At 43.1% G+C, this 144,179-nt stretch overlaps 3 protein-coding genes and 1 pseudogene across 6 annotated transcripts in view; 3 read left to right on the top strand and 1 right to left on the bottom strand.

Moving 5' to 3' along the window:
- Nucleotides 1–49,602, top strand: part of LOC120055920 (nuclear receptor coactivator 2-like) — a 56,478-nt gene extending 6,876 nt beyond the window's left edge. The window contains exons 1-21 of one of the 4 annotated variants that reach the window (XM_039003967.1): nt 7,860–8,097; nt 25,680–25,790; nt 27,959–28,131; nt 30,387–30,490; nt 33,879–34,056; nt 34,400–34,597; nt 35,427–35,528; nt 35,789–35,929; nt 36,089–36,236; nt 37,176–38,481; nt 40,062–40,278; nt 40,596–40,799; nt 40,982–41,164; nt 41,327–41,441; nt 43,711–43,879; nt 44,965–45,234; nt 45,816–45,893; nt 46,373–46,874; nt 47,706–47,889; nt 48,253–48,460; nt 49,351–49,602. In XM_039003967.1, coding sequence (XP_038859895.1) covers nt 25,699–25,790; nt 27,959–28,131; nt 30,387–30,490; nt 33,879–34,056; nt 34,400–34,597; nt 35,427–35,528; nt 35,789–35,929; nt 36,089–36,236; nt 37,176–38,481; nt 40,062–40,278; nt 40,596–40,799; nt 40,982–41,164; nt 41,327–41,441; nt 43,711–43,879; nt 44,965–45,234; nt 45,816–45,893; nt 46,373–46,874; nt 47,706–47,889; nt 48,253–48,460; nt 49,351–49,362 — 4,584 coding nt within the window. In that variant the 5' untranslated portion in view covers nt 7,860–8,097; nt 25,680–25,698 and the 3' untranslated portion in view covers nt 49,363–49,602. Of the gene's footprint in view, nt 1–7,859; nt 8,098–25,679; nt 25,791–27,958; nt 28,132–30,386; nt 30,491–33,878; nt 34,057–34,399; nt 34,598–35,426; nt 35,529–35,788; nt 35,930–36,088; nt 36,237–37,175; nt 38,482–40,061; nt 40,279–40,595; nt 40,800–40,981; nt 41,165–41,326; nt 41,442–43,710; nt 43,880–44,964; nt 45,235–45,815; nt 45,894–46,372; nt 46,875–47,705; nt 47,890–48,252; nt 48,461–49,350 lie in introns of those variants that run through there. The other 3 variants (XM_039003969.1, XM_039003968.1, XM_039003966.1) reach the window with 3 other exon arrangements.
- Nucleotides 49,603–54,212: 4,610 nt separating this feature from the next.
- On the top strand, nt 54,213–85,807 carry LOC120055919 (solute carrier organic anion transporter family member 5A1-like). The gene is made up of 10 exons (XM_039003965.1): nt 54,213–54,350; nt 54,776–56,188; nt 66,535–66,667; nt 71,089–71,309; nt 72,783–72,947; nt 76,035–76,233; nt 80,245–80,404; nt 80,804–81,045; nt 81,273–81,337; nt 81,945–85,807. Exons 2-10 carry the CDS (start codon nt 55,198–55,200, stop codon nt 82,415–82,417), a joined length of 2,649 nt encoding a protein of 882 aa, XP_038859893.1. The 5' UTR covers nt 54,213–54,350; nt 54,776–55,197; the 3' UTR covers nt 82,418–85,807.
- On the top strand, nt 83,181–115,973 carry LOC120055296 (annotated as a pseudogene).
- A 1,385-nt stretch (nt 115,974–117,358) lies between these two features.
- On the bottom strand, nt 117,359–135,730 carry LOC120055918 (centrosome and spindle pole-associated protein 1-like). Its single transcript, XM_039003964.1, has 24 exons — nt 135,631–135,730; nt 132,727–133,091; nt 132,395–132,553; nt 131,799–131,890; nt 131,605–131,701; nt 130,966–131,304; nt 130,661–130,779; nt 130,250–130,385; nt 129,509–129,623; nt 128,465–128,612; nt 128,164–128,298; nt 127,818–127,924; nt 127,449–127,598; nt 127,106–127,249; nt 126,820–126,936; nt 126,626–126,692; nt 126,408–126,534; nt 126,154–126,314; nt 125,715–125,855; nt 122,906–122,949; nt 122,732–122,792; nt 118,938–119,041; nt 118,483–118,633; nt 117,359–118,301 (listed from the first exon to the last, which is right to left on the bottom strand). The coding sequence occupies exons 1-24, from the start codon at nt 135,637–135,639 to the stop codon at nt 118,087–118,089; spliced, it is 3,303 nt and encodes a 1,100-aa protein (XP_038859892.1). The 5' UTR covers nt 135,640–135,730; the 3' UTR covers nt 117,359–118,086.
- Nucleotides 135,731–144,179: the final 8,449 nt, after the last annotated feature.

Here is a 144,179-nt window from a genome sequence, read left to right as displayed (position 1 = left end):
ACATTAGCCCCACTCTCCCCTTTGCACTCACTGCAAATTACGGAGTGGTTTAAGAGGTTTTAAGCACTAGCCTAGTACGAACATCCTGATCTCGCAAGCTTGCATTCTGTTTCTCTACATGGATATCCGTATTGCGAAACAGAATGTAAACTCGCGAGATCAGGATGTTTTGTATGAGACTAGTGCATAAAACCTCTTAAGGTTCCACCCGTTTTTTAATTTTTCGCCTAAAATGACATACCCAAATCTAACTCCCTGTAGATCAGGCCCTGAAGCAAGGATATGCATTTTCTTGGTACCATTTGAAAGGAAACACTTTGAAGTTTGTGAAAATGTTAAAGGAATGTAGGAGAATATAACACAATAGATCTGGTAAAAGATAATACAAAGAAAAATTCAACCGTTCTTCTGTTCAAAATTTTGTATCAAGACTGCCTAAATGGGCCTAATTTGTTTATTAATAACTTCATGTTCAAAATAGTGCACTCTCCTCAAACAATAGCATGGTATTCTTTCACTGTAATAGCTACTGTAAATTGGACAGTGCAGTAAATTTTACAAGAATTTAAAGCTTTCTGACTATCAAATATGTCTATGTTCTTGTTACTTAGTCTCATGCTAATCCCATTAGCCTACGTTAGCTCAACCGTCCCGTGAACGGGACACCGATCCTGAAGATTAACCATATGGCTGCTAAAAACTCAGGTTTTAAAATGGTGCGATTTGTGCATATTTAGGAGTTGAGAAACAAATAAAGTAGGAATGGAAAGCTGGGATCCCCCTCTTTTAATTATTATTATTTTAACAAAGGCCATTAACTGCTGTCTTAACCGCGATTGCAAGAATTGTTGTGCATTGACTGCTTGTCAGAATGCATGTTTCCCTCACTATGGCACTCGTAACTTGAATGCACCTCGAGAGGAATGTTTCTCACGTAGAACATACATCAAGCCGACTAGGTAGGTAACTATTCTACTATGGGGTTATCAGTGTTTTCTATTCATTACACGTTTTGTTTGCAAAGGAAAAGTAAACGTGGACTGTTATAGCATCTTCATAGTGTGCCTCTGCAGACATTTTTTTTGGGGGGGTGGAAATTTTGCCGTGGGTACAGCACCACATAAATGATTGCGACGGAAACACTAGAGTGTGTGCATTAAGTGCCGCCGTCGCCACACACTGAGTCTGTCACCTGGATGTCACACTGCAGTGACGGGTGTCTCAGTGACTGTTCTGATTCCCCCCCTGTATTAACTGCTTTGGCCGCAGACTTACTAACACTACCAGTGTTAACCCAACCGTCCAGGCAGTCACCACCTCAAACACCTCAACGATAGTTAATGGATGGACTGCCAGTGCCACCTTACAGTATGATCTGGTTGCATCACTGCCTGGTATGACAACTGCTCGGCCTCCGACCGCAAGGCACTACAGGGTAGTGCGAACAGCCCAGTACATCACTGGGGCCAACCTTCCTGCCATCCAGAACCTCTATACCAGGCGCTGTCAGTGGAAGGCCCTAAAAATTGTCAGACTCCAGCTACCCTAGTTATAGACTGTTCTCTCTGCTACCGCACGGCAAGCGGTACCGGGTCACCAAGTCTATGTCCAAAAGGCTTCTTCAGCTTCTACCCCCAAGCCATAAGACTCCTGAACATCTAGTCAAACAGCCCAGACTATTTGCATTGCCTCCCCCACCTCCCCCTCTACATCACTGCTACTCTCTGTTGTCATCTATGCATAGTCACTTTAATAACTCTACCTACATGTACATACTACCTCAACTGACCGTGCCCCCGCACATTGAATCTGTATCGGTACCCCCCTGTATATAGTCTCGCTATTGTTATTTTACTGCTGCTCTTTAATTACTTGTTACTTTTATCTCTTATTCTTATCCATATTTTTTGGAAACTGCATTGTTGGTTAGGGGCTCGTAAGTATTAACATTTGATTTAAGGGGTCCATTCCTTTCTAGCATTCAACAATGCTCTGAAAGAGCAATTAATGTCTTGAAATGGTGGTTGTAACATACTACACTGGGGAGGAGACTGGTTCAAATAGGGAATCTGTGGTGTTTGCACAGTCCACACACACACCACGCACAATTTGAATAAGTGTACTTGGTGTACTCACAGACAGTCTCAACCCACCATTGTAAACTGTTTGTAGGCCACACAGCAAACGATAGTGAATCAGAATGCAGTGTAATGAACCAGTGGCCTGGGAGCCAAGTCCAGGGTTGCATAACAAGTGCTAATTTAGTTTGAGCTGTGGCCATAATTCTGCAGCTCTGTGACGGGTCCTGGTGATAAAGTCGCCACTGTGCTACACTCTGTGTGAAGGCGCTGTAGACTAACAGCCAGGCAGGCTTGGAACCAACCTCCTGTTTGTTTGGCTTGCTTGTAGGATTGTTTAGTTTTTATTTTATTTTTAGGAATTGCTGTGAAAAGGGTTCAGCAGTAGATGCTTTTTAACCTTGTAACTGCAGCACCAGTTGTTAGACGCAGTGTTCAGTTTGCCTGCTTGTTGCGCAATCTGGCAGGGTTTCCATGGTTTAGTCTGGATATATTGTAGAATTTACTGTTCTGGATGTGAAAAGCCTCCCAATGAACTCTCAAGTCTGTCATGTTTTGAAAATACATTGGTGGTTATGGTGATTTTGAGTAATATCATCATTACAATGTGATCATGATACCATATTGACATCGAAGCGGCAACACCATAATAACAATAGCCTACTAAGATGCTTTCTTTCCGGTATAATTCTGAAATAAAAGCCTTTTTACTCAAACCAGCACATATTTCAGCTGTCTCGTACAGTTCCTAGTACCTCAAGTTCAATCTGTTACCATCTGGTTGCTTAGTAACACCAATTAATCATAGCCTGGAAGTAGGTCTTGCTGTGTGTGTGTGTAAAATGATTTAATGAACAATTCCACAAACTATGTTTTGCTGTTTATTTCAGAAGTCAAATGTTGATACAGTCCCAAAATGTTTTGCATGTCAGTAATCAACTTTCAAAATACAGAAGGTGTCACACTTGGCTAGGTGAACCGAACGAGTGTGCTTGCATACTCCCTTAAAAGACCTTCTGATTTGGAAAAACAAGAAAAAAGCGTCAATAGTACTGTTTGTACTAGCCAGAATTAATCTAAGTTGACTCAATAAATGTCATTCATTTTGATGTTTTTGGCGAGGACATCTTAGTCACCCGATTTTAAAAAATATATATATATTTTTTTATATACACTGCTCAAAAAAATAAAGGGAACACTTAAACAACACAATGTAACTCCAAGTCAATCACACTTCTGTGAAATCAAACTGTCCACTTAGGAAGCAACACTGATTGACAGTAAATTTCACATGCTGTTGTGCAAATGGAATAGACAAAAGGTGGAAATTATAGGCAATTAGCAAGACACCCCCAATAAAGGAGTGATTCTGCAGGTGGTGACCACAGACCACTTCTCTGTTCCTATGCTTCCTGGCTGATGTTTTGGTCACTTTTGAATGCTGGCGGTGCTCTCACTCTAGTGGTAGCATGAGACGGAGTCTACAACCCACACAAGTGGCTCAGGTAGTGCAGCTCATCCAGGATGGCACATCAATGCGAGCTGTGGCAAGAAGGTTTGCTGTGTCTGTCAGCGTAGTGTCCAGAGCATGGAGGCGCTACCAGGAGACATGCCAGTACATCAGGAGACGTGGAGGAGGCCGTAGGAGGGCAACAACCCAGCAGCAGGACCGCTACCTCCGCCTTTGTGCAAGGAGGAGCACTGCCAGAGCCCTGCAAAATGACCTCCAGCAGGCCACAAATGTGCATGTGTCTGCTCAAATGGTCAGAAACAGACTCCATGAGGGTGGTATGAGGGCCCGACGTCCACAGGTGGGGGTTGTGCTTACAGCCCAACACCGTGCACAACGTTTGGCATTTGCCAGAGAACACCAAGATTGGCAAATTCGCCACTGGCGCCCTGTGCTCTTCACAGATGAAAGCAGGTTCACACTGAGCACATGAGCACATGTGACAGACGTGACAGAGTCTGGAGACGACGTGGAGAACGTTCTGCTGCCTGCAACATCCTCCAGCATGACCGGTTTGGCGGTGGGTCAGTCATGGTGTGGGGTGGCATTTCTTTGTGGGGCCGCACAGCCCTCCGTGGGCTCGCCAGAGGTAGCCTGACTGCCATTAGGTACCGAGATGAGATCCTCAGACCCCTTGTGAGACCATATGCTGACACATGCACATTTGTGGCCTGCTGGAGGTCATTTTGCAGGGCTCTGGCAGTGCTCCTCCTTGCACAAAGGCGGAGGTAACGGTCCTGCTGCTGGGTTGTTGCCCTCCTACGGCCTCCTCCACGTCTCCTGATGTACTGGCATGTCTCCTGGTAGCGCCTCCATGCTCTGGACACTACGCTGACAGACACTGCAAACCTTCTTGCCACAGCTCGCATTGATGTGCCATCCTGGATGAGCTGCACTACCTGAGCCACTTGTGTGGGTTGTAGACTCCGTCTCATGCTACCACTAGAGTGAGAGCACCGCCAGCATTCAAAAGTGACCAAAACATCAGCCAGGAAGCATAGGAACTGAGAAGTGGTCTGTGGTCACCACCTGCAGAATCACTCCTTTATTGGGGGTGTCTTGCTAATTGCCTATAATTTCCACCTTTTTTCTATTCCATTTGCACAACAACATGTGAAATTTACTGTCAATCAGTGTTGCTTCCTAAGTGGACAGTTTGATTTCACAGAAGTGTGATTGACTTGGAGTTACATTGTGTTGTTTAAGTGTTCCCTTTATTTTTTTGAGCAGTGTATATATATATATTTTTAACCTAATTTAAGATGTCTAGTGCAGTATTTCTCTAGTGAAGAAAAATGAGAATGAAAACGATTTTGTCTCTGGTTGAATGACCAACAAACACTTAAACAATCTCTACTGTTGACCAATCACTGACGAAGGGGGCTACCCAACTTCGGCTTGCCTCGAGGAAAAATGTTGTGTGCCTGTACAGCTGAAAATAAACAGTGCCAAAGACCAAAACGAACAAAAATGGCGTCATAATATATGCACGAACTGTTTCAGATGGGAAGCATGCGGACACTTTAAGGCTTGAATTGATAGAGAAAAATCTTATCTGATGTTAGATCTGCGCAGGCAGGAGGCAAAGTCTACCATGAGCTAGTTGGACAAATGAAAACGACAACAAATAGCATTACCTGTTGATTCAGTAATGACGTGTAAGCACTCGGCCAAAGGTCACAGTGTGCTGCTCAGGCGACTAGGCCCATAGTTTCAAGCCTTCAACCAGGAGAGAAATTCCATCGGAGTGAGGTGCTGTTTCATCCTTGTGTGTGTTCAGATCACATTACTGGACCTAATCAATTGAGCTGGTTGAGCCAACATTACTCTTTGAGCTGCCCTGTCATTGGCGCATTCCAGGGGGAATGAATGGTGAACTCCTGACCTCCGATCAGCTGCGAGGAACTTAAACACAGATGCTCTGACATGGTAATGACCAGACACACTGATTTAGGCCACATTACATTTTGTCACACTGACGATGGTCTAGCAACTAAAACAACATTTATTTTTGCTCTTGTTGCCTCTAATTTAATAACATGGCATAATATAACTTTACAAATATATTTTAAGTGCGGACCTTCTAAAAATGTATCAACTTTTATATACCATCCTAAGCATAGCTCACTGTTCTTTTCTGAATTCTTCCTTTCAATTGATTTGACTATCAACAGAAAGCTGATGTTCTCCGGCCACGCTCCCCCACCCATCCCCTCTCTCCAGTGCCCTGTTGTTGGTGGAGATCATGTTACAGGAGGAGGAAAGCACTGTTGCTCTCAACACACAGCATCACATGATTGTCCTGACTGACTGGGGGATTTGACTAGTCCCTGTTTAGAGCTGAAGTGTGTGTGTCGCTGCTTTATGTGCGCACCTCAGGACCTGTTCTCATTTGGAAAGATTTGACTTGTTTTTGTCCTGCATAGTTTTTGAAATTCACTTAAAAAGAAGCTGTGATGGATGTAGGGCATACTAGATTAATGTGCAATGAAAGAAGCAACCTTGAAACGACCGGCCTCCATTGGTGAGAGGCAGTGAGTTTTTTTGTGGGGTGGTTTGCTATGTAACCATCCTATGATTTGGCATGATGAAATACATGTGAAAGGGTTAGATTATTTATCTCGACGCACCCTATTGAAGCAGAAGCATTTCATCCATTAACATGTCAAAACCCACCCACCTCATGGGTTCAAGTCTTTCTTTCTGCCAACACGTTTCATTTTCTATTCACTCCCAAAGTGGAAAAGCAGAAGTTGAAAAGGTCACAGCACCTGCTTGTAACCTCCCTGTATCATCAGAGACTTGAGTCTCTTCTGATGAGTGACGGTTGACTGATGATGAGTCAGACTTAGTGCTTTAGTCATAGGGCTGAGTCTTACCGGCACGCCCTATAGCCCCGAGCCCTATAGCCCCCAGCCCTATGGCCCCCAGCCCTCCCATCTTCCCTATGCCCTTCTGCTGTAAAGTGTGAGTGATGTTGTGTGTGCTAGGCTCTGCTCCTCCCTCTGAGTGGTGTGGTGGGGCGGCAGAGAGTGGCTGGGCCTGGTGGAAATCACTTTTAGTCAGCTTTCGTCCCCACGCTTCCGTTTGGTCTCTCTGGGAGCAGGTGCATCTTCAAGTGCTCTGTGGTTTCATACAGTACAAATCAGACAAACCTCTCTTCTACACACACACACACACACACACACACACACACACACACACACACACACACACACGGCGAGAAAGCTCTAGCTTTCTAGTTGGCTGGTCCCCAAGAAATTTGCTTCCTCTTTTTACTCATTCTCTTATTGCAGTGCTTTCTGACTTGTTGGACTCAATTTCATGTTATGGTCCTCACACGTTCAAGTGGTATATACTGCTCCTCGCGTGTCTACAGAGAACTTGGCTGATTGCATTAAACTAACTATAGCTCTCTCTTGAGCCAATTGAATGTACAGTAGCTGTCTTAGGTTTGGATCAAACTGTAGTATGCCTCTTCTTGGTCAGGCTTTCATAGAGAGGAGTGGATGATGTCTGAAGGAAACCTGCAGCAGAAGTTCATTAAGAACAATGTGTCTCATAAAGCCACGGTGAGTCAGCTGAATCAACCGTTCTCATTCCTTCCCTGATATTGTGCCTTTTCTGCTTTGGAACAGACCTGTGTTTACTATAAGAAAAGTAAGCCTTGTCCGAGCCAGAAAGGGCCCATGGTGCAGGAGGATGTCTCCTGTTACAGTAGCGTGAGGGTGATTGATTGTACAAGTACACCCCCTGGTGAGGACACTGGTCAACGGGGTTTACTATAGTGTGTACTATATTTGTATCTAACAACAATTACTCAACTGGCACATACACAACTGTATGATAACAACAAGCCCTTTGTTGTTTCTATAAATCAGCTGTTCCCCAAATGTTGATGTTATAAAATAATGTTCTGCAAAGTGAAAGTAAAGGGGGAGAGACCTCTGCAGGTTGACAGGGCTAGTGAAACGAAAGCCAGCTGCCTGCTGTGTCAAACGCACACTGCCTCCACCTCTTTTGCCAGTCCATTATTGCTTCTGCTTTGTGTCATGTGACAAGAGTAGGCCATTATCTTGGTGAAAAAGGAAACCACTTTTCGGGCCGGGCGTCAGAAGCTATTGGAATTTTCGAGCGCTGTACTCTGGCTGTGCTGTATTTTCAGGGGGGGGGCGGGTAGGGGGCGGGGCTAGGAAGGAGTGGGGGGAGGGGATTGGAGCTCATCGGCCGGGCAGTCCAAGGAGGATTTGTGCTGTAGTTTGTCAGCTGTCATTAGGAGCAGATGACACAGGAGGGTAATCTGCTTTTTGCGCACGTCCTTGCTCCAGCATGTTCCTCTGTCTACATCGCTGTGTAGTTTCTACAGTGCGGTGACTGCCTGCCTGCCTGGACTCAACGTTACTAGGCTATCTAACTGAGAGGGCTGCTCCTGTTTTTGCTGTGAAACTGAAACTACAGTAGCCATGGGTCAGACACTGTGGATTTACGGACCCACCTTTGGTCAAAGCGGTAAGTAATGGAATAAATAGGCCTAGCTATTGTTTCATGGAAGTGGACAAATATTTTGTTTGTTGGTACATTTGGTGCAGTTTGTTTTTAGGCAAGTGTTTGTGTGGGCTTTTATCTACACAACAAACTTCCAACCTTATTCTGAGAGGTATTTAGATGTCCACAGAACATTCCATTAGCTCTTTGTCGTGTGTTGTCAGCAGTCCTACATGATGTCACCTGAGATGAACAGGACAAGCCTCTTGTAAACTACCCACAAGTCTGATCAGGGGGCTGTTATACTGAATTAACTGTTTGTATAGAGTTGGTTCTGGGAATAATGTGTGGCGCGTTATTAAGTGTGTACAGTTGATCAACAGTAGGACATTCCTCTCTCCATAGGGAATGGGATTTGAGATGCAGACAGTCGTACAGTAGGCCACCGGTCATGGAGCATCTCTTCAGTACAGGGCTGAGGAAGGTGAACATGGCTCTTTAACACAACACCCTGCCTGCTCCTTGCTTGGCCTGGTGTAGCATAGGGGATAAAGAGGTGCCACTGACAGTCAACAAAGCTTCCATGCGACTCTGGTTTAGTTGTTTTTGTTTTCTGAGCCTAGATCGCGTAGCCCGAGTGCCAGTCTGTTTGTGCTATCATGCCAACTCCCTGTCACTCATTTGGCTTGACAAGGACAGTAATTTAGTAGGCAAGCGCACAAACGGATCTCGGACCAGGCTATAGAATGTGATGCAGCTTCAGCCATTGTTGCTGTGTTTTCACATGTATGCGATAAAGCCAGCGAGTTCAATGTTTTGGAATGCAGCTGCAAGGCAGCGCCATTTTTTTGGGACCTAATGTCCACTGTGCCATTACTATATATGATTCCTGTCTGTGTTAGGAAATTAGTTAGCCACAGGGTAAGTGTGTTCAATGGTATTGATCCGGTTCCATGATCAATGCATTCTGACATTGCTTGCGTCGTAAATGGCACCCTATTCCCTATGTTGTGCAGTACATAAGGCCAGAGCCCCATGGACCTTTAGTGAGTAGGGTGGCATTTGGTGTCACAGACATTGTCAAGCCCACATAGGCGGTAATGAGTTCAGCCTGTTATTTCCATGTTGCCTTCCATCGGCCCATTGAGCGTAATCTAAATAATGTTTCTAAACTAATGTGTGCTCAGTCAGTGTACAGAAATCTATCTTAGAGGATAATTTGGACTCATTCTAAGTAAATTACAGTGATTGACTGGTCGCTTTATGCAAATAGCAATTTGGGCTGTATTTGCATTGAGGGAGACAAACTGGACAGAAGTGGGTCATTGACGATGAGCACACTTGGTCTACACTCCACTTCGCAGCCTGCACACACACAGTGAGGCAGTCGTTTGCTGCACATTCCAGCACAGAAGTGTCACAAGTCATAAGAAAATTAGGAAAACAATCAAAGACGGTGTTAGAAATGCCTATCCTGATTTACTGTGGTAGCAGCCTGAGCTGAGCCGATAACATCTGGTTGGTCCTATGCTGTGTGTCAGTATGATGAGTGACGCATTTTCTTCTAGATACATCCAGTCTTCTGGATATTCTATGATATCACCGTTAATTGAGCTAGGTGGGCGTGAGTCATCATAGGTTGTGTCCCAAATGACACCATATTTCCTGTAAAGTTCCCTATACACTGAGTCTACAAAACATTAGGAACAGCTTCCTAATATTGGCACCCTATTACGCTATATTGGCACCCTATTACCCTATACAATGCATTCGGAAAGTATTCAGACCCTTTGACTTTTTCCACAATTTGTTACGTTACAGCCTTATTCAAAAACGGATTGAAAGTTTCCCCCCCTCTATCTACACACAATATCCCATAATGACAAAGCAAAAAGTTTTTTTTTTAATACATTTTTACTAATGAAATCTGAAATATTACATTAAATAAGTATTCAGACCCTTTACTCAGTACTTTGTTAACACTTTTGGAAGTGATTACAGCCTTGAGTCTTCTTTGGTATGACGCTACAAGCTTGGCACCCCTGTATTTGGGGAGTTTCCCATTCTTCTCTGCAGATCCTATCAAGCTCTGTCAGGTTGGATGGGGAGCGTCGCTGCACAGCTATTTGTAGGGGTCTCCAGATATATTAGATCAGGCTCTGGCTTGGCCACTCAAGGACATTCAGAGACTTGTCCCGAAGCCACTCCTGGATTGTCTTGGCTGTGTGCTTAGGGTTGTTGTCCTGTTGGAAGGTGAACCTTCGCCCCAGTCTGAGGTCCTGAGCGCTCTGGAGCAGGTTGTTCATCTTTATCTTGACTAGTCTCCCAGTCCCTGCTGCTGAATAACATCCTCCCAGCATGATGCTGCTGCCACCACCATGCTTCACCATAGGGATGGTGCCAGGTTTCCTCCAGATGTCATTAGGTGCCTTTTGGCAAACTCCAAGAGGGCTGTCATGTGCCTTTTACTGAGGAGTTGCTTCTGTCTGGCCACTCTACCATAAAGGCCTGATTGGTGGAGTGCTGCAGAGATGGTTGTGGTTTTGGAAGGTTCTGCTATCTCCACAGAGGAACTGTTAGTGGTCATCGGGTTCTTGGTCACCTCACTGACCAAGGCCCTTCTCCCCCAATTGCTCAGTTTGGCCGGGCGGCCAGCTCTAGGAAGAGTTTTGGCGGTTCGAAAAATTCTTCCATTTTAAAATGGAGGTCGCTGTGTTCTTGGGGACCTTCAATGCTGCAGATCTTTTTTGGTACCCGTCCCCAGATCTGTGCCTCGACACAATCCTGTCTCAGAGCTCTATGGACAATTCCTTCAACCTCATGGCTTGATTTTTATTCTGACATGCACGGTCAACTGCGGGACCTTATAGACAGGTGTGTGTCTTTCCAAATCATGTCCAATCAATTGAAATTAACCCAGGTGGACTACAATCAAGTTGCAGAAACATCTCAAGGATGATCAATCGAAGCAGGATGCACCTGAGCTCAATTTCGAGTCTCAAAGCAAAGGGTCTGAATAGTTATGTTAAGGTATTTGTTTTTTATTGTTAATACATTTGCAAAAATGTCTAAAAACCACATTGTGTATAGATTGAGGAAAATGTTTTATTAAATCCATTTTAGAATAAGGCTGTAATGTAACAAAATGTGAAAAGTCAAGGGGTCTGAATACTTTCCGAATTCACTTTGATCAGGGCCCGTAGAGCTCTGGTCAAAAGTAGTGCACCATATGTCCTACTACACTGGCTCTGACGTTCGTCGGATGTGGCAGGGCTTGCGAACTATTACGGACTACAAAGGGAAACCCAGCCGCGAGCTCCCCAGTGACGCGAGCCTACCAGACGAGCTAAATACAAGCAACACTGAAGCATGCATGAGAGCACCAGCTGTTCCGGACGACTGTGTGATCACACTCTCCGTAGCCGATGTGAGCAAGACCTTTAAACAGGTCAACATTCACAAGCCTGTGGGACCAGACAGACTACCAGGACATGTACTTAGCGTATGCGCGGACCAACTGTCTTCAACCTCTCCCTGACTGAGTCTGTAATACTTACATGTTTCAAGCAGACCACCATAGTCCCTGTGCCCAAGAATGTGAAGGTAACATGCCTAAATGACTACCGCCCCGTAGCACTCATGTTGGTAGCCATGAAGTGCTTTGAAAGGCTGGTCATGGCTCACATCAACACCATCATCCCGGAAACCCTAGAGCCACTCTCATTCGCATACTGCACCAACATATCCACAGATGATGCAAGCTCAATCGCACTCCATACCACCTGGACAAAAGGAACACCTATGTGAGAGTGCTGTTCATTGACTACAGCTCAGCATTCAACACCATAGCGCCCACAAAGCTCATCAGTAAGCTAAGGACCCTGGGACTAACCACCTCCCTCTGCAACTGGATCCTGGACTTCCTAACAGGCCGCCCCCAGGTGGTAAGGGTAGGCAACTCATCTGCCACGCTGATCCTCAACACCGGTTTCCCTCAGGGGTGCGTGCTTAGTCCCCTCCTGTACTCCCTGTTCACACATGACTGCGTGGCCAAGCATGACTCCAACACGATCATTAAGTTTGCTGATGACAACAGTGGTAGGCCTGATCACCGACAACGATGAGACAGCCTATAGTGAGGAAGTCAGAGACCTGGCAATGTGGTGCCAGGCCAATAACCTCTCTCTTAATGTGAGCAAGATAAAGGAGATGATTGTGGACTACAGGGAAAGGATAGCAGATCAGGCCCCCATTTACATCAGCAGGGTTGTAGTGGAGCGGGTCGAGAGTGGTCCAAACACACCAAGACAGTTGTGAAGAGGGCACGACAACAACTTTCCCCCTCAGGAGACTGAAACTATTTGGAATGGATGGGTCCCCAGACCCTCAAAGTTCTAAAGCACCATCGAGAGCATCTTGACCGGTTGCATCACTGCCTGGTTTGACAACTGATCGGTATCTGACCGTAAGGCGTTAGAGGGTATTGTGTACGGCCCAAAACATCACTGAGGCCAAGCTTCCTGCCATCCAGAACCTACATACCAGGCGGTGTCGGAGGAAGGCCCAAAACATTGTCAGACTCCAGTCACCCAAGTCATAGACTGTTTTCTCTGCTACCGCATGGCAAGCGGTACCGGAGCACCAAGTCTAGGTCCAAAAGGCTCCTTAACAGCTTCTACCCCCAAGCTATGAGACTGCTGAACAATTAATTAAATGGCTAACCAGACTATTTACATTTACCCCCCCCACTTTTTTTTTTTTTTTACACTGCTGCTGCTGTTTATTGTCCGTGCATAGTCACTTTACCCCTAACTACATGCACAAATTACCTCGACTATCCTGTACCCCTGAACATTTACTCGGTACCAGTGCCCCCTCTATATAGCGTTGTTATTGTTATGTCATTTTACTGTTTTTATTTAGTAAATATTTTCTTAGCTCTGTTTCTTGAACTGAACTGTTGGTTAAGGGCTTGTAAGTAAGCGTTTCACAGTAAGGTCTACTACACCGGTTGTATTTAGCGCATGTGACATAACATTTAGATTTGATTTGACCTAGGAAGTCTGAGTGGGCCAGGGAATGTCGGCAGGACGGAGCCCTGATTCAATTTGACCTGTGGGATCAGCCTGATAATGGCTGGCTCCAGCTCTCATTCATCGTCTCTTGGAATTGATTATTCTGCAAACAGAGATTGTACACCAGCATGCGTAGCTATAGGGCTGCTACAGGAAAACTAGGGCTCCTAATCCACACTAAAGAAGATTTAATACCCAGTGTATGTGTCTGATGGGAGGGCTTGAGCCCTGTTACCATGGCTTTTCTATAGGCTAAGAGATCTGTCTGTACAGGCTTAGACATCCTCAAAGTCTGACTCACTGACTGATACATCTCATTGAGTATGAGGGTCCATGAAGTCATGGCAGTCTCTGCTTTCATGGTGTTTCAACATCCTCAGTAAGGGTATTCTAAACTCCGTTACTTAGGGCTGATTCCTTTCCTATGTGATGAGAAATGTTTTAATTTATATTCCTGTATTTGGTTGTGCTGGCCAGCCTTAATACTCTTGTCAAAGAACTTGACACTCCAGGGAGAAGGATGATGAAGAAAAGAGCAGTCACGTCTGATGATGATGATTATGACATCATGGTGTTGATCCCATAGATATCCTATTAAATTAGTATTCTAATTCCTAATTCTATGGTTGATCCAATCGTAATGACCTCACAGATCATAGAAAGCATACTGGGACAGATTGTTCCATCACCGTCCGCGGCAGGCTCTCTGAATTAACAGTAATGTAGCATACCACAAAATGCTTACACCCCAGCATCTTCTCCTTCCAATACTAATGAAATTAGAGAAACCAAGTGCCTCACAAAGTAAACCCATTTAAAACATTTTCTGCAACGAGTAGAAGACAGTTCAGAGGTCAACTGAGGCATTACAGAATTAACCGTTGGATTGATCACCGCTTCCTAACAGGATTATCTTCCTGATCAAAAGACTAGCCTCTTTGCTGCCTTTGGGAGACCACTGGTCATGTAGTGTGTTATTTTCAACTAATAAAACAATGAACATTTAAAGTGTGTTGTGGACCTTTGCAGGCCGTGCAGCATCCTGAAAATAATACTATTTTTGAATTCAGATTATTTTTGCCCTTAGGAGGAGTGTTATGTTATGGACCTGTGGAAATTGGAAGACTTATCCTAAAGATCCTAGAGTGCATTTCAATGAGTAAAAAGGTGTCACTAAACTAACAAAAATAGGTCCTGGTTTTCTCAGCAAGTATAAAGGTGCAAAAGTGAAGGAATCTTCTCTGGCTTGTCCAAAAGGAAAGCTTCTACTGTGTCATATCAGCTCCTATTACAATGACAACCAGTCCTGGGTGATGAGGAACTTAAATACTGAATGGAGGATTAAGCGCACTGGACAGCCGACAATGCGTTTTTAAAGGTATATTCCAATTGAGCCGACATACAGCGTTTACTATGAATGCAATCTCTGCGAAATGCGGGAACATTGCCTTTTAAAAGCTGCGTTGTCTTCAACCCGCAATCGAATTTGAAATGTGCCTGAGGTTACTCCTCTGTTATTATCATCATGACAGACCATTTTTAAAGGGCTTTTGCCATTTTTGAATGTGAAAAAGTATTCGAAATTGGAAGACCTTGCTCCAAATCACCATAGTCAAAGCCTGGTATTCATAGCTGATTAGCTGGCTTTTGATTAAGTATGACTGGAATGTTATATTTTTTTACAATCTCTTATAAAATGGGTTAAAGTTATGTATAGTAACCCTATGTGTAAAATAGTAAATAATGGCTACTTCTCAGAAAGTACTAAACTGCCAAGAGGAGCAAAACAATGTTGTCCACTATTGGGAATATCTTATTATGGCCATCGAAATGTTAGCTATTAATGTCGGATCCAAGAATATTGTCAAGGGGTTGGAAAAACAAAGGTATCATTGTACGCTGATTCATGTTTTCTTTTAAATCCACAATTTAGATCCCTCCACAGCCTCATTGAGGATCTTTACTAACATTTCCAGATTACAACCAAATTATGATGAGTACTATATTACGTATTACGTACATACTCAATATTCATGTCCTGAAATAAATGACTGCACTACAATACATTTTAATAGAAAGTTAGTAAAAATAGATAAGATCTTGCTACCATGGAAAGGAAAATGCCTGTGTATTTGTGGAAAAATCACCCTGATTAACTTTTTAGTAATATCTGAGATTAGCTATTGGCTTATGGCCTTGGCTACACCTAGCGACCGCTTAAAAAAATATATATATAATTTATTTGTATTATATGAGCAAAAAATATTCAATTTTATTTGGAATGGCAAGCCAGACGAAATTAAACTGGCCCATTTTATATAATCAATATGAATTCGGAGGAAAGAAATGATTAAATATTAACACATTAAACCTCTCACTAAAAGAGTCAGTCATACAAAAGTTATACTTAAATCCGAACTGGTCCTCTAACAGATTAGTAAGAATGTCTCACCCCATGTTCAAGAATGGCCTTTTTCCCTTTATTCAGATTACAACCTCTCTCAGTTATTTGAAAATGATCTCCAAAATATTGCTATTTTTAAAACAAGCCATAGAAAGTTCGTTCAAATTTGGAAAAAATGTTAAGGTATCTTTGTAAATTATATCATTAATAGGACTGGTGGAGTTGTCACACATGCAGCTAACAAAACAATACGGAAATGTCTGCTCTATCAAAATTACAACCAACTAATTGCATTACCTCAAGTGGAAGGGGGGAAAAAAGTAAAACTTGTTTGTCAGCCCTGCATTAAAGACCAAAGTATACCAGTTTCATTTTAAGGAAGAAAAAATTGATAGCTGTGCCATATAGATAGCAGAGATTTTCAATGTACCAATTCCATGGAACATGGTTCATGAACTGATACGCAAAACATCCCTGGTTTCAAAATGTTTGATTTTCAGTTTAAATTATTATACATTCTTGCAAAATAGAATGGAGGGGGGAAAAAAGACTTGCAAAACCCAAGTCTCAACATCAACAGTGAAGAGGCGACTCCGGGATGCTGGCATTCTAGGGATAGCACTGCTAGGTGATTTGAAAAAACCTAGTCAATCGATCAATAATATAAAAAATGTTGCTATAAATATAATTCTTTAATTACAATCTGTAGAAACTGTGAGAATAAAGGTTCAGAACTTTTGTGAAACATCACAGCACAGTTGTAAAATATATAGCACATTTTTAGGTATATAGTATTTATAAGCTGGATGTAGAAGCCTAAGTATTGTCCATTACTTTACTCCAATTAGGGGAGGGGTGGTAGGGTTAGGAGAAAATATGTTTACAAACAAATATATGGGGGATTGGAAAAGATGCAGACAATTACATTGATAGAAGCTACACTCTATCTGCAGTATTAAAGGTGATCTACCCCCTAAATAAAAGCCAATGGTGGTCCTCAACTTTAGTCGACGATGGAAATGGCTGAATGGTCCGTATTTCGACATAATTAATAATGCTAATAATTGACTGCATTTATGTAGTGCCTTTCCAGATGCTCAGAGTGCTGTATGGGGGGTGGAATCACAATGTGTAGCACTAATGTGGGACATGATTTATATCTTCTGACTGTATAGAGCTGCCACCTTATAATGGAATGAGGATGTAGGCTAGGCTCTGTCCATGCATTTATTCCAAGCAGCCAGACAAACAGTTGTGTTTTCTCTTGAAACATGTCGCCCCACATCACGGGGTCATGGTGACCCTCCAATGCAGGCTGTTTGCAATGGGCTGCGTCCCAAATGACACTCTATTCCCTATGTAGTGCCATAGGGCTCTCTGTCAAAGTACTGCTTTCACATAGGATATAGTGTTTTGCCAGATTTTTTAAGATTTTTTTTTTTAAATTTCTTTTAACCACATTCTCATTAAACAGACACGACACACCTACCTCGATCAGTCAACACACATATATATATATATATATATATATATATAATATATATATATATAATTTGTAGTAAGAATAAAATATATTTTTCCCACACAACTTGTCACGGGAATGTGTGGAACTGCTGTCATGTAAAAAAAAAAAAGGGTTATTTTGAAACGGAGCCAAAGCCCATGCTTTTTTGCTCCACATCTCTTTCCTACCCTCACGCCACTTTAAGGTGCAGGAGTAGGGTCTTACATTGAGTATCCTCATCATGAAAATAATAGCAATCCTATTTTCTAAAGCATGTGAGTCTTGTGTTCATATTTCACAACCTCTGTGGGCTTTTGGAGTTGCCTATACGCGATCCAGCAAAATAATAGGCCTACACTTGATTTGGGCTACATTATTGCATCCAAAATGTTTCTGATCAGTGATCGACGAGCATACGAATTGATGAGCTATAACACCTCCACTTATTGGCCCAGCCAGAAACCAATGAACCAAATAGCCTATACAGATGGAGATTCAGTTTAAATCACATTGATTGAGACACGTCCGTGAAGTCACAGGCTTTTGGTAGGGAGTAGGTCTAGGCTACTAAGCGACTGCGAGTGAAGAGCAAAATAATTCACTTGTTAACCTGATAGCCTAACATGCTGACAAAATGTGACCAACCGTCTCGATTCGGTTTTATGTAGCAAAATTTGAAGTTGTGTTTTTTTACATTTGATAAAAGTAGAGACTCGGAGCTAGAAAATTGTATATCATACACTACAGTTGAGGAACAATGGGAAAGTAATTCTGCTTTGAAAGTTGATGAACTTGTAACCTCACTTTTGAGAAAATGGCCTTTGAATGTTTTGGTACCTACTGGTGAGCTCTTTGTCTACACCGATTCAGCATCGTTCACACCCTTTTTAAGCTTTAGCCCCACCCATCTCTAAGGATTCACATGTGAGGCTATGTACTAAACAACCAAAGATTAAGACTAAAGGCTGGTTTATACTACGGGTGTGTTCGTAAATGTAATCTGGAGTGCCAGTGGGCTTGCAGTCTCAGAGTGTTGTCGGGTTTGTCCATTTGTAAATTCGCTCTCGGAGCGTTCAGAGCGCACACTGGAGGGTTGATCAGAGTGTTCTGTCCTAACAACAGCACCCAAGATAACATTGGCTATCTTGCTAGCTACGTCCAGACACAAATTAGACAACAGCTCACTCTGACTATTCTACTCGTCCTAGCAGAGCTGGTTGGGCAGTTTTTTGTTATCCAGTCTTGGTGACTGCAACTGTGCTGCTGACAACAATTTAATTATGTTTTTTTGCCAACTTGTTTAGTCTTTTGTTAAGACATGTAGCTAGCTAAACAATTGAACCATAATCCCAACTCATGACGTTACTACCCTGCATGAATCTGCAGGTACCTAACCAACCAGTTTCAATGTTAGCTAGCTTACATTAAGCTATAACTAGCAAAGCAAATGTCTGAAAATGTTTTTAATCAAGACGAGTCCCCACGCTTGTCTCAAAGGAGTGCGATGGCACTGTCCCAATCAAAACGGGGCTGAAATGATCGTCTAGTTGACCACAAGCGGGTAGACTATTGCTTAAAATGTATTACAATGATTTGATGACTTTGGTAGTTTCATTAACCTCTCTGGGATATGTGGGACGCTAGCAGTGAGAATGCAGAGCGCCAAATTCAAATAAATTACTATAAAAATTTAACTTTCATGAAATCACACATTCAATATACCAAATTAAAGCTACACTTGTTGTGAATCCAGCCAACGTGTCAGATTTCAAAAATGCTCTACGGCGAAAGCAAACAATGCTATTATCTGAGGATAGCAAACAATCACAAACCATCATATTTCAACCCTCCCGGCTCGACACAAAACCCAGAAATAAAGATATAATTCATGCCTTATCTTTGACGAGCTTTTTCTGTTGGCACTCCAATATGTCCCATAAACATCACAAATGGTCCTTTTTGTTCGATTAATTCCGTCGATTATATATCCAAAATGTCCATTTATTTGGCGCGTTTGATCCAGAAAAACACCGGTTCCAACTTGCACAACGTGACTACAAAATATCTCAAAAGTTACCTGTAAGCTATGTCCAAACATTTCAAACTACTTTTGTAATACACCTTTAGGTATTTTTTTACGTAAATAATCGATAAAATTGAAGACGGGATGATCTGTGTTCAATACCGGAGGAAAACAATGTGTAGAATGCTTTCTGGTCACGCGCCTCTAACAAACAGTACACTTCACTCGACCCTCGTTCTGAACAGGGCTACTTCTTAATTTCTCAAAGGAAAAACCTCAACCAATTTCTAAAGACTGTTGACATCCAGTGGAAGCGATAGGAACTGCAGGAAGGTCCCTTAGAAATCTGGATTCCCAATGAAAACTAATTGAAAAGAGTGACCTCAAAAAAAAAATTCTGAATGGTTTGTCCTTGGGGTTTTACCTTCCAAATAAGTTCTGTTATAGTCACAGACATGATTCAAACAGTTTTTTAGAAACTTCAGAGTTTTCTATCCAATACTAATTGAAAATGCTGCCCCCTATCCATAAGTTAAGCAACAATTTGATACATGCCTTCAGTTGCATTAGCCTACTTTATTCCAATATTTTCATCATTCACTGATATTTATTCCTACATTAATTATGTATGGATCCATCCAGTTGTGGGTAAGAAAACAGTGCCTGCTTAATGGTGGGCTATGTGAAGAGATGGGAGAAATGACATGCCTCGCAAAGTTTAGAACTGGCAGGAGGATGGTTAACTGGCACTGCCTAGCAACCATCGAGTGTTTTTAAGAGCGTAGTGCGTGCCAGTGCCGCCTCCAGCATTACGGCTACGTTTCATACTAAGCCTTATGCAGAACTTTACCGAAATGATTACTAGGTCGTTAGGCGTAAATACCAGTTTTGACTTGATACTGGCAATACCTTTCAGATATAAGGACAAGGTGTAACAAAAAAAATTATGGCCGAATTATGGTAAAGTTGGCGGAAAAGCGACTTTAGTATAAAAAATGTACGAGTCAAGTTTGACCATGCCTCTGTGGTATTGTATTACCACTACCTTCAGTCTCGTCTGTTGTCTCTTCATCAGGATTAGTTCATTTTACTGAAATCCCAAATGCATTGCCAGTCAGTCCACTCACTATATTATTTTAGGACAGCTCAACTACGGTGGCTGAAGAGGAACACGCAACAATTATTGGAACACAGAACAATTAATGACAGGGGCTGTATCCCAAATGGCACGGCTATATTACGTTGTCCCAAACACCTGCTCTGACTGAACTCCGTGTCATGCTACTTGTGGAATTGTCTGTATTGTATGCTTGAACTGGATGTACTAGTGCCCATCAATGAGTTTAAAACTCGGGCGCACAACTTTTTTCAGGAGAATTGTGTTGTGCTAATTGTATGCTTACATTTCTTGGCCAGGTCTTCCTTGCAAAAGAGACTGCCTCAATTGGCTTTTCCTGGTTTAAAAAATGAATAAAAATAAACATTGTTGGAAAGTGGTACAGACATCTCTATGGGTTGTGGCAAAGGTCTTCAATGTTCTCTAATGCATACAGTACAGCTTTTAGGTATGTACATACACAATCAGTTGAAGCTTTACAGTGAAAATGCCTTGTCATTACCCATGAAGGGGAGCAAGTAAATATGTTTCCCTACATGCATGGTTTAACATGGACATTAATTGACATAATCACAACTAGGGCTGTTGCGGTGACCATATTACCGCCACACCAGTAGTCATGACCGCAGTAAAATTCCATGTGAATCGTTGTCACTGTAATCTCCTTTTTATGCACTCTGGACATGCTTCGGTAGTACCCAACTTGCTAATAACCATCTGTTCCTAATGGTTGGTACTCAGGGCTGTATTGTCCCTCTAACCACTCTGACATAAATGCAATTGAAAATCGCATCAAACACTTATCAAAACACTAAGCCTATCGTACTTTTAAAACTCACCGTACTCTGATCACTTGAAGAAGCAGGTTGAAACAGTGTGAAACATGGTTGTGGTGGATGTTGTTTTTAAAGCCTAACACAATGAAATGGACAGCGCTTTCTATGGTGATGATTCATTCAAAACACTCATGTATATTAGAGCATAGGCTTATGAATGAAAATGATTGTGCCATTATACAATACATAGCCTACTGCATATTACGCATGGCAGAAAAACATGAAACCAAACTGATTTAAGATGTCTTTGGTACTTTTATTGGTCTGGCCTTTGAGTGTGGACTGTATTATTATGCATACTGAATGGACTGGTTACATTATGCTACGCTTCAACATTTCTATCCATGAGTCTGGGAGAGAACGTGTAGCCCTAGGCGATGCTGTTGGTTCATTGATTGTGCAGGGCGGCTTACAGTTCCACTACAATTAGTGAATTTGATTTGAATAGCGTAGTAAGAGTGAATTTTTTAAAATGTTTCTATAATTAATTGGGTGACAGTACCTTTTTTTTGCTATACAGAATATCTCACCACCATGCGTTTCCATCTTCTCTCTCTCTCCGTTATCCCTTTCTCGAGCACGCAGATGGACTGTTAACATTTTAGTGAAATATGCTCTGTTGCGAAAACATGTTACTATCGACGTTCCTGACCAGATATCACTTGGTTTTCCAAATTAAGCACCGTGTAGCTGCAGGAACAAGGTTGGAGAGCCCATGGCATACAGAGTTTGGGCGGAATATCACCTGCATCGCTGTCAAACCGAAGTAGACAACAAAACAGACAAGCTGGAAAGTGCACCGCCTCCATTCGCTTTTCGTGTGCATACAGTCTTTTTCCCCCCCTGCCCGTGTTCCTACCCATTTGATAATGGACCATTTCAAAATCGAAACTTGTTTTTCATATTAGTAAAGACCAGATTATTCTCAGTTTAGTCTGATTGGTGAAAGTATGGTTACTTGATGAGAGAATAGCGTGTGCAGCCCGAGGCAAGGAACAGAGCACAAGCTTTGTTTTTTGTTTGTTGTTACTTTCTCAAATCATCAATATCCTATAGTCGCATCATGCAGCCCATTTATATGTTTTGTTTTATAAGACATTCAAATGTTTATCATTCACAACTAAAGTTGCCAAATAACTCTAAATCTAGCATATAGGACCTGTTTTCAAATGATCACCTTTACCTCATCATAGCCACTTCATATAGGTACTCACTCATAACAGCAAAAATATATTTTCTGTATTATTCAGTTAAGTTCTGTTCTGACAATAACTGGCTGACAAAATTTCATGACCGCCACAGCTCTAATCACAGCGTCTCAAGATGCTTATATGATCCGTTTCATTTCTTGAGAGCTTTGATACCACCCCCTCTAATTTAACTGAGCAAGTAAGAAGCCCTAACAATTAATTCCTGTATAAATTTGGTAAGCATGCATAAATGAGAGAAGTAGACTGAGACATCTCCTCTTCCTCCCTGCTGCTGCCGATTCATCCCCTCCCCCCCCCCTGTCCTCCTCCTCCTGATCTAATAGTGCCAGTGTAGTCTCCAGCAGGGATCTATGGGCTGATTATTCATTTAGATGAGCAGGGAGATTTGCCCCATCTGGTGCTCTATCTGCTCAGTGGCAGGTCCAGGCTGTGTGTTATGTAATGGTCAGGTGATGTGATGGCCTGCCTGGGTTCTTAGTACACTAGTCTGCTATTCCACCAGCAACTCAGATCAGCTCAACGCTAGGCTAGCTGACACGCCCTAGAGATGCGCTAGGCTAACTGGCCAGGCTGGCTGTATATGTAATGAGACCTTGACTAATACTACGGTTTATTTTGGATGTGTATTCATTCATTTTTTTATTGCATTGTTTTTTTTTAGGATATACGGGAATTAGATGCAGATCACTGTAGATGTGTATTTTCATGAGTCACGATGAAACAGTTCTATACATCTCTATAAGGAAATTGTGTTAGTCAGAGATCTGTAATTCTTATTGCTTACCGCAGTCATTCGGGGAAAAGTGGTGTGATTTTTGAATGAGGCCAGCAGTCTGTCCATGCAGGTCAGTTGTGATCATCCTCTCTGTGTTTGAGTTCACAGCCCCTTGTTGTTGACAGATCTCTTACTATTGAAGCATCAGTCAATGCAGGACCTGAATGTCAGCCTAGTATCAGTCCGCGCAAACTGGGCAGGGTAAGGAAGTAGCTCTGTTTAGACTACAAAGGGGCTATGTCCCAAATGGAACCCTATTCGCTTTATGATGTACTACTTTGGCCATAACCAGTCCTATGGGCACTGGTCAAAAGCAGTGCACTATGAAGGGAATAGGGTGCCATTTCCAGTGTCGTTCGGTCTGGCCTGTGTATACACCCTTTAAGAGGCGCTGTTACTTCTGTAATTGACAAACCAATAGCATTGACTGGTGAAGAGTCTTGGACAGACTAGTGGGGGGGCTACTCTCGCCAATAACTGCAAACAGAGCAGAAACACAAGGCAGCCATACACTCTCGGTCTTCCTCCCTCAGCCTGGATTTGATGGGAGACAGAAGCCCATGCAGTTACACAGCCATACAAATTGCCTTATGAGGTAAACATTTTGACACCTTTTACAGTTAGGCTTCCCACACAACGTGTCTGACTGGGAGGACATGTACTAGATACAGTGTCTTGCAAAAGTTGGTGTTTTTTTTCCTATTTTGTAACATTACAACCTGTAATTTTAATTGATTTGTATTTGGATTTCATGTAATGGACATACACAAAATGGTGAAGTGAAATATATATATATTTTTTACTTGTTTCTAAAAAATAAAAAACGTAAAAGTGGTACTTGCATATGTATTCACCACCTTTGCTATGAAGCCCCTAAATAAGATCTGGTGCAACCAATTACCTTCACATAATTAGTTAGATTGCACACAGGTGGACTTAAATAAAGTGTCACATGATCTCAGTGTGTGTGTATATATATATATATATATATATATATATATATATATATATATATATATATATTTCTCTCTATCTTTCTGTTTTGAAAAGCCTCAGAGTCTCCAACACCATTAAGCAAGTGGCACCGCCAAGCAAGCGGCACCATGATGACCAAGGAGCTCTCCAAACAGGTCAGGGACAAAGTTGTGGAGAAGTACAGATTTGGGTTATAAAAAAATATCAGAAATTTTGAACATCCCATGGAGCACCATTAAATCCATTATAAAAAATGGAAAGAATATGGCACCACAACAAACCTGCCAAGAGAGGGCCGCCCACCAAAACTCACGGACCAGGCAAGGAGGGCATTAATCAGAGGCAACAAAGAGACCAAAGATAACACTGAAGGAGCTGCAAAGCTCCACAGCGGAGATTTGGAGTATCTGTCCATATGAGCACTTCTAAGCCGTACACTCCACAGAGCTGGGCTTTACAGAAGAGTGTCCAGAAAAAAGCCATTGCTTAAAGAAAAATTTCAGCAAACACGTTTGGTGTTCGCCAAAAGGCATGTGGGAGACTCCCCAAACATATGGAAGAAGGTACTCTGGTCAGATGAGACTAAAATGTATATTTTTGTCCATCAAGGAAAACGCTATGTCTGGTGCGAACCCAACACCTCTCATAACCCTGAGAACACCATCCCCACAGTGAAGCATGGTGGTGGCAGCATAATGCTCTGGGGATGTTTTTCATCGGCAGGGACTGGGAAACTGGTCAGAATTGAAGGATTGATGGATGGTGCTAAATACATGGAAATCCTTGAGGGAATCTTGTTTGTCTTCCAGAGATTTGAGACTGGGACAGAGGTTCACCTTCCAGCAGGACAATGACCCTAAGCATACTGCTAAAGCAACAGTCGAGTGGTTTTAAGGGGAAACATTTTAAATGTCTTGGAATGGCCTAGTCAAAGACCAGACCTCAATCCAATTGAGAATCTGTGGTATGACTTAAAGATTGCTGTACCCCAGGGAACCCATCCAACTTGAAGGAGCTGGAGCAGTTTTGCCTTGAAGAATGGGCAAAAATCCCAGTAGCTAGATGTGCCAAGCTTATAGAGACATACCCCAAAAGACTTGCAGCTGTAATTGCGGCAAAAGGTGTCTCTACAAAGTATTGACTTTGTTTTTGTTTTTTTGTCTTATTTCTTGTTTGTCAATTTTAATTCCAGGTTGTAAGGCAACAAAATAGGAAAAATACCAAGGGGGGTGAATACTTTCGTAAGCATTTACATTACATTTAAGTCATTTAGCAGACGCTCTTATCCAGAGCGACTTACAAATTGGAAAGTTCATACATATTCATCCTGGTCCCCCCGTGGGGAATGAACCCACAACCCTGGCGTTGCAAGCGCCATGCTCTACCAACTGAGCCACACGGGACCGCCACTCTAGGTGAGAGACGGTGAGTCATGATTAGCACCCATCTCAGTCTCTCTCGTTGGTAAAGACTTTCCCTACAATTTCTCATTGTCCTAAACCGCGTCTTGTTTCATACATAATGTACGACCATCCAATTACTTGCAGGTCCTAGGGTAGAAAATGTACTCCTGAAATAAAGGTAGATACCTGTACACTGTTGAATACTCCAGCGGTTTATTGTGTTTCCATCTGAAGATCTTCGTCAGCCTTGAGCTTTAATGGCGTCTTCTTTCTCTCCCTTTAGTTGGTGATATTTGCTGAAGATGAGTAGTGCGGGGGAGAACACCCCCGACCCTGCTGCCAGGGGAGAGTCCCTGAAGCGAAAAGAATGTGGCCCAGACCTCCTGGGGCCCAGGTAAGATCAGCTGTCAAATACACACAATATAAGTATGTGGCCCAAATTGCACCCTTTTCCATCTATAGGCTTTAAGGGCCCTGTTCAAAATAAAGTGCACTTTATAAGGATTGTGGTGCCATTTGCGACACTACCTTACAGTTACAGATTCTTCTCCAATATATGTGTGAACGCACGCACGCGCCTCGACACACACGCACGCGCCTCAACACACACGCACGCACCTCGACACACACGCACGCGCCTCGACACACACGCACGCGCCTCGACACACACGCACGCGCCTCGACGCACGCACACATCAACATAGTCATATTATCAACCCATGCTAGTTGTTGCATCTTTAGATCTCTACTCTTTCTACATTTCTAACTGATATTTTCATCTGTCACATGAACCCGCTGATGATGGTGTTTTCCCCACTAATTGCATTATGGAACTAACATTTGCACGTAGCCTACTACCTTGTGCACATTCCTGTGCTTATAATGTAAAGAAATAATAGTTCATCACCATTTTATGCTACACGTTCTGATCTGCCCTACTGGTTATGTGAATTTGGAATCTACAAGCTGACCAATATAATAAGTTAACTTTTCTACTATGGGGGATAGAAGATTGACATAGGCTAGTGATTTTGCTATTTGTTACTCGTCTTGTTGGCTGAGGGTAAGTAAATGTGGGCAGTTCTTCTAGCATAGGCGGCATGGTGGTTTCAAGTTTGGGGAAGATAATTTTCACCTTTATAATAAAGCATTCCATGCATCCTCACATTTGCAGACCTAATGTGATGATTAGATTGGATAGTCATAATGTAGGCTAATAATAGAACTCAATCAATGTATGCAAAAAGACTGTTTAATGCAGCGTGCAGTGGCTTAGAGTAGGCCTAGGCTATATCAGATAGCCTACATTTTCTTTGCATGAAATGTATTTATAAAATTCTACTACGCTTTATACGACTGCAGCCCAAAAATTACAGGGTAGCCTACTCTGCTGACTTTGACAAATAAGTAAAAATGACGTCTGATCCATATAATCAGCCTCCGAAAAGTGGAGACACAAATACAGTATGACGTCCATCTAACCTGGAGGAGGAAATTATTTTATAAAACGTGGCACTGGCCCAATATATAGCCGATGTTCTCCACTGGCCCAATAAGATGGTTACTTTTCACTCAATTAAGAATTTTGGTAACTAGACAGATGATTCTTTTCATTACATTAATAGCCATTTGTATCCCCACTTTTTTTTATATTGCCATATACCTTGCTGGTTCTCTCTGCTTTTCATTGAAAGTCGCAACTCAACAATCATCTATTTGGTATTTGCCTCACACTCTGCCCAAATTGCTGGCCATTCCGACTAGACTATGAGTTTTTTTTAAGAAGCTAATGATCCTCTGTGGACAAATCATGCTTTCTGGTGCAGTAACCTATTTTGCATGATTTTATTTATTAATTTATAGACTGGGGTAAGCTAATTATGCTATATCATTTTGGCAATTTTTATTCAATTTACTTTAGGGAAAGCTTAGCTTCCCCAAGCCTTATGGATGTGCCACCTATATTCTACTATCTTCAAATTGCTCATCAGAATTCTGTAAGAATGACACTCGCCTTTGCATCCGAGTTGCATGTTCAGTTAAGATGAATTATCATAAACTAAATGTGATTTCTGTCATTCTGAGAACCGTGAGTGGATGCCTTAATCAGGTTATGCAACCAATGCATATGGGTCTGGTAAATTTCTGAAATGTCCGGTTTATTAAAATGCTGCCGGTCAAATGTCCGGCGCCACATTTTCCTAAAGGAAACCGTGTTACAGATCACTCTCAGATGAACTGCTCTAGAAGGTCATTCAGCAGTCCAGTCATACGCTGGTCATATGGTCTGTTTTTCAAATAGCACCCTATTCCTTATATAGTGCACTACTTTTGACCAGAGCCTGTCCATTCATACACTGGTCAAGCAATGGCAGAATACAGTGACGTTTTTTGGGGGGTGGGCCGTCGGCTAATCTTAAGTACGTGTATTGGCTATCTATGTTGCTTGCTTAAGCTTTGATAGAAAGACGCCACATGTATTGCTGTGAAAGCGTTTTTCTTAATCCGTGTGCCCTCTGCCCTCCCTGCCTCGTCATCTTACCTGTACCTCTGTCTCCACAGCCCCAAGCGGAGCACGGAAAAGCCGAACCGGGAGCATGAAAACAAATACATTGAAGAACTGGCTGAGTTGATCTTTGCAAACATCAACGACATTGACAACTTCAATGTCAAGCCTGACAAATGTGCAATCTTGAAAGAAACTGTGAAGCAGATTCGTCAAATAAAAGAGCAGGGTAAGGTTTTATTTTCTGCTACTGAGTGACTTGCCCTTCATTGTAGGCACACACATTCCTATATGATACAATGACCTACGTTCTTCATAGCACCATCCTTTACTGTATTTTCTTTGTGTGTGTGTATTTTAGTTAGCTGAGAGATGCGTTGTGGGTTCCTGATGACTCAGTGAGATGTGTGTCTGTGCTTGGAAGGCGTCTGAGGGAGAGATGTGCTGAAAGGGCAGGATGCCTGTTTGTGTGTGTGCCTACCTACTTTTTTGTGCCTGTCTGTGTAGAAATACAGACTGCTGCCTGGAAGGGCAGACGGCAGCAGATCACACACACACACACACACACACACACACACACACACACACACAGCGGCAGTGAGTCAGTCAGATGAGATGCTCTTCATGATGAAGAAGACAAAGAAAAAGCAGGCTGTTTGTGATTCACTGACTGGATTATGTAATAATGCGCAATGTGATGCAAGACTCAAAGGGAACTGTTCTGAATTGGTGTGAGCGCCTGTGGCAGAGATAGGGCAAGAGCTCTAGGCTGCATCTCAAACTGAGCCTTATTTCCTACTTTTGACCGGAACCCTATGTATGGAATCGGGTGCCTTTTTAGGACGCACCCCCTACTGTATAATGTGAAAAAGCTTCCTACTGTTCCAGCTTTTGATAACATGTTGGTATGAGAGTTAGCTTACCGTATTATACAGTGTGTTGTCATTGTCTGCCGTTTGTGCAGCTGCAGTGCATACAGCAGCGTGCAGTGCTGTGACGATTCTCAATATTGATTGATTTGTCATTCTACATAGTAAGATATTGATTTTGAGGGTTTAAGCTAGCGCACAGCTTCCCACCATTATGTCGGTCACACAATTGCACTCAATTCTCTTAGCGGCGTTTGTACAGAATGTATTTATTTGTGGTTGAATGCAGGTTATACTTAATGGCTGTTCTACTGTAAAATATTGGCCAGTTCAGTCTCAAACAGCAGTTAAGGTCTGCGTCCCAAATGGCACCCTATTCCCTATATAGTTAACTTATTTTGACAAGAGCCGTATGGGCCCTGGTCAAAGATGGTGCACTATGTAGGGAATCAGGTGTTATTTGGGCCGAAGCAAGATCAATCCCAGGTACGGTAGCTACAGCCGTACATGTGTTGTGTACCACAGACTGGGAGCCAGTGCTCTATCTCCACTGAGTAGGTGTCTGAAAATGTGCCTTGTGTGTTTAGTGATTGAATGGAGAGTAATGTTGAGCTCTCTCTGCCCAGGCCCACTGCAAGGGGTTCTCCCTCACTCACTCCATCTTTATTACTAGATCCAACATGGATCCTAATTGTTTTTGTTAATTACAACTAAGTTGACAGCAATGTTTTGCTGTATAGGCCCAGATGAACAGAGGGTAGATGGTGTACATGATGTACACGCCCAATGGTAGTTGTTGTACTGGCTCAGTTTACAGGGACATGAATGTCAGCTATGTACCCTGATGAGGCAGACGGGACAGACAACAAACAGCTTGACTCTGTAGTGGCACCAACAAACGGAGAGAGGGGGAGAGACTCTGTAGGAGAGGATGACTGGGAGGGGCCTAGTGAGGCATTAAGACCATACCCAATCACTCATTGATGCACACTGGTATTTAAGTCAACCACTGTCAACATTATGCCCAGGTGAATCCACAGTACTATGGGAGACTTTAATGGGAAATTATGTTGCTAAATGCTAATGGTAATCAGTTGGTCCAGACAAAATCATATTAACACAACACCTGTTGTAGTCATTCTCAAGGACCCTCAGAGCACTTCAAATGATTGATGATTTGTTTATCAGATGCAACCACACACACCACCAATTGTAATTGGTCTTATTGTTTTCTTAAAGAAATTCCCCTCCCAGATGTTTTGTTTTCGACAGAATTTTGTCCATTAGATTGACACTGGTTGTGTTGTCTTTTTGTTCCTCCCATCTCAGGATTTTGTTGAGACGATGGTATGTTTAAGTAGTCAGATAAGTCATGTTTTGCAACACAACATTCCCTCTGCACTGGCTATGCTGCTGCTGATGACATGATTACATGTTAAGTTGTGAAACATGTCTAACAACCTTTCTCTCTCTCTGTCTCTCTCTCTCTGTCTCTCTCTCTCTGTCTCTCTCTCGCTGTCTCTCTCTCTCGCTGTCTCTCTCTCTCGCTGTCTCTCTCTCTCGCTGTCTCTCTCTCTCGCTGTCTCTCTCTCGCTGTCTCTCTCTGCGGGTGCAGAGAAAACAACTACTGCCAATGCAGAGGATGTACAGAAAGCAGACGTCTCGTCAACAGGCCAAAGCGTTATTGACAAAGATGCTCTTGGACCAATGATGCTCGAGGTGGGTGGGAGCAACACACTATTGACAACAATCACAAGTCACATGATTAGCAGGGCTTGTGAAATCAACACTGATTAGATTTTGAACACATTTAAAATATATAGGGGTATACAGTGCATTTGGAAAGTATTCAGAACCCTTCACTCTTTCACATTTTGTTACGTTACAGCCTTATTGAAAAATGTATTACATTAAATTGTGTTCCCTCATTAATCTAAACACACTACCCCATAATGACAAAGCAAAGTCCGGGCTCTGGCTGGGCCACTCAAGGACATTGAGACTTGTCCTGGCTGTGCTTAGGGTCGTTGTCCTGTTGGAAAGTGAACCTTTGCCCCAGTCTGAGAACCTGCTCCAGAGGGCTCAGGACTTCATCAAGGATCTCTCTGTACTTTGCTTTGTTCATCTTTCCCTCGATCCTGGCTAGTCTCCCAGTCCCTGTCACTAAAAAACATCCCCACAGCATGATGCTGACACCACCATGCCTCACCGTAGGGATGGTGCCAGGTTTCCTCCAGATGTGATGCTTGGCATTCTGGCAAAGTTTAATCTTGGTTTCATCAGACCAGATAATATTGTTTCTCATGGTCTGAGAGTCTATAGGTGCTTTTTTAGCAAACTCCAAGCTGGCTGTCATGTGCCCTTTACTGAGGTGTGGCTTCCGTCTGGCCATTCTACCATAAAGGCCTGTTTGGTGGAGTGCTGCATAGATGGTTGTCCTTCTGGAAGGTTCTCCCATCTCCACAGAGGAACTCTGGAGCTCTGCCAGAGTGACCATCGGGTTCTTGGTTACCTCTCTGACCAAGGCCCTTCTCCCCCGATTGCTCAGTTTGGCTGGGTGGCCAGCTCTATGAAGAGTCTTGGTGGCTCAAATCCTTTTCCATTTTAGAATGATGGAGGCCACTGTGTTCTTAGGTACTTTTTGCTCTGACATGCACGGTCAACTGTTGGACCTTATATAGACAGGTGTGTGCCTTTCCAAATCTTGTCCAATCAATTGAATTTACCACAGGTGGACTCCAATCAAGTTGTAGAAACATGTCAAGGATGATCAATGGAAACAGGATGCATCTGAGCTCAATTTCGAGTCTCATAGCAAAGGATCTGAATACTTATGTAAATAAGGTATTTCTGTTCTTATATACATTTGCTAAAAAATTTACTTTTCGCCTTGTCATTATGTGGTTTTCTTTGTAGATGGATGAGGAAAATGTTTTATTTAATCCATGTTAGATTAAGGCTGTAATGTAACAAAATGTTGAAAAAGTGAAGGGGTCTGAATACTTACCGAATGCACTGTATAACTCCCCCTGCGTATGGTTGTAGCCAACTACCCTGCATGTTTATTAATGCACAATAGAACAAAAAGTGAATCCGCACACTGTTATAATGCTCCCAAACTGGGGTTTCTTAAGGTCGAGTTGTTCACCAATGCACTAGCCTGGTTCTTGTTTGACGTCAGACAGAGGGGTCCCTCTATCTATGTGGTGAGAAAGTGGGCATCAGTGAGTGGCTGCCAGTGTTATTCTCCAGATCTGTGTAATCTGTCGTCGTCAGTGGGTATTTATACTCCCTCTGGTCCCTATGTCACTGCATTCGGACACAGGAGACTCTAAATATAACCACTGCGGCCGGTTGTCCGCACTGTTTGAAGTGGTGCAGGCTGGGAGCAGGGACAATTCACAGCCGGTCAGCTGGCGTGGTGGAGGAGAGTACAGTGCTGAGCCAACAGAAAGGCAATGCTTGTGTCCCAAATGGCATCTTATTCCCTTTTATAGGATATTACATTTGACCAGGGGCCGTAGGGCTCTGGTCAAAGTAGTGCACTAAATAGGGAATAGGGTGCCATTTAGGAGGATACACACTTTCACTAGCCAGGGGAGGGTTACTCATCAGTCCTGACGGTAACCAACCACGGGCCATGAAGCAAACTCAGAGAAGCCTCTTTGGAGCTGCCAAGAGAACAGGCGATTTACCCGAAATCGTAGCTTTTAACAGAGTTTCTCTGTCTATTTATGACACACAGAATATCTGCAGTAGCGCCATGGCTGAAGCAAGTTGATAGTGGAAGAGTATTCCTCTTTTTTAATCGTGTTCAGTTTCATGCATAGTTTGTTACCCTGGTTTCCACTAGTTTTCATTATAGTTTAATAGAGTAGTACAGTATACACAACCACACTAATATGACAGTGAATAGTTGCCAGGCAGGAAGGCAATATTACAGCCTTGTGTGTACAGTTTTGAGCTCGGGATGAGGTTAATGGCCTGGCTGTCTCTTGTGTAGATCCACACACTCTGGCTGGGGCTCATAACATGTCGTGATGAGACTTCCTTTTCTCCAAGCTATTTAGCTCACTGGGGATGATGAGGGAATCTGGGTATCTAGACGAAGAATTGCGAAAGGTAATTTCATGTTGCGGCGCAATGCTCTCGGTTGAGTCGGTTCACTGTGCAGTAATGCATGGTTATATTCCAACCGTCTCTTATTGCTACAGAGCACTGTCATGTTTTAATGATACGACCCAGGTTACATCCCAAATGGCACCCTATTCCATATCATGCACTACTTTTGAGCAGAGTTCTGATGGGAACGATTCTAAAGTAGTGCACTGTAAAGGGAATAGGGTTCCATTTGGAACAAAGACCCTCTTGTCACATGTTCTTAGCCAGCCCAATGTTTTCCCTCATTTTATGTACAACTATTTTCTGCTAAAGTTTAGATCTCGGAGCTCTGAAACTGACTTGGTGTGTTAGCGCGTGCTGCCATAATTGACTATAATTTTGTGTGCCACTTAACTTCTTATGCTCTTTTCTTCGTAATGGCTGTATAGTAGAAATAAGAGGTTGGTTGTTGTTGTAAATGGTTTGTTTGCTTCCATGATGGCTCACCATTTTGTCATTTTCTGTCCTCACTGTAATGACTCTGTAAGAACCTTTTGATGAATGACTCAGTAATAACACTTGACTCGCCTCTTGGCCAATTGGAACCCAGGCCCTGGATCAAGACCATGGCTGCATCCCAAATGGCACCCTATTCCCTATTTAGTGCACTACTGTCCAGGGCCTACCGGTCTCCCATAGGACTCAATAGAAGTGCACTATATAGGGAATAAAGTACCATTTGGGATAAATGGATAACAACCTTGAATATACCGACAGTCACAGATTTTTCTCCCGTCTTGTGTACTCCGTCTGAAGTTTTGGTCAGTAACTCGGTTATAACCCTCTTCCTTTACTCCCTCTCCAACCTAATGTTATGTAGGTGTGTATATTGCAGGGGTTGGGTAAAAGCAAAAAATAATAATAATTCTGTCTTGTGTGGATCAACAAAGTATTTATTTTCCTTCTAATAACCCTCTGCCTCTACTCCTGTTGTCTTCCTCGCCAGGCCCTGGACGGGTTCTTCTTTGTGGTGAACATGGAGGGGAACATTGTGTTTGTGTCCGAGAACGTGACCCAATACCTGCTGTATAACCAGGAGGAGCTGATGAACACCAGCGTCTACAGCGTCCTGCACGTAGGAGACCACGCGGAGTTCATCAAGAACCTGCTGCCCAAGTCCCTGGGTGAGTTACGCTACAGCTCCTCTATCTCTCTATCCATGTTTAATGTGCTTTCACAACCATCCACAGAGAGAGGAAGGTTGTCAATGGAAGGGAACATTGGTAGCAGTAGTTTTTAAAAAGTGTAAAAGGGATTGCTCACCCAAGTATTAAAGTTTGGGTGAATTATCCCTTTTAAGGAGATTTTCACGCGGCCGTTAATGATTTTCAGTCAGCAGTGAATGAGTCAATCTGAACTGGGCCGGACTCAACAAGGACTGGATAGAAAAGGGCTTTGAGTGACAATGGGGACAGTAAGTTGATTGTTTTGACCTTTGACCCCTTGTGTGTGCCCCCCCCCCCCCAGTGAACAGCAGGGCACCGCGGTCCAGTGAGAACCCCAACAGGAATAGCCACACATTTAACTGCCGCATGTTGGTCAACCCCCACGGGCCCGAGGAGGGGGGCGTGCAGGAGCCCAAGGACCAGGAGGTGCAGCAGAAATACGAGACCATGCAGTGTTTCGCCGTGTCCGAGCCAAAGTCCATCAAAGAGGAGGGAGAAGGTACATGAATGTTTGTTTAACCCCTGTCTTCCAATAAGAGGTTAATGCTGAACTCTTGGAATGAGGTCTTCTCTCAGTTAATTTTACAAAATCTTCCAACATGGAACATTAATGTTTGTCAGATGTTCCCTGTGCACTTCAATAGAACTTCACTCTTAACCTTACATTCCTAAAATAAAGAGTTTTTCTAATATTGGAGGTATTTCCAAAGAGCATCTGGGCTTAGGCTTGGACAGAAATCACAAACCTGGGTCACATTCATTAGTGCAAAACGTTTTGCAACCAAAAACAAGCGTTCCTTATTGGCTATTCATGTAGCCCCTTCCCTATTCGGGCTGTTTGTTTACGTTCGTTACTAGTAAATATGACCTTGTGTGGTCGGGTGTCTTCTCCTCTCCTCGGTTCATCTCCATCTCTCCAGTGTCCTGTCCTCCTTTTAAGATTCCTGTCATCCGTCAGACACATCCTCAGAGAGGACCCTGGGACGTCTAATTAGTTGCTGCCACTTTCTCCTTTCCCCCAGAGCTCCCAGGGAAATATATTTCTAATGTCTAATTTTAGTATGCTGCCACTTCCCAGATATTCAGTCACATTTTTCTCTTGACATTGAAACCACACCAGAGCTGCAAATTCAATGGAGACGCGTCACTAATGAAAACCTGTTGATGGGGACTGAGGACGGTAGCTAGGAAATTTGAGGCAGGGTGTGAACTGAACATCGACATGTTGTTTCACCCACCACCTCCAACCAAGACGAGGCCATGTCGAACTTGAGCTCCAATGTAAAGCGTTTAATATTTCGTAGTTTTTCTTTCTCCTCCTCGTCTAGATTTCCAGTCTTGTCTGATCTGTGTGGCACGAAGGGTTCCAGTCAAAGAGAGGCCCATGCTCCCGACATATGAGAGCTTTACCACCAGGCAGGATCTCCAAGGTATGGTACAGCTACAGTACAGGACTACTACAGTATTCATATGTATTACTCTCATCACCCCTGATGTGGGTTGGTTCTCAAAAAGAGCTTCATCATTCACGTTCAATGTTGTATGTTTGAAATGTACATTGCTTGCTGTTTTGGCTTTAGGCCGGGTAACTGGAAAGCACTTTGTGACAAGTGCTGATGTAAAAAGTACTTTATAAAGTTGTTTGATCGACTGAAGCTAGGCAAACTAACTGTTAGTATTGTAATCGTAGGTAAGATCACATCGCTGGACACCAGTCTGTTGAGAGCCTCCATGAAGCCAGGCTGGGAGGACCTGGTAAGGAGGTGCATCCAGAGATTCCACCTGCAGAACGACGGGGAGATGTCCTTTGCGAAAAAGCATCAGCAAGAAGGTACAATGCATAGAAATCCTAGAATATACCAGAGTATTATTTGTTTTATAAATGATATTCTGAGTTGCAATGTTTCACTGGATCTGGAGGAGTCCTCAAATTGAAAGCATGTGTCAGTAAATCTCTTTCATGTTTCATATTCTCTCTTTCTCTCTCCAGTCCTGAGACAGGGCCATGCGTTCAGCCCTCTGTATCGCTTCTCCCTCTCCGACGGTACCATTGTGTCAGCCCAGACCAAGAGCAAGCTAGTGCGCTCCCCAGCCACCAATGAACCACAGCTCTACATGTCCCTCCACATCCTCCAGAGGTACACCCCCCCCTCCCCCTCTGACCCCCTCATCTCTCTAGTTCAACCCCCATTCAGAGCCACTGTTTGGACCACAGCAGTCGTAGACATGGATCCTGGCCCGTTCTACTGACTAATTCTATAGGTGCAGCCACATCATGGAGGCTCAGTTCATCTCTTGCCATAGATAATACGATGTGCCCCACCTCTTAAACAGTCAGGGGCTGTGCCCCAAATGGCTCCCTATTCTTGTATAGGGGCTACTTTTGACGAGAGCCAAATGGAATGCACTACAAAGTAGTGCACGATAAAGGGAATAGGGTGCCATTTCGGAAGCAAACCCCAGTGTTTCACCCGTTTTAACGTGCGGCCCCTGGGGCAGAGCTCAACAAGAACGGGAAACAACAGGACTGTTGTTGAGAATGAGTGGATCAACTGCAAACGTAGCTTTTTCTTGGTGTATTCGCTAACTCATAATGTAGCTTCAGTGACGTGCACAGTGAGTCTTTTGTGTTTTTAACTGTGCCTGGAGCTGCTAAAGCTTTTTCGGTGCGTGCCGCATTAGAGCTGTTGTTTATAGACCAGACTGGTGTTTGAGTTTGCTCTGTTGAGTACACAGTGTCTCATAGGACTGAACTTTAGTCATCTCCAACATGATGTTTTATCATCAGTATCCATCATAGAAGAAGTACTGTCTGAATGGGAAAAGTTGACAACGGTTGTCATTCCATTTATGAATGTCATTTTTTTATTCTACTCTAGTTCAGCCGGAATGACGTATATCAGCTTCCTTTAGTATTATTGCGTCCCAAATGGCACCCTATTCCCTTTATAGGGCACTACTTTTGAACAGGGCTCTGGTCAAAAGTAGTGCACTATAAAGGGAATACGGTGCCATTTGAGACAGACTATATTTTTTTATGCCTTAAAGCTGTGTCTGTGTGTTTGGCCCTCTTCCAGGGAGCACACGATCTGTGGGATGAACCCGGACATGTCTGGACAGGGACAGGGGATGGGGAAGCAGCCAATGAACCACATGTCCTCGCTGACCCCTCCCAGTGTGGTTGGGCCGTCCTCTGGGCTAGGGGTCCAGGGCCAGGACACAATGGTCAGCAGCAATACCAACATGGCCGCCATGGGGGGCCTGCAGGGTGGACGTTATGGATGCCATGGGACTATGAACCGCACCCCCACTCCTCAGGGTGGCAGCAACTATGCACTCAAGATGGGGATGAACAGCCCGTCGCAGGGAAGCCCCAGTGTGACCTCTCAGGGGGGTCAGGGTGGTGGTGGTACCATGCTATCTCCACGCCACCGCCAGAGCCCCAGTGTGGCAGGTAGCCCCCGGGTTCTTCCCCCAGGACCATTCTCCCCGACGGGCAGCCTTCACTCTCCGCCAGGAGGGTGTAACAGCACAGGGGTGGGGAACAGCCACGGTGGCTACACTGGTAACAGCTCCCTCAACGCACTTCAGGCCCTCAGCGAATGCCACAGGGTTTCCCAGGCGCAGTCCTCAGGGTCACCTGACAGAAAGCCAAGCAACCTGCTGCAGATGCAGAGTCCCCCTGGTAGTGGTGGAGCCAGCAGCAGGAACAACTCCAGGCAGCTGGCCAACCGCAGCAGCACGTCTGAGAGAGAGATGGAGATGTTTGGAGTGTACGGAGAGCAGTCCCAGCCAGACGGGGAGGAGAGGGAGGACGGGGAGCAAAGGGAGTCGAAAGACGGAACCCCCAAGCCCTTTGGAGGAGGAGGGCCGGGAGGAGAGCTGACTGACGCCCAGAACAGGCTCCTCAACAGCAAGGGCCACACCAAGCTCCTGCAGCTGCTCACCAACAAGTCAGAGCACATGGAGCCCTGCTCGCCCCACGGGGGAGGGGACCCCAACTATAAGGACCCTGGGACGGGGCCGGGGGGCCACAACAACCACTCCTCCTCGCTGAAGGAGAAACACAAGATCCTCCACAGACTCCTCCAGAACAGCACGTCCCCGGTGGAGCTGGCCAAGCTGACGGCCGAGGCCACGGGGAAGGACCTGGGTCTGGACCAAGGAGGACCAGACAGCATGGCTTCCAGTGTGGCTGAGATGGCCACCAAGCAAGAGCCCATCAGCCCCAAGAAGAAGGACAACGCACTGCTGCGCTACTTGCTGGACAAAGACGACAACACCATGCAGGAGAAAGGCATCAAGATGGAGCCAGGGACAGAGATGAAGCTGGCCAATGTGAAGATGGAGAAGCATGACCCGGGATACAACATGGCAGATCAGGTCAGTACAGCAGCAATGTGTATGGTCGTGATACACTGGCTACGCCCTATTCCCTCTATTGGCCCTGGTCAAAGGTAGTGTGCTATATAGGGAAAAGGGTGCCATTTTAAGACACAACCACTGATAGTTTGTGAAGTAAGCCATACAATGCAGCCTCCTGGGGCTTGTCCTGGATTTCTTGTACTTTATTACATAGTACCTAGTGAGTGTCTAACTAGAGAATATGTTGCCCTGCCAGACATTTAATATGCTATGAGGATTTGTTTGTTGTTGAGAGATCTCTTAGCCATTGCCAAAGCCAAGTTGATCTCCTTGTGAAATCCAAGGACCAGTCCTGAGAACTAGCTGGCTAGTGAGTGAGGCACACAGGCTGGCTCGGCGTCTGTCTTGAATTGACTCTGGCAGACAGTGGGGGTTCTGAAATACAACATATTGCCAGGGGTAGAGGAGGGAGAATCCAGTAGTGTTTAGTGCTGGCTGGCTGGTTGGCACGCATTGGTGGCCTGCTCCTCTGGCTCGTCCTGGTCTAAACATCACCCGGAAGGCATAGGTAACTACAGACAACTTAGCAGCCAGTGTTTATACTGCCAGTTCTCTGTGCTTCCTGTAGGGTGTCTGTGTGTGTGAAGAGGATGATCAGGTTGTCGTCAGTGTGTTCAGGGGTTACGAGATAGATGGAGCGGGAGCTAGCAGGCACACCGTGGGAAGAGGAAGCAAGCCGTCAGGCTACACGTCTCCCCTACAGGGACTATAGACATTCAGTTCAGAGGAGAATATTGGGCATAAGACCAATCAGATTTAAGGGTCATTTTTACAAATGCAATCTGTCAACACAATAGCTTTTAGCATAGCAACAACCTGTTAGCTGGGGTCCCTATAGCAGTGTTTTCTAGCTCTGGTCCTCCAGTACCTCCAACACATTTTCATTATAGCCCTGGACAAGCACCCCTGATTCAACTTGTCAACTAAACATCAAGCCCTCAATGAGTTGAATGAGGTGTGTTTGTCCGTGGCTACAACTAAAATGTGTACTGTTTGAGGTACTGGAGGACCAGGGTTGGGAAACACTGGCCTACAGGGAGGCATCACTGTCTGTGTTAGCCAACAGCCAACTCCCTCTGCAGAGTGGAGCGGAGCGGCCTTACATCATACATGACCTCATTAGTGCAGTCTGCTATTTATATCCTCCCCTCTATTCACCGGCCTGCCTGTATGAAAGGGCCTGCGCAGGAAAGATTCCATTCCCATCTATAGGCCTCCCTCCCTTCACTGAAAAATAGAGCTCATTCTCAGTGATGCATACAGTAAGTAGGTTAGGCTAGCTATGCACAGGCTTTCTTGATTAGAAAGGGATCTGGAAAAAATGTAAACATCTTTTAATGTGGAGTGTTCAGACAGTTTTTTCCTGTTCTAGAAAATATATACCATTTATGTTCCATAATATCTATATATATTATTTATGTACATAGTGATCAGACACAGTCTCCCACATACCACTATCCTACTCTGCTACCGGAGGCTGTTCTAATGTGTACATATAACTTGTATGTCTTTGTCTGTGTGCATGGATATGCATGCAGTCTAGTGAGCTGGAAGACATATTGGATGATCTGCAGTGTAGCCAGCAGCAGCAGCTCTTCTCAGGCCAGCACCAGCAGCAGTCCAGACCCGTGTCTCTGCCCACCAACGTAGACAAGCAGTCCATTATCAACGACATCCTGCAGATGACCGAGAACAACAGCAGTCCCACGGGCACCAACACCCAGCAGAAGGCCTTTCCAGGCATGGGCCCAGGACGTGAGTTAACCACACCTCTGCTCTTATCTGTCCCAGGTTACGTCCCAAATGGCACCTTATTCCCTATGGGTCCTGGTCAAGTAGTGCACTCACTGTATAGAGAATAGGGTGCCGTTTGGGAAGTAACCCCAAAAGCCCTTAACCACAGATCTGAGATCAGCTTATCCTCCCCAAATATATCATAAAGAATGTATGACCCTGTGTCAGCGGTTAGTTAGGAGCGACTTCTACCTACTTTGTACTACGTTTGATATGGGAAAAAATGGTTTATAGTTTAGTGAGATGATTGTGTAACTTTTTCTCTCTTGTGCTCCCAGACTTCAATGGTCCCAGGATGGGCCAGCCAGGACGAGTGCCCCCTGTCCGCAGTATGTCCCTGGATCAGTCCAACATGTCTGCCAATGGTTCTCCCCGGCCCTTCCCTCTTCCCAGGAACAGCAGCCCCTACTCTGTCATGCAGCAGCAAGCCATGATGGGAAACCACGGGATGCTGCAGAGCCAGGCTAACATGGGCAACGCAGGCGAGTTGTCTTGTCTTCTATACCACTTCATGTTATTATTGGATCAGTCTCAAATGGCTCCGTCTCAAATGGCTCCCTAACCTCCTATATAGTGCACTACTTTTGATTAGTGTCCATTTACAGTGTTTAGAAGTGATCCTTGCTCAGCTTACAGTCTGTCCTCTCCTGTCTCCCTGTCCTAGGCATGCCCCGGGCTGGCATGCAGCAGGGTTGGGGTCCTCAGGGGCCAATGGGCCAGGCTCTGCAGCAGAGAATGGGGCCTGATGGTCGCATGGTGCCCAACGTCTCTGCTGGAGTCCCCATGAGGCCCAGCAACCAGCAGCCTGGACCCAGACAGATGGTCTCCATGCAGATGACGGGAAATGGTGAGTGCTGCTGCTGCCACCCCTGTTTCTCCACACACACACACCTTGCCCCCGTTTCGCCTAACACACACACACACCTTACCTCTGTATCCATCTAGAGCCCTATGAAGGCTATAATTGAACTTATTCTGAATCTTTTCAAAATGTCTGTTGAACAATCAGAGATGGAGATGGCTGGTCCTCCCTACCCAGGGCAGCAGGCACCGCCCAATCAGACTGCCCCGTGGCCTGACCGCATGATGTCTGTAGACCGTGGACTTTATGACAACCATAACAGGTAACTAGCTACACACAGTGCAGACAAGGGTTGAATAAGGGTTGAATATTATATGGGTTGGGTTGTTCTATGGGTTGTTCAACAAGGGTTGAATATTATATGTTCCATCCCGAGAATATATCACTTTTCTCTCGGCTAACCCGGTATTTCCCGCCAAAACCGGAAGTGTCATTCAAAAGCATTATGAAGCATATAAATAGGCCTATGTCTGGATTTGATCTAAAATTCAAACCCGACGCTACCTGAGCCTGATGAGCCGTACATTAAATAAACGTTTGAGCCCTACATTAAAGACATTTAATGAGCCCAAGCCCAAATGATTGTGCCATTATTCAATACATATATGATATAGACTACTGCACATTACGCACGACAGAAAAACATAACAACCCATAGACGTAGCTAGCTGTATGCTCTCTTGGGTAAATCAATGAAACTAGCCATTAGGCTAACCATTAGGCTAATCTCGTTGAGTGTGAACTGTATACTGTATAGTATTATATGGACTGGAATTACGCACATCGTTCATTCGTGATTCTGGTGCAGCACACGCGGCTTACAAAGTTACAAGTATAGGCTCGCGAATTTGATTTTAATATTGAAATATAATGGGGCCTATTTGTATAATTAATTAATTGTCTGACGCATATATACCTTTCATAATATTTCCCCAAATGTTATTAGCCTACCTATTGTTGCTTCATTCCTTCCTCGCTTTCAACAGTTACATGAAATGTTTAGTTGTCCTCGTCTTTCTCATTCTCCTGATGCAAAAGGCTTTCACTTCTCTTCACGAAGATTGAATGGTTATGGGTCTGAATAAATAACTGCTATATCCTACCGCTCACGCTTCTATCAAACTAGTTTCAAACAACAGTTCTATTGGCTGCTGTATTTAACATTCAGCAAACAAGGGCTTCCGTCCCTCTTCGAATAGTCTATTGGTAAAAATGTCCAGCAAGCTATTCTAGTCTAGCTTTTCCTGCATGGGACTCCAGCTAAGGAGCGTTATTTTAAGGAAAGAGGCCAGCAGAGCACAGATGCATCCATATTTGCGCAAGAGACGGAGAAGCTTATTATGCATAACCCATCATTCATTAGCTAAATATGAGGCTAATACTACATTGAATTCATTACCTGAAGGATATAGGCCAGAACATCCATATATAGGCCTATCGATCTTGAACAGGATGATCTATTTTGGATGCAATTCGACTGGCATTGATGGAGAGAGAGAGAGAAAGACGGTGCTCGCGCGTGCACTGATTTTAAAGCAATGCTATTTGAGTGATAGGCTGTTTTAAAACTCTGCAGCTGCAATAAAATATATATAAACTGTCTTTACAATAAAAAAAATAAGGTAACCCCGAAAGCCAGGTGGAGATGTGTATAGACGCACATTTGGTCTTTATATTACTATATCAGAGGCTATGCTGCAGCAAATGTAGGCCTACCTGTCGCAAGACAAAAAGTTACCCTGATGAGATGATAGGTCTACATGCATTGTGAACTGCGGTCCATACTGAGCTGGGCCGTCTGTCCCCGTTGACGATTCATCACGCAAGGAGAAGGCCATAGAGAAGCTAGATTTAGATATCACATATAATTTAACAGTTACATTCCATTTTACGTCATGCGGTTCATATAAATAATTTATTATAATTTACCGGTTTCTCAGTTATTTATCCTGGTAAAAGGGCGGTAAATCTCTGCAACCGGGTTCCCGCCGTTCAGTCCTAGTGCAGACCTCTTCTCTCAGTGACAGTGCAACACACCTCACACTTTTTTTTTTTTTTTACTGTCTGACACTCTTTTGAAAATTGTGCACTGTATAGGTAATAAGATGCCATTTCGGATGCAATGAACTGTCACATTCTGAACCTACTCTGGTTGTTCACTCATCAGATAATGAGAACATCCCAGACAAGTCGGAACATGTTACTGTATGCTTGTGTACTGACTGCACAGTCAGTGGCTGTTGAGTTTGAAAGTTGTATGGTATGCACATGATGGTGTCTGTCGTCTGAGAAGCAGATGATTCTCACCGCAGTGACGTCCTCTGGCCACACGGCCCTTATCTGTCTGACCTTGATCTCTAACCTCCAACCTTGTGTTGTGGCATGTCGTGTTCTTGCACTTAACACCCACACTTCGGAAAAAGGGTCTACTTGCGATAACTGTGAAATGTCCTTGTTTTTTCCTACTGAACTTAGTCTGGATCAGAGCATCTGCTGAATGAACTTAATGTAATGAAATGTGTTCCTCACAGACAGGTGTATGGTAACCCCCAGGAGGAGGCGCTGTGTCCCCCCTCGCGGCCTGGGGAGGGGCCCTTGGATGGGGACGCCCTGCTCAGCCAGCTCTACTCAGTGCTGAAAGACTTTGACGGCCTGGAGGAGATTGACCGCGCCCTGGGAATCCCCACTCTGGTCAGTCAGGTAATCTCTATTAGCCACTGTAATCTGCCCAGGCCACAAAGAGGTACTAGAGAGCTCATCTCCTATCTTTTCAATTGCCACTTCAAAATGGTGAAATCCATTATTAATGGGGCAATCTGCAGTTGCTACATACATTTTTTAAGTGAATTATATGTACCCATTGATTCTTGAATAATGTGATTTATAAATGCCTAATGAGTTTAGTTCTACTTTCATTCCTCATTAAAACCTGAAATATAAGCTTGTTTTAAACCAATGTTTGTAAAGAAGGTTAATGTAAACAAACACTGTATACCCTCAAAACATGGTTAAAACAATGATTTGATATCATGGATGGTCATTCCTTACAAGTTTTTTACAGAAACGGGCTTTTTACAGAAACGGGGGCAGTGAGATGCTTTGTTATTGTTTTAATTGCACATTTCCCCTTTAATGGCGCTGGCCCAAAGCATGTTTTAGGATGGACAAGTGTGCCCTCTATCCAACTCTATGACCCTGGCCAACAAGCCTATAGCAGGCAGGCAGCTGGGCTCAGCTACATTTTCACTTTAGAGGGCTTACTGTAGTTCAGTACTGTAATTAGGTGACTTCTGTACAGTAGTTACTAATAATAATTTGGTGGGTGCTTATATTTTTTCTATTTCACACATGCACAGGTGTGTATTAATACGCATGTGTGAATTTTAAATGTGTTTTTTGCATATCCCAACTCTCCCAGCGACACCCTCAGAGAGTGGGGTCACAGCCAGGGTCTGCCATTATCAATGGCGACTTTGGAGCAATTAGGGTTAGGTACCTTGCTCAAGGGCGCATCGACAAATAGTTATTTGTTTCCCCTAAGGTCTATAGGGAATGTGTATGTTGCTGTGGATTCCGTTGTCATTTTAGAAATGGATTGCGATATTATGCAAGTTGGTGTAAACTACAAAATCTTAAATGAATTTAGCTGGCTAGTTTTGTTAGCAAGCCATTACTTATTAACGGAAAGAAGACGAGCCAAAACAAACAACACTGACCTATTGTATCATTTACAAATGCCCTGCTATGTGACTCAATTTCTTACCTTGTTTGATCTATCTTTGTAGGGCCAGCAAGTGGAGCAGGAGCAGTATCCTAGTCAGGAGTCGCCCATGATGAAGCCACCCATGTACAGCCAGCACTACCCCCAGGCTGGCAGCATGGCACAGGGCAACTACATGGGCCATCAAGACCCTGCTTTCCACGGTATGCCCGGTCTGATGGGCCAGCGGATGGGCTACCCCATGCTGCGACTCCCTGCCCGACCAGGAGGCCCGGTGCCCGCCCAACCCAACAACCTGAGGCTGCAGCTGCAGCACCGACTACAGGCACAGCTGGTAGGGCGACACACCACCCCTGGAGCCCTCACTGTAATTTATATTGGCCCTGTTCTAATTCATGTCTTCAACTGCAAAGAAACATTTTAAAAGCTTGAAATGATGTTCTAAATAATATATACTGTGGCCCGATATACTAACTTTCCCCTTTTTCAAAATCAGACAAACCACACCTAGAGCCCTCATTGTAAATCATAGGGCATATATGAACGTCCTGATCTAAAAAGGACTATCTATAGGCTAAAGCTTGAAATAGTGTTGAGTTTGGAATAAATACGATAATTGCACAACCATGCCCCTCCCTCGTCAAAATCATAAAGGAACTTGACATTTAAGAACATTGCAAACTGAACTGGACATCTGAAAATAAGAGCTTATAGTCTCCTCTCTGAGGCAGCTACTGCCACCTGCTGGAGAGTTTGAGAAATGTATTAAACAAATCATAACGATGACTCAATGTTGTGCATTATCTTAATGTCTTTGGTCTTAATCGAGTAATGGGCCTTACAGAATGTGAAGGTCTATGTAAGGAACATAATTAAGTTGTTAAAATGTTTCAAGTCATTTTCTTATTTCCTCAGCAGAATCGTCAGCCAATGATGAATCAGATGGGCGTGTCCAACATAAACTTACCTCTCAGACCCAGTGTACCCAACCAGGTTAGTCAAATACTGTAGCAGATCATTATTGTAACACAACAGCTCCATGTGTGTGTGTGACTCAAAGCTTGCATCTCAAATGAGAGCCTATTCCCTATATAGTGTACTACTTTTGACAGTACCTTATTCCCTATATCGGGGTCGGCAACAGGCAGTTTTGGCCCTCTACGAATTCAGCTACAAATTTGTTTTAATTTAGGAAATCTGTTCCCAAGTATTCCCACGAATAAAAAAAGATGTGATCGTGTCTTTCCAAAACAATCTATTTTTGGGCTTAGTTGTAGTCAATTTACAGTGTACAAATTATTATAATTATGTTACGGCCCCCTGACCATGCGCTGTGACAAAAATCGGCCCTCTATATAGTCTACTTATTTTGACCAGGGCCCATAGTGCACTATATAGGGAAAAGGGTGCCATTTGGGACGCACCCTAAATGTCTAAAATCAAAATGTGTATTTGACTGTCTGTCCTTCCAGGGAACCCTTAATGCTCAGATGTTGGCCCAGAGACAGAGGGAGTACCTGAGTAACCACCTGCGGCAGCGCCAGCAGCACGTCCACCAGAGAGCCATGCTGATGCGGGCCCAGGGCCTCAACATCCCCCCCAATATGGCTGCAGTGGCTGGGGCAGTTGGGCCCTCGCAGTCCCCCGGCATGCCCCCCGGCTCCATGCCTGCCTCCATGGGCACCAACCCTCGGATCCCCCAGGCAAACCCCCAGCAGTTCCCCTACCCGGCCAGCTACGGTACTGGGCTCACATCCCCACCGCCCTCCACCAGCCCCTTCTCCCCGCTGTCCCCTGGTCTCCCGGGGGCTCAGCAGCTCCTCTCCCCTCTCCACTCCTCCCCGATCCCGCATGGCTCCTCCCAGATGAGTCTGGCTAATCAGCAAGGGATGATGGGAAACGTAGGCGGACAGTTTGGAGCCGCAGTGAGTCCACAAATGCAGCAGCACAGTGCCTTCCAGTTTCCCAGCTCAGGTATACTCTAATACTGCCCGGTCACCTCGCTGTGTGTACTTCTGTCTCAGACACCATGGAGCATTGTGCTACTGGCTTCCTATCACAGCTTAGGTTGTATTTTAACTGATAATCATTCTATTCATACACTGGTTTTATTTGGTGGCTGCGTGACTGTGTGGAGGTGTTTTGTTTCTCATACGTTCTCCATTTTGTCATGGTTTAGCTGAACATCAATGAAGTAGTATGCCTCATGTAATCTCCAAATTCTATCTACCTGAAGAAATCCAAGGACTCACAATCCATAGTATTAACTAATCATTCTCTTGTCATGCTAGTCAAAACAATCCATTTCATATGATACATGGATAAGAATTACGAATAGCATTATCACATTTTAGATTGCTTTGTGTTGGTGTTGTTCACATAGGCTAATGGTTGTGGCTGACCTGTAGTATTTTGACCAAGTTCCATCCCCCTCTTACCCATTCATGTGACTATTGATTTTCTGCTTGTGCAACTTTTTTGACCCAACTGCATATATTTTACTTTACTGGCTCTTCCTGTATTTCTGTTTCTTCCTACATGAACATACCTGCAGCAGGCAACTACAACACATAGCTTATCTTTAGCCTGGTCCCAGGTATGTTTGTGCTCTCTTACCAACTTCATTGCTGTCATTGTCAAGTCAAACATGGCATGACAATGAGTGACAAAGACTTGGAATGATGGCACAAACAGACTGCACCTCAAGCTATCTTGTCTTGACAATTTAAATTAGTGTATTTGGGTGTTTTCTGCTGTACTCCACCCCTCAGTATTGATAAAATATCTCCTTGTTGGTCCTGTCAGGTATCAACCAGCAGCAGCAGGACGCAGGCTTCATCGGCGGCGCCACCCCCCAGAGCCCTGTCATGTCCCCACGCATGAGCCATGCCCAGAGCCCCATGATGCAACAGCAGACCCAGGCCAACTCCACCTACCAGCCATCCTCTGAGATGAACGGCTGGCCTCAGGGCAACATGTCAGGAAACAGGTGAGACTGACTGGCAGCTCTGACTAGATTTCTGATAACTGATAAGGATCTTCGGAAAGGGTTTCCAGAAATTCTGGTTGGGGGATTCCCTGAATAAGGAGGGAATATGCAGGAAATCTGTAATTCTTCATCCAGGATTTCTGGAAAACCTGGTCATTTTGCAAACCTACTACTAACCTATGCATTTAGCGTCTATTTAGTTGTCATGGTTCTTATGATCATATACTTATGTTTTGACTTTGCATTAATGTATACTGTCTGTGGAATGTATCCAGTATGCTGTCATTATACAAATATTTTCATCAACCTGTGGTAAAATCAGTGACTGAATATGTACTTTTTTGTTTCCATGTTCCGTTACAGCATGTTCACGCAACAGTCTCAGCAGTACGTGCCCCAACAGCCTAACAGTGGAATGTACAACGGCAGCAACGCCAACCCGAACATGAGCGGTGTCCCCATGGCCTCCAACGCCAACGGCAGCATGAGCAACATGAACCAACTGTCAGCAGGCCAGATGACCATGACCTCTGTGTCTACAGAAAGCCTTTCCTCCATGGGCCCTGAGCAGGTGAGGGGAGAGAAAGGGGGTGTGTAATGACTGTGTGTGGGAGACTGTGTGTGGGACTGTGTAATGAGTGTGTGTGTATGTGGGACTGTGTAATGTGTGTGTGTGGGACTGTGGGACTGTGTAATGAGTGTGTGTGTGTGGGACTGTGTAATGAGTGTGTGTGTGTGTGTGTGTGGGACTGTGTAATGAGTGTGTGTGTGTGTGTGTGGGAGACTGTGTAATGAGTGTGTGTGGGACTGTGTAATGTGTGTGTGTGGGGCTGTGTAATGTGTGTGTCCAGTGCCAGTTCCATCTACCCCTGTGTGTACTGTAGTTTCTCTCTAGCGATTTAGAAGTACTTTAGAAAAAAGCTCTTTACCAGAGGATCTGCCCTCAGTCGCTTGCCAGCTAGTACTGGTTTGCTTGCTATGTATGCAGTGGACTCTGATGTATAGTAGTATACTGCTTTCCCAAATGGTACTATAACGTCCCACTTTTCACACTACTTTTAACCAGAGCATTATGGACCCTGGTATAAAGTAGAGCACTATTGAGGGAATAGGTTGCCGTTTGGGAGGCAGCCTTAGTGTGGTGGTGTAGTGAACATTAAACAAAAGTCTCCATGTGTTCCAACTTACACAGGTGAATGATAATGGCTTGAGACGAGGCGATAGCCTCATTCTAGAACAGTTGGGATTGACATGTGAAGCAACTCGAGCGAGTAACGTTTCATCGTATGTTGTCTGCCCAACATTAAGGATTTAAAAACGTTTACACATCAAAACAGACCGCACCGATGGGTCATCGAGGGCATACGTCCTTCAAATCCCCTGTGTCTCTTTTAGAATTTTGTCAGTCTTATTTCACTGAATTCTGCCTTTTTAAAATGATATAACCATGTTCTTTTTCAGAACTATTGCTAACCCCGGTCGATTGTGGGACAACACAGTATAAACGGCCAACACTCAATGAAAACACTGGCATCCAACCAATCAAGGAGCTCCTGCAGTTCTACCCGGGTCTTTGATTGGACAAAGACTCACCTACTGAAGAACACAACTTCCTGAACCAACCAACTGCATTCACCTTAGTGTGACTTAGGTCCTCCCCATACACACACACACACACACACACACACACACACACACACACAAAAACACACATGTAGCGAGGTCGATAAACTGAAATTATCAACACCAACCATACCGACCACTTATCGCAGGCATTTTGCTGATATCGTTCATTACGATAAGTAGCCTATACTAGAGAAATGTGAAGTATGAAATACAGTACCTGTTAAAAGTTTGGACACACCTACTCATTCCAGGGTTTTTGTTTATTTTTACTATTTTCTACATTGTAAAATAATAGTGAAGACATCAAAACTAGGCAAAGGGTGGCTACTTTGAAGAATCTCAAATAAATAAAATATTTAGATTTGTTTAACACTTTTTTTTGGTTACTACATGATTCCATATGTGTTATTTCATAGTTTTGATGTTTTCACTATTATTCTACAATGTAGAAAATAGTAAAAATAAAGAATAACCCTTGAATGAGTAGGTATGTCCAAACCTTTTGCCTGGTGCTGTAGGTTTGCTAATATGGGTTAATGTTAATGGGACAATTGTAGGCTACAACCATCAAACTAGTAGTAGTTTAAAGGATAATAAATTAACTGTGGTAAATTTATCGTTCTATTTATCATTATCGCATCGTCAGGCAATTTGTCGCAATATGGATTTTTGTCCATATCGTCCAGCTCACACTGACACTTGCATACACACAAAGAAAATGGATACAGACAAACACACGTATACATACATGCATACAACGGACCCATACTCACAGAATATAGACTCAAAACTGATCCTGTCAGCAGGCATCTGGTCAGATGAATGTATTAATTAAGGGATAGAACCCAGACTATGGCTCCCCTCAGAAAATACACTCTTTACTACTCTCTCTCCGGGTCTTTAAAAAAAATATATATTTTTTCTTTGTGCGTTTGTGCTGTATACACATGCACGGGTGTGAGACAAGTGATATATTATAAATGGCTCGAAGAGCATAAACTATACAATTGTGTTTGATTTTGAATGGTTATATTGTAAGCCTAACTAAAGTAGTCTCTTGAAAGGTTTATAAAATAAATGTTTTACAGGTATTTATAGTTTTTAAACTTTAGAAACATTATTTGTATGACACTATAATAGGGAGGAAATGGTTAAGTGACTTAACAAGTATCCCTTAAAATGTTACCTTATTGTGTCTAATTGAATTCCATATTTTAAGTCCTGTAGTTTTAGATGAAATGTTAAAGTGAATCCCCCTGCTGCGATATGTATGAAGGTGAATGTTCATAGGTTGTGTATATATTGCAGTATAAATTAATGAAATAAGATGTCTGTTTTCTCTCCAGCCTGGTGTTACAAAAAACAACCACTGAAATGTGACAGTCATATCGTTTGTGTTGATTAACTCACAAAGGACTGGGTTTTTTTCAGGGTTTCAACTCATTGCATAATGATTTTTCCTTGCACTTCACCTCAACCTCAAAATGAAAGGAATGGACAGGCCTGCCAACAGGCATAACTGAATTCTTTAGGGTGGTCTCTGACTGTTGATTGGGGGTAATGTCTATAGATCACCTGGAAGGTACAAAACAAGTTCTGCTTCAGTCATGTGTAAAATGGACAGGCAATATGTATTTTTCACGCCATATTCCTGTACTACTCCAATTTAGTTACAGTCTGTAAGCACATAGCAAATATGAGATCTCACAGAACTTATAATTTAAAAAAAGAATAATATATAATTTTGCTTTTTTTTTTTGAAGAATGAAAATTCCAAATTGTCTGCAAATGCTGAAATGAAGTTGGCCTCACATAATCAAGTGTTTGTGAAAATGTGTGGCCAGAAAATATCTATTTTGTAGGTTTGCACTGGTTATTATGATATCTCTTTGACGATGCAAAGGATATTTCTTATTTTTGTGATGGCCAATTTCTCCCAATTCATGTAACTTTTTCCTAAACCAGGCATTTTTTAAGAGTTGAGCAAATTTTGAAGTTTAGGATGCTCTGATGCAAATTAAGTCACAAAAAAAGGAAAGATTTTTTTTTGTCATAGAATGGATGTACTGCTCTCGTTGCAAATCCAAAGATTTTACTATACAACCTTTAAAATAAACGTAAGCCATGAAGTGTTACTGTGTCAACAGCCTTTTGTAAGGTATGCATCTTGGCAATCACGACGACAAGTTTTAAGGAAAGTGTGCGCATACGAATATTCAATTCACTCACAAGGTTTGGTTGAATTGAATTACCTTTTTCTTCTCTGATTCTGACTGATCAATATTTTTTTTTCTTAATTTATAGTTTGCTATTTGATCAATTGGTAAATCTTACATGCAAGTACCTTAACATGCTAATGACCTAGCATATTGCCTTAGACCTGTTTTTCTGTATTGTGTTTTACTGTGAAGTTGACAGTTGTATCATATATGTATAGTGAGATGACAATACTGAAGTGTGCATCGTCACTCAATGGCCATATCTGAAATGGCACCCTATATAGGATGCCATTTCAGATGCAACCAGTGTACTTGTGCTATGGTTAGACTACTACACCCCTGGCTTATTTGGTTGGTTTTCACAGATCTTTTTTTCTCTCCCACATTTTTATTTGTGATCAGTTGTGGGTTGTATTATTTGTACAGTTGTTTCATATTGACTGTCTTTTAAGATGAGTATGTAAACAACGAAATGGTAAATCAAAGCAATATTGTAAAACAAGAGTTTTCGTGTAGAAAGCTCATTGTTACGGTTCAGAAATGTATTTTTGCAGGTGTGATGTTCATATTAAATAGCACTATGTTCACCTGCATCGATGTTCATCCACTGTGGGCATTTTATGCAAAATTAATTTACACCTTATGCAAGCTGTTGACTAATATTGCTTTTGCCAATGCTGCTTGCTAATTTATGATTTATGGCATTGTAAATAAATTATTTTTATTATGTTGATTGAAGTGTAATTACTGATTGACTTGGTCTTCAATTTTTGTCTCTATCCCATAAGGTTGACAGAATATTATGTAATGTAATCAGTTAGCCACACTTTAGTAACAACTGTTACATGTATTACAACAGGGTATCTGTGTACCTTGACTTTTTCCACATTTTGTTACAGCCTGAATTTAAGATGGATTAAAATTTTTACAAAGTTAAAATGAAAAGCTGAAATGTCTAAGTATTCAACCCCTTCTGTTGTCAAGCCTAAATAAGTTCAGGAGTAAAAATGTGCCTGACAAGTCACAGAAGTTGCATGGATTCACTGTGTGCAAAAAGAGTTTAACATGATTTTTGAATGACTACATCTCTACCCACACATAATTATCTGTAAGGTCCCTCAGTCGAGCAGTGAATTTCAACCACAAAGGCCAGGGATATTTCCTACCTATTGGTAGATTTTAAAAATTACAACAACAAAAAAGCAGACATTGAATATTCCTTTGAGCATGGTGAAGTTATTAATTACACTTTCGATGGTGTATCAATACATCCAGTCACTACAAAGATAGAGGCGTCCTTCCTAACTCAGTTACTGAAGAGGAAGGGAACCGCTCACGGATTTCACCATGAAGCTAATGGTGACTTTAAAAACAGAATTTAATGGCTGTGATAGGACAAAACTGAGGATGGATCAACAACATTGTAGTTACATCACAATACTAACCTAAATGACAGAGTGAAAAGGAAGCCTGTACAGAACAAAACTATTCCAAAACATGCATCCTGTTTGCAATAAGGCCACCGGCAGACCATTAACAGCTGCATGGTCATGTGGCAAAGAAATGCACATGAATGCCTGAATACAACACATTATGTTTGGGACAAATCCAAAGAGTACCACTCTTCATATTTTCAAACATGGTGGTGGCTACATCATGTTAATGGTATGCTGTCATTTTACTAGAAAATAGTAAAAATAATGATAAACCCTGTAACGAGTAGGTGTGCAAACTTGATGTACTGTAATTACTAATACATTTGGAAAAATGTCTAAAAACATTTTTCACTTTGTCATTATGGGGTACTGTGTGTAGATGGGTGAGAGGAATTAACTCTATTTCATCCATTTTGAATTCAGGCTGTAACAACAAAATGTGGAATAATTCAAGGGGTATGAATACATTCTGAAGGCACTGTATGAACATCACCTGGTTGGGCCATCCTGTGTTCTTCCCCTTATCAGCAGAGGGCATAATTGTCCAGCAGATAATTTTATTTTACCGAATACACAGAAAATACATACCATCCAATAAAGCTGATAAATGCGACTATATCAGTATTTAAAAAAAATAGTATGAAGTGAAGTTTCATTTTTCCGAATGCAACGAAGTCATAGACACGCATGATTGAACTGACGATATTATATCACTGGCATTGCATTTGCCAGATGCAGAAGCAAACTGCGACTGGCAACTGATCACAAGTCTGCATTGACCATTAACAGCTGCATGGTCAAGTACTGGGCTTTGTACAATAACCCGATTCTTGATCTGTTTTTAGGAGCAACTTCGCCCCAAGCATTAGCATCACTTCATATGGCCACAGATAGAACAATGAGTTATACAAATATTTGATATGGCCACACGACACTTCCGCCCCAGTAAAATCGAACCAGTGAGGGGCCTCGGAAGCTACAGAGGCTAGTACTACCCGGGTCGTGGTAAACAACTTCATTCTCTTCAGTGAGTAGGTGAATGAGTGAGTCAGAATGTAAAGCTACAGACAGGGATGACGATATCTTTGTCTGGTGCAATTTTATAACGGCCGTCAAATGGGTTTTAAATGGGACCTTTAAATGAAGAATCAAGGGCCCTGCTATTGCTTAAAATCGTCAGGTTTGTTAGCGATTGTATTTTCATTAACAGCTATTATTAGCTAGCTACAAGCCTGCCACCAGCAGATCAACAGCAGCCGCTCGCCAGAGCTAGCCGCAGTGTTTACTAGGCGACTGTAGACATCGTTAGCTAGCTACTTATTTATGCCTTTTTTTATGTAGGGGCTGTATTGAAAACTGGTCGACGTCGGTAAATGCTAGATGGCCATTCAACTGTGTTTTTAGTAGCATGTCAGTTTTTTTTTTTTTTTTGAATGTCGAGACTGGTTTAATTTGTTCGTTTTCATGTCTAACGTTAACATTAGATGCCTAGCTACTCAAAACATACAGATTATGTTATGACAATGACAGCTACCCTTAGGTGGTACTGGGGAGGTGAAAACACTCAATATGTCTGAAATGTATTACTTTCTTCTTTTTGTAAAGGGGATTCCAGGGGGAGCATGTCAACTCTGCCGTGTCATCGACCCAAGTCTATTTTCTTTCTGCTTGACTCAAAACACCAACATCCTCTACCGCCTCAGCTAACGGCTAGTGATGGTGAGCATCTGCAGCGGCTAAAGGCATGACAGACAATCTACGACACCAGAGGCCTCGAGCTCTAGAATCAGATGCTGGCAGAGCACAAGGGTTCGCGAGATAAACATAGAGGCAGTGCAAAGATAAGCCGATGCAGAAGCCATTATCCCTTATTTTCTCACTTTTATTGGGCCTGGCTTGCAGCCCGAAGCTGTTTTTTACTGGATGAAATGTGTATATTATAGTGTAAGTGGTGTCAGCTATTGAACGCAGTGACTGGACTTTTAAACCTACTCTTGTGAGTTCAGCCAGCTCATCAACAAAACACAATGGCATCTGATGACCACAAGGAGACAGAGAATGACCTGTCAGAACCCCTTCAAGCGGATGATGAGTTATTGAGTCAGTATGAGGAGGAGGACCCTGCTAGCATTAACTTCAAATCCAAAAGTTTACCTGCTCTGAATGACTCAGGCCAGCAAAGCAAGTCCTTGTTGGCCAAGTCTATGCAGCAGCAGGTGTCAATAACTGAGGAAAAGTGCGCTGAATTAATCCAACTCCCACAGAGGATCAACCTGAACCAACCTCTACCTGAATCCTCCACTAGGACTAATATTAACTATTCCCCTTCCAGTTCTAGTGTGGTGGGGATGAGTAGTTCATTTAACACCGAGACACAGGTGAGCAAGCCCAGGAGTAAAAACCCAACGAGGCAAGGCTTCCTCACCTCGAGGTTACACCTGATGCGTTTACCCACTAGGAAATACATTAATGCAATTCTCGAAGACTCTCGCTGTTTTTTATTTTGCATGTGCTACCTGACATTCATCCAGTCACTGATGGTGTCTGGCTACCTTAGCAGTGTCATCACCACCATAGAGAAGAGGTACAGCCTCCGGAGCTCTGAGTCCGGCCTGCTCGTCAGCTGCTTTGACATAGGCAGTCTGCTGGTGGTGGTCTTCATCAGTTACTTCGGAGGCCGAGGGCAGAGGCCCAGATGGTTGGCCGTGGGTGCAGTGTTTATAGCCGTCGGAGCAGCACTCTTCTCCTTGCCTCACTTCATCTCCCCTCCGTACCAAATCCTGGAGGTGAACTCGTCCCGGGGCAACGAGGGCCTGTGTATGAACAACAACGGCAGTGGCAAGGACTTCCTGGATGTGTCTTGTCCCAGAGACCAGGAGGGAAATGAGCACAACCTGTACGTGGCCCTGTTCATCATTGCACAGATCCTGGTAGGCATGGGGTCGACGCCCATCTACACCCTGGGACCCACCTACCTGGACGACAATGTCAAGAAGGAGAATGCCTCTCTTTATCTAGGTAAGACGTGAGTGTGTGTGTGAGATGGGGTGTGAAAGGTCCGAAAGACTACACAGCGCACCGGTAATAAACTAGGAGATAAAGGAGGAAGGCAACTCAGCTAGCCACCTCTGTGCCAGATTTACTGACTAGGCCTACTGTTTGGTTTCAGATGGAATTTCTCCTACTGCCTTTCCACCTGCCTCTGCCTATACACAAGGCCTTACAATACATTATGACATTGGCTACTTAAACTTTGACTTCAGTTATTCAATCAATCCTTGTCCCTAGATCTTTCTCTCCAGTGGTCTGAAACAAGGTAAACCTAATTAAGGCCTAAACACTGAAAATAAAGAATAGCTAGGATACAGGCTTGTATTCTGTGGTGGCCCATGTGGCTGCCTGGTGCCTGCCTCCGGTACACTCAGAGAAAATAAACTCCACAAAATAATTACCCAAATGGCACCCTACTCCCTATATAGTGCACTACTTTTGACTAGAACCCTCTAAAGAAAGCCTTTGACACAGCCCAAAGTCAGTCCCCTTTCTTCTCCTAGATCCAGTCTAACGGTGTTCTTGTGGAAGGCTGGCTCACAAAGGACTGAGCAACTTTGATCATGCGGTCACTTGGTGCCAGCTGTACAATGGCTGGATACACACTGGCAAAGATGTGACAGAACTTGGCCCATCATTACCTGTCTGGCTAGCTGGAACACGAGGGCTGTGAAGGAGGACAGACTTTGGTCAATAGTAGTGCACTATATAGGGAATAAGGTGCCATTTGGGATGTAGGCTAGAGTGGACAACACTAATGGTCCTTGACAGATCTCTATTCAGTCTGATAGAGCCACAGACAGACAGTTACTCTGAGGACAGGACATAACTCTTAGGTAATGGAGCAAATGTTTATTTGTTGTATGTTATTCACATGAGTTCCAGGAAGAGGGATTTATAGGCTTTGGAAATGAGAGAATGAACCTATAGTTAGTCCAGAAAAGGCTAGATAACCAGATGTTCTTTTACATATTAAGAGGGTTCTTAGTGGCTTTTAATCTAAGATTATACATACTACTGTGTATATAATCTCAAAACAGTGTGAGATTTTGTTGCTACTAGGTTTATTAGGTCAGGTTGTCATGAGTGTGCCCATGATTGACCAACACAATACAACATAATTATTCTCTTGGACTCCGTAGGCGAGCAAGTAAACTCCCACTGGAGAATAAAATTGATGACCTACGATTTTAAGATTATCCTATCAACGGGACATTTAAAAACTGTCATTTCTTGTGTTTCACTGAGACGTGGCTGAGCGATGATACGGATAATATAGAGCTGGCGGGATTTTCCATGCACCGGCAGAACAGAGAAGCTACGTCTGGTAAGACGAGGGGTGGGGGTGTGTGTCCATTTGTAAAAAACAGCTGGTGCGCGATGTCTAATATTAAAGAAGTCTCGAGGTATTGCTCGCCTGAGGTAGAGTACCTTATGGTATGCTGTAGACCACACTATCTGCCAAGAGAGTTCTCATCTATAATATTCATAGGCTTCGATTTACCACCACAGAACGAAGCTGGCACTAAGACCACTCTCAACCAACTCTATAAGGCCATAAGCAAAGAAAATGCTCACCCAGAAGCGGCGCTCCTAGTGGCCGGGGATTTTAATGCAGGCAAACTTAAATCAGTTTTACCAAATTTTTACCAGCATGTTACATGCGCAACCAGAGGGGAAAAAGCCCTAGACCACCTTTACTCCACACACAGAGATGCATACAATGCTCTCCCCTGCCTTCCATTTGGCTAATCTGACCATAATTCTATCCTCCTGATTCCTGCTTACAAGCAACAACTAAAGCTGGAAGTACCAGTGACTCGCTCAATGCGGAAGTGGTCAGATGACACGGATGCTACACTACAGGACTGTTTTGCTCGCATAGACTGGAATATGTTTCAGGATTCGTCCAATGGCATTGAGGAGTACAACACCTCAGTCATCGCCTTCATCAATAACTTAATTGACGAAGTCGTCCCCACAGTGACCGTACGTACATATCCCAACCAGAAGCCATGAATTACAGGCAACATCCGCATCGAGCTAAAGGCTAGAGCTGCCGCTTTCAAGGAGTGGGAGACTAATTCGGACACTTAAAAGAAATCCCGCTATGCCCTCAGATGAACAATCAAACAAGCAAAGCGTCAATACAGGATTAAGATTGAATCCTACTACATCAGCTCTGACGTTCGTCGGATGTGGCAGGACTTGAAAACTATTACGGACTACAAAGGGAAACCCAGACGCGAGCTGCCCAGTGATGCAAGCCTACCAGACGAGCTAAATGCCTTTTTATGCTCGCTTCGAGGCAAGAAACACTGAAGCATGCAGGAGAGCACCAGCTGTTCCGGATGACTGTGTGATAATGCTCTCGGTAGCCGATGTGAACAAAACCTTTAAACAGGTCAACATTCACAAAGCAGCTGGGCCAGACGGATTACCAGGACGTGTACTCAAAGCATGCGCGCACCAACTGTCAAGTGTCTTCACTGACATTTTCAACCTCTCCCTGACCAAGTCTGTAATACCTACATGTTTCAAGCAGACCACCATAGTCCCTGTGCCCAAAGAAGTGAAGGTAACCTGCCTAAATGATTACCGCCCAGTAGCACTCATGTTGGTAGCCATGAAGTGCTTTGAATGGCTGGTCATGGCTCACATCAACAGCATCCTCCCGGACACTCTAAACCCACTCCAATTCGCGTACCGCCCCAACAGATCCACAGATGAAGTAATATATACAGGGGGTACCGTTACCTGCTATATACAGGGGATACCGGTACCGAGTCAGTGTGTGGGGGTACAGGTTAGTTGAGGTAATTTGTACATGTGGTAGGGGTGAAGTGACTATGCATAGATAATAAACAGCGAGTAGCAGCAGTGTACAAAACCAATGGGGTAGAGGGGAGTGTGTCAATGTAAATAGTCCGGTGGCCATTTTGATTAATTTGAGATTGCGTCATCTGTGGATCTGTTTGGGCGGTATGCGGATTGGAGTGGGTCTAGGGTATCAGGGAGGATGCTGTTGATGTGAGCCATAACCAGTAAACGGGCGGTAATCATTTAGGCAGGTTACCTTCGCTTCTTTGGGCACAGGGACTATGGGGGTCTGCTTGAAACATGTAGGTATTACAGACTCGGTCAGAGAGAGGTTGAAAGTGTCAGTGAAGACCCTTGCCAGTTGGTCCGCGCATGCTTTGAGTACATGTCCTGGTAATCTGTATGGCCCCGCAACTTTGTGAATGTTGACCTGTTTAAAGGTCTTGCTCACATCGGCTACCGAGAGCGTTATCACACGGTCATCCAGAACAGCTGGTGCTCCCGTGCATGCTTCAGTGTTGCTTGCCTTATACAAAGGGACATAGAACAAGCTCATGAGGTGTTTATAAGTTATATTCTTCAAGAATCAATGAGTATTTATCATTAATACGTACAAAAATTGATGTTGCAACTAAGGATTTGAACTCCCCCCCCCCCCCCCCCCCAAAAAAAGTTTCAGCGTCATTCTGCACATATGTTTTGGTTTGCTATGGAAATAAGGGGGGTAGGCCCACAGTGCCTTCAGAAAGTATTCACACCTCCTGACTTTTTATAGATTTAGTTTTTACAGCCTGAATTTAAAATGGATTACATTTAGATTTTGTGATCTACACACCATACCCCACAATGTCAAAGTGGACATATACAGTTGAAGTCGGAAGTTTACATACACTTAGGTTGAAGTCATTAAAACTATTTTTTCAACAACTCCACAAACTATAGTTTTGGCAAGTCGGTTAGGACATCTACTTTGTGCATGACACAAGTAATTTCTCCAACAATTGTTTACAGACAGATTATTTCACTTAGAATTCACTGTATCACAATTCCAGTGGGTCAGAAGTTTACATACACTAAGTTGACGGTGCCTTTAAACAACTTGGAAAATTCCAGAAAATGATGTCATGGCTTTAGAAGCTTCTGATGGGCTAATTGACATTATTTGAGTCAATTGGAGGTGTACCTGTGGATGTATTTCAAGGCCTACCTTCAAACTCAGTGCCTTTTTGCTTGACATCATGGGAAAATCAAAAGAAATCAGCAAAGACCTCAGAAAAAAAATGTGCGACCTCCACAAGTCTGGTTCATCCTTGGGAGCAATTTCCAAACGCCTGAAGGTACCACGTTCATCTGTTCAAATAATAGTACGCAAGTATAAACACCATGGGACCATGCAGCCGTCATACCGCTCAGGAAGGAGACGCGTTCTGTCTCCTAGAGATTAATGTACTTTGGTGTGAAAAGTGCAAATCAATCCCAGAACAAAAGCAAAGGACTTGTGAAGATGCTGGAGGAAACGGGTACAAAAGTATCTATATCCACAGTAAAACGAGTCCTATAAATCGACATAACTTGACAGGCCGCTCAGCAAGAAAGAAGCCACTGCTCCAAAACCACCATAAAAAAAGCCAGACTACGGTTTGCAACTGCACATGGGGACAAAGATTGTACTTTTTGGAGAAATGTCCTCTGGTCTGATGAAACAAAAATATAACTCTTTGGCCATAATGACCATCATTATGTTTGGAGGAAAAAGGGGAAGGCTTGCAAGCCAAAGAACACCATCCCAACCGTGAAGCACGGGGGTGGCAGCATCATGTTGTGGGGGTGCTTTGCTGCAGGAGGGACTGGTGCACTTCACAAAATAGATGGCATCATGAGGGAGGGAAATTATGTGGATATATTGAAGCAACATCTCAAGACATCAGTCAGGAAGTTAAAGCTTGGTCGCAAATGGGTCTTCCAAATGGACAATGACCCCAAGCATACTTCCAAAGTTGTGGCAAAATGGCTTAAGGACAACACAGTCAAGGTATTGGAGTGGCCATCACAAAGCCCTGACCTCAATCCTACAGGAAATTTGTGGGCAGAACTGAAAAAGTGTGTGCAACCAAGGAGGCCTACAAACCTGACTCAGTTACAGTAGCTCTGTCAGGAGGAATGGGCCAAAATTCACCCAACTTAATGTGGGAAGCTTGTGGAAGGCTACCCTACACGGTTGACCCAAGTTAAACAATTTAAAAGCAGTGCTACCAAATACTAATTGAGTGTATGTAAACTTCTGACCCACTGGGAATGTGATGAAAGAAATAAAAGCTTAAATAAATCATTCTCTCTACTATTATTCTGACATTTCATATTCTCAAAATAAAGTGGTGATCCTAACTGACCTAAAACAGGGATTTTTACTAGGATTAAATGTTAGGAATTGTGAAACTGAGTTTAAATGTATTTGGCTAAGGTGTATGTAGACTTCCGACTTCAACTGTAAATCCTACTTCAACGTAAAAGATCCGCTGTTAAATTTGACTGTATACCGGTATTATAAACCACACTGCCTGTGATATTGCAAAACTTGAAATACATATAGCCTATCTATTTACTAGGCTACTAGGTCCAATTAAATTAGAAATGCGCATGATAATTTGTTGTATGTAATGGTTATGAAAATAAAATAAATAGGTAAAAGACTGTCTAATTATAAGATGAATTACAAGATAAAAAAAATCTAAAACAAGAATGGTTGCTTTCTTGTTAATTTATTTTCCCGTTTTTAGTTAATAAGCTTTTCATCATATCCCCCATTTGCACAAAATACTAACTTGCAGATTGCAATTAAATAATTTAACCACTAGATGTGCGTACACATTGTCTAAAGTCTGCGGGGAGGGGATTCTCACGTCAAGTCATTTTTAATAAAACATTTTGTGTGAACTGGCGCATGCACATTTTAGGGTATATTTTGTGCATATGCAGTTTATAAATGAGGCCCCAGGACCCTGGTCAAAAGTAGTGCACTATGTAGGGAATAGGGTGCCATTTGGGATACATCCCATCATCATTGTCTGGCTCTTGTGGAAATGCAGTCCTCATAAATTGTTGAATGAATTGAATGTGAAATGCTCCTGTTGGTTTCTACGTGATGCAATTGCCCTGTAATAAAAACAGGGTGACGTAACCATTGAGTTAGAAAAATAATGGTTACATTTTTAAGCTTCTCTTTGGAGGCACAAATGCTTTTTGTGTGTGTGTGACTGTGGAGCAATAAAGTTGACAGGTGACCCCATTCCCCAACTGCTCTTCTGTCAGTCTCCTAGACCAAGGCAGATTCAGAGACATGTACAGGTTTTGAACTGGTTGTCCTGTACGGATAGTGTGGTTCATTTGAATGGGGAACAAAGTGGTGAACTACCCATTCAGTCAGAGTCCATTATTATCATTAATACATTGCTTAATTACATACAGTATATTCTTAAGGAGCTGTTCTGTGTCTCTACAGCCCTGAGTACATGAGCTCAGACGGGTGAAATTATGTGTTTTACTGTTAGTGTCCGCGTCCTGTACTCATAAAGGAGATTGATGCAAGCGTAACGGGCCGGATGTTACAGAAAAATGATGCGAGCCTCAGCCTGGCAGCTGGATCAATTGGAACCCTGTGACCTTGCGGGAGGGAGGGAGACAGGCGGCACAGGGTCAGGCACAATGAAATGTGGGATGACTGCATCGTCATGGCAACCTGCTGACACTGCACTGTCATCTTACACCTTTCCAACAAATCTGCTTTATTTCCCATAGATAGCCCCCCAGATCCCAGCCCCAACTGAAACAGAACTGCCTGTATGACCAAATGTAGAGGACACCAACTGAAACCAAAAACAGCAAACCAAATATATACATTGCATTTAGAAATTATTCACACCCATTGACTGTTTCCAAATTTTGTTGGGCTACAAATTGGGATTAAAATTGATGTCTTATTTTTCTCAACGATTTCCACAAAATATTCTGTAATGTCAAAGTGGATGAAGATGAATGAAAAGTATTCAACCCCCTGAGTCAATACATGTTACAATTGCCTTCGGCAGCCATTATGGCTGTGAGTCTTTCTGGGTAAGTCTCTAAGAGCTTTGCACACCTGGATTGTTCAATATTTGCCCATTATTCTTTTTTAAACTCTCCAAGCTCTGTCAAGTTGGTTATTGATCATTGCTAGACAGCCATTTTCAAGTCTTGCAATAGATTATCAAGCCGATCTCCGGCAACTGAGTTAGGAAGGACACCTGTATCTTTGTAGTCACTGGGTATATTTATACACAATCCAAAGTGTAATTAATTACTTCACCATGCTCAAAGGGATATTCAGTGTTTGATTTTTTTTAATTTATACCCATTTTAAAATAATTGCCGTTCTTTGCGAGGCATTGGAAAAACTCCCTGGTCTTTGGTTGAATCTGTGTTTGAAATTCACTGCTCGACTGAGGTGCCTTACACATAATTGTATGTGTGGGGTACAGAGATGAGGTAATCATTCAAAAATCATGTTAAACACTATTATTGCACACAGAATGAGTCCATGCAACTTATTATGTAACTTCTTAAGCACATTTTTACTCCTGAATGTATTTATGCTTACCATAACCAAAGGGTTAAATACTTATTGACTCAAGACATTTCAGCTTTTCATTTGTAAGAATTTGTAAATAAACATAATTCCGCTTTGACATTATGGGGTATTGCGTGTATGTTAGTGACCCAAAAAATATATTTGATATTCAAGCTATAGCACAACAAAATATGGAAAAAGTCAAGGGGTGTACATACTTTCTGTAGGCACTGTAGGTTGGGGGAAAAGTTGACGCAAAAGATTGAATTCAACAAACGTTCTGCGGACACGTCCACGACAATTTGCCATTGTTTTGTCTTTCAGAAACTGACACAATCCTTTTCCAGATAAAGCACAAATTACTGCTAAAGATTAGAACGGTAGCTTAAGTAAAATATGGGTAGGCTACGGTATTGCTGTGCGATAGGATCGTGACATCATTGCCTATTTAATCTCAGGGTCTATACCAAGGCAGGACATATGAACCCAATAATCTATAGATAAACTTAATAATGAACAACAATTTGTCTTTTGCATGCCAAACCACACGGAAAAGACGCCGTTAAAATATGCGCACAAGATTAGAGAGCATCAATTCACATACACTGCGTAGCGTATGCCAATTTATATTGTCATGATGTTAGCAATGTAGCCCTTGTGAATTATTGTTGTGTGTTTCTTTTGACTCACCTTATATGTCCTATGGGAGGCACCGTACCTGTTTTCTGTTATGAGTGTGAGGCAAGTTGTAGCTAATACACCCGAGCAGTTTATAAAGAATTCAGCTAGTCTCGTTATTTCTATGCTGACCAAAAATATAAATGCAACTTGTAAAGTGTTGGTCCTAATTTTTCATGAGCTGAAATAAAAGATCCTAGAAATGTGCCATAGTCACAAAAAGTGTATTTCTCTAAAATGTTGTGCACACATTTGTTTACATCCCTGTTAGTGAGCATTTCTCATTTGCCAAGATAATCCATACACCTGACAGGTGTGGCATATCAATAAGCTAATTAAACAGCATGGTCGTTACACAGATGCACCTTGTGCTGGGGACAATAAAAGGCCACTAAAATGTGTGGTTTTGTCACGCAACACAATGCAACAAATGTCTCAAGTTGAGGGAGCATACAATTGGCATGCTGACTACAGGAATGTCCACCAGAGCTGTTGCCGGTTATTTGAATGTTCATTTCTCTACCATAAGCCGCCTCCAATGTAATTTTAGAGAATTTGGCAGTATGTCCAACCGGCCTCACAACCGAAGACCACTGGGAGTATTTCTGTCGTAATAAAGCTCTTTTGTGGGGAATAACTCATTTTGATTGGCAGGGCCAGGCTCCCCAGTGGGTGGTCCTATGGCCTCCCAGGCCCACCGATGGCTGCGCCCCTGCCCAGTCATGCGAAATACATAGATTAGGGCCTAATGAATTTATTTAAATTGACTGATTTCCTTATATGAACTGTAACACAGTAAAATCTTTGAAATTGTTCCATGTTGCGTTTATATTCTTGTTCAGTATACGTAACAGTTTTCTCTCTTGAAGGGAGTTCCTCGAGTTTCCCAGCTGCCTAGGCTATATGCCTGTGCTCGAAATCAACAACGGTAGGCATAAAGTTATTGTTTTCAAATACTGTATGTATTATTGGCACTGGCAGCTAAACTTATCAACACTAATTCGACCCTTTTAACTATACAAAACAATGCACAAACAGTCTATTTTCTGGCAGTTTATCCGCTCACTTTACAGGCATGACGCTGTTGACGGCATTGACGCTCGCGACCCATCTGTTTTTTGCCATTCACTACCGTGCATTCTAATTCCAGCGTGTACACGCTCGTTTGCGTTTCATTTGATTTGGCCTTAATGCCAATAGTTCCAAATTATACAGCAAATAAAGGTTTATAAATCAATGTTTATCTTTCTTCAGAAATGGTACACAACAGTTATAAATGAGGCGCATGTTCATTAGGCACCATTGAGGATTTCCCCCAAAAGGATGACTTTTCTGTTTCCATCTTCGTGGGCCGGCACCCGTGTCTCACTGGGCCATGACTCCGGTGGACCTGCTCTCACTTTAATACCTTCTCACAAAGCATCAGTCTTGAATGATGCAGAGGTTGTTAATTCTGCTCGCCACAAGCCTTTAGTGTCACACTCCTGATGGAAACACAATAACACTATAGATCACATTAACATAAAACACTGGTGTTGGGGTGAGCATGGAGAAGGGTGGGAATAGGGTGGCGTTTTGGGGCCCACGCTCCTGCTGCTGTGTGTCTGCATCGGAACCTGTTCCATAACGGGTGCAGCCACCAAAAATAGTACTCTGCTCAAATAAGAGATTAGGCCTGCAACTTGGCCTCCAGGCCTTGGACAGGAACCCATGTCCACACAATCAGCTGGGGCTCACAACTTCCTGTGTTTTGCTGCCACACTGAGTCAGGAGGAAGACTGGCTGGTGCATGATGTGATGACATACAGTATTAAGCAGTTTTGTGTCATGTGGGTGTGAACTGCTGGATGATACAGAAAGGGAAGGCCTAGCCTGTGTCTAGAAATGGCACCATATTCTCTAGATAGTGAAGGGTCAAAAGTAGTGCGCTACATAGGGAATGGGGTGCCATTTGGGACGCAGCCCTATCAACTTCTGGCTGAGGTGTTTGAGGATATCATGTTCATAGTAGCATTTGCACCATTAGATAAATGACGTTGCCCCCATTTGGATTCCGGTCAAAAGTAGTGAACTATATAGGGAATATGGTGCCATTTGGGATGCATCCATACTCTTTATTCTCCGTTCTCTTAGTATTCCAACTCTTCTTATCCATTCTCAACATGTACATTTGTCCTTATGCCTCACGTCATGTCTTTCTTTCTCTCTGCAGCTGTCATGTACGTGATGGGAGCCCTGGGTCCGGCTGCTGGGTACCTGATGGGAGGAGTTCTCATCGGCTTCTACGTCGACCCCAAGACTATCGTCAACATCGATCAGAGCGACCCTCGCTTCATTGGCAACTGGTAATGTTCCAGACTTTTCACTGAATATGTTATGATGCGATTGAATAGAAATGTTAGAGAGGCGCATGCGCGTACCGATAGGACGCATGGGGAGAGAGTAGCTCAGTTTTGTATCAACAAGACTGTGGTTATATAAAGAAACCAGACATCACGTAAGCCTTTAAAATCGATATATCAAAATCACCATGTAACCGGGAGAGAATGGAGCGGTCAGTTATTTACAACAGCGAACCAATCTGTGGCTAAAGCAACACTGCAACTAAAACCCAACAAGCCATGGCTTCCCTTTAGGGCCGTCTCTACCCCCCAAAAAATCTTGGTCAACCGAGAATAGCCTGTTCTTTCGACCAATCGAATAGTCAATTTTTAAACATATTTTTCTACATGTAGACACACCCTGTGTCTAATGTGTTTTTAAAAAATCAACTATATGCACTGAGCTTGTCTGATGCTTTATGAGCACTGTTTGATAAAATAATTAAGACACACAAATGACTAGGGGGAGTCCGACCGCAATTGATTTGGGTTCAGACTTGCTGTGGTAAAAAATAAACACAGCATGTGTGCATTGTCTTTCTTATAGCCATTTTTGACTGAAAAGTTCTGTTACCAAAATCCCTCATTTATTTAGGAAAAACATTCCCTAATCCCTCAACCGGTGCTCTCTTTACATGACAGATGTATGCATTAGCATGCACGTGACCAACAGGGCCTGACCTATAGCCTATCATACTCGCATCAATAAATTGGTTATTACAAACCCTGAATACCGTAACATATGTGACAGCAAAAGAGATGTGTAGGACATGAAAGAGAAACTCGAAACGAGGGAATATTTACTGGTTGCTCAAGAGGGAAAGGGGAAGTGCGATCAATGAAAAAATCAATCAAATGTATTTATAAAGCCCTTTTTACATCAGCAGATGTCACAAAGTGCTATACAGAAACCCAGCCTAAAACAGGTGCTGTTATATTACAATATTATACTTTTTCTGACCATTTGGAACAGTGTAAATAACACTAAGGACATTTTAGGTAATACCTGAGAGGCTGTTCTAATGGGAAAAAGTGTAAATCCTTTATTACAGCATAGCAAAGATTAAAAAGGGCCAGATTTGTTAACTTGCTTAATCTGACATGTTGTGGTTGCATGAGGCTTGGAGCTCATGGAATCAGTAGGCTATTAAACAAACACTCAAACAGGCAACAGAAGCAGGATCTGTCTTAAGGCAAGTGCTGTTTTCTCGTCTCCTCACTCTGCTGCTGCCGACTCCGCATTGTTCTCAACACCAATATGCTGATTAACTTTGCTATTATGTACATAGCTACATGGTCTTTCAGAACCATGGACAGCGACTGCTATCCAACCGAAGACATTCTTTAAAAAAGAATAGTAGGTCATAACAGACTTTTTATATTGGCAAATAAATTTCATAGAATAAAAAGGAAAGTTTTACATTTTCCTAAGTCTGAGGGTGGTTTTAATCTTCCAGACTTGGAATTGTATGAACTCTCTACCCAAGGCTTTTACTTGCGACATATAGTTAAATGCACAAAAGAGGAACAATGGGTACATATTGAAGATACGCTCATACCTAGAATATTTTTATGTGTCTATTTTCAAAGGAACATTACAACTTCATAGTTAAGAATACTATAATGATATGGAAGAAAATGAAACACATTTTACAAGAACCAATATCACTCACTAGAAACACAACCGTATGGAACAATCGTTGGATAGCTTTTCAGAATTCATTGTTAAATTGGCCCACATGGAATACTAAAGGCATAGAAACTGTAAATTAGTTGGTAATAGGAAATACATTTATTTCTGACAACTTTAAAAAGCAATTGTGGGTTGACCATGGTAGATATTTTCAAATACATCCAACTTCAATAGTATTCTCATAATTTCTTTAAAATAAATGTATACTCAAAAACTGTAAATCAACCAATGCTCCGTCGTTTACGCAATGGAAAGGTGAAATTCTTTATTATAAAAAAAATGTAAGCGCATGGGCGACAGAGAGAAACAAAATGGTGCAGTTTGAGGCCATTTGGCAGAAAGTGATAAGGACGCTGGAGATAGGGGTGGGGGCTAGTGGTTCTGTGCAGGTGTGATGTAATGATCTAGTCGTTTGTATGTGTTTTGTATTGTTTATTAAATATCTAATAAAATCGTGTATATATTTAGACGTTTACATATTTGATTGTTAATGCTTAGGCCTAACATGTTAAATATAATGGGTTTGATTGGTGGTGATAGAAATGTATGTTATGTACATGTTAGCTTGTCAAATGTGGGATTTGAAATACTGTACATACAGTGCATTCGGAAAGTATTCAGACTCCTTTTTCCACGTTTAGTTACGTTACAGCCTTATTCAAAAATGTATTACATTTTTAAAAATCCTCATCAATCTACACACGATACCCCATAATGATAAAGCGAAAACAGATTTTTAGTTAAAAAAAAATATATATATATATTTTTTTTAAGTTGTAGTTTTTAGAAAACAATACCAAAACATTTCTGCAGCATTGAAGGTCCCCAAGATCACAGTGGCCTCCATCATTCTTAATTGGAAGAAGTTTGGAACCACCAACACTCTTCCTAGAGCTGGCCGCACGGCCAAACTGAGCAATCGGGGGAGAAGGTCCTTGGTCAGGGAGGTGACCAAGAACCCGATGGTCACTCTGGCAGAGCTCCAGATTTCCTCTTTGGAGATGGGAGAACCTTCCAGAAGGACAACCATCTCTGCAGCACTCCACCAATCAGGCCTTTATGGTAGTGGCCAGCCTGAAGCCACTCCTCAGTAAAAGGCGCTTGGAGTTTGCCAAAAGGCACCTAAAGGATTCTCAGACGATGGTCTAATGAAACCAATATTAAACTCTTTGGCTTGAAAGCCAAGCGCCACGTCTGGAGGAAACCTGGCACCATCCCTATGGTGAAGCATGGTGGTGGCAGCGTCATGTTGTGTGGATGGTTTTCAATGGCAAGGACTGGAAGACTAGTCAGGAACGAGGGAAAGATAAACGGGGTAAAGTACAGAGAGATCCTTGATGAAAACCTGCTCCAGGGCACTCTGGGGTGACGGTTCACCTTCCAACAAGACAATGACACTAAACACACAGCCAAGACAACTAAGGAGTGGCTTTGGGACAAGTCTCTGAATGTCCTTGAGTGGTCCGGACAGAGCCCGGACTTGAATCAGATCGAACATCTCTGAATATTTTCCAAATGCACTATTACTCTTCCAGTGTTCCATGCTGTGTTTAATTTGGGGCTTGTGTGTTGTGGGAATGTGCTATTGAACTCATTGCAGATGATAGGACAGGGATGGGATAAGAAACTTGAATGTCATTTTTATATTTACATTTTAGTCATTTAGCAGACGCTCGTATCCAGAGCAACTTACTGGCACAATTAGTGTTAAGTGCTTTGCTCAGGGGCACATCGACAGATTTTTCACCTACTGTAGTCGACTCGGCAATTTCAGTTACTGGCCAACGCTCTTAACCGCTAGGCTTGCTCCCTGAGAGGAAAATAATCTTAGACACACAGTCATATACAAAATAAACACTTTACATTACACTTGACATTAGGGCTGGGAATTCCCAGGGACCTCAAGATAGGAAATCACGAAACTTAGATGTTGATACAATATGTATTGCAATTCAATACTGTGATTTTTATTGCGATTTGATGTTCCAAACATATTGCTCACCATGTCTGCTGCAGAGGGACAAGAGAAAGCCATGAGAAAATTAGTTTTGATCAGTCATGGAAATTAAAGTCAATCAAATGTATTTATAAAGCCCTTCTTACATCAGCTGATGTCACAAAGTGCTGTACAGAAACCCAGCCTAAAACCCCAAACAGCAAGCAATGTGGGTGTAGAAGCACGGTGGCTAGGAAAAACTCCCTAGAAAGCCCAGCTATGAGGGGTGGCCAGTCCTCTTCTGGCTGTGCTGGGTGGAGATTATAACAGAACATGGCCAAGATGTTCAAATGTTCATAGATGACCAGCAGGGTCAAATAATAATAATAATAATCACAGTGGTTGTAGAGGGTGCAACAGGTCAGCACCTCAGGAGTAAATGTCAGTTGGCTTTTCATAGCTGATCATTCAGAGTATCTCTACCGCTCCTGCTGTCTCTAGAGAGTTGAAAACAGCAGGTCTGGGACAAGGTAGCACGTCCGGTGAACAGTGCTGAAAACATGTTGGCTCACGATTTAAAAAGAAGATGGAGAACAAGGTAGAGGAGGAAAAATACAGGAGCTTTAGCGCAGGTACAGCTGACTAGGCCTAGCTAACATTAACTACCTAGCAATTTTTTTAATACATTTTTGTTCTTTTTTTGAGAATCGATACCCCCCCCCCCATCACTAAGCTAAACCCTCTCTGCTCTCTCAGGTGGAGCGGCTTCCTGCTCTGTTCCATTGCCATGCTACTGGTCATATTCCCCATGTTCGCCTTCCCCAAGAAGCTGCCTCCCAGAAACAAGAAGAAGAAGAAGAAGAGGAAAAAGATCACCCTGGACAACGTGTCCAGCGATGATGACATCTCCAAGGAGAAGGCCGACAGCAAGAGCCAGAAGGTTACATCATCCATGGGCTTTGGGAAAGACATTAAAGGTATGTTATACAGAGAGAGAGGATTTGGTATGTCCCAAATGACACCCTATTCCCTAAGAAGTGCACTATATAGCTATTAGGTTGCAGGGTTATCTCACTGACGCTTGCCTCTCATATACTATGAATATGCAGGTTTCCATTGACCAGGTTTATTCGACAACAACAATTTCACCCAAACAATAATTGCGGGCAGATCTAGGAGAAGTTTTCTGAAGATCAACAACATTTGTATCTGTTTCTACAGGAGTGGGTTTTCTTTTGTCAAACATTCTTCATTTTAAGATCACTTTATTGTTCAATTGCACACAAGGTCCACCTGAAGTTTTACTTCCGCTTTTAACCCTACCTCTCTGAAAGATACACATACAGGTTTTGGAGAGTTGCGGGGGGTTGCCACACTGGGCGCTCTGGGAGATGTTGTTGTGGGGGGTTAAGTGCCTTGCTCAAGGGCACAACGGCAGGCAATGGTATCTGATTTGATACCAGCAACCCTCCGGTTGCCAACTCGCTTCTCAACAGATTTTTCCCGTCGTATTCGAACTGGCAGCCCTCCGGCTGCTGGCTTGCTAGTCAAGCTACCGCTCCTTGATTGCAACAAATGATGTAAACTTATGATTGCCAAATAATTGTCAAGGTACGAGGGGCACATGATGTCATCACGTTACTATAAAGCTCCTCGCCACGTTTAATTCTAAATGCCTACTGTTTGAAAAATACATATTTTTTTTCAACTATAAAAATATTTGTTCTTTACAGGGCAAGGATAATATAAAGACTTTAGCCATTTTTATTCTACATTTAGGTTTTTGCGAAGTGTTTTTATTAGGTGTGACGTCCTTACGTCCAGCTGTTTTTAGACAGTTCATTGGAAACGCACTGTAGCAGGCAATTTTCGCATCTCTTTTCTATGCAAACCTTTTAGATGTCGACACAAAATCACTCGACAAGTTTATGGAAACCTAGTTACTGATACTGATCATAGTCTATAAATGCTTGACATGGTCTATTGCTACCACAGACCACTATATACAGCTAGAGCTGAACTTCTCTCGCACTATAACAAATGACCTACAATGTAATAACAGCCCATTGCCTCGTTTTATGTTCTAATTAAGTTTACTAAGTTGAAATATATAGGATACTACTGTAATGAGGTTTCATTCTAATTATGGGCAGAGAAAATGTTGTTCCTATTAAGGTAGTGGATAATCTGAATAGGAATGTGAAGTGAATGACTGTACATTGTACATACTCCTTTATGTCCTCCTGGTGAGCAGATGTACCCTTGCATAGCTCCATAATATAAATGGTCCGTCAGCCTCCCGTGTCTCTGTCTGTCTTTTGCTCATTTTGCTAACGTGCTGTGTTCCCCTACATCTTTATTTTTCTCCCCCTCTCTCCTTCCCTTTCCCTCCCTCCCTCCCTCCCTCCCTCCCTCCCTCCCTCCCTCCCTCCCTCCCTGTCCCTGTGTAGAGCTGCCTAAGGCTGCAGTGAGGATCCTGAGTAATGTCACCTTCCTGTTTGTGAGCCTGTCCTACACTGCAGAGAGCGCCATCGTCACCGCCTTCATCACCTTCATACCCAAGTTCATCGAGTCACAGTTTGGCATCCCGGCATCCAGCGCTAGTATCTACACAGGTAAATACACTCCTAGTATCTACACAGGTAAATACGCTCCTAGTATCTACACAGGTAAATACGCTCCTAGTATCTACACAGGTAAATACACTCCTAGTATCTACACAGGTAAATACACTCCTAGTATCTACACAGGTAAATACACTCCTAGTATCTACACAGGTAAATACGCTCCTAGTATCTACACAGGTAAATACACTCCTAGTATCTACACAGGTAAATACACTCCTAGTATCTACACAGGTAAATACACTCCTAGTATCTACACAGGTAAATACACTCCTAGTATCTACACAGGTAAATACACTCCTAGTATCTACACAGGTAAATACACTCCTAGTATCTACACAGGTAAATACGCTCCTAGTATCTACACAGGTAAATACGCTCCTAGTATCTACACAGGTAAATACACTCCTAGTATCTACACAGGTAAATACGCTCCTAGTATCTACACAGGTAAATACACTCCTAGTATCTACTCAATTAACTTTAAACTTTTTGTAATTTTAGTGCACTTTGTATTTTTGTGTATTTTGAACGTACATTGAAACCGTTAAAAATACACCAAACATAATAAATAAATCTATACAGCTAAAAACAACAGTGTGATGTTAAAACAAGTTGATATTAAGGTTAAAGAAAGAGCTTTATCAATTGACCAGATTTTTCTAACTGTTACTTTGGACAAAATCAAGACATCAATATTCTCATAATGCTGTTTGTATAAAAAATCTTAAATTACAGCTCAATTGAAGCAAATTCAGAATTTGCGATTAATCGTGATGGATACATCTCTGTAAAACTCTGTTTTTGGCCGTGGCTGCGAATACAGAGTTTTGTGCCTGTGTGTAAATCAACAGCTAAGAAGAACATGACATCTCTAGACTGCCTGTTTTTGTTATGCTAATCTCGGTTACCCAGAAGTAAAATTCTCATGTGAAAGTTTGTAATTTCCTGTTTTACTTTGAGAGGGGAATCCCATTAACAGTTGTTATTACCTTTGTGCAAAGGAAGGAAGCGAATTCTCTTCCCTCGCAAACGCAAACTCCTCTCTTCCGCTAATTTCACCCGTGTTTATCATGGCCAAAAAATACATTTTTGTCTTCATAAATTTTTACAATATAGCCAATTTTGACTTTGTGGGTGTGGAAACCGTTTATCCTCCACACACGGGCTTGTGAAATCACCGCCCTAATGTAAGCACCGCCTTAATTAATCCAAATAATCAATGACGAAAACCCCAAACCAGGAACTACTGCTGCTCGTATTCACATAATTTTATGTGCCTTGACAGATTCTCGCTGTTTCATCTGTCCACGAGAGATTAGTGTTTGTGTTTATGTTCGCAATACTATTACAACAACCAAGTTTGTACAAACATGTCGATAATGTATTTTGTGTACAACATGTAATTAGCTGCATGTAGCCTAACTCCCCTACTAAAAAAGAACATGAAATCGCACTTATGACGATAATGTGCTAATCTCCCTCGCGGCAGTCAAGCTGAGAGCATTCCGCCAAGAGTTTTTCACAATCTAGTCCAGTTGCGTCCGCAACTAGAGCTTGTTTCAAAGCTATTAATAAATAATCATATTTGTATGTCTAGCAATCACAAATGTACATTGTTTGAAGCACACTTTTATAAGTCTCAGTCACAAATGCCAGCTACAATAAGGCCACAATGGTGAATGAGAGACTTGTCTAGAACCGTAGCCACAGATTTTATTTTTATCATTTGACAGCCCTAGTAAACACATCTATACTGAACAAATATATAAGCCTACCATGCAACAAATTTCATTGATTTTACTGAGTTACAGTTCATATAAGGAAATCAGTCGATTTAAATAAATTCATTAGGCCCTAATCTATGGATTTCACATGACCTGGGAATACAAATATGCATCAGTTGGTCACAAATAATGTTTTAAAAAATGGGCCTCACAATGGGCCTCAGGTTCTCGTCACGGTATTTTTGTGCACTCAAATTGCCATTGATAAAATGCAATTGTGTTCGTTGTCACCACCACAATGGGGCACTCTGTTCACAACATTGACATCAGCAAACCGCTCACCCACACAACGCAATATACGTGGTCTGTGGCTGTGAGGCTGGTTGGACATACTGCCAAATTCTCTAAAAATGACGGAGGTGGCTTATGGTAGAGAAAGAAACATTTAAATTCCCTGGCAACAGCTCTAGTGGACATTCTTGCAGTCAGCATGCCAATTGCACTCTCCCTCAACTTGAGACATCTGTGGCATTATGTTTTGTGACAGAACTGCACGTTTTAGTGGCCTTTTATTGTCCCCCAGCACAAGGTGCACCTGTGTAATGATCCGGCTGGTTAATCAGATTCTTGATATATCACACCTCTCAGGTAGGTGGATGGATTATCTTGGCAAAGGAGAAATGCTCACTAACAGGGATGTAAACACATTTGTGCACCAACTTTGAGAGAAATAAGCTTTTTGTGCGTTTGGAAAACATCTGCAATCTTTTATTTCCGCTTATGAAACATAGGACCAACACTTTACATGTTGCATTTATATTTTTGTTCAGTCAATACACACCTAACACCCCTCTGAAGTGCATTGTTTGGAACACAGGTCTATTGTCTCCAGCTTCACCACAGGGGTCAGTTAGAGCCCTTGCCTTCAAAAGCTCCTTAGTCAGGGACACTTCCGGGACAGCCTGAAGGGGTCTGTGTCTTTAAGATTACTCCACGTCAATGGGGCCACTGTGAGTTTAACACTCACTACTTGACCATCTCCCAGGTGCCCCTTTATTTTAAGGAAGAGTGTTTGTATTATTCATGGCTGCTGGCTGGGCCTTCACTCTGTCCACTGAACATTAGTTGTACAGCTAGCCGTCTTAAAGCTTCCTCAGCACTCCCCTAAAAAGGAGGTTCTACTCTGCTCTTTCTGTTTGGATGATGTGTTTGAAAGTGAACAGGAGGCCCAAATTAAATGATGTTGTAGAATAACATGCGTCTAGATGTGAAACAGATTGCTGTGATCTAATCTATGCGTTCTAGAGACCGCATCATTGACTCTCTCTCTCTCTGCCTCCTGCTGTCACAGGTGTGATCATCGTGCCCAGTGCTGGGGTGGGTATAGTCCTGGGGGGCTACATAATTAAGAAGCTGAAGCTGGGAGCCAGAGAGTCAGCCAAGCTGGCCATGATCTGTAGTGGGGTCTCTCTGCTCTGCTTCTCTACTCTGTTCATAGTGGGCTGTGAGAGCATCAACCTAGGAGGCATCAACATACCATACACCACTGGGTAAGAACCACACCTTCCTTCCTTCATTCAGTAACCCTCTCTTTCAATCTGAACTTTTTTCCCATGCAATCCCTGTCGATCTTGTCCTCTTTCTCTCAGCTCCCCCAAAATTAATTGAATTCTTTCTCTGCAAACATTCCAGCCTCCAAAAACCCCATATCAAAGTATTAAACAATGTGAGGAAGTTTAGTGTGTGTGTGTGTGTGTGTGTGTGTGTGTGTGTGTGTGTGTGTGTGTGTGTGTGTGTGTGTTTCCCAGTGATGATGGGAAGAAGAGGTGACCATCATGAAGGCCCCTGTTGTGAAATATCACCTCGGCACACATCAGAGTCCCTGTCCAAAATGAAAGCCCTATTCCCTTTGTAGTGCACTACTTTTGAACAAGGCCAATAGGGCTCTGGTCAAAAGTAGTGAACTATATAGGCAATAGGGTGCCATTTGGAACACAGTCCTTCCCCAGACACAAGAACTCTAATGCATGACACTGTTATGATCTAGAGGAATTAACTCTCTGTTCTACAGTCCTGGAGCTTTGTTCCCTCTCTTAGATCCAACCTCTGGCTACATCCCAAATGGCACCCTATTCCCATTTACAGTGTACTACTTTTGACCAGGATATACAGAGACTGTAAAATTGGGTTGTGATGCGTCTCTGCTTGGCACTCAGCATTAAGGAGATAGATTTGGGGTAAGGCATTGCAATAGACTAGCGTCCTGTCCAGGCGGTGCACTTGTACATCAAGCTGCCTCACGCTACAGAAACAGGAGATAGGCTCCTGTTTCTATGAGCCGTTCTGGCTCGCACACGCCAAGGCTCATGCAAGGCTACTTTTCACCCCATAGGGCGAAAAGTAGTGCACTATAAAGGGAAAAGGGTGCCTGTCCCTGATGCAATTATGATTGACCCGCTGCTGACAAGTGTATAAAAATCGAGCACACGGCCATGCAATCTCCATAGACAAACATTGGCAGTAGAATGGCCTTACTGAAGAGCTCAGTGACTTTCAACGTGGCACCGTCATAGGATTCCACCTTTCCAACAAGTCAGTTCGTCAAATTTCTTCCCTGCTAGAGCTGACCCGGTCAAATGTAAGTGTTGTTATTGGGAAGTGGAAACGTTTAGGAGCAACAACAGCTCAGCCGAGAAGTGGTAGGCCACACAAGCTCATAGAACGGTACCACAGAGTGCTGATATATTTGCGCCCATCTCAGTGAACTAATTAATGCATTGTGGGAGGCCTAGACTAAAAGCCAATTTATGCTTGATCCGAGAATGTGGTTGGAGGCTCCATATGGAGGGTGTGACACAATTACGGGGCCAAATGGAGCTATGTACCGCATCACCATGCTCCTTCCAAATGTTGTAACAATGCGGAGGGCTCTGTATAGCTCTATATACATGATTGGCTGACGGTAGGTGGGGGTGGTACATCCTGTATAAACAAACTCACTTCCTTGACAACTTCCTTCACAACAGCTCTGCTGAGCTCAGCAAAGCACAAGAAGTATGAATGCCCTGACTTCTGCAGAGGCCGTGTCACCGTAAATGCTGCATGGCCAATGCAGACGTCAGATTGACCACACATCGCCCAGATGCACGTCTCTCTCCAGAATGCACTCTCTCCCACCAATCTGTGCACATTCATTGTTTCATAACTTCATTGTGTGAATTGTTTGCATTTGATGGTTAGTGTATATCACTCCCCTATTACATATACTATATCACCAGTAGTACATTTACCATGCATTCCTGTCATCTCTAATCTACAATGTTTGTTTGGTTATGGTAATGTCTGTTAATGCATTCAATACATTATTATTCCAGTCTTACCTTTCTAATTGTCGGAGTGGACATTGTTTGCAGAGCGCACAACCTATGCTACACTTGTGAGAAACAAGTTTTGGTTTCTTTCATTCCATTTACGAGTTTTGTCAATTCAATTTAGTAATTGTCTTTTGTTTGGAACACTCCTGTCAATTTTAAGGTAAGAACGCGCACCTGATTACGCACAGAAGTAAATTACATAGGCCTAAAGGCTGCCTGGCCTGCGTTCAAATGTAGGCATATTAATGTGCCCATTTTGGAGATCTGATTGGCTAAACGCACCACCATTATCGGTGTGCTTTAGGACCATGCGGACGTCTCCGAGCGGTCTGGGTAGGTTGTTTAGAGTGTTTATCCGAATGGATAAATGTTTTAAAATAATGTTACGTCCCCCACACTTATAAAATCAAATTTGCGCCCCTGTCCCAAAGTAATGTTTTCTTCACCTCAAAAAGCAAACAAAGTCTGTTTTTACATCCATTGACAAAGCCTACACTGAGGAACTATTGTCAATTTGAAAAATCTTTCCAGCTCTCTCCCTTTCGATAACCACTCAGAGTGAAAGAGAAAAATGTCATGCTCTGATCCAGTGGAAATGTCATAAAATAGGCCAACCTGCTTACTTCTTATCAGTGCATGCTTTGAACTGAAATAGGTTCTGGTACTCATTTTGGGTGCTGGTGCTATTTGTGTTTAGGTGCAGGAGCTCCACAATACTTTTGAGCTAATATTCTATAAGAGGAACAGGAGATCAAGCAGTAGAACATTTGAGGTGCTGGTACTCAGCTCCGGTGATCTCCTGCCCAAGTCAAGCACTTCTTCTTATCCCTTGCGGAAATAGACTACAGTTGTGTCTGCCCGAGCTCACTGGCGCTGGAAACTCTGAGGGCACAGAATATTTTATACAATATTGCAAGTTCGTTGCAGACAGGCCATAGGTAGCCAATGTGATTTATAGGAGTTTTCTTTCTTTTTTATCAGTATATTTTCTACCTGCAGGCTGCAATGTTTTTATTTGTTGGCTTTATGTGGGATATTTTTACATAGTTGGCAATGACAATAGAAGTTACTTTTTAGGTTTGTCTCATTTTCATTTGGATTTGGATAGAATTTGTATTAACCACAGATATGAAGACGGATATGAAGACGTTATTATAAATGAAATGAAAATGTTCCACAAATGTGCATATGAAAACCATAACTGGCACGTAGATCGGTAGAAATGGTAAGATAAATTGTCATTCCACATGAAAGGTTGCCGACTCCTCGTGTAACCTATTACCGACAAGTTCAGGAGAGTAATGGCAGAATCTGAGAAGCCAGCAGGAGCGGGAGGAGGATGGTTGGGTCAGGTTACGTTTTTTTTCTTCTGGTTATCTAAATCGCTGGCTCCCTCGAGTCGTTTGTCTTATTTAATGAAACAGTAAGCTTAAAGCATCAGACAAGCTCAATGCATATAGTTGATTTTATTAAAACACATTGGGTGTGTCTATATATGGAAAAATACACGTTTCAAATTGCTCGAAAGAACAGCCAACTTTCGATCAACAAATATTTTTTTAGTCGGACAGCCCTATGGATGAATCTGGTTTTGGTGGATGCCAGGAGAAGACTAGCTGCCCAAATGCATAGTGCCTACTGGAAAGTTAGGTGGTGGAGGAATAATGTTCTGGGGCTGTTTTTGATTGTTCTGGCTAGGCCCCTTTAGTTCCAGTGAAGGGAAATCTAATGACATTCTAGACAATTCTGTGCTTCTGACTTTGTGGCAACCGTTTGGGAAAGGCCCTTTCCTGTTTCAGCGTGACAATACCCCCATGCACAAAGCGAGGTCCGTAAAGAAATGGTTTGTCGAGATTGGTGTGGAAGAACTTGACATATTAATGCCCATGATTTTGGAATGAGATGTTCAATAAGCAAGTGTACACATGCTAACTGGTGTAATTGCCCTCGGTTGTGAGCAATGTATTTTGGTGCAGCAAATCTCAGTGTAAATGTGACCTTTGAATAGCAGCATGGTAAGATAGTCTTCTTAACATTGTTTAATCAGTCTGAATAAGAATTACGTTGTGATAGTGGAAAATGTCCTACGTTATTTAGCTCTCTTCATCCCCCTCTTTTCTCTCTCCTTCTCCCTGTCTCTCTTCCCCTCCCCCTCTCTAAATAATCTCTCTCCCTCACTTTTCTCAGTCCTACTCTGACTATGACCCATCGTAACCTGACTGGAGGGTGTAATGTGAACTGTGGCTGTAAGATCCATGAGTACGCTCCAGTCTGTGGCTCAGACGGAATCACCTACTTCAACCCCTGCCTGGCAGGCTGCAGCAGTGTGGGCAACGACAGCACAGGAGTGAGTCTCTGTCACAAAAGTAGGGTCGCGAAATGATGGTAACTTTCCTCAAATTCCCAGATTTTCTGCTTATTCCCTCCTGTTTCTAGAAATATTCCAAACAGGATTTCTGCAATACCTGGGCATTTTTGGAAAGTTACCTAAAGCTAGGGCCAGGAGTTTTTCCTGGCCATAATGTGAGTTACATGATCAGGTAAAACAATATTGTTAGACCCTAGTTATAGCTTACTGACCATTGAACAAACATTAATTAAGCATCTGTGTACAGTCTACATTGGTAGTACTTGAATAACACACTTCTAGTGGTACGCACAGTTGCGCCTTAGAAGTTCACTTCCATAGTACAATAAGATGAGCTGAGAATGATGCCTGGTGTTCTGTTCCCTCTCCGTCTCGCAGATCAGGAACTACTCTGACTGTGCGTGTGTCCAGAGCAGGCAGGTCATCACCCCCTCCTCTAACGGCCAAGTCAACCAGCTGCAGCTGGTCATCGTCAAGACCTACCTGAACGAGAATGGCTATGCCGTGTCGGGGAAGTGTGACCGCACCTGCAGCACCCTCATTCCCTTCCTCATCTTCCTCTTCATCGTCACACTCATCACGGCCTGCGCTCAGCCCTCCGCCATCATTGTCACTCTTAGGTATTGACCCGGAATAGACACTGAACAAAACACACTTATCGAAGGGATTGTGAGATAGTGGTTGTGAGTTCTCTTCATCGGGTTGCAAAATGATGGTAACTTTCTGTGATCCCGGTTGTGTGATTTCTAGAATCAGGATGGAATAAAACTTTTCAAGGATTCCTAGGTTATCATCATTTTGCACCTCTATCTTCACCATTTCCTCCCTTCTTCCTCCTCTCCTCAAGGTCAGTAGAAGAGCAAGAGAGACCCTTTGCACTCGGGATGCAGTTTGTTCTCCTCAGGACCCTTGGTGAGTGATGCAGCTTCAGTGAAATACAGAGTTCAATACTGAGAGGTTATTTTTTAGGGTGTGTCCCTATTTAGTGCACTATGTGGGGAATAGGGTCCCATTGGGACATTGAATCTGGTTCAAAATGTAATTTGAAAAAACAGGTTCCCATTTCATGTCAGAAAATTACTAAGAGGAACTGAACAGTAATCAGAACATTTTCTCTGAGGTTGACATCTTTTGTTCATTCCCCCCCTTTTATTGCCAATATTCAAAACTTAATTAGGCTAGAAATAGAAGGTTTAAAAAAAAAATTAAAGTGTCTTTGGCTAACCTCTCTGAATGAGTGTGTATCGCTCCTCTGTCCTTGTCTTCTACGTACATCCCCACTTCCACATTGACACCACATGCATGCTGTGTTAGAATAGTCTCCCCTCTCTCTCCTCAGCCTACATACCTACAACCATCTACTTCTGTATCATAACGGTCTCCCCTCTCTCTCCTCAGCCTACATACCTACAACCATCTACTTCTGTATCATAACGGTCTCCCCTCTCTCTCCTCAGCCTACATACCTACAACCATCTACTTCTTCTGTATCATAACGGTCTCTCTCTCCTCTCCTCAGCCTACATACCTACTCCCATCTATTTTGGGGCGGTGATCGACACCACCTGTATGCTGTGGCAGCAGGACTGTGGTGTCCACGGCTCCTGCTGGGAGTACGATGTCACTTCCTTCCGCTTCGTCTACTTTGGCCTGGCCGCCAGCCTCAAGTTCATTGGCTTCATCTTCATCTTTCTCACCTGGTACTCCATCAAGTACAAGGAAGAGCGTCTGGAGCGCTGGCTGAAACACCTCTCGCCCATGGACACGGTGAGCGACCTCATCTGCCACGCCGGGGGACACAAGGGACACGCCCGTACCCGCTCCTGTCCCGTTAATATACCACGCAATGAACCTCCCATCATCCCCGTCCTCAACAGGGGCCTCAGTAGCCAGAGCTGCCCGGGGAACAGCCTGAAGAGCCTGAAAGCAATAACCCCGCCGGCCCCTCGCCCTCCCGCTCGCTCTCTGGAACAGGTGTCTGCCCGCGTCTGAGGGCAACTCCTACCGCCCTTCCATCCACATTCTCTTCAATGTCTGCCTTTCTTACTCTGGGTTCTCACTCGTATGGTATTATAGTATACGTTCACACACACACGCACAAGACGTCACTCAGACAGACAGCGGTTGGTCAACATGTATACAGGAAGACATTGGGATGGATACCCCAGTTAGCAAATCTTCCCTCTACCTAGTATGTTGGTGTCCTTTTCTCTTTGGTTTGTTTTCGTCATGGGAGGGAATGCATATCATCTCTTTAGAAAAGTGCACCTTCGATACTTCTCGAGAACGATCGTAGTGATGGTATTGTTGCGTGGCGCTAGGTGAAAATGACATGAATAATATCCTCCATTGCTCAGTTTTAGTGTTCATTCTAAGACCTCAGCAAGACGAGGTGACTGAGCTACGCAGCTTGGCCAGCGAGCATAAACTAAATCCTCTACTATGCAAGGTCATTTTCTTTTCCCCCTATTATTCAATGGCAAGCTGTATTAAAAGCACACATTGAGCATTGCCTTCCCTTTCCATACAATCTGGAAATGTCATTCAGTATCACCCCAGACCTGCGTGTAATGATGAGTGGTTGACTTGGAAAAGATGTGTCTGGAAACATTTTGAATTAGAACCACTCTTCTGTGGTTACCTCATAGACAGGCCCACAAATATATCCCTCGCCGTTGTTCTATTTCAGACACACTTGGGCTGCATCCTAAATGGTACTCTATTCTCTATATACTGTAGTGCTATACATTTGACAATGGCTGATAGGTCTTTGGTCCAAAGTAGTGAACTACATGGGGAATAGGGTGCCATTTGGGGCACAGTCTAAGTGCACTCATGATGACCCCCCTCAGTGTTGCTTCGTGTGTCATGGGCTTTACAGAACGAAGGCATCTTTTGCTTACCGATCTCTTATTAACATGTCTTGTTTCAGACAAAAATCCTAATTGAAATGTTTACGTCCCAAATGGTACCTTATTCCATTTATAGTGTGCCACTTTTGACCAGGGCAAGAGTAGAGCGCTACATAGGGAATAAGGTGCCGTTTGGCATGCATACAATGTTTTAACCAACCAGACCCCCTGCTGGTTCTGTGGTGGAGCAGAACCAGACCCCCTGCTGGCTCTGTGGTGGAGCAGAACCAGACCCCCTGCTGGCTCTGTGGTGGAGCAGAACCAGACCCCCTGCTGGCTCTGTGGTGGAGCAGAACCAGACCCCCTGCTGGCTCTGTGGTGGAGCAGAACCAGACCCCCTGCTGGCTCTGTGGTGGAGCAGAACCAGACCCCCTGCTGGCTCTGTGGTGGAGCAGAACCAGACCCCCTGCTGGCTCTGTGGTGGAGCAGAACCAGACCCCCTGCTGGCTCTGTGGTGGAGCAGAACCAGACCCCCTGCTGGCTCTGTGGTGGAGCAGAACCAGACCCCCTGCTGGCTCTGTGGTGGAGCAGACCAGACCCCCTGCTGGCTCTGTGGTGGAGCAGACCAGACCAGTGCTGCTGGTGCAAAGAGATTCTGCTGTGCTTCCCATGATTAGCTAATCCACACAAACCAACCACTATTTCACATTTGTTAGTCAGTAGTTTAGTAAGTATCCTCTGTCACCGGCTTTCACCTTACCTTCGAGCGAAGACTGGGAGTCTGTGGCCAGTAGTTTAGATTAGCTTATTAGGTCTGTAACTGGATGCCTAGATGAATTGATTTACCAACAGCAGGGCCACTTCTCCCATGTATTGTGTAACCGATAATAATTATTATAATGCAACTACTCACTATGTCAACAATAGAGCATGTTCTACTGAACAACTGTCAAAGGGATATCAATCATGGCTGCTGAGGTTGTTTGTTTTGCCTTTTGGTGAAGTTTTGTTTGTATTTGTATTGTATCTTTGTATTAATTCAAAGGACATCAGACTAATTTCTTAAGCAGTGCTAAATCGAGTTTAGGGCTGGGAGTTACTAACTCCCACAGCTCAGTAATCAATACAATTACATGGACAGAGGCGACCTGATTCTAGATCAGCACTACTTCTCGGAGACTAGTGATACAAGCTGGAGGGCAACAAGATCGTTGAAACAAGTAGTTCATGGGTGTAACATGCAATATTCAAGTACATATTGCTTTTGGTTTTACAGGGTGTTTTAGGACACCTGCTAGTCAGATGTGGTAAGCAATATTGTAGAAATACTCCAAATGAAGCTGTGGTGTTTCCCCAAGCGAAATAACTAGACAATTATTTGGTGGAATAATCGTAATTTTCAGTTTATTTTAACACTTAAATATTAGAAGCTAAAATTATGCTTTTCTATGTATCTATGTTGAATTTGGGCAGGTGGAACAGCACTGAGCCTGTAAACAACAAATTTCACTTCACCTATCCGGTGTATGTAACAATAAAACATTATTATTACTTCCATGATACAATGTGGCTGTTGGTTTAGAGTTAATAGCGTTAAAACTATGGGATATTATAACATGTTACCGTTAATATGGAAGGGTACCAAAACTCTTTATAGTAAAATGACTGACATTGTCAGCTAGAATAACAGTGTAATGCATCCGATAGTAGTTGTGATAGACATAATTGCTGCATGTAATAATTTTTCAGGACTCCAGACACTATTATTAATGGAAATAAGTCACATAACTCTTAGTCAAACATTCCATTTCATGTGAAAGAAAAAGTAGAATACATAGAGTAAATCGGGTGCAAATTAATCACAATTCTAGCTAGACTACATTTTGCGACAAGGATTCTCCTAACTTTAGTGTTATTGAATCGGTTAGTGAAAGGCTACAGTATTATGTTTCTCAGTGCCTACTTTTCCTACTAATTGATTGAAGTTGAGATGTTGCTGATTCTGAAATGCTCTTGACTTCATGTAATGGAACTCAATGATAAGACTGACTGTGGACTGTGAAGAATTTGACTCTAGGATTTTTGATTGACTTGCTGCCATCATTTGACCTTTTCAACCTATACTGTACCTATAGTACCAGGATGTTTGCTGCAGAATTCTGGTACTCTTGTGATCCTCACCGGCAAACCTACTGTTCCTCTGGAGCTAGGAGAGAGGAGCTCTCACTCTTACCGCCCTGTGTAGTGCTGTTTATTAGTCTTTGTATGTGGCATAAAATAAGGATTTGACCTGGATGTCACCATAAGGACTATTTCAGGTAGATTGTAGATTTATGTTTTTTGTGTTTTTTTTGCAGTATTATATTTATTTAATTTCAAATGACAGTGTTTTAATGACAAGTTAATGCCTCTGCTATATGGTTGACATCATAAGAAAGAAAATGTACATTGTTTGTGGACACACTGTTTACAAATTCCTTCGATACTTGACATCTGTCAATTAAAATTCCGAAAAATAAATATTGAATTGAATCACGATTTTTGCTCAAGAAGTGCTTGTTGGAGCAGGTAATAAACACGTAACATGATTAAAACTGGTCATGGGTGTGTTCCAAATGGTACCCTAATCCCTACACAATGCACTACTTTTTACCTATGGGCCCTCTTGAAAAGTAGTGCACTATATAGGGCAGTGTTTCCCAACTCCAGTCCTCCAGTACCCACAACAGTACACATTTTTTGTTGTAGCCCTGGACAAACTGATTCAACTCATTGAGGGCTTGATGACTCCTTGAATCAGGTGAGTTTGTCCAGGGCTACAACAAAAAATGTGTACTGTTGTGGGTACTGGAGGACTGGAGTTGGGAAACACTGATATAGGGTGCCATTTGGTATGCAAACACTGTGTGGCGCTGTGGACTGTCTTCTTCCATTGACCCTGACAGGTAAGGAGGCTGTACTCAAGGAGGCAGAGTAGGGATGTAATACTGTATGAAGGATGCATTTTTCCTACACTGAACCAAAATATAAACGCAACATGCAACATTTTCACTGAGTTACAGTTCATATAATGAAATCAGTCAATTGAAATAAATCCATTAGGCCCTAATCCCACTGTTTCCAAATGCGAACGTTAGGGAAGGGACTGGTAACTGCTCCTATCTGTGGTTATAGCATTTGTGGCACAAATCCATTTCAAGTCATGGTATTAATATTAGAATTTTTCACCCATGTCCAAATCATCTACAAGGGACTTTGAGCTACATAATCAATTTGAAATACTTTATGATGATTTGGAGGTGATGTCCTAGCCAGCTCTGCAAGGGTGAGTAAAATGGTCAGAGAGGTGTTCTCTCACTTGTGTCTGAAAGTAGCTAGCCAGTTAGCTCGGGTGCTTGACTGCCATTGTGAGGTCAGAATGCTCGGATCAACCTTACTCCTCGGAGCGTCCAGTGTGTGCCATGAGAGTGAAGAGCTCTGAATTTACGAATGGACAATGACCACGCCCTGAATTTACGAACGCCCAGAGTGCACTGGCTCTCCAGATTTGAATTTACGAACACACTCGAAGTCTAGCTAGTCATTTGTTATGCTAACAAGCTAGCAAGAGGTTGCATAGCAATAGCATCAACTTCCGGTAGACAGGCGAATCTCTAGTACACTCAACTGAAAGGATACCGTTCGTTTACAGTATACTAAAATGAACTAATAGTATATTATGTAGTATATACTATTTGAACACAGCTCTGTTGTATTCGGCGCATGTTACAAATAAAATTTGATGTTGCGTTTATATATTTTTTCAGTATAGGTACCGTTGTCTTGCATTGGATTTGTGCCACACACGCTAAAAAGATAGTGTTTGAAACAGTGGCCAGATAAACAAAACCAAAGCATGGATTGTTGTCATATCTAGTCTATAGACTGCTTACAGGGTAAGGAAACCAATATGTCATTTTGCTATTTGGGTGAACTATATCATATTCAATGGGAGTTATCTTTTATTTGATAGATGGTTAATTATGTTTATTCAAGGCCACTTTGGACAGTGTCCAAATATTATATAATATACTATTTTTGTGGTGTGCATAATACAGTGAAACAATGCTGGAACATTGATCTAACTGGACAGTGGTGCAAAAGTTGATGCTCTGTCCCCCCACCCTGCAGTAACAATATATATATTTTTTTTTATTAACAAATAAATACAAAAAGTACATGGGGAACACAAGTGTATATATAAAGGCTATACAATGGACAATTGGGCTAGGGGGTACAATATCACATTACACAAGGACCTTAAAGGATATACACACATTTATTATTCTACCAGCTTTTTTGTCTTAAAATATAGTTCAATTTCTTTTTGCCAGGTAATAAAATGTGGTGTTTTGTATTTACATTTGTGAAATATTACATTTGGCCAAAAGAATAATGAAATGAATTACATAAAAATGTTTCAGCTTATTTCTATCGTAGGTAAAGAATCCAAGCAGTACATCTCTCCACAATAGTGTAAGATCTTCATAAATGTGTTCAATTATAAATCTACTGATGTCTTGCCACAGTTTTCTTACATGAATACAATGCCAAAAAAGATGCAACATTGTTTCTGGGTGGTCATTACAAAAGGTACAATTTGAATTGTGAATTTCTAGATTTTTTTTTCTTCATATAGTGGTTGGCACAATAATATTTGTGAATCATTTTAAAATAAACTTCCTTCATTTTGTTAATAAGTATGTGTGTAGCAACATCCAAACTTCTTTCCAACAGACATTATCAATAAAACCATTCCAATGAGGCATGACATAAGGTATAGATAAAACATCCTGTTGAAACAAGGCTCGTATAGCTCTATTATTGTTGAATGGACTAAAATAAAAATCTTTCCTACTGATGAGTCAACAGGGTTACTTGTAGGTATGTTCTGAGGGTCAGGTCTTGATATGTTCCTGAATAATAAAGAAACACCTGAGGGAATGGCATCTAAAACAATTGCAAAATCTTTAGGCGTTACAAGGATGTAAAGTGATAAGAATTCCTTATAATTAAGTAAAAGACCCTCTGCTCACCAATAAGTTGGCTCACCAATGGCATATTATTTCAGAACCAATATTCTAAAAACAAAGAGGTATTTTTATACAATATGTTCTGATTATTCCATATATAATATTTGTGTGGAGAAAATGTATTATTCTAAATTAAGGACCATGACAAGAAAACCTGCTAATGAAAAGCCGAGTTTCACTGGAACTTTGTCAATATTATAATTTTTTATAATAATATTTATAATATTATAACTTATAATAAGTTAAGGCCACCAAAAGTAGAGAAGACATGAGGAATAACGTTTCACATAGAAGTGGGTCTTCTTCGGAATTATTTTATCCAATTGATCTTAAAAGTATTAGTTAAAGTAGTAAAGTCCAGAAAATTCAGCCCACCATACTCAGCCCACCATGTTAGCCTAGAGATACCTTCAGCCTTGGTTATTAGGACTCTTCCTTTTAAAGATGAGTCCCTCTGTAGTTTGAGAAACAGACGTCTCACAAGTCCTCAACTGGCAGCTTCATTAAACACCAGTCTCAATGTCAACAGTGAAGAGGCGACTCTGGGATGCTGGCCTTCTAGGCAGAGTTGCAAAGAAAAAGCTATATCTCAGACTGGCCAATAAAAAGAAAAGATGGGCAAAAGAACACAGACACTGGACAGAGGAACTCTGCCTAGAAGGCCAGCATCCCGGAGACGCCTCTTCACTGTTGAAGTTGAGACTGGTGTTTGCGGGTACTATTTCATGAAGCTACCAGTTGAGGACTTGTGAGGCGTCTGTTTCTCAAACTAGACACTCTAATGTACTTGTCCTCTTGCTCAGTTGTGCACCGGGGCCTCCCACTCCTCTTTCTGACGAGTTTCAGAAGAAAGTCTTTGTTTCTGGCCATTTTGAGCGTGTAATCGAACTCACAAATGCTGATGCTCCAGATACTCAACTGGTCTAAAGGGCAGTTTTATTGCTTCTTTAATCAGAACAACAGTTTTCAGCTGTGCTAACATAATTGCAAAATGGTTTTCTAATGTTCAATTAGCCCTTTAAAATGATAAACTTGGATTAGCTAACACAACGTGCCATTGGAACACAGGAGTGATGGTTGCTGATAATGGGCCTCTGTACGCCTATGTAGATATTACATAATAAATCAGCCGTTTCCAGCTACAATAGTCATTTGCAAGATTAACAATGTCTACACTGTATTTCTGGTCAATTTTATATTATTTAATAAAGAGCTATTTAGCTTCCAGTAGGATGCTCTACCAAGGTTAGTAGCAGGGGTAAATATTTTGACATCGATGGCCCTATGGTCTCTGAGGGGAGTAATACAAATATTTGTAGTAACACACTCACTATCAATACATTTCGATATAAGACAAAAATCTATTCTGGACTGTCTGGAACCTCTTTTGTTACTCCAACTTTTCCATAAAAAGTATTCAACCCAAATTCTGACTGTTTGGCCTACCTGGGGGCCATCTATCAGTTGAATTATCTATAGTAATATTAATGTCCCCTCCTATCAATAATAACGAAATGGGAAATTCAGATAACCAATGAAGTATATTTTTCTCTACAGATTCAAGCAACTCATCATTCTCATGTTTGGTGAGAATAATGAGTTGTAACTGATCACAAGACAAGTAAAGGGACCTAAGGAGTCACAGTCAGTGTAACAATATTATCATTGTGGAGTCGCGGATGTAAGTGACGGAATGACGTTGCTTCCTTTCAACATAGCGCTGACAGGTTGCTAATAGAAATTGGTGGGATTTCCTTTCTGGAATAAAGGATAATTTGACAAAGTGCTCATGCCTTCATGTAATGAAGCACTCTAATGCTGGGGTATTACATTGGCTGTTGATGTATTGACCTTGATTATTGCCCATGTAGCAAGAGCAGCATCATACCGGTCAAGCGAGGCCAATAGCATGGCTCTTTAGTTCATTGTTTCTCTCTTTCTGTTTTCAGAGGAAATTAAAGAAGAAACAGAGAAACTGAGGTAGGTTTATTTTGAGATATAGTGTATGTGTGAAATGTAATCTGTAGTCAATAATGTCAAGGTTTGTTTTGATGTGTCTCGTTTTCTTGTTATTGTCTTCTCCCCCAATCCCTTGGTTGTGATTGGTTAATAGCCAGATGGGCCAGTGAACTGAAGCTCAGTGACCCACACATCTCCCGCTGCCTTCTGTCTGGAGGTTTAATTTCTTTCACACCTGAGCTCTCACAGGTCCTAGTCACCACCCCAGACCCCAGGCTGAAACACTGACCAGGCACACTCCCAAGTGATTCAAAATTGCATTTTGTCCCTTATGTGCACTATATAGGGAAAAGGGTGCCATTTAAGACACACACACTATAGCACAGCAGTCTATTAAGCTTTAATCACTTCTCACTCAATGTTAAGAACAAAACTCTTTCTGATGTGTCAAATGTGCATTGGGGAAATGAACGCATGTCGAGTCTGAGATAATATGCAAATAAAGTTCATTTAAAAAAAGACTAGGCTCATCTCCTTCATAGCAGGCCTAATTAAAGTTTGAGGAAATGAGAGGGAGGAAGGAGCCGAGACGAGAAGTGTGATAAAGAAGAGAAACTCAGTATTGATGGTCAGTATCCCCCAGCTAACTGACAATGGCTACATCCTGATTCTCTACCGTTCTCCCGAGGTGTGCACTTGTACACTCCCCCTCATGGATTTGAAAGCATTGGATTGCTGTAAGCTTTGGCTGTTGGGAGTTTCCACCATTTTTCCATTGGAGGCAGTGTTCAAGTGCACACTTCGGGAGAAGTGTGGAGAATCGGAATGCACCAAGTGTGTTTGTGACAGTGTCCATAATGCCGACACTGGTACTCCTCCCCTGACCTCCTCCCGACCTCTCTAACCTTCTCTGCAGACTGCACGCAACTACACTTCCAGCTGCCTACCTGAATGAATCACAGCAATGCTGATGTTTACAGAGGACCTCAGGAGCATCAATAAGACTGCAGCATAGAGGCCTATTGGGGGCAGTTGGCCATTGATCACCGAGGCACAAACGTTTCATATGAGATGGTTGAATTGCTCAGACATGTTTGTTTGGCCTAATGTTTTAACCATTTAGCTGTCACTCTGTGTTCCCCCTCTGTCCCCCTCCTGGAGACAACAATGCTGATTCCAGTGCTCTACCACCGGTCAAGTCCAAGGATTCCACCTTAGAAGCAGACAAATACTTCCTGCCATTCGAGTTAGCCTGCCAGTCCAAATGTCCTCGCATCGTCATCACATCTCTAGATTGTTTACAGGTCAGTAGCAGGTAACACCACACACACACACACACACACACACACACACACACACACACACACACACACACACACACACACACACACACACACACACACACACCACACACACAAGTTCAGTAAACATACAGTTGAAGTCGGAAGTTCACATACACCTTAGCCAAATACATTTAAACTCAGTTTTTCACAATTCCTGACATTTAATCCCAGTAAAAATTCCCTGTTTTAGGTCAGTTAGGATCACCACTTTATTTTAAGAATATGAAATGTCAGAATAATAGTAGAGAGAATGATTTATTTCAGCTTTTATTTCTTTCATCACATTCCCAGTGGGTCAGAAGTGTACATACACTCAATTAGTATTTGGTAGCATTGCCTTTAAATTGTTTAACTTGGGTCAAACGTTTCGGGTAGTCTTCCACAAGCTTCCCACAATAAATTGGGTGAATTTGGCCCATTCCTCCTGACAGAGCTGGTGTAACTGAGTCAGGTTACTAGACCTCCTTGCTCACAATCACTTTTTCAGTTCTGCCCACACATTTTCTATAGGATTGAGGTCAGGGCTTTGTGATGGCCACTCCAATACCTTGACTTTGTTGTCCATTTTGCCACTACTTCGGAAGTATGTTTGGGGTCATTGCCCATTTGGAAGACCCATTTGCGCCCAAGCTTTAACTTCCTGACTGATGTCTTGAGATGTTGCTTCAATATATCCACATAATTTTCCTCCCTCATGATGCCATCTATTTTGTGAAGTGCACCAGTCCCTCCTGCAGCAAAGCACCCCCACAACATGATGCTGCCACCCCGTGCTTCACGGTTGGGATGGTGTTCTTCGGCTTGCAAGCATCCCCCTTTTTCCTCCAAACATAACAATGGTCATTATGGCCAAACAGTTCTATTTTTGTTTCATCAGACCAGAGGACATTTCTCCAAAAGGTATGATCTTTGTCCCCATGTGCAGTTGCAAACTGTAGTCTGGCTTTTTTATGGCGGTTTTGGAGCAGTGGCTTCTTCCTTGCTGAGCGGCCTTTCCGATTATGTCGATATAGGACTCGTTTTACTGTGGATATAGATACTTTTGTACCCGTTTCCTCCAGCATCTTCACAAGGTCTTTTGCTGCTGTTCTGGGATTGATTTGCACTTTTTGCACCAAAGTACGTTAATCTCTAGGAGACAGAACACGTCTCCTTCCTGAGCGGTATGTTGGCTGCGTGGTCCCATGGTGTTTATACTTGCGTACTATTGTTTGTACGTGAATGTGGTACCTTCAGGCGTTTGGAAATTCCTCCCAAGGATGAACCAGACTTGTGGAGGTCTCCAATTTTTTTTCTGAGGTCTTGGCTGGTTTCTTTTGATTTTCCCATGATGTCAAGCATAGAGGCACTGAGTTTGAAGGTAGGCCTTGAAATACATCCACAGGTACACCTCCAATTGACTCAAATTATGTCAATTAGCCTGTCAGAAGCTTCTAAAGCCATGACATCATTTTCTGGAATTTTCCAAGTTGTTTAAAGGCACAGTCAACTTAGTGTATATAAACTTCTGACCCACTGGAATTGTGATACAGTAAATAATAAGTGAAATAATCTGTCTGTAAACAATTGTTGGACAAAGTCCTTGTGTCATGCACAAAGTAGATGTCCTTAACCAACTTGCCAAAACTATAGTTTGTTAACAAGAAATGTGTGGAGTGGTGGAAAAAACAAGTTTTAATGACTCCAACCTAGGTGTATGTAAACTTCTGACTTCAACTGTATGTCTAATCTTGGCAAATGGCAGTTATTAAAGTTCTACAGTATTTTTCTGGATTATTGTATCATACACAGTTAAGGTAAGGTTTTCTTTCTCCAGAAACTCATTGCTTATGGCCACCTCACTGGAAACGCACCAGACAACACTACACCTGGAAAGATGTTAATCGATAGAATCATCGAAACCATATGTGGCTGCTTTCAAGGGCCTCAGACAGACGAAGGTGTTCAGCTGCAGATTATAAAGGTGTGTGATCTATGAGCTCTCCTCCTGTCTGTGTGACAGACAGACCATCCCCAGCCTGCCTCTCCTCTCCTCCTATCTGTGTGACAAACACCAGCCCCAGCCTGCCTCTCCTCTTGTCTATGTGACAGACAGACCATCCCCATCCTGCCTCTCCTCTCCTCCTATCTATGTGACAGACAGACCAGCCCCATCCTGCCTCTCCTCTCCTCCTGTCTGTGTGACAAACAGACCAGCCCCAGCCTGCCTCTCCTCTCCTCCTATCTGTGTGACAAACAGACCAGCCCCATCCTGCCTCTCCTCTCCTCCTGTCTGTGTGACAAACAGACCAGCCCCAGCCTGCCTCTCCTCTCCTCCTGTCTGTGTGACAAACAGACCAGCCCCTGCCTGCCTCTCCTCTCCTCCCCAGTGTTAATCCTGTGTCTGGCATGACTGACCCTGTTGGCCTGTCTGTCTGTCGTCTAACCACTGAGCAGATAACACACATCAATGGTGTGTTCAGGCCCTTCCTCTCAGGGTTGTGCCAAACTAGTAGATCTAACAGCTGGCACATACATAGTGGGCATACTCCTCCGTTGTTGTGCTTGACTGTTCAATATTACTGCCCACTAAGCAATGGCATCAAAATCAGGATTTTCAGGGACAGGAGGCACCCATAATTGATTTGTTAATGATATCCATTATTTAAAATGAGATGAAATTGTACTAACTTCTGCAGGGTTTCCTTTTAATAATGACAATCTCATGATTTTATAATGCTTTGTGTTCAGTCACAAAACCTAGGGTATCTTGTTTACTGTGATCAGTAGTGACTGTTAGGTTGGTGCCATAGAAATATAATACGTTGAATGGGTGTCTCCATTCAAGTCATTGATGCCAGAATGGGTCTGCTGGCAGCCATTTTAAGTGTACTCAAAGGAATAAAGCATTCCAGTTCTGTGGATGCTGTCCCTCTGCAGGCTCTGCTGACAGTGGTGACTTCTCAGCACATCGAGATCCACGAGGGAATGGTGCTGCAGGCGGTCAGGACCTGCTACAACATCTACCTGGCCAGCAAGAACCTCATCAACCAGACCACGGCCAAGGCCACGCTCACACAGATGCTAAACGTTATCTTCGCACGCATGGAGAACCAGGCAGTAGGCGCTCTCTCTCTTTGTCTCTCTCTCTCTCTGTCTCGGTCTCTGTCTCTGTCTCTGTCTCTGTCTCTGTCCCCCCAATCCCCCCCCCCCCTCTCTCTCTGTCTCTCTGTGTGTCACAAAGAATTGTTAGAACGAGAATCCCTATTCAAGTCAATGTGCCATGATGGGTGGACCGGTGGCCCTGTTAAATGTATCCATTATTGTTCCAGTAAAATGTCAGTAGTCTGGGGGCCTTTTTTTACCCATTCTAGTAATTCTATTTCTGTGATTTTGGCATCGATGGAAAAGAAGCTGGAACGCAATTATTCGATTTTTTAACTCTCCAATGATATCTAGCATTCAAATCACAGGATGAATTGGTCTGGGTCATCCAGAAAGCGAGTGCTTCAGGTTAAGCTTGCGTTGTTTTCTGCTGGTTGGTGTTGTAGTGGCTGATGATATGAACTCTCCTCTGGGGTGTGTGTGCATCTTATCATGACACGTTGCTTGCTATCTTTGCCAAGTAGGATTTTCTTTCAAGTAAAAACGAGCAGGCCTAACTATCTGCTGGCTGCCGACCCGACCAAGGAACCAACTTTGACTAAACCCCCTGCATTATGAAGATACCGTCTATTATTCCCGTAACTATGTTGCCATGGTCAGTGTTTGCATTGCTACACTGAATGCCTTGACCTTTTATGAGCTGTGATGTCAGCAGCCTGTTGAGTTCAACAGATGGGTATCATCATTTAAACCTAATCTCACAATGCCAGTCAAAAATAAAGAACGCAACAGTGTTTGTCATTGAGTGTGTTTACATGCACACTAATCATTTGCTATTAAACTGATTATGGCAGTAGGCGGATGATGCAATAGTCATATAAACACCTTACTCTGTTCATCTGAATCGTCATGAGGTCAAAATCAAAGTAAGCATATGGCGATTACAACGCCTGGTTTTCTGAGCAATCTTTCAAATTATTTGGACATGTAAGCGCCTTAATCGTTGTTCCAGCAGTGTACAGTATTTGATCTGGGGATGTGCTAGCACCAGCCGAGAGCCTCCCTCTTTAGCGTGAGTGAAGTGAGTTCAGAACAACTGAATGGATGCGTCTTAAAAGTAGTTTGCACGTACAAAATAATATGTCCGAACTCCGAATCAAGTATGCATCCCAAAAATAACATGATCGCTGTGGTAGAACGTTTAGTTTGATCGGTGATTTTCTGCATTTAAGGCCACGCTCACACAGATGCTAAACGTATCCTGATTTCTGATGTGTCCAGGTAAACAGGATTATTAGGGAAATCGTTCTTCTTGCAAAGCATGTAAATGTTTTAATGTAATGATTATGTTCATCTGACTATTCACAATAATCACATTATTGTGTGCATGTAACCATACTAAATCTTTGCTACCAACATGGTGATTGGTTTCCTTAAATTGACCTGTATGCCGAAAACAAAATACCTGATACCATGACAAAATTCAAATGATGCCCAGTGCTGTGATTGTTTTTGTGCTTGGCTTGACAGTGCATGGTCCAAAATTGTTTGGCCTATGGTTGTTTCGTACAATCTAGGGCTAGGATTTTCAAGTAGGCATTAAGATGATGTCTGTGTCTGTGTTTCCGTCTGTGTCCGTGTCTCTGCGTCCAGCTCCAGGAGGCCAGTCAGATAGAGAAGGAGCGACTGAGACAGCAGCATCTGCAGCAGTCACCAAGCAGCCAACAGGGGCAGGAGCTTCCTTCATCCCCCCACCAGCACCAAGGCCCCCCGCTTCACCCCACCAACAGGCCATCGCCCCCCCCCCGCAAACCTCATGCCTCCCCCCCAACAGAACCATGGGCCCCACACAGCCCCACCTCAGCCCTCGGCCTCCCCTAAACAGAAGCAGCACACCTCCTCACCCCCACCTCAGGTGGTTACCTCCCAGGTGCCTGATCAAAATGCCCAAGAGGACCCGGAGCCAGAAAACGTCTCTGTGTTCTGCAGTGCTGAAAACGAGCAGACTGAGGCGGACCAGGCTACTGCAGCTGCTGCACAGGGTAAGTATCTCTCTCTTTTTGTCACTCACTCTTACTCATAGTCAAAAGTCCTCTTCTGTATGTCTCTCTGGAAGTCATTGTTGCATATTACACTGAGTCACTGCATTTGATTAAGCGAGCTTCATACATATCACTGTCTGTAAAATCCATGTGTCCATGTGTCCAAATCCATGTGAATTAGTATTCCTATTCTCTGCTGAGAGAGAGAGGTCTGCCATGTTAATAGCGCTCTTAAATGGAGGGAAGGAGGTAATAAAACGTCCAGCCGAAGTCAAGGGCTGAGTCCCAAATGGCACCCTATTCCCTTGATAATGCACTGCTTTTGAACAGAGCCAAATCGGCCCTAGTCAGAAGTAGTGCACTTAATTAAGAATAGGCAATGTATAAATATACACTGAGTCTACAAAACATTAACACCTGCTCTTTCCATGACATAGACTGACCAGGTGAATCCAGGTGACAGCTATGACCCCTTATTGATGTCACTTGTTAAATCCACTTCAATCAATGTAGATGAAGGGGAGGAGACAGGTTAAAGAAGGACTGAGACATGGATTGTGTATGTGTGCCATTCAGAGGGTGAATGGGCAAGAAGAAAGATTTAAGTACCTTTGAACGGGGTATGGTAGTAGGTGCCAGGTGCAACGGTTTGTGGCAAGAACTGCAAAGCTACTGGGTTTTTCACTCTCAACAGTTTCCCATGTGTATCAAGAATGGTCCACCACCCAAAGGACATCCAACCAACTTGACACAACTGTGGGAAGCATTGGAGTCAACATGGGCTAGCTTCCCTGTGGAACGCTTTTGACACCTTGTAGAGTCCATGCCCCGACAAATTGCTCTTCTGAGGGCAAGAGGGGGGGTGCAACCTGATATAAGGAAGGTGTTTTATTGTATACAGTACCAGTCAAAAGTTTGGTCACACCTACTCATTCAAGGGTTTTTCTTAAATTTTTACTATTTTCTACATTGTAGAATAATAGTGAAGACATGAAAACTATGAAATAACACATGGAATCATGTAGTAACAAAAAATTGTTAAACAAATCAAAGTATATTTTATATTTGATATTCTTCAAAGTAGCCACCCTTTGCCTTGATGATAGCTTTGCACACCCCAGAACGAGTAGGTGTGTCCAAAGCCTCCTCACTCTACAGAAACAGGAGACAAGCCAAGGATACTACTAATGTCTGAATATGGCGTCCATTCTAGACTTCTTGGCCTGACCAGAGGCAGTTAAACTCTACAAGGCAGAGGTCCTTTATTGGGATTCATAATGAAATGAAAATGAAAACCTCTGCAGTTGAAAATGTTTTGTACTCATAGTGGAGGGATACATTAAATGGAAGATCTCACAAAGGAGTTATGTGCAATGGTTTATTACATAGCAGCTCCGTCTGTGTCAATATGACTTCAATGTCACCATAGGAAAGCATGGTAAAGTGCATTTAAATCTCTCTAGGTTTGTTCCAGCAAGATGCTGAAGGGCTTGTAGAGGAAGAACCAGTCAACTATGAGGAGCAAGCTCAAGAGGTGGTCCAGACCATGCTGCAGGAAGTTGTCAATACAGTTGTTGGAGTTAACACATTATTTTCTTACCTTTTATACTCCAATATAATATGTCCTGTCTTGTCTGTAGAACATTGGACTCACTGTAGTGCCTTGAAAGTTGTTCACGTTGCGCTAGGAAGAAATATAAATTCTTACGTTCTAATTCATTTTTAGCCCCACTGTTATGTTTTCTGAGACGATCCTTAGCTCTTTTGCTGATGTCCCTGTGTATGTTCCTGCATGCCTGCGTGTGTGTGTAGAATGTAGGGAGAGTGTGTGCAGCGCTACAGAGTGTGTAGACGATGTGCCAGTCCCGGTGGTGGAGGAGGAGGAGGGCGAGCTGGGCAGCGACACAGAGAACGTCCATGCCAACGGTATCCCTGGCACATATACTGCCTTCACCCCCTCACTGGCAGACGACAGGCTCTCTGTCTCCTCCAACGACACTCAGGTGCCCACCCACACTGCTCCCCTACATAGAATGCCATTGATAGCTTCCCAAATAGCACCCTATTCCCTATATAGTGCACTACCTATGGTCCTGATCAAAAGTAGTGCACTAAATAGGGAATAGGGTGCCATTTGGGATTCAAATACTCTCTATGGTGTATTAACAGATTAGTTGATAAATCCAAATATTAGAGTGGCATCTGATTTGGCGTACTAATGTACATTTGTGTATATGAACATGATTTTGTGTGTTTAATATAAGAGACATCTGTGCATTTCCTTTTCTAGGAATCTGGAGCTACGAGCGGTTCCTCCCCTGTTGCTAAGTTCTCCCATATCCTCCAGAAGGACGCCTTCTTAGTGTTTCGCTCCCTCTGCAAACTCTCCATGAAGCCACTGTCTGATGGACCCCCTGATCCTAAGTAAACTCTCCTTGATACCCTGTCACAATGAATCACTGTATGAATAGACCGGTAGGCTATGGCCATAGGAGTTGACTGTGATTGAACCTCTTGGTAGCCCTTAAAGGGCGTGTGTACATATTGTAACTTGTTTTGAGCCTTTATTATGTCTAAGGCGTATAGTATGTGATGCCTATGCATAACATTGTCAACTGTCTGTTAGTCCAGATCATTAGAAGAGGATTGTATGACATTATAAAGATGTCATATGCTCGTGATGAGTCTTAAAATGCATAATAAGGCATTTGGATGCATCAAGGAAACGTTGTCTCTGTAGATCTCACGAGCTGCACTCCAAGGTGCTGTCCGTCCAGCTGCTGCTGTCCATCCTGCAGAACGCTGGGCCCGTCTTCAAGACCAACGAGATGTTCATCGACGCCATCAAGCAGTACCTGTGTGTGGCACTGTCTAAGAACGGCGCCTCCTCGGTACCCGAGGTCTTCTCGCTCTCTTCCTCACCCTCTTCTCCCACTTCAAGACCCACCTCAAGATGCAAATCAAGGTACTGGAACTGTTTGGCTCTCTACATTATGAATGAATAATAACAAGATTTAGTTTCATTGGTGCGTTGTTTGAACACCTTTTGTAAATACTGTGTAATAAACCCTTTACAAAATGATTTATACCGGATTTGGTGGAGTTTTATCACTGAGTGTAAGGAGGTTTTTAAACGTTTCCCTTGGGTGTTTTTCAAGGAGATCTTCCTCTACATCCTGGAGACGTCCACCAGCTCCTATGATCATAAATGGATGGTGATCCAGAGCCTCACCAGGATCTGTGCAGGTTAGTGTCTGTCTACTGTACTTCTCACTATCGGGGACTTGTCTATCTGTATTCCTTTCTCTTTGGTGTTCTGTCCCCTCCAGGTCTGATACCACCTCCCACTACTGAGGCTTTGACAGACATACATTCACCTCTGTGTCTTCTCTCTCCTCACAGACGCCCAGAGTGGTGGATATCTATGTCAACTATGACTGTAACCTGAATTCTGCTAATATATTTGAGAGGCTGGTCAATTACCTATCTAAGATAGCATAGGGCAGAGTGGGGCATGAGCTTGGCACCACACCTGCTCAGGTAAAATATGCTTCCAATGGACACTCACCTTCCATACATCTCTTTCCTGTTGTGTGACCATTTTAAATGTGTTAATTTGTTGTAGGAGCTGAGCTTGAGGAAAAAGGGTCTGGAGTGTCTAGTGTCTATCCTCAAGTGTATGGTGGAGTGGAGCAATGATCAGTCTGTGAACCCCAACTCTCAGACCAGTCTAGGTAAGATACCACTTACCTACAGTACTACCTACTGTTGAATAAGAGCCAATGCGTTTCCTCTGAGACCAAGTCATCCTCATTCATAACTACTGCAGTAGCCTAGGGGCTTCTTAATGACCCACAAACCCACTGAGGCCCTGCTTCCACCCATATCTCTAACTACACATCTGACATCTCTCTGCGGCGCAGACTCAATTATATTTGTGTTTATCACGACATGTTCCATTGCTGATCTGGATCTGCTTTGCTCTCTGTCTTTGTTGTTCTAAAGAAGAGCAGGTAAAGCATCAAATCTATTCCTATACTCATGGTTCCAGTTAGTTAGAGACTGAGGTTGATCTTGAATGTCAGTTTTAGCAAAACTGATAGTCAAGTAGCGACCCTTCAGTTTGTTGTGTGGCCCTGTATTTGCTAACCTGCTGTGAGCACTAGTGGTGTTCAGGCTTACAGCAGCAGACCTCGTAGTGAGCCCCTGAGACCTCTGACAGGGTTTTATAAAGGGAAGGGTAATTCTTGACATTATGGGATGTCCCTACGTGCCACCCCTCCCCTCTGTAGGTCAGGAGTAGCCCGCGGAGCAGGAGCCCAGTGAGAGTACCAAGCCCCCAGAGAGTATCAACCACTACGGCAGCCTCAACTCCCTGGACTCCAATGCCTCCTCAGGCATCGGCTCCTACAGCACCCTCATGTCAGGAACGGACAACGCAGAGCAGTTTGAGGTCCTCACGCAGCAGAAGGAGATCATCGAGCAAGGCATCGACTTGTAAGTGTGTGGGAGACTGGAAGTAATGTCAGAGCAGCTTTCACTTGCATCCTAAATAACTAATCATTAGGATTTGTAGATCAGTCATTCTGCTCAGTCGGTGAAAAGTGACCGAGCAGAATTTGTGCTCTCAAATGTGCCTGTGTCATACAGATGTGACATTTCCCCCGCTCTCTCTTCCTGTGCAGGTTCAACAAGAAGCCAAAGAGGGGCATCCAGTATCTACAGGAGCAAGGCATGCTGGGTACCATGCTGGAGGACCTAGCTCAGTTTCTGCATCAGGAGGAGAGGCTAGATTCTGTAAGGACCTGCTGGAACTACATAACACACAATGGGATTCACTGCCTGTTAGCCTTCAAGGGGCAGTTTACCAGACACGTATTAAGCCTAGTCCTGGACAAAACATCAAGCTCAATATGTCTGGGGAAACTGCCCCTAAAAGATCTGTCTTAATCTGAGATGTTTTTCTGTGTTAAATGTCAAACTTTTGTTGTTCTCACTTTTTTTTGTCCACAAATATATTGAATATACAGTGTACACTATATTTTCATTGTTTATGTGTATGTTGAAGTTCCTCTGTATGGACTTTGCTTTTCAGACTCAGGTGGGTGAGTTCATCGGGGATAACGAGCGCATTAATAAAGAGGTGATGTACGCCTACGTGGACCAGATGGATTTCCAAGGCAAGGACTTTGTCTCGGCTCTGCGTATGTTCCTGGAGGGCTTCCGTCTGTCCGGAGAGGCCCAGAAGATCGATCGACTCATGGAGAAATTTGCGGCCAGATATTTAGAATGTAACCAAGGGTGAGTGTCTCTCTGGCATCTCACTAGACAGACCCCATGGTGTGGGTTAATGGATGATGTTGGTAGTTATGTTATTGCACAGTAGATGTTATGACATTGGGCTTTTTTTCTAATCCTTCAGGCAAACTGAGTTCACCAGTGCAGATACGGCCTACGTCCTGGCTTATTCAATCATTATGTTGACAACAGACCTTCACAGTCCACAAGTAAGTCACTCAGACACTGCTTTTTTCTGTGACCTAAACATTTTTTTGACTTTTTTCCCCCCTCTTCCAGGTGGAGAATAAAATGACGAAAGAGCAATACATCAAGATGAATCGAGGAATCAACGACAGCAAAGATTTATCTGAGGAGTACCTGTCAGCCATTTACGATGAAATCGCAGGGAAGAAAATAGCCATGAACGACGCAAAAAAAATCACCCTCAAATCCAGCAAGTCTCTTTTCTGTTGCTGGTGGACATAATGACAAGGGTCAAGAAGGAAACAAGCACACTACATGGACTCAAAGCTAGTCTGTCCTCAGAGGCACAGTGATGGCATCAACATTATTGTCTTGTGTGGTTAGGTGTTGACACTGTGTACAGTAGGTGTGTGTTTGTGTGTGAGAGCATGCTCACTGAGTGTCTGTCTGTTTTGTCCCCAGGTGTGGCCAATGAGAAGCAGCGGCGTCTGCTGTATAACGTAGAGATGGAGCAGATGGCTAAGACAGCCAAGGCCCTGATGGAGGCAGTCAACCATGTCCAGGCTCCCTTCACCAGCGCCACGCACCTAGACCACGTCAGACCCATGTTCAAGGTAACCCGCCTAGGCCACGTCAGACGCATAGAATTAGAATAAATGACTGTTAGGATAAGAATTAGAATGAAACTGATTCTATTTATATGGTCCGACTAATGTTTAAGGTGCAACATCTGTTACGTCACCATTACTCACAGTAGTAATGCATTCCCTTCAGTATTAAAATGGGATTGTAGTTGATGCTGGAACCAAATGCAGAATACCAATTCTAAGACAGTATTACACATTACACATTTTTACACTCAAATGTAATATTTTTTGCACCAACATCCTAGGTCTGGAAATCCAAATAAATCTTTATTTTTGTACTGACCTTGTGTGTGTTTTTCCCCAGTTGGCATGGACCCCGTTCTTAGCAGCGTTCAGTGTGGGTCTTCAGGACTGTGATGACACTGAGGTAGCCTCTCTGTGTCTGGAGGGGATCTGCTGTGCCATCAGGATAGCCTGCATCTTCACCATCCAACTGGAACGTGATGCGCACATCCAGGCCCTGGCGCGGTTCACCCTGCTCACAGCCAGCTGTGGTATCTCTGAGATGAAACAGAAGAACATCGACACCATCAAGACCCTCATCGCTGTCGCCCACACTGACGGAAACTACCTGGGCAACTCCTGGCATGAGGTTAGAATCTCTTCCATATTATCGTCTTACATAGTACAGTCACTGTATTTCAATATTTCGGACCAACCAGGACGTTATTATAGAAGAGAATATCCTCAATGACTTAGGTCGGCGTTGCTCCCAGTACATTTTTTTACCAACCAGTATCCTAAAAGAGAACTTGACTCAATAGCTAAATAAAGGATGATTAGTATAGTAACCCTCCATTAAAATCCCATCTGAAAGGTTCTCCTCTGTTCTCTCCTGGCCTCCACAGATCTTGAAGTGTATCAGTCAGTTGGAGCTGGCCCAGCTGATCGGGACGGGGGTGAAGGCCCGTTACATCTCAGGGACGGTCCCGGCCAGAGGGGGCCTCCTGGCCAGCCGGAGAGAGCAGGCCTCAGACAGCTCAAAGTACAAGGGACTGGGTGAGTCCTCTTTCCTTTTCATTGATAGTCTGCCTTCCAAATGGCACACTTTTCCCTATTCCACCCTAACCCCATAGATCTTTGGTCAATATAGGGAATACTAGGGGGTTATTTGGGATGCACCCAGGCTGTTGGATTAGATACCCTTTAGGCTACTGTCACAATGGCTAGTTTTGCTGTACGTGTATGTCAGTGTTTATCTTAGTGATAATGTCATATCATGGTTAATTGTTTGATATTTTCATATAATGTAGTGTTATGTGTCGTTGTTTGACTAAGGGGTTTGCTTGAAACGTGAACCTTCAGCTTTTTCTCATTACACATTGTTTGTCTTGCAGTTGGAGGTAATGTGGACCGTTAACAGATAGCTAGTATTCAGGAGTCCATTGGAGAGGCAAGCTCCCAGAGTGTATTCGTTGCTGTTGACAGGTAGGCTGATAAAATGGGCCTTCTGATGGAATTTAATCAATATGTTGTTTCCCCTCTCCAGTTTTATTACGCAATAAACCTTTATCCTGTATAATGCCTCCTCTCCCCATAAGATCATAAAAACGCTCACTTTTGCAGATGGAGAAAACGTCATATTTTTATGTTTTTTCGGGATATTTACTGGGTCTACCTGACTGGATGGCAATGCAATAGGTCGGTATCAGTTACATTTTATCCTAACTGTACATTTTTATCCAATGATGTGTAGGGGTGGCAAGTAGCCTCGGTTAGAGTGTTGGGGCAGTAACCGAAAGGTTGCTGGTTTGATACCCGGAGCCGAAAAGGTGAAACATTTTTATTCTGTAGCTGTACTCTTGAGCAAGGCACTTAACCCCAATTGCTCCAGGGGTGCTGGTGGCCCTGGCCATGACCCCATACCCTGTGGGGAGTAGGGTTATACAAGAAACACATTTGCGTTACACACTTGTGGGTAACAGGACAAATATAAGCACCCTCCAAATAATTTCTTTGATATAGTTTTGAAGCGCCATGCTTGATCGAGTGAAACTGAATGTATTGCCTGAAATATGAATAATAACAGATTGAAATGAATTTGTTCACTCTATGCAGTTGATTTTGTCCGGTGGTTATGTGCTGTATTAATGGACGAGCTAGCCTCACCAACACACCCATGCATGTTTAGCCTTCAGAAGATGGTGGAGATCTCCTACTACAACATGGGTCGCATCAGGCTTCAGTGGTCCAAAATTTGGGAAGTCATCGGGGATCATTTTAACACGGTACTGGTTTATATTTTTATATTTGTTTGGGGGGAAAAAAATCCATAATTGGCAAGTATTTATAGTGCTGTTCACCTGCTGTTTTAGTGTTGATGTTGAAGTAGATGTTGAGAGATTGATGTGTTTGTAACTCTACAGGTTGGATGTAACTCCAATGAGGATGTCGCTATATTTGCCGTGGATTCCCTGAGGCAGCTGTCTATGAAATTCTTAGAGAAAGGAGAGCTCGCCAACTTCCGATTCCAGAAGGATTTCTTGAGGCCTTTCGAACATATAATGAAAAAGAACAGGTCAACTTTGTTTTATTTTGTAATGCATGAAAGGAAATTCCAATGCTGGTCAGAAATGTATCCTGCATCCTTTGTTGCCTAAAACAATTCAAACCTTGAAATGATTCAGCTATTCAGACATTGCAATGATTCAGTAAATCAAACCTTGAAAACGATTCAGATCTTACAATGATACAATGATTCAATAATGATTCAATGATGCCATTGCCTACAGGTCTCCCACCATTCGAGACATGGTGGTGAGGTGTATAGCTCAGATGGTGAACTTCCAGACTGGGAACATCCGGTCGGGGTGGAAGAACATCTCAGTGTTCCACCTGGCCGCCTCAGACCAGGACAAGAGCATCGTGGAGCTGGCCTTCCAGACCACCGGCTATATCATCAGTAAGTGTTGGGTTATATGACTAACACTAGAGTCCTTGGTCAATGACACTACTTACCGCTGTAAACATTAAGAATAATATAGGATGGTAGTGCACGGAGAAACTCAAAACAGAAACATTGAACACTTATTTATTCCTTTTTCCTTTTTATACAGTACCAGTCAAACGTTTGGACACACCTACTCATTCCAGTTCTTATTTTGACTATTTCCTACATTGTAGAATAATAGTGAAATAACACATGGAATCATGTAGTAACCAAAAGTGTTAACCAAATCCAAAAATATTTTATATTTGAGATTCTTCAAAGTAGCCACCCTTTGCCTTGATGACAGCTTTGCACACTCTTGACATTCTCTCAACCAGCTTCATGAGGTAGTCACCTGGAATGCATTTAAATTAACAGGTGTGCCTTGGAAAGAAATTCCACAAATTAACTTTTAACTTCTTAATGCGTTTGAGCCAATCAGTGGTGTTGTGACATGGTAAGGGTAGGTAACCACATCAGCCACGCTGATCCTCAACATGGGGGCCCCTCAGGGGTGCGTGCTCTCCTGTACTCCCTGTTCACCCATGACTGCATGGCCAAGCATGACTCCAACACCATCATTAAGTTTGCCAACGACACAGCGGTGGTAGGCCTGATCACCGACAATGATGAGACAGCCTATAGGGAGGATGTCAGAGACCTGGCAGTGTGGTGCCAGGATAACAACCTCTCCCTCAACGTGATCAAGACAAAGGAGATGATTGTGGACTACAGGAAAAGGAGGACTGAGCATGCCCCCATTCTCATTGACAGGACTGTAGTGGAGCAGGTTGAGAGCTTCAAGTTCCTTGGTGTGCACATCACCAACAGATCCTCAAAGAGTTCAAAGAGTTCCTCAGATCCTCAAAGAGTTCTACAGCTGCACCATCCAGAGCATCCTGACTAGTTGCATCACCGCCTGGTATGGCAACTGCTCGGCCTCTGACTGCAAGGCACTACAGGGTAGTGCGTACGGCCCAGTACATCACTGGGACAAAGCTTCCTGCCACCAGGACCTCTGTACCAGGTGGCGTCAGAGGAAGGCCCTAAAAATTGCCAAAGATTCCAGCCACCCAAATCTTAGACTGTTCTCTCTGCAAGCGGTACCGGAGCGCCAAGTCTAGGTCCAAAAGACTTCTTAACAGCTTCTACCCCCAAGCCATAAGACTCCTGAACAGCTAATCAAATGGCTACCCAGACTATTTGCATTGTCCCCACCCATTTTTTATTTTTCTTTCTTTTTTTACTTCAGCTCATTTTAGTAAATACTTTCTTAACACTTATTTTTCTTAACTGCATTGTTGATTAAGGGCTTGTAAGTAAGCATTTCACTGTAAGGTCTACACGTGTTGTATTCGGCGCATGTGACAAATATATATTTTTTTAATTTGATACAGAAGATCAGGAAGACCAAGTCCATATTATGGCAAGAACAGAAACGACAGTCCGTTACTTTAAGACATGAAGTTCAGTCAATGCAAAAACCATCAAGCGCTATGATGAAACTGGCTCTTATGAGGACTGCCACAGGAAAGGAATACCCAGAGTTACCTCTGCTACAGAGGATAAGGTCATTAGAGTTACCAGCCTCAGAATTTGCAGCGCAAATAAATGCTTCACAGATTTCAAGTAACAGACACATCTCAACATCAACTGTTCAGAGGAGACTGAACATGTGTGATGTGTGAATCAGGCCTTCATGGTCGAATTGCTGCAAAGAAACCACTACTAAAGGCCACCAATAAGAATAAGAGACTAGGTTGGGCCAAGAAACACGAGCAATGGATATTAGACTGGTGGAAATCTTTCCATTGTTCTGATGAGTCCAAATTGGAGATTTTTGCTTCCAACCGCCGTGTCTTTGTGAGACGCAGAGTAGGTGAAAAGATGATCTTCACATGTGTGGTTCCCACCGTGAAGCATGGATGAGGAGGTGTGATTGGTGCGGGGGTGCTTTGCTGGTGACACTGTCTGTGGTTTTATTTAGAATTCAAGACACACTTAACCAGCATGGCTACCAAAGCATTCTGCAGCGATATACGCCATCCCATCTGGTTTGCGCTTAGTCCCACTATCATTCGTTTTTAGGACAATGACCCAACACACCTCCAGGCTGTGTAAGAGCTATTTGACCAAGAAGGAGAGTGATGGAGTGCTGCATCAGATGACCTGGCCTCCACAATCACCTGACCTCAACCAAATTGAGATGGTTTGGGATGAGTTGGACCGCAGAGTGATAGAAAAGCAGCCAACAAGTGCTCAGCATATTTGGGAACTCCTTCAAGACTGTTGGAAAAGAATACCAGGTGAAGCTGGTTGAGAGAATACCAGGAGTGTGCTAAGCTGTCATCATGGCAAAGGGTGGCTACTTTGAAGAATATAAAATATATTTTGTTTTTTTAAACACTTTTTTTGGTTACTACATGATTCAATGTGTTATTTCATAGTTTTGACGTCTTTACTATTATTCTACAATGTAGAAAATAGTAAAAATAAAGAAAAACCTTGAATGAGTAGGTGTGTCCAAACCTTTTGATTGGTACTGTATATACATTTTAAAGTGTATTTTTCATTTTTGTTCTCAGCAAATGTATTTGCGAAACACTTCCCGGCCACCATCGACTCCTTCCAGGATGCTGTGAAGTGTCTGTCTGAGTTTGCCTGTAACGCATCCTTCCCTGACACCAGCATGGAATCCATCCGCCTCATACGCCACTGTGCCAAATATGTGTCTGAGAGGCCACAGGTGAGCACTATATAGCAAAGGAGTTCAAGTAGCCTACTCGGAGATAATACTAGGATGTGAAATACAAGGGCAGAAGTCCTAAGTAATGTATTAAACCCCTCTGCATGGCCATCAGACTGTCTAACCCTGTCTAAAACACTCTCCTCCCTCTCTTGCCAGGCCTTCGAGGACTAGTGATGACATGAATGTAGCCCCGGAGGACCGGGTGTGGGTGAGGGGGTGGTTCCCCATCCTGTTTGAGCTGTCCTGCATCATCAACAGGTGTAAACTGGACATCAGGACCAGGTAAAGCCCCTCTCATCCTACCTGGGACAAACTTCTAGTGAGTCTTTCCTAGCCAATGTGCTTCTGCAATTCTTGCTCTTTGGGGTTTAGGTCGGTATGTGTCAAGTGCTGATGTAAAAAGGCTTTATAAAATACAGTTGATTGAATACCAGTGTCCCTAGTCCTTGTTTGCCAATTTACTGATTGAGTTCCACTAGTGATGTGATCATCCCTGCTTTTGTTGCCTTAATATATAAAACAGCATAAAATAACTTTGAGTGTGAACCCTCTACAAATAAATCATCCCTGTTTCCTTGTCATTGCTCTAGGGGCCTGACTGTGATGTTTGACATTATGAAGACCTACGGTCACACCTACGAGAAACACTGGTGGCAGGATCTGTTCATGACAACATGAAACTGCCAGAGCAGCAAACTGAGGTAAGAAGCTCAAGTTGAAAGGAACTTTGTGTCATAGTCAGAATACATAGCGTGTGTTGGGCCCTATGGGTCCTGGTCAAAAGTAGAGCACTATATAGGGAATAAGGTGCCAAATGCTGTATACTAATGAGCTTCATTTTCCCCTTTAAACCCAGAAAGCTGAATGGATGACTACCACCTGTAACCATGCACTTTACGCCATCTGTGATGTCTTCACTCAGTACTTTGAGTTTCTCAGTGATATTCTCCTGGACCATATCCTGTCTCAACTGTACTGGTGTGTACATTAAGGTGAGAGAAGAGGTCTTGTTGTCCATGTCTCATCTAAAACACCTCAAGAGTTTTAGGCCTCTCTCTCTCTCTTCCTTCTCGCTTTCTGACCTGCTTTCTTCTCTCTCTCTCTCTCTCTGAACTGCTTTGTCTGACCTGGTCTCTCTCTTCCCTCTCTCTCTGACCTGCTCTCTCTGACCTGCTCTCTCTAACCTGGTCTCTCTCTTCCCTCTTTCTGACCTGCTCTCTTTCTCTCCCCTCTCTTTCTGACCTGCTCTCTCTACCTCTGAACTGCTCCCACCTCTCTCTCTCGCTCCCCTCTCTAACTCACCCTCCCTCTGACCTCTGTCTCTCCTCAGACAACGAGCAGCTGGCACGCTCAGGGACCAACTGTCTGGAAAACGTGGTCATTCTGAACAGGGTGAAGTTCCACCCAGAGACGTGGGACAAAACCTGCGACTGTATGCTGGAGATCTTCAAAACAACCATCCCTCATGCGTAAGACCCTTTTGCTATCACAGGAAGTGCTTTACTACAATAGGGATTTCATATTGACTGTCTTGTGTATGTTTTTATGTTCTATGAACTTGACCACCTAGAGGTGATAACAGCAGTAGATTGACTCTGTTCTGTAATTGGGCATCCTCTCCTTAGGTTGTTGACGTGGAGACCAGCAGGAACGGAAGGAGAGCTGATGCCACTGTACGACTCCTCAAACCTGGTAGGTTTACTGCTCATCTGTGTTTGCCACCCCCCTTTTACCATTTATTTGGTTTATGTTTGAGACTTTACACTGACTTCCCAGTACACTACTTCTTAACACTCTCATAGAAATGGGATCGTCATGCTGAATTGTGATTATGTATGATAAGGTGTGTTTGATTTGGATCTCTTTTAGTCCCCATTTGGACTAATCTTCCAAGAGTCCTTAAACATTCAAATACAATTTATAATACAAACACATTTTCACATATAACACACTATTACAAACATACATAATATACTAACATAATGACCCAATAAATACTCAATCTAAAAAATATTGATTCTTCATCTACTATAGTCCCACAAAATGTCTATGTATTATATTTAAATTGTTTTAAAATAATGTTTAAATGTATATATTGAAAGGTTTCTAGTTTGCTCAGTTAATTTATTCCATTTCTTTATTGCTCTAAATCGAAATGTTATTTTGCCTATTTCTCTTTTCTGTCTGGATAACGCATAGATGGTGGACAATCTATTCCTAGTATTTACGGAATGTCTGTCTCTTACCAACTGAATACCGTTGTGAATAGAACTTGGCCGTTTTAAATGATGTATATTATGAAATAAAATAAGCATGTTTTTTTCAATTATCTTGTCGATTGATGACCAACCAAGAACATTGCGCATGACTGCAACAGAAGAACCATATCTCCACCTTAAAACAATCCTTGCTGCTTTGTTCTGTGCATTCTGCAGCCTCCTAACTTCACTTGATGATGCATTTCCCCAGACCACAGAACAGTAGTTCACCTGACTCTCAATTAATGCTTGTGTTATTTGCTGAATAATTTTTCCTGGTAAATATTTAGCCATCCTTCTGATTATGCATGCTGTTTTAATAATTTTTTTTTTTACATAGATTAGTTATTTGAGACGACCATGATAAGCAGTTGTCTAGCTGCACTCCCAATAGTTTGGTTTCTGCCACTTCTTCAATTTGTACTCCTCCCATACTTAATTGTATCCCATGCTGTTTTGGCCTTTTCCTAGTTGAACAGACCAACATAACTTTGGGTTTCTTGGTGTTTAAAACAAATTTGTTTTGGCAAACCCACTCCCTGATATTCTCCAAATCTCCTTGTAAAGCCTGCTGTACCCGTTGAACCGATTGTCTTGCTGTATAAATTGTAGTATCATCTGCAAATATAGTCGCTTGAGTTTCAACTAAGGCATAGAGAAGGTCGTTGGTATATATTAAATAAAGAAGTGGCCCAAGGCAGCTGCCCAAGAAAATTAACCATTGATATAGGTGTACTGTTTCCTGTCAGTTAGATATGACTGTACCCAATTCAATGCTACCTCCTTAAAACCATAATGCATTCATTTTGTCAAAATTCTTTCATGATCCACTAAATCAAATGCTGCACTGAAATGTAAAAATAGTACACCCACAAACTTGCCATTATCCATAGCATTGAGCCACTGGTCAGTCATGTCAACCAATGCAGTGGTAGTGGAATGGTTTTTGCGATAAGCATGCTGTGTTGAATCTAAGCTACATACAAGTCCTTCTCTGGTGTATTCAGGACTCCATATCCCAGAAGTCAGTGGACATTCAGACTCGTACAGAGGACCAGCAGTCACTGTGCAGTGTGGACAGGATCTCCCTGGAGAACCAGAGGCAGAGAACGTACAGTGGCTCCTCAGGCACATATGAGGACGGCCCCAAAGCTAGGACCCCAGCCAGTGAGTTTGTTTGACGGTTTACTGGGCAAGTCCCTACTCCCTGGCTCCTAGACAGCCCTCCCTAGATTTTCTCTCACCCTTGCCAATGCCTTTGTCTCTCAAATAACATTTTATTGGTCACATACACATATATTTTTCAGATGTTATTGTGGGTGTAGCGAAATGCTTGTGTTTCTAGCTCCAATAGTGCAGTAATATCTAACAATTCACAACAATACAAACAAATCTAAAAGTAAAATAATGGAATTAAGAAATATATAAATATTAGGGCGACATGTCGGAGTGGCATTGACTAAAATACAGTAGTATAGATTACAGTATATACATATGAAATTAGTAAAGCAGTATGTAAACATTATTAAAGTGACTAGTGTTCCATTGATAAAGTGACCAGTGATTCTATGTATATAGGGCAGCAGCCTCTAAGGTGCAGGGTTTAGTAACCGGGTGGTGCTTGGCTAGTGATGGCTATTTAACAGTCTGATGGCCTTGAGATAGAAGCTGTTTTTCAGTGTCTCGTCCCAGCTTTGATGCACCTGTACTGACCTCGCCTTCTGGATGATAAGAGGGTGGACAGGCTGTGGCTCGAGTGGTTGATGTCCTTGATGATCTTTTTGGCCTTCCTGTGACATCGGGTGCTGTAGGTGTCCCGGAGGGCAGGCAGTGTGCCGCCGGTAATGCGTTGGGCAGACCGCACCAGCCTCTGGAGAGCCCTGCAGTTGCCGTACCAGGCGGTGATACAGCCCGACAGGATGCTCTCAATTGTGCATCTGTAAATGTTTGTGAGGGTTTGTTACGCCTTCTTCTCCACACTGTCTGTGTGGGTGGACCATTTCAGATCGTCAGTGATGTGTACGCCGAGGAACTTGAAGTTTTCTACCTTCTCCACTGCTGTCCCATCGATGTGGAGAGTGGCGTGCTCCCTCTGCTGTTTCCTGAAGTCCACGATCAGCTCCTTCATTTTGTTGACGATGAGGGTGACGTTATTTTCCTGGCACCACAGGGCCCTCACCTCCTCCCTGTAGACTGTCTCAGCATTGTTGGTAATCAGGCCTACTATGGTTGTGTCGTCTGCAAACTTGATGATTAAGGGAGGCGTGTGTGGCCACACAGTCATGGGTGAACAGGGAGTACAGGAGGGGGCTGAGCACGCATCCTTGTGGGTCCCCTGTGTTGAGGAGCAGTGTAGTGGAGGTGTTGTTTCCTCCATTCACCACCTGGGGGCTAGCCCGTCAGGAAGTCCAGGACGCAATTGCACAGGGCGGGGTTGAGACCCAGGGCCTCAAGCTTAATGATAAGATTGGTGGGTACTATGGTGTTGAAGGCTGAGCTATAGTCAATGAACAGCATTCTTACATGGCATTCCTCTTGTCCAGATGGGATAGGGCAGTGTGCAGTGCAATGGCGATTCTATCGTCTGTGGATCTATTGGGGCGATAAGCAAACTGAAGTGGGTCTAGGGTGTCAGCTAAAGTAGAGGTGATATGATCCTTAACTAGCCTCTCAAAGCACTTCATGATGACAGAAGTGAGTGCTACGGGGTCATTTGGTTCAGTTACCTTATGCGTTCTTGGGTACAGGAACAATGGTGGACATCTTGAAGCAAGTGGGGACAGCAACTGCCTCTTCTCCCACCTGCTATTCCTCTTTCCCTCTGTTTCTCCCCGTCCCTCACGCTGCCTGTCCTGTGTCTCTCAATGTTTTTGCAGAGATGCAGGAGCAGAGGTTATTCTCAGGCTTGCTCATTAAGTGTGTGGTGCAGCTGGAGCTGATCCAGACCATAGACAACATGGTCTTCTACCCCGCCAGCAGCAGGAAGGAGGATGCAGAGAACCTGGCTGCTGCACAGGTAACCATGGAGTTTGTACTCAAGTCACACAGTTTCAATAACTGAAGGGAAAGACAGTAAGGGCAAAATGTATCTTATGACAAATCATATTTTGAGATGGGCTGTCAATGTTATTACAAACAATGACAAAACAAGTTATGAATCCTTGGTCCCTGGATGGGAGACCAGATGCTGCTGGAAGTGGTGTTGGAGGGCCAGTAGGAGACACTCTTTCCTCTGGTCTAAAATAATTAAATATCCCAATGCCCCAGGGTAGTGATTGGGGACATTACCCTGTATAGGGTGCCGTCTTTCGGATGGGACGTTAAACGGGTGTCCTGACTCTCTGGTCACTAAAGATCCCATGGCACTTATCGTAAGAGTTGGGGTGTTAACCCCGGTGTCCTGGCTAAATTCCCAATCTGTCCCACATACCATCACCTAATCATCCCCAGTTTACAATTGGCTCATTCATCCTCCTACCCTCCTCTCCCCTGTAACTATTCCCTGGGTTGTTGCTGTAAATGAGAATGTGTTCTCAGTCAACTTACCTAATAAAATAAGAGTAAAATTAATTAATTAATTAATAAAACAATCAGGATGGCTGACTAACATTTGGTTATAACTGAGCATTGTGGTGTTGTCAACCTCTCCAGAGAGACCCAGTAGATGCAGACGTCTTGTTGGAGGCCCAGGACCAGGGAATGTACCGCTATCTGACCTCAGATCAGCTCTTCAAACTGCTGGAATGTCTGCTAGAGTCCCACCGCTTCGCCAAGGCCTTCAACTCCAACAACGAGCAGAGTACTGTCCTGTGGAAGGCAGGTGGGTGACTGGATGACTAAGAACCCCCTATACCTTCAAATGATCATCCCATTTCATTTGTCATTTAGCAGCTCTCTTATCCAGAGCGACTTACAGGAGCAGTGTAGGTTTAAGTGCCTTGCTCAAGGGCACATCGACAGATTTTTCACTTCCAACGCACTTAACCGCAAGGCTACCTGCCGTCCCAAGCTATAATCATGACCTCTTATGACACAGAGATCCTATAAATTACAACTCTATATGGGATTCTACACGGAATTCTTGTCTGATGTTGTGGAATTAGTAAACAGTGACATTTGAATGGCTTAATGACAAACAGCTGTCTCACAGCATGTGTGTTACTCAGGTTTCAAGGGGAAGTCCAAACCAAACCTGTTGAAGCAGGAGACTAACAGTCTGGCCTGTGGTCTCCGCATCCAGTTCCGCATGTACACAGACGACAGCCGCAAGGCAGCCTGGGAAGAGGTGCAGAGATGACTGCTCAAGTAAGAACTTAGCTAGAGGAAATTGTGCTATTGACTTGTGTTAAAACAGTAAAATGCATCCTGTTCAGCAACCTTTAGTCCATCATTGTGGACAGGAGTGATTACCGGTAGTACAGACTGAGGCAAGAACCTGCGTTTTGCTTGCCTGGTCAATCAGACTGCTGCGCTCACATTTAATTTAAAGTGAAACAGAATGTGAGTTACACTGAGATCAAGCTGGGTTCCACCAGACTAATATTCTGCTGGTCGGGGTCTGGGAATAAGTGCCACACTCTTCTGTAATGTCTCTCTGCTTATTGCAGTGGGTGTAGTGAGGCCCTGGCCTACTTCCTCACACTGACATCAGAGAGCCACCGGGAAGCCTGGACCAATCTCCTCCTCCTCTTCCTCACCAAGGTGGTGAAGATCAGCAATGACAGGGTGAGTCGATCACAAAGTAGAGTTCTCAATTAATCTTTCCTCGCCTCGTTCTCAAATTGCATTGGGGAAGAAAGTCCAAGGGGAGAGAGCTTGGACTTTCTCCTCCAATACGGTTGAGAAGTTGGAGATAGGATGCAAGGAAACATGGAAAGATTAATTGAGACGGAGGCTTAGTCGCAATTTTCCCTTCACGTCTGTGGAGAATGAACTAATCGGATCCCCTCTATTATCCAGTTCAAGGCCCATGCATCCAGATATACCCACTCCTCTGTGAGATCATGCAGTTTGACCTGATCCCAGAACTCCGGGCCGTGCTGTGTAAGTTCTTTCTCCGCATCGGCAATGCCTTCGACATCTCACTGCTGCCCAGTCCCAGAGAGGAGCTAGGGCTTGCTGGAAGCTAGTGACATCATCACTAGTGGACCAGGACCAGCACAGGACACAGGCTCCAAAGACAGTCCCTCTCTGGGGTGGGAGAGGGAAAGTCTGCATCCCGAATGGCACCCTATTTCCTATGTAGTGCACTATACAGGGGATATGGTGCAATTTGGAACAGAGATGATGTTTAACCCTCTGAACTCTGCCCCTCTGAGGGCCGCAAGGGATTCTTAAAGCGGACTGGTTAGCTGAAAGTGACAGGGCCCGCAGAAAGGTACTGGAAGCTCCTCCATGCTGCACACAGTGATGTGCCGGCCAGAGATATACTATTGACAATAGTGTAGTGAGTGGGGCCCACAAAAGCACTGAATGAATGGCTGCAATATGGCTTCCTGGTACAGTACAGCATAGAAATATCATACTAATGATTAGAATAACAATACAATTATTTTACTCATTTCTCCCCGTCTGACCAACATTATGGAGGGTGTGATGTGTGCTTTTTTCTATCTCTCATGAAACTGAGGAGGTATAAAATGGCTAGTGAAAAGGATGAGTAACGTTAATGATTTTCTTTTGTGCAGCCACTAGGTGTCAAAAGCAGCTTTTTAGTATTGTTAGATACTAAAACCTGTCGTTTTCTTTTGAATTCTAACAGCACTCTTGGCATTTTCTCACTTAAATGTATCCTTACCATGGCTCTAGTTTTGTCTTTTGGAATATGACACTAATGTATGAAAATGAGTAAACATTATTCAATTTTATGTATATACTGTAACATTTAAATTAAAACAATTTGAATTTGCAAAATAATTTCACCTGCACTGTCACTACACGTATGGTCATTTTCAAAAAGCTTGGGTTATGAGAATCAAGCACCTTTAAGGAGAACAGGCTCGTGGTAATGACTGGAGCAGAATAGTATCAAACACATGGTTTACAGGTGTTTGAAATTCCATTTGCTCCGTTCCGGCGAATTTTATGAGATGTTCTCCACTCAGCCACCTGTGAAATCAAGATGCACATTTTTGAGGATAATGTTTGGGTTAAAGTGTCTTGAGTGTCAGTTACATTGGGGAATGAGCTATACATCCATGTTTGTTAGATCAACTCTGACTAATGAGAATGTTCCAGGTGGTAATCAAGTGTACAAAGATTTAATTCTGCATTGATATGCAATAGAAGTAACTTTGTTGACAGACGATTTTCAGGTACATCACTATGCTGTTGTAAGAGACCCTATTTTCAGGTACATCACTATGCTGTTGTAAGAGACCCTATTTTCCTGTAGGATTATTTGGCTTTTTTCACTGAATATTTAAGTTACTTGTTATGACTTGGGCGCATGCTCTAGAATGCAAATTAAACAGCTATCAGGTGAACAGAATGAACAACACTTTATCTAAAATAATTTAATTAGGTTGAAAATGAGGTCACATTTTCACAAATATTTTAAAACATGCCATTAACACAATTTACATTAAAGGTAGTGCCATTATTATACAATGAATTTAAAACATGAATAAATATTAGTCTTTGGAACAGTTCAGAACATCAGGCTAAGGCAACCCTAGATCACTTTCTAATACGCCTTTCAGAGGATGGCAACGGCCAGGCTTAACTGATTTAACTAATCAACTTCAATAGTGCTTGACTGGAGCAAATGCCTGCACACACTGTCCTTATAGGAATGGAGTTGCCTACCATTCTCAAGACAATATGCATATTTTTCATGAAAGTACAATCTATGCGTTTTTCACAAGAAGCTTAATTCTGCATTGCAAATTAACAAGAGGCATTTTCAGAGGTAGACCATGATACAAAAGCAAAGGGCTAAGTTAGTCAAAATCAATCTAGAAGCTAAAGCAGATGATCCTTCTGTGTTGAGATACTGTGTCTTCATGACCACTGACGTAGATGCATCAAGCCAAGTGATGGCAGTGTACAAATGTAGGCCCCCTAAACACTCGGTTGTACAGCTGATGTACAAAGCGTTTGACAACAGTTGCAATACTAATTTTGTGATACAACTGAGTTTGTCTGCACAATGCTTGTGTTATTATTTTTGCGCAGAAAAACTGTCAGGTCTAACAAAGCTGTAATATCAATAGTACAACCCGAGGGGGGGTGTAAGGTTAGCTATGAAGGGTAGAGGGGCTTTCCCAGTCCTGGACGGCAGACTCTGCTGGTCAGCCTCTCCCCTTGTGGGGTCTGACCGGTCATTAAGCGCTTCAGAGTCTCTGAGGTGCCTGGTCTGATCCAAGGCTCCATGGCAACCATATCCACTGAGCCCCGGGGTTCTGGGGCACGAGGGGAAACCTGCGGAGACGCATCTTCATCGCTAGACAGGTCTGCTGGACAAGAAAGCAACCGTGAAGAGATACCTACAACCCATCCATCATCTTCTTAATACTCATTCATAGAGAGATCTTCCAGGTAGATATAGATTGTTCTATTCTGGCACACTATGACAGCCTCTATGGTTTTATCTCTATGTAATCATTGCCATCTTCCAGGGCCAAGGTCTTCACCCACCTGTTCCGAGGCCGTAGTGGCTCATAGACGGCAGTCTCTTGGTTCTATGGTGGTTATGCCCTCTGCCATGCTGCTCAGTGTTGAGACTGGCCTCTGACTGGTGGGAGTAGTTCTCTGGCTGGTCCACAGGCTCTCTGGAGCACACCCGCTCCTAAACAAGCCAGAGCACAAGATATGATGACGGTAGAGGAATATAGCATTTTCAATGGAGAGCTGCCACTGGCCTCTTCATTTAAGAAGTGAGGCCATATTCACAATGTAGGGATCAGGGGCTGTTTGTGTCAAGCGTCTCAGTGCTGAATTAGGATCAGTTTTTCCTTTTAGATCATGATAAGTTTGCATGGACGGGGGAGGGGCGTGATCCGAGATCAGCCGCACCCCCCACTGAGACACTAGGAGAATATGGTCCCAGATAGAGTCTGAACGGAACTATTTGAGACTGTTAGAGGACTTACATTGTGCAGGTCTGCCCTCTTGGCCAGCCTCCTCCTCTCCCTGGCTGAGAGCTGGGGCTTCTGCTCAGGTGTGGGGGGCACTGGAAAGGTTTCACCCATGGGATCTGGAGACAAATCACTGATTAAATATACAGTACCAGTCAAAAGTTTCTTACATTTTTACTATTTTCTACATTGTAGAATAATATTGAAGACATCAAAACTATGAAATAACACACATGGGATCATGTAGTAACCCAAAAAGTGTTATAAAATATATTTGTATTTGTTTATTTCAGATTCTTTAAAGTAACTACCCTTTGCACATTCAGATGTCAAATCTGCCCTGCAGAGCTCTCCCTGTACTATGCCGTGCCTTGATTGTATTACTGTTGATGATATCTGGAAATGTGTTGGTCACTAATGAGACGTGATTAAGAAAGAGTGTTTTGAATACTGATGTTAACTTTTCTTGTTATAACCTTTTTCGGTAAGACAGATCTTCCAAAGGTGGGGGAGTGACAATCTTTACCAAGGATCACCTTCAGTGCTCAGTTGTCTCCACCAAGTCTGTCCGCAAACAATTTGATTGATTTGATTTGCTGGTTTTATAGCTCTTTGTTGATTGTTGCTGGGTGCTATCGTTCTCCATCAGCACCGGCCTGTACCCTACCTGCCCTAATCTCTCTCCTGGCCCCTTATACTAAGTCTGAATTTGTCCTGCTAGGTGACCTAAACTGGGACATGCTTAAACCACCTGACCAAGTCCTAAAGCAATGGGACTCCCTAAATCTTCCTCAGATTATCACCAATCCCACAAAGTAAGACTCCAAACACTGAGAAAAGGCTACTCTCCTCGATGTTATCCTCACATATAATCCTGATAGGTATCAGTCTGGTGTTTTCTGTAATGACCTTGGTGATCACTGTTTAAAGCCTGTGTTCGTAATGGCTGCTCGGTGAAACGACCTGTCCTGATTTGTCATAGACACTTGCTAAAAAACTTTAATGAGCAAGCCTTCCTTCATGAACTGGCCTCTAAAATGGTATAGAATCAGCTTGATCCCCTCTGTCGAAGACGCTTGGACCTTCTTTTTTGATATGTTCAGTGGTATTGTTAACAAACACACGCCCATAAAGAAAATGAGAATTAAAAACAGGTTCAGCCCCTGGTTCGATCGTGATCTTGCAGAGTTACTCCACCTCAAAAATTGCATTTAGTGAAAGGCTCGGCAGACTCAAGCTGACTGGCTATCGTTCAGGCAAAGAAATAAGTGTACTCAGGCTATCCGGAAGGCAAAAGTTAGTTACTTTAAGGAGCAGTTCTCTCTCTGTGGGTCTAACCCCAAGAAGTTCTGGAAAACGGTTAAAGATCTGGAGAATAAACCTTCCTCCTCACAGCTGCCCATGTCCCTTAATGTTGTTGATGTGGTTGTTACTGACAAGAAGCACATGGCTGAGCTCTTTAAAATCACTCATTAAGTCAGGATTCCTATTTGACTTAATTGCCCGTCCAACATCTCCCACCCCTTCTAATGTGACTATCCCCGATGCTTCTCCCTCTTTTTCCCCTGCCCCGCTACAAAGTTTCTCCATGCAGGCAGTCACTGAGTCCGAGGTGCTAAAGGAGCTCCTTAAACTTGACCCCAAAAAATCTCCATCTGGTTAGACCCTTCCTTCTTTAAGGTTGCTGCCCCTATAATCGCCAAGCCTATCTCCAACCTTTTTAACCTGTCTCTCCTTTCTGGGGAGGTTCCCATTGCTTGGAAGGCAGCCACAGTTCGTCCTTTATTTAAAGGGGGAGCTCAAGCTGATCCTAACTGTTATAGGCCTATTTCTATTTTGCTCTGTTTATCAAAAGTGTTGGGAAGCTTGTCAATAATCATCTGACTGGCTTTCTTGATGTCTATAGTATTCTCTCTGGTATGCAATCTGGTTTCCGCTCAGGTTATGGATGTGTCACTGCAACCTTAAAGGTCCTCAATGATGTCACCATTGCCCTTGATTCTAAGCAATATTGTGCTGCTATTTTTATTGACTTGGCCAAAGCTTTTGATACAGTAGACCATTCTTGTGGGCCGGCTAAGGAGTATTGGTGTCTGAGGGGTCTTTGGCCTGGTTTGCTAACTACCTCTCGCAAAGTGTGCAGTGTATAAAGTCAGAAATCTTCTGTCTCAGCCACTGCCTGTCACCAACTATGTAGTGTTGTGTGTTTTGTCCTATATTTATATTGTATTTATATATATATTTTTTTTTAAATCCCAGGCCCCCGTCCCCGCAGGAGGCCTTTTGCCTTTTGGTAGGCCGTCATTGTAAATAAGAATTTGTTCTTAACTAACTTGCCTGGTTAAATAAAAATAAAAATGACAGCTTTGCACACTCTGGCATTCTCTAAACCAGCTTCATGAGGTAGTCACCTGGAATGCATTTCAATTAACAGGTATGTCTTGTTCAAAGTTAACTTGTGGAATTTCTTTCCTTCTAAAATCAGTTGTGTTATGGCAACAACAGCTCAAATAAGCAAAGAGAAACGACAGTCCATCATTACTTTAAGACATGAAGGTCAGTCAATTCGGAAAAATGTGCAGTCACAAAAACCATCAAGTGCTAGGATGAAACTGGCTCTCATGAGGACCGCCACAGGAAAGGAAGACCCAGAGTTACCTCTGCTGCAGAGGATAAGTTCATTAGAGTTACCACCCTCAGAAATTGCAGGCCGAATAAATGCTTCAGAGTTCAAGTAACAGACACATATCAACTGTTCAGAGGAGACTGCGTGTATCAGGCCTTCATGGTCGAATTGCTGCAAAGAAACCACCACTAAAGGACACCAAAAAGAAGAAGAGACTTGCTTGGGCCAAGAAACACGAGCAATGGACATTAGACCGGTGGAAATCTTTCCATTGTTCTGATGAGTCCAAATTGGAGAATTTTGGTTCCAACTACCATGTCTTTGTGAGACGCAGAGTAGGTGAACAGATCTCCGCATGTGTGGTTCCCACCGTGAAGCATGGAGGAGGTGGTGACACTGATTTATTTAGAATTCAAGGCACACTTAACCAGCATGGCTACCACAGCATTCTGTAGCGATACACCATCCCATATGGTTTGCGCTTAGTGGGACTATCATTTGTTTTTCTTCAACAGGACAATGACCCAAAACACACCTCCAGGCTGTGCAAGCGCTATTTAACCAAGGAGAGTGATGGAGTGCTGTATCAGATGACCCGACCTCAACCCAATTGAGAGGGTTTGGGATGAGTTGGACCACAGAGTGAAGGAAAAGCAGCCACCAAGTGCTCAGCATCTGTGGGAACTCCTTCAAGACATTCCTCATGAAGCTGGTTTAGAGAATGCCAAGAGTATGCAAAGCTGTCATCAAGGCAAAGGGTGGCTACTCAGAAGAACCTAAAATATATTTAGATTTTTTTGGTTATTTTTTTGATTCCATGTGCTATTTCATAGTTTTGATGTCTTCGCCATTATTCTACAATGTAGAGAATAGTAAAACCCTTGAATGAGCAGGTGTCCCAACTTTTGACTGGTACTCTAGTTAGTGGTGTGATTCTCAAGACACTCTTTCCCTTACAAAAACTGGGGTGTGTCCCAAATGGCACCGTATTCCCTATATAGTGCACTACTTTTGACCAGAGCCCATAGGCCGCCTATAGGGCGCTCAGAGCCCATAGGCCACCGGTCAAAAGTAGTGCACTATTTGGGAAATAGAGTGCCATTTGGGATGCACCCCATGTGTTATTCCCAACGCACACCTTCCCTTACTACACAGGGATAGTAGTGAACCACAAGGGGCCTACCAATGAAGGCACTGTCAGACTCCAACAGGGAACCTCTCATAGGATCCCCCACTGCATTCCTCTGGGGAGAACAGTGTACAGGCTTAGTGACACACACACACAAGCTGTACAGCAAATAAAACACTGTACGTGGTTCAGTGCACTAGCTAAATGAACTGGTCAGTATAAACTCACCAAATAATGGTTTTGTTGCTGGGGTGGTGACAGGTCAAAACAATCTGTAAAATGCAAAGACAAATGATTTAAGCCCCTTACAAGGCCTGATAAGTTAGTTATTGATAGAGCAGTCAACGGGTCGGTGATCAATGATTTAATAGTGAGTGTTTAGGCACTGAGCAGTGAGGTTGATATTGTGTCTGTGGGCAGTGAGTAGAGGTTGATATTGTGTCTGTGGACAGTGAGTAGAGGTTGATATTGAGTCTGAGGACAGTGAGTAGAGGTTGATATTGAGTCTGAGGACAGTGAGTAGAGGTTGATATTGAGTCTAGACAGTGAGTAGAGTTTGATATTGAGTCTAGACAGTGAGTAGAGGTTGATATTGAGTCTAGACAGTGAGTAGAGGTTGATATTGAGTCTGTGGACAGTGAGTAGAGGTTGATATTGAGTCTGTGGACAGTGAGTAGAGGTTGATATTGAGTCTGTGGACAGTGAGTAGAGGTTGATATTGAGTCTGTGGACAGTGAGTAGAGGTTGATATTGAGTCTGTGGACAGTGAGTAGAGGTTGATATTGAGTCTGTGGACAGTGAGTAGAGGTTGATATTGAGTCTGTGGACAGTGAGTAGAGGTTGATATTGAGTCTGTGGACAGTGAGTAGAGGTTGATATTGAGTCTGTGGACAGTGAGTAGAGGTTGATATTGAGTCTGTGGACAGTGAGTAGAGGTTGATATTGTGTCTGTGGACAGTGAGTAGAGGTTGATATTGTGTCTGTGGACAGTGAGTAGAGGTTGATATTGAGTCTGTGGACCGTGAGTAGAGGTTGATATTGAGTCTAGACCGTGAGTAGAGGTTGATATTGAGTCTAGACCGTGAGTAGAGGTTGATATTGAGTCTAGACCGTGAGTAGAGGTTGATATTGAGTCTAGACCGTGAGTAGAGGTTGATAATGTGTCTGTGGACAGTGAGTAGAGGTTGATAATGTGTCTGTGGACAGTGAGTAGAGGTTGATATTGAGTCTGTGGACAGTGAGTAGAGGTTGATATTGAGTCTGTGGACAGTGAGTAGAGGTTGATATTGAGTCTGTGGACAGTGAGTAGAGGTTGATATTGAGTCTGTGGACAGTGAGTAGAGGTTGATATTGAGTCTGTGGACAGTGAGTAGAGGTTGATATTGAGTCTGTGGACAGTGAGTAGAGGTTGATATTGAGTCTGTGGACAGTGAGTAGAGGTTGATATTGAGTCTGAGGACAGTGAGTAGAGGTTGATATTGTGTCTGTGGACAGTGAGTAGAGGTTGATATTGTGTCTGTGGACAGTGAGTAGAGGTTGATATTGAGTCTGTGGACCGTGAGTAGAGGTTGATATTGAGTCTAGACCGTGAGTAGAGGTTGATATTGAGTCTAGACCGTGAGTAGAGGTTGATATTGAGTCTAGACCGTGAGTAGAGGTTGATAATGTGTCTGTGGACAGTGAGTAGAGGTTGATATTGAGTCTGTGGACAGTGAGTAGAGGTTGATATTGAGTCTGTGGACAGTGAGTAGAGGTTGATATTGAGTCTGTGGACAGTGAGTAGAGGTTGATATTGAGTCTGTGGACAGTGAGTAGAGGTTGATATTGAGTCTGTGGACAGTGAGTAGAGGTTGATATTGAGTCTGTGGACAGTGAGTAGAGGTTGATATTGAGTCTGTGGACAGTGAGTAGAGGTTGATATTGAGTCTGTGGACAGTGAGTAGAGGTTGATATTGAGTCTGTGGACAGTGAGTAGAGGTTGATATTGAGTCTGTGGACAGTGAGTAGAGGTTGATATTGAGTCTGTGGACAGTGAGTAGAGGTTGATATTGAGTCTGTGGACAGTGAGTAGAGGTTGATATGAGTAGAGGTTGATATAGAGTCTGTGGACAGTGATTAGAGGTTGATATGAGTAGAGGTTGATATTGAGTCTGTGGACAGTGAGTAGAGGTTGATATTGAGTCTGTGGACAGTGAGTAGAGGTTGATATTGAGTCTGTGGACAGTGAGTAGAGGTTGATATTGAGTCTGTGGACAGTGAGTAGAGGTTGATATTGAGTCTGTGGACAGTGAGTAGAGGTTGATATTGAGTCTGAGGACAGTGAGTAGAGGTTGATATTGAGTCTGTGGACAGTGAGTAGAGGTTGATATTGAGTCTGAGGACAGTGAGTAGAGGTTGATATTGAGTCTGAGGACAGTGAGTAGAGGTTGATATTGTGTCTGTGGACAGTGAGTAGAGGTTGATATTGTGTCTGTGGACAGTGAGTAGAGGTTGATATTGAGTCTAGACAGTGAGTAGAGGTTGATATTGTGTCTGAGGACAGTGAGTAGAGGTTGATATTGTGTCTGTGGACAGTGAGTAGAGGTTGATATTGTGTCTGTGGACAGTGAGTAGAGGTTGATATTGAGTCTAGACAGTGAGTAGAGGTTGATATTGAGTCTGAGGACAGTGAGTAGAGGTTGATATTGAGTCTGAGGACAGTGAGTAGAGGTTGATATTGAGTCTGAGGACAGTGAGTAGAGGTTGATATTGAGTCTAGACAGTGAGTAGAGATTGATATTGAGTCTAGACAGTGAGTAGAGGTTGATATTGAGTCTAGACAGTGAGTAGAGGTTGATATTGAGTCTAGACCGTGAGTAGAGGTTGATAATGTGTCTGTGGACAGTGAGTAGAGGTTGATAATGTGTCTGTGGACAGTGAGTAGAGGTTGATATTGAGTCTGTGGACAGTGAGTAGAGGTTGATATTGAGTCTAGACAGTGAGTAGAGATTGATATTGAGTCTAGACAGTGTGTGTGTTTGGTGATAATGCTGCTGACCGTCAACAGGTTCTCTCAGGCTGTTGATCCTGCGCTGCTGCACCCTGTAATCAGCCCGTCTCTGGATGTCCACCCTCTGTCCAGCTCTGTCCCTAGGGGGCTCACAGTAACCATGACCTTCCTCCTCTCTGGAATCAACATCTGCAGCACAAACAATGACTTCTCCATTCAATACTGAATAACATCACTGATCACCCTGGTAAAGAGTAGTGCACTAAAAAAGGAAAGTGTGACAGGGGATCTACACAACCCCAGTTGCTGCATTTGTTTCATGAACACTGTGCTGTTAGATTTCATGTATAACAATCAGTGCCCTGAGTTATGTGCCAATGGCACCCTATTCCCTATATAGTGCACTTCTGACGATACCCTACATAGGGAATAGGGTGCCATTTGGGATCGGCCCAGTATTCATCAAACAATCGCTGTATTCCTTCACCTCTGTATCGGAGCTGTAGCGAGTCATGGATCCTATGCAGGTAGTTGGGCTCTGTGTTCCTGGAGGAGGGTCTCATGACAGGGGCCTGCAGCCGCAGTCTGGCCATGTCAAATACATCCACCTGGGGCCTGTCCCTGAGCCTGGACACAGTATCGGTCAGCCTATAGATAGGACACTACAACTAACACACAGCCTGGACCCTTGGCTTGCTGAAGCCATGAGAACAACAGTGGAGGGCATCACCTCAGCCTTACCTGTCACTCATAGGTGAGTCCAGCTCCTCCCACTCTGACTGCAGAAGCTGGACCTCCAGACGTTTCTGCTCGCTACGCAGCTGTCTGCGCAGCACCGACAGTTCACTGATCACACCCCGCTGGTCTTCTGGCATGCACAGACAGACATCAGTATCTCAGAAATTGAGAGAAAACAGTTTAACTACTATGTATTGTATTATTGTGGGAGTCAGTGTTACCGGCAGCTCTCAGCTGGTTCCAGCGGGCTGGGACTGGAGGGGACTGGAGCCCTGATAGAGAACGCTCCTACAGGGAGAAGAGAGGAAGGAAGACCAGGCCCAGTCATTCTCCACTAATCTCTCCTCACAGTCAAACTATTTCCCTCAATGGTAGTGTGGAAGAGGACATGCTGTGGGCTCTGGAAGTCACTCACAGACAGGGAGACGGCAGTAGAGCGACGGCTGTCCATGGACGGAGGTCTGGGGGTGTACTGGGGAGCCTGATACCTCTTCTGGAGGGTGGGGATGGGGGGTGACGGCTCCCTTGGTACCTTTTAGACAAACAACCACAATGTCATCACTCAACTCAGTTTCCCAGACACAGATTAAGTGGAGTACTTTAAATGGAGATTCTCCATTGAGCATGATTTCTAGTCGAGGAATAGGCTTAATGTGTATTCGATGTTCAGAGAGTCAAACAGCGTTTTCCAGTCAGCTCACCTCCTCTAGACGTGCTTGTCTCTCCTTCTCATACTGCTTCTTCAGGGCAGAGTTCTCCTTCTCCTCTGCCTCTTTCTTCTTCCTCTCCGCCTCTTTCTTTCGCTCCTCAGCCAGACGGACCAGCTGCTCATTCTTGGCTTTTTGCTAGAGGGAGAAAAACCTTGTTCAGTCCTCTGAAATATGTGTGTGTTACAATAAAGATTTCCTGAACCGAATGACTCATGTCATATGATAGCATTCAGCTGATTGACATGTTACTCATACTAGTAGCTAGAGTATTGCAGTGTAACCTAACGCTAAAGCTCCCTTAGTGAATCCAAGCCCTGGTCCAGTTAATACTGACCTCCATCTCCTTGCGTTTCTTCCTGTCCTGTTCTTCTTCATACTCTCTCTGGATGCGTTCCCTCTGCTCAGCCAGCCTCTTCTCCTCCTTCTCCTCCTCCAGCCTCTGGCTCTCTCGCTCCTTCGCTTCCTTCTTCTGCTTCTCTTCAATCTAGGCAGCAGGACAGACAACCAGGGTAATCACTGAGTGTGTACGTGTATCCAATCACATATCTTAGCTGACTAAGGTAAACCAAACCATCAATGCGCATCAGTACAACATTGTTATTTAAGCGCTGCAATAAGCTTTTTTACGTGACTTAGTGAATTTCAGCTGATGATGTGAAAAGACTATTTTAGCCACACAGTGCCGAGGCGGGACATCCAGTACCTGTTGTTTGAGGTAAGCCTTGTGCTTGTCCTGTTCGTGGACTTGCTGTGGTGTGGGCCGGTTACCAAAAACACTGCCTCTGGCAAACAAAGGAGCCTGAACAAAACCTGTTGACAGAAACCCACCAGACAAAATAACATGTTAGCTAAGCCTGACACAGTGAGCTGGACAGGTTGGCAGGGTGCCACTACCACTTTGGGTTGGGTCCTAAATGGCCAATAGGGCTCTGGTCGGAAGTAGTGAACTATGTACGGAATAGGATGACATTTGGGATGCACCCTTCCTCTCTGTCCTGTTGCATATGCCTTATAGAGAATCACATCAATGTGAAAGCCCCTGTATCTACCTGAGACTCTGTGGGTGGAGGGAGGTCTGGTGTCCTCCTCTCGGAGTACTGTCATGGTGGCTGTCGCCATCTTCTGCCATGTCTCAGGGTTGATGTAGGCCTCCTCATTATGCTTGTGCATCTGGTGCAGATCAGCTGGTGACAATTCACATGATTAGTAATAATCTTTACAAAGGTTTTAAATATTACACATTCTTCCCTCTGTGCTCAGTCTCCAAACGTATGTCTACTGAAAGGTGAAAAAACACAGAGAATATGTGGACCATAGTGTGGAGGGAGGGAAGTCGCAGAGGGAACATACTGATGAGGTTGCCCCTGCTGTCTCTGAGGGGTGCTCCTCCTCCCCCTCTCCCCCAGGGGTCGTGGTTCTTCATGTCTGCCTCCAGCTTGGCCTCGTAGCGATCCCTCTCCTCCCTGTCCAGCCTCCGCCGCTCCTGTCTATCCTGGATCTGCAGTCAGGTTTGGATGGAACACTTTCATTAGAATACCAATTATCCAAAAATGACGTTCCCTCACAGGACAAATAAAGTTATTGAATTCTGTACAACCCAGATGTGCTTTGTCTTCACTGTGAGGACAATAGAAAAGAGTGCAATGGTATATTGATAGGCATACCTATTGGTATACTGCTATGAGAATGTCTGAGGGAATGGGTTCAGAAAAACAAATCTGAATCTACAACACATCTACATGTAACTGCCAAAATAAACACACCAACATAAATGTCTTAATAGGGCGTTGGGCCATCACGACCCAGAACAGCTTCAATGCCCCTTGGCATAGATTCTACTAGTTTCTGGAACTCTATTGGAGGGATGCGACACCATTCTTCCATGAGAAATTCCATAAGTTGGTGTTTTGTTGATGGTGGTGGAAAACCCTGTTCAGACGCCGATCCAGAATCTCCTATAAGTGTTCAATTGGGTTGAGACCTGGTGACAGATGGCCATGGCATATGGTTTATATCGTTTTTATGCTCATCAAACCATTCAGTGACCACTAGTGCCCTGTGGATGGGGGCATTGTCATCTTATGGGGTCATAGCCATGGTAGTCAAAATAATGGCCTGACCAGCATTTTTATTCATGACCCTGAGCATGATGGAATGTTAATTGCTTAATTACCCCAGAACCACACCTGTGTAGAAGCACCTGCTTTAAACATGCTTTGTATCCCTCATTTACTCATGTGCATGAATTATTATGGCAGGACTTATATGTTACCTGGAAAAAAGCTGACTCCTCCCTTTCCTGGTGTCTCCCTGCCGAAATAACACACTGTGACGAAACGCATGCAAGCATTGAGAAAGACACGGCTGCCTTCCACAATCACATTCAAAATGTACCTGTTGTCTCAGTGCCTCCTTGTAACTTAACACACACTGTTTAGATGGCTTGATCTGCTCGGCGGGAAATCCTCCAATCCCTGAACCCATGATAGCAGCGTCACTGGCAGTTCTGCTGAAAGAGATAAAAAATGTACAAATGTTTTCCTTTGTGTTCACTACTATGAAATACGTCCATGTAACAATTTGAAATTATCAATACTATGCAAAAAGGTATGGCAAATGGGAGGTACACAATTGATGTGGTTTGTCACATTTCATGCATTGATGCAATTCAATCTATCACTGAGAAAGATGTTCAGATTGCCAGAGGAGAAGGGAGAGTGAGAAAGAGGACAGTTATTGGGAGAAAGAAAGATGGCAGATGTAAGGGAGGAGGGAGAGCTCAGAGCTGTCCAGAGCAGACCAGTGCAGGCTGCAGTCGTCACTCAGCAGGGAGGGAACAACAGTCCTGTCTGTCCAGACGGCCAGTGAGCATGACCTTCTCAGAAGTCCAACACAGGGCACAAATAGGGTAGCTTTAGAGGTGGTGCCCCCTACTGGTGAATAGAGAATACTACTCACCACCTGAAGAGACTAGCATCCTGTCCAGGGGGAAATTGTACATCAAGCTGCCTCATGCTACAGAAACAGGAGATAGGCTCCTGCCCTATGGGCCACTTTGGCTCGGACAAGGCTTACTTACTGAAGAGTGGATTTTGAAGGGAAGAGACAGGATAAGATGACTAGTAGGGTACTTACTGTGGGGGCTCTGGATGGCTGCTCCCACTGTGCTGACTGGGAGGGCTGTGCTGTGTCTGGCTGGGGTGAGGCCCTGCAGGAGGAAGGCTCAGGTAGGACACAGGCTGCCCCCCTCCTGTCAGCGGATTCTGACCATCTAACATAGAACCACCAAACACTAATAAACATACTTTCAGTCAAACCAATGTACACCTCTATCTAAGTGTATAGCAACATGACATGGGCTCATTTCCTAGCTAACACACATGAAATATGTAACCCAATACATATTATATAATACCACAAAACACAAATTAGGCTAGATCATAGAACATATGCTTTCACTCCAATCAATCTATTTTTTTACTAGTATTTAACCATTTGAATCTACTGATGTAGCTTGAATATTTAACTGAGACTGGTAGTGCTTACAGTTGGCCAGGTTAGGGTCCAGTGGATTCCTTGCGCCATGGTAGAGGTAGACCTTGTCATAGGGACTTCTATGTGCATCTGCCAATGTGGATGGTGGATGAGGAAGGAAACCTGGAATCCTGAAATAGAAATTCTAAATCATACAGCAATGTTTAATTTTGTCAAACAATCTAGTGAATGTATCAGATTGAATAGATCAGGGGTGTATCCCAAATGGCACCCTATTTCCTATATAGTGCACCACTTTTGACCAGAGCCCTGGGTGCCATTTAGGACGCATATGAGGATTACTGCTTCTTCGCTACCTGAGGGTGTCCATGCTCCTGTGAATGGCCTGGCTGTAAGGGGAGATGCCTCTACTGCTGAGGCCCAGGTCGTGGCTGTACTCCAGCAGGGGGGACTGGAAGGCCACGCGGGGCTGCTCAGGGGGAATCCTCTCTCGGTTCGCCTCACTGGGTCTCCGACCCCTCCCATTTAACTCATCACCTGGTACGTCCACAGCTTGGCCTGATGGGTAAAAGTTGTCTTTTCTCTTTCTGGCATGGTCGCCACCATTCACTGCTCCAAGCGGTTTGATCCAATCTGCCTGTTTCTCTGGGTCAGTCGACCCTGTCACAGCAACTCTGAGCTCCAAATCCTTCTCTCTAATAAGACAAAGAACATAGACTGTTCATGAGGTTCTCCCCACTAGTAAGCAGCAGTAATTCGGATCTTTTGTCCAATTATTAGGCAAAAGATCTGATCAAATTGGTCAAAAGACCAATTAGTGGCAAAAGATCAGAATTTGGCTGCCTGTGTAAACACAGCCTTATAAACAAATCTACCTCAGACTACAATGCTGCTAAAATAAGTCTATGTATACCCTGTAGCTCATCTCACTAAGATGGATAACGTAAGGCTTTCTTCTTCACATACAGCAGGATCAGACAAACATGAAAAACCACCTTTTCTTATTCCTCTGCTGTTCAGCTATCTGCTCCTGCAGCTCTTGCCTGTACCTCTCCTTCCTTCTCTGCAAGGCAGCATCTGCATCTGCAGCCCCTGTCAGACATGCCATATCACCACTTTTATTTATTTATTTAAATATCAACAAATAAACTCATGTAGTTAAGAAAAATCTTAACAGAATTGGTCTTACCAATCATTAGTCCGGTAGCAAATTCGGGCTCGTCCTTCTTGGTAGAGGATCTGGATCTTCCATTGGGTCTCATCCCTGCTTGTACCTGCAGCCTGGCAGATAGGATGTCAATAAGCACTCACAGTACACTTAGACAGATAGAAAAATACTGAGCAATAAGTGTCTATGTTTTAGTGAAAGTGTGTGTTTTTTTAGTCTGATTTTAGGCTGGTTTGGGGATTTCATATGATTTTATTGTACGAGAGGATTCTAAATCTCTACAAATAGCTGGCACAAGAAGCTTGAACAAGCCATGATCTAGGCACAACAGATGACAGTATGACGTCAGCCTCATTTCATTTGTACTTTTCCATCCAATGTCCCTGACAATGGAAAATTAAAACTTTAATCCAGATTAGATTAAATATTTCGGCAGTTGTTCACAGAAATGTACATTACGTACAGAAAATGCACTGCGTTAAAAATCCACAACAAAAAGAGAGCCATGACAATACAATCGTGTTCACTTGTACCAAATTGATGTTACCACAATCAATTAGAAATGTATGTTATCAAAATTATAGGTATAATTATTCAATACGAATAGTTTGATGTACTTGGCTTTGGGGGTTAGAGATGATGTCCCCCAGCGTGCCTCTAAGTAATCCTCATCGGGAACAACAGACCCGTTAGTCTCCTTCCTGTCTGCATAATGACTCGTCTCTGTGTAGTCGTCAGGCAGCTCAACTCTCCTGTCCCTGAGCCTCGATATGTCCCTGCGCAAAGAGGAAGGTTAACAATACTTTTTCAAACATAGAACTAGAGTCAAGCATATAGCGAAGACCATGTCAGCAGAAACAATTAACCCATTACATAGCTAACATCTGAATCCATTACAGGTAAGTGCAACATCATGCTTTGTATCACAAAGGGAGCGTTTTAAAAACACCTGAAGTCCGTTTTGTAGTGTCTTCTCAGCCGCCTCCTCTCTTTTCCTCTCTCAGACCCCATCTGTCTGAGCCTCCTCCTCTCCATAAGATCCAGATCTTCCTCTGTGAGGTCCTCCTCAGAGTCATAGTCCACTCTCACCAGCCTGGCCTTCTCTCTAGGAAGGAGCAGTTCATCTTCAGGCCTCAGGCCCTCCATCCTACTGCCCTCCACCAGGAAGTGTCCTCCCCTGTGCAGCCCCCTCTTGCCTTCGGTCAGCGTGGCTGTCTCTCTCCTAGAGGGGACCCTCTTAGGGTGCACCGGGGGTCTGGGGCTGCAGTGAACATCAGGGAGATCTGGAGGAGCTCTGAGAAAGGCAATCTGCTCCTGTATGTATGAGGGGGAAAGGACAAGTTTAAGATCAACTTTTGGTTCCAAGCACCCTTTTAACATTTTTTACAGAAGAAGATTTGAGCAAATTCTCTTCTTTTACTGAGACCTGTTTTACCAGCCCTTTTGTAATAATATACACTCAGTATACCAAACATTATATTGAGTTGCACAGCTCCCCTCTCCCCATGGACTCTACAAGGTGTTGAAAGCGTTCTACAGGGATGCTAGTCCATGTTGACTCCAATGCTTCCCAGAGTTGTGTCAAGTTGGCTGGATGTCCATTGGGTAGTGGACCATTCTTGAAACACATGGGTAACTGTTGAGCATGAAAAACCCAGCAGTTCTTGACACAAAACGGTGCACCTGGCCTGGCACCTACTACCATACCCTGTTCAAAGGCACTTAAATTTTTTGTCTTGCCCATTCACCCTCTGAATGGCACACATACACAATCCATGTCTCAATGGTCTCAAGGCTTAAAAATCCTTCTTTAGGGCCTCCCGGGTGGCGCAGTGGTCTAGGGCACTGCATCGCTGTGCCACCAGAGACTCTGGGTTCGCGCCCAGGCTCTGTCGCAGCCGGCCGCGACCGGGAGGTCCGTGGGGCGACGCACAATTGGTCTAGCGTCATCCGGGTTAGGGAGGGTTTGGCCGGTAGGGATATCCTTGTCTCATCGCGCACTAGCGACTCCTGTGGCGGGCCGGGCGCAGTGCACGCCAGGTCGCCAGGTGCACGGTGTTTCCTCCGACACATTGGTGCGGCTGGCTTCCGGGTTGGATGCGCGCTGTGTTTAGGAAGCAGTGCGGCTTGGTTGGGTTGTGTTTCAGAGGACGAATGGCTTTCGACCTTCGTCTCTCCCGAGCCCGTACCGGAGTTGTAGCGATGAGACAAGATAGTAACTACTAACAATTGGATACCACAAAATTGGGGAGAAAAGGGGGTAAAATTCAACAACAAAAAATAAATAATAATAAATAAAATAAATCCTTCTTTAACCTGTCTTCACCCCTTCATGAACTCCCTCCCTCACGACTGCACGGCCAAGCGCAACACCATCATTAAGTTTACTGATGACACAACAGTGTCTGTCTCACCGACAACGATGAGACAGCCTATAGGGAGGGGGTCAGAGACCTGGCAGTGTGGTGCCAGGACAACAACCTCTCCCTCAACGTGATCACGACAAAGGGGATGATTGTGGACTACAGGAAAAGGAGGGCCGAGTATGCCCCCATTCTCATCGACGGGGCTGTAGTGGAGCAGGTTGAGAGCTTGAAGTTCTTTGGTGTCCACATCACCAACCAACTAACATGGTCCAAGCACATCAAGACAGTTGTGAAGAGGGCACGATTAAACCTATTCCCCCTCAGGAGACTGAAAAGATTGGCATGGGTCCTCAGATCCTCAAAAGGTTTTACAGTTGCACCATCGAGAGCATCCTGATGGGTTGCATCACTGCCTGGTATGGCAACTGCTCGGCCGCCGACCGCAAGGCACAACAGAGTGTAGTGAGTACGGCCCAGTACATCACTGGGGCCAAGCTTCCTGCCATCCAGGACCTCTATACCAGGCGGTGTCAGAGGAAGGCCCTAAAAATTGTCAAAGACTCCAGCCACCCTAGTGACTGTTCTATCTGCTACCGCATGGCAAGAGGTACCTGAGCGCCAAGTCTAGGTCCCAGAGGCTTCTAAACAGCTTCTACTCCCAAGCCATAAGACTCCTGAACAGCTAATCAAATGGCTACCCAGACTATTTGCAACCCCCCCCCCACGCTGCTGCTACTCTGTTATTATCTATGCATAGCCACTTTAATAACCCTACCTGCATGTACATAATTACCTCAATTACTTCAACACCGGTGCCCCCGCACATTGACTCTGAACCGGTACCCCCTGTATATGGCCCCGCTATTGTTATTTACCCATGCCAAAGCTTTTTAGTCTCCTGAGGGGGAAAAGCTGTTGTCGTGCCCTCTTTACGAATGTCTTGGTGTGTTTGTACCGTGATAGTTTGTTGATGATGTGGACACCAAGGAACTTGAAACTCTCGATGTGAATGGGGCCGTGTTCAGCCTTCCTTTTCCTGTAGTCCATGATCATCTCCTTTGTCTTGCTCACGTTGAGAGAGTGGTTGTTGTTTTGTATACTCAGTGTATATATAGATTTGGCTAGTTGGAATGAACTAAGAGGCCTCAGTTGACAGAGCTTGATATAAAATAGGCTACACATAGCATTTCTTAGGTTACCTTAGCAGCTCTCCTCTCACCAAGGGGAAGGGGTGGGCCTGGTTCAGCAGCATTTACATTTTATTTCTATAATTAAGGTCCAAATTGGCCAAATCAGCCCAAAGCAGAGATCATTGTTTAAAAATATATATATTTGGTAGAAGACTGCACTGACTCCTTGCACTCGTACCATTCCAGTGCTCTTGTTTATCGCACACAAGTAAATATTGTGGCCCATGTATGTATGCTGACAGGTTACACATTTGTAAGTAACAACTATATAACTTTTGGCATTGGTAATATTATTACCTGAGCCATGAAGTGTCTGTAGTCCAGACGGAGCTCTTGATGTAACTTCTGTTTCTTCCTCTCATAGTCTTTACCTAAAGGTAAACTTAGACAACAACTCTCCTCTGAAAAACAGGATGGTATACATGAAAAAAGACTTCCCATTGGTCAGGATCTAGATCTACTACAAAGTATCTTACAAATTGGGTTCATAACTTTATGAAAACCTGCTCTTTCCATGAGACTGACCGAGTGAATCCAGGTGAAAACTATGATCCCTTATTGTCACTTGTTAAATCCACTTCAATCAGTGTGGCTGAAGGTGAGACGACAGGTCAAAGAAGGATTTTTAAGCCTTGAGACATTTGAGACATGGATTGTGTATGTGTGCCATTCAGAGGGTGAATGGCCAAGACAAAAATATTTAAGTGGCTTTGAATGGGGTATGGTAGTAGGTGCCAGGCCAGGTGCACCGGTTTGTGTCAATAACTGCAACCCTGCTGGGTTTTTTACGCTCAACAGTTTCCTGGGTCTATCAAGAATGGTCTACTACCCAAAGGACATCCAGCCAACTTGACACAACTGTGGGAAGCATTGGAGTCAACCTGGGCCAGCATCCCAGTGAAATGCTTGACACCTTGTAGAGTACATAGCCAGACAAATCAAGGCTGGTCTGAGCACAAAAGGAGGGGGTGGGGGGATGCAACTCAATATTAGGAAGGTGTTCTTAATGTTTTGTACACTCAGTGTATACTGTACCTTTCCCTTGTGCCGTGAACGACTTAAATGGAGGGATATTTTCATTGAGTGTGTGGTCATAGGTCTTGTGATCTTTTGTCTGTTGATCCAGCCACAGGTCAGAAAATTGCAATAATTTGCTCAGCTGTCACCAAACACAAAGTAGCATGCATTTCACCCATGTCCAAGTGAGTCATTCCACCTTAAAAAGCACAAGAAAGAGGTTTGACACCCACCATCTCAGATTGTTCTGAAATAATTTCTGTTGACAGAAAATATAAGTTTAGCATTCCTGCAACATTACTTTGTTGAAATATAAATGAATATCTGCTAAATTAACCTAATTGATTGCACCCAAATTGTAGGATTTTATAGGATTCATATAACACCTAACATCTGATTTGGACCCCGCTTTTTTCTGACAATGAGTTAGACATGAGAAATCCAAAGAAATGGTCCCCCAGAAAAATGTCTCCCCTGTTCAGAGAAATTGGTTATTGAAGTTGTTGGGTTTATGTCCCATCCTAAATCCTGATCCTGTTCTGACCAATAGATGGTGCTGTTCCTGCTATTAGGTGATTAGATTCTTTTTTTAAAGAATCCCCCCATCGTTATAAAGGGATAGTTCACCCAATTTACAAAATTACACATTGGTTTTCTTACCTTGTAAGCAGTCTATGGACCAGAGGGCTATCCTCCGAAGCAAGTTTGAGCAGTTAGCGAGGTAACTTTGATTAACTGAGTTAAACTCTGTATAACCGGTAAAAAGAAAGGGGCGCACCTTTTAGCAAGGTACATTTCTATGGCAACAAATCCTTCAGAACTAACCTGCTCCGGGGGAGGCTAACTCCACTTACCCTGAATTAAATTACTGAGCCACGAGTTGAGGACCAATTAAATCAGATTCCCTTCCTCCTGCAAAGATTGTCATCATTCCCTTCATTTGCAGAAGATGACTGATTAAATATGTTATTAATCAAATTTGTTGTGTGTAAAACATAAAATAATGTTAAAATATAACACATTACACATTTAGTAATGAGAGAATGTATTTTACAATTCACACAGTCATACTTTTGTATAACTTATTGATAGAAGTGGGGGAGAAAGGTGTTTTTGGTTGAGCATTGATAAACACACCAAAGTCTGCATTAACATTAATAAAGACAACACTTCTAAGCCCATTTCACACCATAGCCTACTGAATTTGCAAGCTTTCTTTTCTTTCATTTTGACTTCGGCACAAATGAAAATGTGTCACCGACTCATCTGTGGATTGATGTTTCAGCATTGTCTCAATGAAGAGTTCTGCGTTCGACTAGCCATGTGCGACATGCATGCACATTTACAAGCCTGCTAAAGTTAGCGGCAGACAGACAAGCAATCTATTATCTTAATTTCTCAGCGATCAAATTATTTTCAACAAAATAATGCATATCTTATCTGTTTCTAACTACAGAAACGATTTCAGAACAATCTGAGATGATGGGTGTCATGGCTTGCTGAAATTACATGGAACGACCCAAGTCCAACATTTTCAGCATTCTATCACCACAGTAAAAATAAACACTGAAACACACCCTTATTTCCAGGTAAGGTGGATTTTGTATTCTTTGCTACTCTGGCCTTCTGTTGCTGGATGGATTTCTTAAGTTCATTATCCATCTCCATTTATAATGCAGGCTCACTGTGAAAGTGACAGTGACACAATTAAACAATGTCTAATAATACAGCTCAAATGTACTTGCAAACAGTATAACATTTACATTCTAGCCATTTAAGAACTTCTGGGTGAGAATATAATGTTACCTAGCTAGTAAATAGTAACGTCAATGAAATAGTTAAATAGTGATGTTGTTGACGTTAGTAAGCAATGTCATGAATTGTAAACATTTAGCTAGGTAGCTAACCTTAGCTAGTAGCAGCATTTTGGACTCGACAAAACAGCCTCAACAAGTCTAGGTTTAACTACAGACAGTTTAACTTTGGTCATATTTCCCTAAAGGTATCTAGTTATGCTGTTGTAATATCATCTGATCATATTGCTGGCAAAGTATGATCGCTAGCTAACGTTACCCAGCTCGCCAGAAATGGCCCGCTGTCTCTTTAATTTCGGTTGTCAAGCAACCACTGAACACAAAAGTAATCTTAGCTATGTAACGTTAACGTTACCTAGCTAACAAGCAAGCTACGCAAATGATGTTACACGAATTTGTTAGAATCTTTATAAACTAAATTAGCGAACGTTAGTTAGTTACCTGTTGTCTATAGTTAACGTTAACCTGATGTGTAGCCAGCTAAAGTTAGCTAGCTAAAACAAATCAACGACAAATGCATGCGAGACAGGCATAGATGGAAGCCTGTTGCGGAGTTGGTTTTCTATATTAAAATGACATAAACAGTACTCACCATTTGTGCAACCAAGATATCTACTGGGCTTGTGAACTTTTGCTACTCAGCTAGCTAGCTCAAACTACAAGGCAACAGCTGCCAACTAAGTAGCAACAGCCAGGTAGCTACAGTAGCACGTTAGCACCGTAAATGTCGCTCGCGCGCCCACCCAGCACCACCCTTCTAAAAATATGAATTGTGTAACTATATCTGCCAGATTCCTCCCAAGTGCAAGTGTGTGCACTTTGCTGTCTTTATTTTTCACCAGTACTGGTTCTTTCATAGAGAACTGATAGTCCTAAATGTTCTTCAATATTTTCAGAGCAATGACTGTTTCTTGTCAGCTACTAACCAGCAGCACTGCAAGTGACATGGAAAAAAGTATTCACTTGACCACTTTGGTCTTCTGCGCCATCTAGCGCCCCCGCCATCAATCAATTTGACAAATTCATCCCTCATGAAACACTAGCATAGGTTGCTGCGCGGTAAACCACCGCTTTACCATTCATTTCAATGGTAGGAAAGCGGTGAGCAGTGGAGAGGGCGGGGGACCTTTGGGCGGTGCGAAGGTGGGCGAAAATTTTCCCAACTTTATGCAAATCATCAGCGGTGACCGCTGGGCGATGACCAATCAGAGTGCTTCCCAGACGAATTTGACGCTGTGCAACCCAATGCTGGAGACTTTCTTCAGCAAAGATGGCTGACAAAAATACTAGGACGGAAGCAAACGTAAGTGATTATAATGTCATAACGAATCATGCAACAAAATGTACAGTTGATAGGAATATGTTAGTTAATGTAGAGACAAACGATTATGCATTTTTTTAAATCATTAAGTTAATTTACGACAATCGCGATTTAGCAAGCTAGCTGACTAGCTTACATTAGCTAGCTTTACGGGTGTATTGACATTAGTATGAAATTGTAATTCTGGTTGTTTAATGTTTTAGGGACTCCTGAAACAACCAGCAAACCAGGCTGTCATCTTGTGAAACAATGGATGTAATAATTTAGCTAGCTAAAGCATTTACTGCTAATTGAATGTACAATTTTGTAAGCTTGCCTTGCTGATATTTGCCATGCAATGCAGATAGATGAAATAATGTAGATAGCTATGTTCTTCCTTATTGTGAAGTGGAGGATAAAAAATACCTGTATGCCTATGGATGTGTAGCTAGCTATCTAGCCGATCTGTGTATGGACACAAACGTTTGGTATACATATTAGTTCAGAACCTAGCCATGAACCTCAGCTATCCTAGCCAGTTGTGTCAACTTCAAACAGTCTGAATGACATTAATGAAGCCTATGGATTGAGTAGAATATAATATAACTTTGTGCCAAGGATGCAAGTCGTATACATGTAGTTATTGCCATGCATGAGATCCCACATTGTAGCCTGTACATTTAATATATTCACTGATCATGTAGTCTACCTTGGCAAATAAAGGTGCAGTTCAGGTATGAATGTCTGTGATTATTTTTGTCATATCCAATACCAGGAGTATCAAATTCCAGTCTTTGAATGATTACAATTATACACTTCAACAGTGTTTACCAATCTTGGTCCTGGGACATCAATGGTTACACATTGTAACTAATAGTCTAGAAACAGGATTTAATTAATATATAAAGAAATATAATTTTTTAAAACCGTGCACTACACTTCCTATGCATCATGTTAATACTCTAAACCGGTTCATCTCAATATCTAATGCCCTTCATCTGTATTGATCTGATAAACACAGGATAGGTGTAGTATTTCATCAAATGAGAGACTTCATTTCAACCAGTAGAGAATGTGAAACGCTTTATTGAAAGTTCATTATCCAAGTGTTATAAATACATGCATTATAAATATTATAATTGTAATATTATAAATACAAGTTCAATCTGTACTTCACTGGACATCTGTTGTGCATTATAAAAACAGAGGAAGAAAGAGGTGGTGGCAAGAGAGGTGTAAAAGACAGAAAAGGAAAGAGGTAAGAACATGGGAGCAGGGAATGCAGCATATGATTAATGAATCACAGTGCTACCCAAATATTTTCTCCGTTTATCACAATTACATAATAGTGTCTCATCGGCCCCCGAAGGTTATCTTAAAAGTGGGTGAGGGCGATGATGGAACTGGGGGGTTAGCATCCTCTTTCACATCAAAACATATATGCAGACAAGAGACAGATGGAGAGAGATAGCATGTTTAAGCCTGGTTTTATTTTTTATTATTACATTGTTAGTCATCATAATAATCATGAGGTGAAATGCAAAACTGACCTTGGATCATTAACTCTGGGACTACTGCATCTCAGTGTAAAGCATCTCTTTAATAATACTTCCTGTTGACCTGACCAAGTGACCTCTCATCACTGATCATGCTGTGCCCTATATGTAGCCAGTTCAGATGCGGGAGGGGTTCACTGACACAGCTGATATAACCTAGAGGATTTAGGGAGAAGAGGAGAGAGGGATGAAGTGAAGAAGAGAGACTTATTGAGAAAATAAGGCATGTTAAAGAGACAGTGTTCAACAGGAATCTGTGTGTGCACAAAAATGTGCACCCCTTTGAGTCCCCAGGACCAGGACTGAGAACCACTGCTCTTCATTGGGCCCTCTTAATATGTAGACAGGCTTTCATACTGTAACTCTTTATCTGAGGACAGAAAAACTCACAAGAAACAGACTTTATTAAAGTCAAATTACACCGCACTGAATATTGTTACTATTATCTCCATCCTCACTTCTAGGGACAGGAACTACACAAAAGTACCTGCCCTATCCAGAATAGCCTATTCTCTCACTTTGACAGTTGGGGCTGCTATACTTTCACCCTTCTCCATGGCGTTAGCTACCTACCTACAAATGCATTTGGAGTTTGTTTTTTACAGTGTACACTGTAGCTAGTTAGCTAATAATACATATATATATTTTTTAACATTTTCGAAATATATTTACTTACTTGAATAGGTTATCCCAGCCATGTGGACAATTGGAAACAGGGCAGCAAAGTTTGTTTGTTACCAGAGCGTTTTAGAGGATATTACTATTGAACTATGTACCCATTTAATAACAAGACCTTCATACAAACTTGCTATGCTGAATTCTTGACTCACAATCGAGAAGGCTGCCAGCACGCCCGCAAGCAAGTCACAATGGGCGGCCTAAGCCGCACTCGGCAATTTACCGCTATCTAGTGTACATGCAACTCGATGTCCGCGACCCTGCGAAAATCGAATTAGCATAATACAAAATCCCCATCAAAATCCGTCAATTTAAACTAGAAATCTGTTCTCATCCACCTATGTCGCATCTGCGGTGAAAGGTGACAACGGTAAAGCGGTTTTTGTCAGGCCATGAGACATCCCGAAAATCGGTCTTCTCACAAAATCGTCTGTAGCGTCCAAACGGTTTGGCCTACAAACTATTATGGAAAGAATAACTTACATTAGATATTTCTGGAGGGGACTAGCTGTTGTTACATGTGGTGAACCTACTATTCAATGCGTTTGTATGGGCTAATAGCAGTAAAGCCAAATAAAATATATATTGACATTGATTACAACAAAATGTTTCTCGAATTTGGGAAGACTTACAATGTAGCTAGCTAGTGGCTAATACTAGCTAATGTTGTCAACATATAATGACTTCTTATATGTTGCTGTCTCCTCATGCATGTACCGTTAATATTTTGACACAGCAACGTTAGAGATTCGTTAGCACACACATGTATTGCACATACTCTGTTATAGAAGTGTATAAATGTAAAACATATTCAGGTAAATTAATAATTAAATAAATTAGGTTGATTTGTGAAAGAGCAAAACGCATCGTGGTACTTGTAGTCAAATTTAAGCCAAATAAACAACTAATTTATACAAATCTGACTGTAATAGGCATAGTTACTTGACACAATAAGATAATTAATCTTGCTTAGTATTCGTAAAATTATTATATGTGTCCTGGTTTGGACTAATATCAAAAGATAAACGCAACTAGCACAGTTTAGAAAACTATATGTACCACAACCCATGGCAAACTACGTTTCGCCACAGACGCTCAACAGAGTCAGCATTGAGACTTCCGGTTTTCAGATTTTACCTTCAAATTAAAAGTCTGCCTTAAAACGCTATGTGTATGATACAAAATCAATAATTTTTGCAGCTTTTCAATGTGCATAATGTTAAAATGATGCGACATTTTTTGACTACATGGTGGGAAAAGTTCAAGAGTATTACCACTTTGTATAAGATAAATAATATTATAAGGTGGGGCACATTGAGAATGGTTGGAGATTAAGTAAATTAATGTAAAGAACATATTAGCCTACTGGTAAAACATATATATACAATGACAAGCTAAGAAAATAACTCATTATTTTGATTGTATGATTCTTGTTAATTAACTGGTGTTATTGTTCAAGGATGCAATTTTGAAATGTAATGTTTAAGAAAAGTTACTGTATTTTTTGTTGTATTGCAAAAATAAATTGCACTGTACAGGAAAACTATAGGGTACAAATATAACACTGTACAGGCAAAACGATCAATTGTGTGTCTATAAAACCAGGATCCAGTCTACTCACTACAGTCCTTAGAATACAAATCAGGTGAGTTTGAACAAGGTCAGGAAGTGTTGCTGGACTTTTACTGTGGTCAAACAGCTTAAAATGGAGCCACTGGACACCGGTACGAATATAACACTGTACAGGCAAAACGATTGATTGTGTGTCCAGAAAACCAGGGTCCAGTCTATTCACTAGAATCTACCTTTTCCTAGTGAGCACAGAGCTATTTTATGAGGCAATTATATGTCACACAATCACAGAAACCCGAACTCACAAGTCCAAGATGCAAACATTTTGATGAATTGCGACCAGGGTTGGTTGTTAAACTCTGTGATAACCGTTGATAGGCTATAGGCATAATTGGGGTGATACCTATAGCGGCATGATCTTACTAGGATACAGCCTCAATAAAATAAATGGTATTTGTCTAGTCAAAATGCTTGAAATACTCCTCAGAGCCAGATATAATAATCATCGTATAATAGGTGAGAGAAAGCGATGTGAGTTATGAGTTTGCTAGATGAATGAAAAGTGACAATCTATTCAGAACAGCCTTAGTTATGAAAGTTTTGTAATTACATTATAATGTTGGTAATTTACAGGTATGCCAGTCAGTTAACACCCCATCTACTGGTCACATTGTTTACATTGTTTCTTTTAAGTAATTCTTTTCTTACCTAATCACCTGGTAATAGTTGGAATTTGGCACACACATTATAGGGAAAGCCAAGAGTGCAAGTCTGGTATGGAATGGCGTTTATTTCACATTGGAAGCAAACAAAGAGAAAGCTAAATTAGTTCATGTATAGTTTCATCATTTAGATATAGTCCTGAATCCGTCCGTCAGCAGAGTTAAAGTGACAGTACAAAAGTGTAGA

Source organism: Salvelinus namaycush, chromosome 11 (genome assembly GCF_016432855.1).
Source record: "Salvelinus namaycush isolate Seneca chromosome 11, SaNama_1.0, whole genome shotgun sequence".
In the NCBI taxonomy this organism is placed as follows: domain Eukaryota; kingdom Metazoa; phylum Chordata; class Actinopteri; order Salmoniformes; family Salmonidae; genus Salvelinus; species Salvelinus namaycush.
The sequence above is the reverse complement of the archived record's forward strand: the minus strand, read 5'-3'. Positions and strand labels throughout refer to the sequence as shown.

Coding starts and splice junctions, on each gene's coding strand:
- LOC120055919 (XM_039003965.1), top strand. CDS start 55,198: ATGGCATCTGATGACCACAAGGAGACAGAGAATGACCTGTCAGAACCC. Junction 66,668..71,088: donor CCTCGCTTCATTGGCAACTG/GTAATGTTCCAG, acceptor CTGCTCTCTCAG/GTGGAGCGGCTTCCTGCTCT. Junction 81,046..81,272: donor GCCATCATTGTCACTCTTAG/GTATTGACCCGG, acceptor CCTCTCCTCAAG/GTCAGTAGAAGAGCAAGAGA.
- LOC120055918 (XM_039003964.1), bottom strand. Junction 128,613..129,508: donor AGGAGGCACTGAGACAACAG/GTACATTTTGAA, acceptor ACCTGACTGCAG/ATCCAGGATAGACAGGAGCG. Junction 127,925..128,163: donor CTCCACCCACAGAGTCTCAG/GTAGATACAGGG, acceptor TTCTGTCAACAG/GTTTTGTTCAGGCTCCTTTG.